The sequence below is a fragment of the Pogoniulus pusillus genome, chromosome 3 (assembly GCF_015220805.1).
Source record: "Pogoniulus pusillus isolate bPogPus1 chromosome 3, bPogPus1.pri, whole genome shotgun sequence".
Taxonomy (NCBI): Eukaryota; Metazoa; Chordata; class Aves; order Piciformes; family Lybiidae; genus Pogoniulus; species Pogoniulus pusillus.
Window position 1 is genome coordinate 10,823,996 of NC_087266.1, and position 142,228 is coordinate 10,966,223.

Here is a 142,228-nt window from a genome sequence, read left to right on the forward strand (position 1 = left end):
CGGAGCTTATGCCGCGACCCTAGCGACTTCGGGCGCAGAAGGAGCAACGAGGGGAGCGCGACAGGTAACGATCGGGACCGGGCGCGGGGGCTCGAGGGGTGCCGTGGCACAACCGAGGCTGCCCCGGTGCCTGTGCCAGTTCAGGTGCCGGTCTTCCGTGGAGTGAAGGAAGGTGGTTCTGTGACAGTGTTATTTTAGGTGCTGGTCCCGTGTGGAGCCAGTGCACCTGTGCTAGTGTCACCTTAGGTGCCTGGTCCCTGGGGTGCCAAGGCTGCAGTGGTATGTGGTGGTGTCCTCACATCCCTCTGTACCCATGACCTTGAGAGCACCACTGCTCAACCCACGAAAAATTAGAGCTGTTCCATGACAGCCTAATCCCTGCCATGTGGCTGGTTCCTGTGCTGTTACACAGCCAGGCTTGCCCCGTGTCTTTGCGAACTCCTGGAGCTACAGAACCAGACTAGTCCTAGCAGTGGTCTTATTCTCATCTTTCTGCTGAGGTATTTGAGGGTCGTGTGTCTCAGCACCACATCTGCTAAGCAACAGAGTGGATAGTCATTTGGAGTTCAAAATTGTGTTTGAGAGCAATTGCAGCCCTGTACTCAGCACTGGTCAGACCACACCTTGAGTACTGTGTCCAGTTCTGGGCCCCTCAATTCAAGAAGGATGTTGAGGTGCTGGAACATGTCCAGAGAAGGGCAACAAAGCTGGTGAGGGGCCTGGAGCACAAATCCTATGAGGAGAGGTTGAGGGAGCTGGGCCTGTTTAGCCTGGAGAAGAGGAGGCTCAGGGGTGATCTTATTACTGTCTACAACTACCTGAAGGGGCATTGTAGCCAGGTGGGGGTTGGTCTCTTCTCCCAGGTAACCAGCAACAGAACAAGGGGACACAGTCTCAAGTTGTGCTGGGGTAGGTATAGGCTGGATATTAGGAGGAAGTTCTTGCCAGAGAGAGTGATTGGCATTGGAATGGGCTGCCCAGGGAGGTGGTGGAGGCACCGTCCCTGGGGGTCTTCAAGAAAAGCCTGGCTGAGGCACTTAGTGCCATGGTCTAGTTGATTGGATAGGGCTGGGTGCTAGGTTGGCCTGGATGATCTTGGAGGTCTCTTCCAACCTGGTTGATTCTATGATTCTAATTAGGGCGTGTAAAGGTATGAGAAATGGTTGATGAATGCAGCCATAGATCTATGACAAGTTTAGGTTTCTGTGTTCTAGAGTGTCTTGGCGAATCATTGGCATCACACAACATGGAATGATCCAAAACAAAATCCCTCATGGAAACCCAGAGTTATCCTCAAGATAGCAGCATTTGGAATTTCAGGGCCAGAGAGCTCCTGACACTGAGATGAGCTTACTGTGGAAGTTTTCATCTAGCCCATTCCAGACTATAATGATTACTACGTTCATCTACCCCTGTTGTTCACAATGGGAGAATTACAGAATTTGAAGGGGAAGCATAGAACTATCCAGTACATGCGACTTGTCTAAGTGTAAATGCACAAATTTCAGAATCTGAATTGTTTAAATTTTTGCTGTTTCAACAGATTAAAACAAAAATAACATGGAGCCGGACTTAAAAGTGTTTCAGAAACAAGCTGTCCCTAAGTAAGTAATAACCTGTGTCTGGGATCTGGATATATAACAGAATTTAATTATGTGAGTTTATTAAAAATGGGAAACACAAAATATTATTATATTGGCTTATTATACTATTATTACTGTTATGATTGTTGTAGTGTTATTGTATTACTCATTTGTGTTAATTTAGAAGCAAATGTGATTCTTTCTCAACGTCTTCTGCTGCTTTCCACGCAAACTGGAAAGGTTACTGGTAATTAAGACAGCACATCTTATTGCTTTAGCAAATAACCTACCGATTGTTAGTGATTTAATTTTTTTAGATCCTCACACCTGAACAAAAAGGGGAGGAAATGAAAGCTATACTATCTTCTATTATGATATTAAAAATGATATTTTTTAAAAAGCTGAAGTTGCTAAGCTACAGCACTATAAACTTACACATCACAGCTCTTAAAACATTAAAAAATCTTAGAACCAAGGTTATTAATTTATAAAATCTTTCCTTCCATTGCACAAGTAATAACCACAATTGTTTTTCCCCAGCTTTAAGTGCTCTTCTCATCACAACACAATCATCTTTCTTTGACGTAATCTAAGCTTAGTTCTTTTAGTGTTAATCAAAGGAATCATTAATGCAACACAAAATCTTTCTAAAGAAGGGTAAGGATGAATGAAATTTGGTGTAGGGCCTCATCCCATCCAGCCTGTTCAAGTAACACAGCAATATAAAAATTACTTCCCCATATAGTTTGCTAAATAGAATATTTTTCTGTCATAATTTGGAAATAAAGTTATTACATATTTTTCATATAAAACAGTCTCTTCTAACATTATTACCAAAAAGAAATCCAAGGCAATATGATGCATATCAAGTTTTAAAGTATTTAAAGTAGCAAACCCATGCAAATCGTAGAATCACAGAATCAACCCAGTTGGAAGAGACCTCCAAGATCATCCAGTCCAACCTAGCACCCAGCCCTAGCCAGTCAACTAGACCATGGCACTAAGTGCCTCAGCCAGGCTTTTCTTGAACACCTCTAGGGACAGTGACTCCACCACCTCCCTGGGCAGCCCATTCCAATGGCAAATCACTCACTCTGGCAAGAACTTCCTCCTAACATCCATCCTAGACCTCCCCTGGTACAACTTGAGACTGTGTCCCCTTGTTCTGTTGCTGGTTGCCTGGGACAAGAGACCAACCCCCACCTGTCTACAACCTCCCTTCAGGTAGTTGTAGACAGCAGTGAGGTCACCCCTGAGCCTCCTCTTCTCCAGGCTAAACACCCCCAGCTCCCTCAGCCTCTCCTCATAGGGTTTGTGTTCCAGGCCCCTCACCAGCTTTCTCACCCTTCTCTGGACACATTCCAGCATCTCAACATCTCTCTTGATTTGAGGAGCCCAGAACTGGACACAGTACTTCTTCTGGCACAATAAAATTTTTATAGGATTTGAAAGTGTGCTCTGTTGTACTAAAGAGCAATAAATAGTTTCATGATAGAGACAAATTGCTGCAGTAAAATATTATATACTGAACTGTGTGACCTTATTTTTTTGCCTTTGAGGGGCTTTCTTTTTGTTAGTCATACGAGTGGTAACAAAATAAAAATCTGAATTAAAAAATGTTGCAATTCTTTGGATACTATTTTAACTAATCAGAAACTTATTTCTAGCTTTCAGATCCTGCCTGGCCTTTGTTGTAATCAACTCATGAAATTTCAATCCATTGCAGATGAAACTGGAGGGTGGTTGTTCCAGCAGCTATTTCTTTCCTTTCTTTACAGAAAGAGTCTGGAAGAATAATCTAGAATGCATATCCAGTGAGAGGAGGTGCTCATGTCAGTCTGTGCTGATAAGAAATAAGGCAGATGGTTTTAAAATTAGGGGAGCCTGAATAACAGTGGTGGATATCATGACAATTACATCCCATCTGCAAGGACTCTTAAATCATAAATTATCTATCAACAGATATGCATGATTCTGCGTGGCTGAAAGTTGTTAAACAAATAAGTTGCAGTTCATATAATGGAACTTTGGGATAGAGGATTCTAGTGGTGGATTTTTATCACAGCAGGTTTATAGATTTCTCATTTTGAAAGCAAGTATTCAGCAGGTAAAATTAATTACTGGTCCTAGGAGATGGGTGAAGGATCAATCATTAATGAACGTACTATGCAAGACCAAAATATTTGTCAACATTGTTCTGCTCAGGTTTTGCTTGTATTTTAATAAATATGGCCATACATACTTTCCTATTTGTCAGCAAACCTGAAGTCATGAAGTAGAATGCACGAAGTAGAGGCTGATAAAGTGATCCAAACATTTGTTAAAATGTCCATTTCTAGATTATAACTTTACTCTAAAATGTATGGATAATAATATTCTTTCCACATCTTTAAGGAACAATCAGTAAAAACAGGATCTGTACAGACTTATGAAATAAAAGGCAGATAAAAAGAACTAGAAAGGTCTGGCTGGTACAAAAATAATGCATGATACATGCCTGGAGTTGGTAAAACTTACTGTCTGGATTTTAGTTTGTCTAAATTTGGAAACATTTAAGTTTTACATGAAGATAAATAGTTTTCTATCAATGACAGCAGAGTATGAATCATCTCTATTTTCACCAGTGTGGGAATAGAATAAAAGAAGACTATGAGCTTGCCTACCTCACTTCAAAAATGAGATATTTTGAAGTGTTTTAAGTTGTTTCAAAGTAAATACAAAGTACCAACAAACCATCAAAACCAACAACAAAAAACCCACAAACCAAGCAAGAAAACCAAAAACCTGACACTTGCTTAAGCACAAGTCATTACCTCCACATGTGAAGTGTGATTCCACATTTGATGTATGCATTTTCAGCAAAGTGGGAATGCTGAATGCATATGGATGAAAAATTTGAATGTATTCATACCTCTTTCCTTCATTGGAAAACTTGTTCTTTTTGTGTTTCTTTACCTAATGAAGTGTGAAACAAAATATCACAGAGTTTTGCATATTCCATGTCCAGTGACCAAAATCAATTCTCATGATTGTGATATCTTATGGTGGGTCATATTCTAAGCAGAATAGTTTTCAGTCTTCTCAAAACACTGAATGGACTAAAAGAATAGTTACAGCAGCTAGTAGTATTTCTGTAGTAGATGGAGATAATTGCACATATGTCTTTTTATGCAGATCTTGTTGTAATAAAACAGACACAACACAGAGTAGTTCTGATAGTAGAAGAGCATCAGTAATGTACAGATTCAGGTACAGATTTTCTTTTTCAGGTTATCTAAAGGATCTAGATAAGGAATTAGAGAAAGTGAAGATAGACTGAGAAGCTGTTTTAGAAGGAATTTTTCCTTCCATGGGTCTCTGTCATGTATTTGTGGTTCTAGTTTCAAGAAGTATGACAGAACTGTTGAGAGAAAATTTTCTAACAGCAGCAGCAGAATTTGCCCTGTGGTGGGTGATCAGAGATCATCAGAGGGCTGTAGTCTGTGAAGACAAGCAGAAAGAATTTGGGATGTTCATTCTGGAGAGGAGAAGGCTCTGGGGAGACCTTATAACTGCATTTCAGTATCTGAAGGAAACCCTACAGGAAAGCTAGGGAAGGACTGTTTAGAAGGGCTTATAGCAATAGTGCAAAGGGCAATGGTTTTAAACTGGATCAGGGTAGATTTAGTTTGGACATAAGGAAGAAATTCTTTAGAATGAGATTGGTAAAATACTGAACAAGTTGCACAGGGCCGTGGTTGAGGCTCAGTCCCTGGAGACATTCAAGATCAATGTGTCCCTGTGCAGCCTGCCCTAGTTGGAGGTGTCCCTGCTCACTGTAGGTAGGTTGGACAGGATGACCTTTGCGAGTCCCTTCCAACTCGATGGAATCTGTGAACCTGTGAAGCTGAAAAACATAGATGAAACTTAAGAGGAAAAATGTCAGCCATGGTGGATCTGAAAAGGTAGCCTGATGATCCAGGGTAGAGGCTGCATTTTCACTTGCATAACAGTATTTAGATGATCCATGTGACATACAATAAAGAAAGTACCTATTTCTGAAGGCTAAAACCAGATAGTTGAGTCATTGCCAGTGGTTCACCAAAGTGTTGCCACCTGCCATCGCATGAGGCTAGGAAGGCACAGGTACTTAGGGCACTGTCAAAAAACCAAGAAGGTAGTTCTGATGTAGTATTGCTTCATCTTGTTTTTAAAATCCCATTTTATTATCCACTCAGAAGCAATCAAAGTTTACTGCATCATTAATGCTATTTTAAGATAGGTTTCAGGCATTTGGGAGGGGGGTGTTTTTGTTTTGTACATCAAAGTGTACTACTCATTTGCACTTTGGTTGTTATCATTCTATGACTCCTATTGAATTTTAAATGGCATTTCTAAAAGTTTTAACATTAAAAAGGCATTAAGATTTTTGTGTCTATTTAAAAAACTTTTCTAGGCTTAACATTGACAAAGTTTCAAATATTTGTTGGTATAACAAGTGTTTTTTAAATTTTGCTTTAAAAATATTTTTTACTTAATTGTGAAAGTATAAATCTAGCAATTTTTTTCCAATTTCCTGTACTAATTATCCAAATGAGATATGCAATTTTTAAGCACAAAAAAAATTATGACTTTTAAAGGTCCTTCCAACCCAATTATTCTATGAATCTATGTTAATGAACTCCTTTTTTAGTGTAGTGCAATCAGAAGCTGAGCATGCAGTATATGAAATGCAGAGTGTGTGTGACCAGCACTTGACCCAGAGCACGATCCACAGACAGGTGACTTCAGTGTGTCTGTGTGGGCAGTGAAAGGGCAGATATTTGGAGCACTGGCCAAATATCTGGGATGTGAAAAATTATCAGAAAAGACAGAAATCATTTTAATGCTAGCATTCACATAAAATAGTGATAGCAACTACCAGGATTAAAGCATCTGCTTACGTTAAGGCTTAGTTTGCAGTCATTTACAGTAGTGGGCCATGTTAGTTGGCTTACTGCTCTGTGCTGGTGTGCTAGTTTGAAGCTAGCTAGAATGTTTTGGTGAGAAGAACTAGATCATAGGCTGTGAAAGGAAAACAAGGGTGATGTCTGCTTCCCTCAGAGTCTTGCTGAAGAAGAAACGAAAACATTAGATAACACTCTCGCCATTTTGTCTCACTTTCTGGCTGGGCTGCTGACTGAGCTGCATCTCTCTAACACACCTTCCACTCACCTTTGCTTCTTAACCTCTTGGCTGAACCTCTATTCTTCTTTAGGACTGGGGTAAAGTTGAGAGGGGCAGGGGGAAGGTGCAGGGGTAGTTGAGAGCCCCTCCTGGGGACTCAGGTTTCTGGGAAGGGAGTTGTGCTTCTGTGTCACCTTTTACCTTGTATATTTCTGTATGTAACTGTATATATTGTAAATATCTGCTTGTGTATTGTGCTAGCTGTAAATAAATAGCTTCATTTATATTCCCAGAGCCGGCTGAGACTAGTCTGGGTGATTTCTAAAGTGTGGGGGGGCGGGGAGCACCAAAACCATCACAGATCACAGCTGGCAGCAGGCTCAGCAGTCAAAGGCTCGCTGGCCATAGAGATACTACTTTTGAGTTCATAGCTTAGTTTGTGTTTCATTAAGTGTGGCTCTGATGAAGCAGATTCCTAGTTGTTTGGCATGTTGTCATTTGCATATCCCTCCCAAAAATTAGAATCATAGAACCATTTAGGTTGGAGAAGACATTTAAGACCATCAGATCCAAATGTAAAAGTTCAACTTTATGACAGATACCAAATGGCATTCTATGTTCTTTTTGAGTCTTGACGTCTTCTCCAACACTTTCTAAGATGATGTGGTTACAGGCACACTGCTGTGGTTTGTATCCTTAACTCTTTTGTAAGTTGCTGCTACATTATTCATATGCTGCCCCATCTTTTGTCTCTGTGTAACTGTATGGTAATTATTTCATAAAATAATAGCAATGCTCACATGAAGGAAATAATTATGCTCATTTTAACAAAATCTCATGTCATAGAGATATACAATGGCTCCAAAGTAACTAGCAATCACATGAGCACCTGATGGGCATTGGAAGAAAGTTCCTCACAAGGAGCTAGTGAAATACTGAAACAGGTTGCCTAGAGATGTGGTGGAGGCCTCATCTCTGGAGACATTCAAGGTCAAACTTGATAAGGCCCTGAGCAACTTGATCTAGTTAAAGATGTCCGTGCTCAATGCAGGTAGGGGGGGAGGGGGCGGACAAGAAAATCTTCAAGGGTCCTTTCCAATTCAGACATATTCTATGTGCACACAGAGGTGCATGCAAAGCTCTGTACCATCAGCAGTCAGGAGAATGCCTACCTTTTACATTTTCATAAAGTAAAGAACCAATTAATTTAGAATCAGTGGTTATCACTTCTACTTTTGGGGAAGATGTCAGTAGGATAATATTATTATAAAGAAAAGAGAACATGATCTAATACAAAAACAATGTTAACAGCATTCCAAAATTATTTTAAGTGAAGAAACATATTTATCAGAAGGTTAAATTTATTACAGTGAAAGGTAACAATTTGCAATATATGTTTTGCATCTGTTTAGAAATCAGGAGGAATAGTTAAATTTAGCAAAGATGAAATTGCTGGTTTTATCAACTGGAAATTCAATCTAGGCTTCTAATCAGAACTTGAAAAATAAGAGACTTATACAACAATATGAGGAAATGAAAATTACATCCAGATTGATCTTCAATTCTTCAAGGACTAGTCACTATGACAGATAAAAAGAGTGAAGAGAAAGCAGGTGTACTACGAACAATATAACTGATTGAGATCAGAGACAGTGGACAGTGGAGAAACAACACTGGTTTTATTTGTACCTTCATTTAGATATGGCAGTAATTGGATACACTGATCTCTAAAGCCTTGCAGGGAGAAAAATGCAGAAATTTTTACAATTATCAGAACACCTCATTGAAAATAGTAATTTAAAGATTTTACATAAGAAAAATAAAACATGGCCAATATAAGGTTGCAGCAACTAAAGGTGACACATTTCAATACACGTCAATATGGCATAAAGATCAGGTGAAATGATGTCTTCTAAAGAAAATAATAAAGCTGTATATTACAGACTCTTCTATTTAGAACAAAAATAGTTAAACCAATTAAAACTAGAAGAGGAAACACAGAAAATATTTTAAAAAGCTCTGAAAAACAAGTGGAAAAAAGTAGAAAAGTATCAACAGCTAACTTGTACAAGAACAAAATATGTGTGTTACAAATGACAATTAAAAAATGCATAGAAAAATCTATTTCTAGAAAGTGAAATAAAAGAGATGCTGCTCTTCAAAAGTTAAAAAAAATAATATATTGTTCCTCTGGCTAAAAATAATCAATGAAAAGTTTTCCTGCACTTTAGTAAGATATATGTTCCTTTTGGTACTTAGTATGATAATACTCATATCCAACATTCTATGAGTTCTCAATATACTAAAGATGATTAGAAGTGTGGTTGTGTTGCCAGAGTTGTTTGGTTTTGGTTTGGGTGTTTTTTTCCTTTGGGGTTGGGGGGCAGGGTTTGTGATGGTGGGGTTTTTTTTTGTTGTTCCTGGGTTTGTTTTGTGTTTTTAATTAATTTAATTTCCATAAATATCATGAAGATATCCTGAGATGTGGTGCTGAAGGACATGGTTTCTCACCAGACTTGGGAGAGTTAGATGATGGTTGGACTCAATGATCTTAAAGGTCTTTTCCAACAAAAATGATTCTATGATTCTACCACATCTGCTAAGTATGCTAAAGGCTTTTATTAAAAAAAAAACAACCCACCCTGTCTTCACTAATTCTGGTCTTCTGTCTCAATTTAAATAAACTGAGATTGAATTTGGTAATTGACAAATAACAGATTTTTTTTGGTGATGTGTAATTAATCATAATGATACAAAATAGCCTGTTTTTTTTTATTCCCTATGACTCAATAAAAATTAAGCTTTACAGAAAATTTATGGGCTCATACATTTAGTTAAGCAATTTGTTCAACAACTAATTATTGATTGTTACAGGTCAAAAGCAGATCTGAGTGTTAATGGAATAAAATTCCCCTTATTTTACAGGGAGGAATTAGTTGGGAGTGTACATTGTGTCCTTTATCTTTTTTCCAAACCCCAGAATCCTACATTAGTGGATATTAACCATTAAATCATGAAAACAAAATGTTCAGGTGCATTTCAATAAAGAGTTTTATTTAATTATTATAAAATCTTTAGGTTTTGGTTTTTTTCCCTAACTGGGATGTTTCACTGAATGTCAAATAGATCTATGAGTTCTAGAACAATTCTGACTTTTAAATAAGTCATTGCAAATCTGAAATTCCAGCTATAAGTTTATAGATAGTGAGATATTAACAGTTCAGAAACCAATTGAGGTTAACTGGTCAAAACAGGAGGCAATGGAGGTTTACTCTCCAAAATACTTCAGGGAAAATATCTTCTATATCCTAGAAGGACTGTGTCATTTTGATGAGAAATTGTCATTTGTACAAATGAATTTTAGAGTGCAGCAAGAATTATGCAATTTCTTATATAAAAAAGTATCCAGAGCCAAGTTTTCTATAATCTGTATGCTTCTTGTTTGAATTCTTTCTTATATTCATCATTAAATGGAAAGTTGAAATGGACATGGAATAAAGAAATCTCTACATTAAAATACACCTACATCTTATATGTCTGCTAAATGTTATGTGCCAGGTGATTTAAACATCATTTGACATTGTCCAGACAAGCTTTTGTTTTTGGAATTTATATATGAGTATAATCATAACAGAGCAACTAAGAAAGCAACTCTGACTGCTTTCAGTTTCTGATGGCTCTTCTAATATACCATAAATCATAGAATCATAGAATCAACTAGGTTGGAAGAGACAAGCCATATATATATCACTGTTCTGTTACTTAGGACACATTGCATTCTTAAAACGGTCTAAAAACATTGTCTGTTACTGATAATGACATCATAACATTAGGAATGCCTTCTAAAATTAATCTCAGAAGTTTGGAGGAAATCTAATGTTTATTTTCTGGATGTCATAGAAATCTCTATGAAATCCATCACACAGTCCCTCAAAGACAAGTTCTGTTTCAAAATTCACTCACTTCTGTGCTTTTTAGTAGAATAAAACTTGCTATTATTTTACAAATCACCTTGTTATTTAATTCCATTTTCCACAGATAGCACAGGAAAACAACAGTGTAAAAGCTGAACTAGCAGTTAAGAATTGTGGGTTGCTTTCAAGCCAACTGTTCAGTATGTCCCTCTGACAAACTCTGTTTCCATCATTATGTACCCTTAGTGGAAAGCCCTTTGCTCATAAACAACTTATTATTCCGCTTCTGGTACTCTTGCCCATGGAGGTTTGGGCCTGACTATTTTTAACTCAGCTTATGCTCATTTGACAGTTCATCCCTGACAGAGTTAAAGGATATAAAACAGCATTTAAGATAGACAGAGTCCAGAATATGCTAAATACTCTGATTTTGACTTCAGGTAAAGAGGAACTGATAGATGAAGGTATCATTTAGTTTTCCTTTCTTTGTGATGTTGAAATGTGATTATTTCCATCACAAGCAAAATAAAATTTTAGTAATGTAAATTAAAAATCTGTTTTCTTCCTTAGTCTTTATTTTTATTGGGTTTTTTGTTGTTTTGTTTTTTCGGGGGGGTGGTTTGTTTTTTGATAGAGCTTCTTCATGTGAGACTGATCTTCAGGAATTAGTGCATCAAATTGACATCATAATAAACAGCAAGAAAGTGGAGTGGGAAAGGAAGATGAAAGCTTTAGAAGCAAAGATGGATATCCAGGATCAAGAATTAGCAAGTGTCCAAAGCAAACTGGATCAAAAAGGTCAAGAGGTATTCAAGAATATCACATTCTATAAAGAAAGTATTTATTCTGGTATTTAGTTAATTGTATGCTCTAAATGCACTATAAGGAGACTTACTCATTCTGTCACGTAAAAATACCAAACACCCTTTAAAGGTCACTGATTATCCTTAGTGTTTTGTTTTAAACTGTGCTCCTGTTCTGAAAAGTAATTGTAAAAATGTCATTGGAAGACTCATATTTCCTCTGTTCCCATAAAGTCTAAATCAAATATTCTTGGTTTAACTGTAAAACGGTAATTTAATGTTTTTATTCTAAATGTCAACACTTCGAGTTTCATGAGAAGTGTTACGTGGAAATGTACAGTTCAGACAGTTTCACAAAATTATGCCTTTGTAATTCTGGTTTATATCTGATTTTTATCATTTTACATGACACAGTTTGCACGATAAGGTTATTATTAAAGGTGACTATTTGAATTGTACTACAACTTAGACTTGCTTACCACACTGGAAGCCCTTGTGTAGCTGATGTTGTCCATACCTACAGCTTCATCTGCTTGAATCAGAAGCATCAGTCAAACCTAGCACAGCTCACAGTTCTAGTTCAAGAATTTAGGTGTTTACACATGGGAATTTGGATTTAGGTGTTTACACATGGGAATCCTTGTGTGAGATAGGTGTCTAAACTGCCATCAGGAGTTTTCAATATGAAGTTACACTCCCTAATGTGCAATTACGAGCTTGCTATTAGTTGTTGCAGTCAGACAAGCCAAGAGAATAATTCGGCTAGGCAGTCTTTAAAGCATTGATTTATTTGCCTGTACAGAGATGTTATCTGAAATATTTTATCATATTCTACCTAGCTTCCAGCTGCCCCTCCAGAAAAACACAGGTGTCATGTGTGCTTTGTCACATTTCTCAGATCTCTTTGAAACTCAGATAATTGAAGTTATCTCAAATGGCACTGTACTTAGGGAGCTGAAATGAGTCTATGGTGTCTCCCAATAATTTGTTGCTAAGTAGTTGAAAGTCATTTATGTGATTACACCATCCATTCAAGCAAGATTTTCACAATGGGGCACAGCAGTTCATTTGTATAGCTGAATCAGAAAAACTTTCATTAAATGGTCTTTCATGACAGACTCATACAGTATTATTATTAGATAATAGCACCAGTGTGTAATGAGGTTTTTTTACTATAAAATCCTTTACTTGACATTAATACAGTTTAAGTTTGTGATATCTAGTTTTATTATTGTTACTGAATGAATATGTATTTGCAGTATCTATCTACTTATCTCTTAAGCAATCATATTCCTTCAAAATTTCAAATGACTCTTCCAAAACCAAAGTATTTTTGAACACTTCAGAAAAGGTAAAGTTTAACCCTTATCCCCACTGTAGGTGGGGCTACTTCAACAGAAACTAGAAGACTTGCAGAAAACTAAATATGAAATGGTTCAAAATTATGAAACTCAGCTTCAAGTGCTGCAATCCCAAGTAAGAAAACATTAATTTCATTATTTTATGATTGTAGTATAATGAGTTTATGCATGCCTAATAGTACATATACCTTATGGATTTGGGTAAGATGAATCATGTCATACAAATAAGGATGACTACATCATCCTACCAAGCTCCATTATTATTTCTGCACTGTCCAAACTTTTTGGATGGATTCTAATGTGATCACAGCATTTGTTATGGAGACAAATAATTGATTTCCTGACTTGGGACTGATAAACTAAAACTCGTTGGTGAATGAATAAAATAAATAAATAGATTAATGTTAACAAGAATCAAGGGCTCCAACCATGATGTCCAAGTCCCAGAGGGCAAAAGTAAGGACTGGGAGAAAGAAGATCTGCCCACTAATAATTGAAGATCATGTTCATGAGCACCTAAGGAAAAAAGGCTAAGAGAATCAGGGTTGTTCATCCCAGAGAAAAGGCTCTTGGGAGATCTTACTGCAGTCTTAGAATACTTAAAAGGGGCTTATAAGAAAGCCAGAAGAAGACTTTTCACCGAGACCTGTAGTAATGGAAGGGACAATGACTTCAAGCCAAAAGACTTAGCTTGTACATACAGAGAAAATTTTTGTAATCTGAGGATGGTGACACAGGGGCAAATTGCCCAAAGTTGTGATGCCTCATCACTGCAAGTGTTCAAGTTCAGGTTGAACAGAACTTTGAGCAACCAAATGCAGTGAAAGAAGTCCCTGCCCACAGGAGAGGAGTTGGAGTAGGTGATCTGTAAAGTTTCCTTTCAACCCAAACCATTCTCTGGTTTTCTATGATTCTGTGGTTCCATTTGGCTTTGTTTGCTCTGTGCCTGCATTTTTGTTTCTTCATTAGTTTACACTACAATCACAAGTCTGAGACAACTTCAGTCTATTCTGTTTCTCAGATTTTAACAAGTTAACATACACAATTCTATATTTTTTTTCCTACTCTTCTACTACTTCCTTCACTGGTTTCTTCTACCATAGATTTGGTGTTATAATTAAAAGTTTACAGTCATAGGGGACACAGTCTCAAGTTGTGCCAGGGTAGGTATAGGCTGGATATTAGGAAGAAGTTCTTCACAGAGAGAGTGATTTCCCATTGGAATGGGCTGCCCAGGGAGGTGGTGGAGGCACTGTCCCTGGGGGTCTCCAAGAAAAGACTGGATGAGGCACTTAGTGCCATGGTCTAGTTGATTGGATAGGGCTGGGTGATAGGTTGGCCTGGATGATCTTGGAGGTCTCTTCCAACCTGGTTGATTCTATGATCACCTGTATCATAGAATCATCTTGGATTGCATAAATTGGACATTATTATTTTTCATTTAGAGGTGAATGAAATCCACCTCTATCAATCTAATCCACTCACATCCATCAAATTAATATGGTGTAACTTGCTTTTAATGATATATTGTCTTTAATTCATTTTTTTTCTTTTATATATATGAAAATTCATTGAACAAGTATTTCTATGAGTAAGCAGAGAATGTTTTCTTTGTTATGTACTTAACACTTTAGATCATTTGGGAAAGTAGGTAGAAACCCAGGCTATTTTATAGTTTACACAAATTACAGAACATTACACAGGAAAAGAAACTACATCTGAGCATGGTTATTCACAGAATCACATAATATTAGAGCTTGGAAGGGACCTCCAGGGATCATTGAGTCCAATCCCCCTGCCAAAAGCAGGATCCCCTAGGATAGTCTGCACAGGGATGCATCCAGGTGGGTTTTGAAAGTCTCCAGAGAAGGAGACTCCACAACCTCTCTGGGTTGCCTGTTCCAGTGCTCTGTCACCCTCACTGTAAAGTTTCTCCTCATGTTGAGGTGAAACTTTGTATGTTCAAGTTTGTATCTATTGCTCCTCATCTTATTACTGTGCAATATCTTTTCAATTACTATTGAAAATATAATCAGCATAAAATGAAACAGGTGTGATTTTTTTCATGTAAGTTGTAAGGCACATTTAGCCATGTGGTACTGTCCCCCAGAATATATAGAATATCTCCTTTTTCATATTCTTTTACATTTTCTACAATGTTTTCTTAATTTTTGTGTTTATAACCACATGCTAAAAGTGACTGGCTTGATAAGAATTTCATTGAAATTGAGTTTTTATTAACTTGAAACTCCAGGTCTTCATTCATAACAACTTTTTATTTCAAAGTTGTTGATTACCCTATGGAAGGTCCTTTCCATAGGCAAATGCAATCTGTTTTCTCTTAGCACTCTTAGTCACTTCCTAACCTACAAACTTCTCTCTCTAAACCTGATTATACTTCTTGCCAAAATTCTCTTTTTAGTTACCATGCAGACCACCTAAATTTTCTTTCTGCTTCCTCATTGCTGCTTCTTTTTTTTTTTTTACATTCTGGTTGGAAAAGACCCTCAGGCTCATCAAATCCAACCATTATCCCTACTTTACAAAGTTCACCCTTAAACCATATCCTCAAATACCACATCCAAACAACTTTTAAACACATCCAGGGTTGGTGACTCAACTACCTCCCTGGGCAGCCCATTCCAGTGTCTGACCACTGTTTCCATGAAAAAATGTTTCCTAATGTCCAATCTAAACCTACCCAGTCACAGCTTGAGGCCATTCCCTCTTGTTCTATCACTATTTACCTGTGAGAGGAGACCAGCAGCAGCCTCTCCACAGCATCATTTCAGGTAGCTGTAAACAGCAATGAGGTCTTCCCTCAGCCTCCTCTTCAAACTGAACATCCCCAGCTCCTTCACACACTCTTCATAAGATTTATTCTCCAGGCCCTTCACCAGCCTTATTGCTCTTCTCTGCACTCACTCCAGCACCTCCACATCCTTCTTGTAATGAGGTGCCCAAAACTGAGCACAATACTCAAGGTGTGGCCTTACCAGAGCCAAGTACAAGGAAACAATCAACTCCCTAGCTGTGCTGAGCACAGCATTTCTAATACCAGCCAGGATGCCATTGGCTTTCTTTGCTGCCTAGGCACACTGCTTGTTCATATTGAGTAGTTTGCCTCTTACAACCCCCAGGTCCCTTTCTACCAGACAGCTTTCCAGCCATACTTCCCCAAGCCTGTCATGTTGCTTGGGGTTATTTTGGCCCAAATGTGGGACCTGGCATTTGGCCTTGTTGAAGCTCATCCCATTGACAGTGGTCCATTGATCCAATCTATCCAAGTTCCTCTGTAGCATCTCCCTACCCTTCTGCAGGTCAACACTTCCACCCAGCTTGGTGTCAAAATAACTGATGACATAGTCTATGTTTTCATCGAGGTCATCAATAAAGATGTTGAACAGAAGTGGTCCCAACACTGAGCCCTGGAGGACACCATTTGTGATTGGCTGCCAGCTGCATTTAACTCTATTGACCACCACACTTTGGGCCCTTTCATCCAGCCAGTACTCTATCCAGCAGACCTGTGCTTGTCCAAGCCATGAGCACTCAGTTTGGCCCTGAGAATTCTGTGGGGAACAGTGTCAAAGGCTTTTTGGAAGTCTAGGTAAACAATATCCACAGCCTTTTCCTCATCCAGTCGTCGAGTCATCTTGTCATAGAAGGAGATCAAGTTTGTCAGGCCCTTCACGAATCCGTGCTGACTGGGTCTAATTCCCTGGTTGTTCTCTATATGGCATGTAATAGCCCTTGAGATGTCCTGCTCCATGACATTCCCTGGTACTGAGGTCAGAGTGGCAGGTCTATAGTTTCCCTTCATGCACAAAGTTTGGATTACCCTTAAGAGTAGCTTTTTCCCAATCTATGCCTTCAAACATTTTCTTTCCTGTCAGTCATCCTATTTATTTCACCAAAGACTTCAGTGCTGGTGACATTCACATTTTTGTTTCCAGTTCCTATTCTCATTTCATCAAGTCATATTCAGAATCATAGAATCATAGATTGGTTTTGGTTGAAAGAGACCTCCAAAGTTCATCTGCCCAATCCCCCTGCCGTGAGCACAGACATCCTCCACTAGATCAAGTTGCCCAGAGTCTTGTTGAATGTGACCTTGGATATCTTCAGGGATGGGGCCTTAACTACCTCCCTGGGCATCTACCTGTTCCAGAGTTCCACTATCCTCGTGGTAAAAAGCTTGCTCCTAATGTCCAACCTTAATCTATTCCTCTCTAAAACCATTGACTCTTGTCTTACCACTGCAGGCCTTTGCAAACAGTATCTCTCCATCCTTCTTGTAGGCCCCCTTCAGGAGCTGGAAGGGTGCTATTAGGTCTCCCTGGAGCCTTCTCTTCTCCAGGCTGAACAACCCCAGCTCCCTCAGCCTGTGCTTGTAGGAGAGGTGCTTCAGCCTGCTGATTGTTTTCATGGCCTTTCTCTGGGCCAGCTCCATCAGGTCCTTGTCCTTCTATGTTGAGGGCCCCAGACCTGGATGGTCTCACTCCAGGTGAGGTCTTAAGTGTGGAAGTGCTGTCTGTCAGAACAATTCCAAGCACATATGCTAGCAGTAGGACTATCCCACTCTGCTCCAGCATTTACCTCACCTCCTTAGTGAGTTTCTCCCTTAAATTACAGCATGGCAACGTTAACAACAAAATTACTTCAGTGTCCCCGATTCTTAGCTGCACAAAGCCTTATCTAAAATAGAGAGCTTCCTGACAATATGAATCTTTGCCTTATCTGCTTTGTCTGCCTTCTTTTGTTTTTTAATCCACAGTTGAAAGTTATACTTTCTTCTGCACAGTATATCATAAAAGCTACGATTTTGGACAAATGGTGCATTACTATTTACCAGCAGCATTATATCTTTCTCTGCAGAGGTATTCTTAAAATCCCTCCCAATTTTTGTTCCTTCCTAATCTTGGTAGAAAGGATCACTTTTTTCTAGCTGTCAGAATGCTAGTCTGTTCAGAAAAACCTTCTCTGATACACTGCTTCTGTGGTCCTCTCTGCATTTTACCCTTGCTGCTGATAATAGCAGCAGTTTAATGAGCAACATTCCCACTGAACTTGTTGTGTGCAATAAATCCTGTATTTTTCTTTGTACTGAGCTTGGCTCAGATGGAGTTAGTTCTCCCCATAGCATCTTTTGTAGTGCCGTGGTTTGTAGTGGTAGCTGGAAGGGTGTTGATAACACAACCAGTGTTTTGGCTAATGATGAGCTGTGCTCACACAGCACCCAGGCTGTGCTTTTCCAACATGCCCTGCCCCCATCAGTAGGCTGGGGGGGAGGGAGGCAAGATCCTGGGAGGGGACTCAGCCAGGCTAGCATAACCAAACTCACCAAAGCAGTATTGTATATCATATGATGTCATCTCAGATATAAAAGCTAAGGCAAAGAAGTGAGGAGGAAAGAAGTAGGTGAGGGGGAACATTTGTTAATGGTGTCTGTCCTCCAGATCAGACACTACATGTCTTGAAGCCCTGCTGGACATCACCTGCTGATGGGAAGCAGAGAACAGTATTTTTGTTTGCTCTTGCTTTCATGCATGTCCTTTCCTTGTGTTTTTGCCTTATTAATCTGCTCTTGTCTCAACCCATGGACTTCTTGTTATATTTTCCCTTTCCCCTGTCCATCTGAGAAGGGGAGTGATAAATTTGCTTTGGTGGGCATCTGGACCCCAGCCAGGGCCAAACCACCACGTTTTTGTATTAGGGAAATAATTCCTGATATGTAATCTGAATGTCTCAAGCCACACTGCTGTGCCAATCTGCAACACCTTGTTGTTATTATTAAACAGCAATTATGAACTTGAGGGAATCACCTTCATTATTTGTTTCCTTATTTTTTTTCCCTGTGTAGGTGCTTAGTAACAGAAATCCCTCAGAAGAAGTACAAGAATCCATACTTGCTTTAAACACTTGAGCAAGTATTTGACTCAGTTAGACATTCAAAAGCTCAATGTCTGCATCTGAGGTACCCCAGACTCCCTTTAGAAGCAGTGGAGGGAAATGGACACTCAGAATATAATTCATGTCAGTGTATGATGAGAATTTAAGATAGCTGAAGTGACTAAGCATTCACTGGCAGCGTTTTGTAATGGAGAGCAGCTCAGGCTTGGATGTCTAATTTTCAGGAATCTGGGTTTAGGTGAATTCTACCACTGAATTCACTTCTTTTTTCCCCCTTCTTTCCCAATTATACAACATGAAAATAGAACTACTTGGACCTTATTTTTAAAGTAAATATCTAGCACTGAATGAAAGGATTCTTGACTTTGAGTCTAGTTTCAAGACTCTGTCTGAAATATCCTGCTTGCATTCAATGAGTCTAATACTCAAACTGAATGCTCTCATTTTGGCTATCTGTTCCCTTTTAGACTGGTGGATGCTGTATTTCCTAGCTTTTTTAGCATGAACAGTCCAATTACCTCATTGGAAGTAACTTCTTATCCAGACAGTAGTTTCTTAGAGTGGTTAATATAAAGATAAGATTTAACAGTGGAGGGATTTTGGGGTAGACAAAAAACTTTATATCACAGTCAGAAATGTTCATGTCATATATACCTGAATTTAAAGGAAGAAAACAAGATAAATTATCAGTATTCTTAGTTATAAGCTTCTTTTCTACTCAACATTCTTTGCAATGTTCTTTTCACTTGACTTGCCTTTGCCTCAGGACCATATTTTTAGTGTTTTGTTTGCTTGTTTGTTTTTGTCAGTATCTTTGATTTCCCTTTTTTTTTTTTTTTTCCAAACCTAGATGTACATCTGTGGCAGTTTGCTGTATCAAACCTGTTGACAGCTCTTTTGCTTGTACAATATAGCTAACTGTTGATCAGACCATCCATTTGCCTGAAGAGGCTAATACTGTCTGAAGAGGCTGGTACCTTCTGTTGGTACTGTTCTTTCTCTGCCTCTGCCTTCTTTGTCTCTGATTCCTAAGCCAAGATTTCATGGTAAGCTCAATAATCAGAAGAGCATTTAGTGTCTAACTCTTACAGACACTCTTTAGTACTTAGTGATCAAGAAGAATGCAATCATCACACACACTGCGATTCCGTGATGCTGTGATAATATTTTGTCTCTTTTAATGATGAAAAAGAAACATCCGAGTTTAAAACAGATGATGATCTTCAGAGGTCCCTTCCAACGCCTACCATTCTGTGACTCTGTGGTAATCCTTCAGCCTGGCTGGTGTAGCACCCTTTAAAAATGTCAACACAAGATGGCAGTAAACAAGTATAGAACGTGTCACATAAACACTAGAGGAAATGACACTACGAATGACAATGCCATAAATAACTACAGCAGAATTAAGTAGCTGTCAGGTCAGCTCGTGTGAAAAGTTGGTTAACAGTTCTGTGAGAGCTTAGTCTTGTCCATCTCTATGAAATTAGCTTTATTGATTGATTGTTACATTGATTAAACATTTAGAATAGCCAAAGCTGCAGTTGGCCGTTCTGGTTTAAAGAAAACTCTGACCACATGGTCTTGTTTGATTTACTCTGCATGTTCAACTCTGCTTTCATTTTTAGTTCTCAAAGTTGAGACATAGTTATGAAAAGTTACAGTCACATCACTTAAAGCAAAAAAAGCTTGAAAGTAGAGAAAAACATGAGAAAAGCCTGGAGACACCACCTGAACTCAGAAATTTATGTAAGAACCTGGAGGTAAGAATACTTTGTTATTATATTCTAATTTTAATAGGTCTTTAGAACTACCTTGTGATTTCCACTTGTAAACTTTAATTTCCTAATAATTTTAGGAAAATTGCATCATTTTCTTCCTCTAGCAAGAAAAGACACATAGTTTAATATTCAGATTTTGTTCTTTTATAGAAGTTTTATTCATGTTTTTAATGGTTTTATGAATTAATATAGGTAATTTTCTTCATGAGTGTAGCTATTAATAGATATGTTTAATAAATGTGTACTAGACATTATAATCTGCTGAGGCATGAGACCTTATACATATACAGGATACTGTTACATAATACCTACCATTAATTCAACTTTTATAGACCTCAGGACAACTTTGACTATGTAGGGCTAGATAGAAAAAATAGTCAGTATTAGAAACCTGTTATATACATATCTTGGAAGCACCAGTGTGCTTGAGGCAACCCACAGCCTTGATCCCTGCATGACAGATGAGGAAGGGTTAGGCACTTAAAAACACTCTCCACAGGATCCAGCACCCTGAGTGTGATGAGATGCTGAGGACAAGATTTGGTCGCACTCACAATCCCTATGGACACAGTATGGATTTTAGTAGATTTAGTCTAGGCTACATTTACTGCTGCAAAACTTACATCTAATCTCATTCCTTATAATCAAGTGATGTAATCTCTAGCTGTACTAGTTTTTGCTGCTTTTTTAACTTATCCAATAAATTTACCAATATCCTGTGCAAAGTGAAAGAATCTCAAAAAGAAAGAACTGCAGAGCTTGTTGGAAAATAGCATTTATTAGGTAGAAAATTAACAAGGGAATATCCTGGTCCAGTTTCTGTCTGGAGGGAAGATTGTTGTACTGAGTATTCCACATACTGGGGAGAATAGTTTTAATCACTACTCTGCTGAAGGAAAGAAGTATCACCAAAAACCTGTTTGTATTTTCTTTGGCCATCATTTGTAAAGAGCATCATAAAGTAGTGTGTGCTTTGAGTGTTGACTGAACTGTCCTGTATCAGGAACAGTGTGCCCAGTAGGACAAGGGAAGTTATTCTTCCCCTGCACTCAGCATTGGACAGGCCACAGCATGAGTCCTGTGTCCAGTTCTGGGCCCCTCAGTTCGAGAGAGATGTTGAGATACTGGAACATGTCCAGAAAAGGGCAACAAAGCTGGTGAGAGGCCTGGAACACAGCTCTGTGAGGAGAGGCTGAGGGAGCTGGGGGTGTTTAGCCTGGAGAAGAAGAGGTTCAGAGGTGACCTCATTGCTGTCTACAACTATGTGAAGGGAGGCTGTAGCCAGGTGGGGGTTGCTCTCTTCTCCCAGACAACCAGCAACAGAACAAGGGGACACAGTCTCAAGTTGTGCCAAGGGAGGTCTAGGCTGGATATTAGGAGGAAGTTCTTGCCAGAGAGAGTGATTGGCATTGGAATGGGCTGCCCAGGGAGGTGGTGGAGTCACCATCCCTGGAGGTGTTCGGGAAAAGCCTGAATGAGACACTTAGTGCCATAGTCAAGTTGATTGGATAGGGCTGGGTGCTGGGTTGGCCTGGATGATTTTGGAGGTCTCTTCCAACCTGCTTGATTCTATGATTCTATGCATTGGGTCCTGTAGGCAAACTAAGCAGAGGAACACAGTTGAAAGTGAGAGTTAGTTGCCTAGCTGCTATGCATTGTGAAAACTTACAGGTTTATGATGTAGATTTATGTAAAGTTATGATGTAGGTTGATGTAAATTTCAGATGTCCGTTGTTTAGACACTTTGAGAACTTCATAATCAGAAATGTAAGATCTAGTAGAATTTAAGTACTTAAGCTGCAATTAAGATTTAGAATCTTTATTTTGAACTTGTGTATGTTCTATATTATATAATACACAGGACTAATTTCTGCAACCTTCATGTGACTGGTACTACATAACAGATCACATAGCAGACACATCTCTACATCACATTGCTGCCTATTCCACATGGAAGAGTCCTTGCCCTCAGAAAAGCTACTATGATTTGGACTGCAGCACTGCTGCCAGCATCTACTATGACAAGAATAAAAAATGGTTTATACATCTATTGTTGACTAAACATATCACTACCACAAAACTGTCTGATCCAGCTAATTTAAGAATGACCTCACTTAAGATTAAAATGTGAAAATAATGTAACACAGTGCTATAATTTGATTAATTATGCAGTATGAAAAATGAGTGCTTGGAATATATTCAGCAAATTCTACTATTCAGGAAACAATTATTTTGTTGAAAATCTACTGAGCTCAGCAGTGCTTTAGTAAGGCCTTGAACCTGCAGTTCTCATTAAGTAATCTGAAGCTCCATTTGTATCACATTGCATAAAATGGGAAGATGTTTATTGCCATAAAGTGCCAAAACAGATACTAGGACAGCCATAAAAAAACCCTTGTATTTATCTATGCTGGAAGGCATCCAATTATTTTTCTTTAGCAAATAAATTCTTATTTTTCAAAATTTAGGTATTACAACAGCTTATAATAATTATCTTCTTTTTCAAACCAATATTTCTGTTGTGAAAAAGAAAGTTCTCATAACAGCTTATACATATACAGTGAAAACTATAATAAAACAGTATAGTATTATTTTGCTGCTGCTTCTTCAGATTAAAAGAGCAACAGTTCTAGTAACTGGAATTCTACTTATTTTATAGCATACTGCCTTTAAAGTCTTAGTTGTGAAAATATAAGATCTGGTATATTTTAAGAGCAAATTCAGAGACTATAAATAGGAATATAAGAGCCAAAGCAAACTCGGGATTAAATAAATCTAACAATTTATTAAACAATTATTTTGTTTAAACTAGATGAACTCCCATCCTTGAGGGTATTCAAGGTGAGGCTTGACAGGGCTCTGGGCAACCAGTCTAGTTGAGGATGTCCTTGCTGATTGCAGGGGTGGTTGGACTAGATGATCTTTGGAATCATAGAATCAACCAGGTTGGAAGAGACCTTCAAGATCATTCAGTCCAACCTATCACCCAGATCTATCCAGTCAACTAGACCATGGCACTAAGTGGCCCATCCAGTCTCTTCTTGAACACCTCCAGGGAAGTCCCTTCCAGCCCAGACCATTCTATGATTCTGTGAACTCATGAAGGAGGTGCAGCAATCATAAAGAGGGCAAGAAGTAACATTTATCCTGTAGCTGCTGTCCTCCCCCCAAAAAAATCTAAACAAAACAAATGAACAAAAAAAAAACCACAAAGCAAACAAAAGTCCTCAACAAACCAATTCAACAGAAACAACAAAGAACCAACCAAACCAAACAACAACAAAAAAAACACCACCCCAAGCACTCAAAACATTTGTCCTAATATTAAGGGTTTGATGCTCTGATGACTACTCTACCTAACACCAACATAGCTTTAATGTCACAAGAACTATCCTCCAATTAAATGAGTGTATTATGGTCATAATTCTATGTTCTACATTGTAGTCATAACTCTAAATTCTACAGTAAGGGAAGTGATTTAAAATAGTTTGTAATTTTTATTCAGTAATAAAGCTTACTGTACTTTTTTTTTTCAGATTAAAAGCCCTTAGGACTGATTTTTTTTTTCTGGCTGGGATGTTTGGATAGCTGTTTTATAGATCTGTTTTCCTTACCTTCTTCCCAAAATCATGGAGAGATCATGTATTAATTTAAAATGTAGTTTTTTCTTAGGACTATGCAAATTACAAAGCTATTTAGATTAAGGGGGAGAAAAATTTTCCTGTATTTACTAGCCTTGTTTTGCCATCTTTCAGGAATTTAAAGCAAAATCAAGAGAATGGGATAAGAATGAGACAATTTACCAGAATTATTGTATTTATTTAGATACTCAACAAAAATTGTTGTCTGAGAAATGTAATGAATTTCAGGTAAAAGTCCTACCTTCCCTCTTCAGGAAGAAAATTATCTGGTAGCTCAGGGTTAGACTAGGTCATAGAATCATAGAATTGACCAGGTGGGAAGAAACCTCCAAAATCATCCAGTCCAACCTATCCCCCAGCCCTATCCAGTCAACTAGACCATGGCACTAAGTGCCTCAGCCAGTCTGTTTTTGAACACCTCCAGGGACGGCAACTCCACCACCTCCCTGGGCAGCCCATTCCAATGGCAAATCACTCTCTCTAATGAACTTTGGAGGTCCCTTCTGATCAAACCATTCTATGATTCTGTAGTGAATCTGACAATACTTGGATACATTAAGTAAGGCAAACACATGTAGAAACACCTAATGACACATACAGTGATTTTTCTTTTCTCCTTCAAATGAGAAAAATAAGAGTTTCATCATGAAAATTACATTTTTTGGTTGCTTTAAAGAAAACCTGCAAGAAGCAGTACATATTCATTCTTACTTATTAACTATACTGTGGAGATACTTTTCTATGCTATTTCTAACATGCAATTAATTCTGATGATCCAAGTAAGTAGTAACTGCCATTACTATATTGACTGAAAAATAAAGTTCTCTCAAATCTAAGAGAGGATCATAATTATACATCAAAGTAATTTATGCAGCTAAATGAATTTCTATGCACTACTCCAAAAATCACACTTGGAATTGTTTGTTGGATCACTTATCCCTTTTTTAATCACATTTTTCAACCTCCACAATTCCACTCGTTTCTTGGTTGACTCTGTGATTCTTTTTCACTTGCCAAATTGCTTATTATGTTTTATATATAGCCTATTGATCTTGCATATTTTACTGACTTAACGATGGCTTGATGAACTTGATACAAAAAAATTAGAAAATAACTTACAAATTAACTGGGCCAGCAGACAACTTGGAAATTAGGTAAAGGGAAGCCAATTACATTGCTGCCTGATAATCCCCTTTTCTACTGTTATTGAGATCATTGGATCTTAATCTAGTGGAATGCTTCCCTAGCAATTGGTCTGAGACTCTTTGCCCGTATCCAAGGATATCAGTCAAGTTTTGGATTTAGATGCTGAAAGCATTGTATTGCAACTATTGCACTTCCATACAAGTGTGCTAAAAAAACATGGTTTGACTAGACAAAACTGTTGTCTGATGCATGTTGATTGTGCAGATGAGATAAAGCACAGTACTGAGGGTGACCATCTACGTTTTTCTGTTGAGGTTTTCCCTGTCCTCAGCAGATTTTCTTTGAAGACTGTTTTCTTCACAACTTTAACATAACACTGACCAGTTTATTAAATGGAAGTCTGGTGGGCTGTTACCCTTAAACTGTTTCAAAAGTATTAACTGAACCTATGTCTGTATCTCAAATTCTTCCCCTGTACTCAGCACTGGTCAGACCACACCTTGAGTACTGTGTCCAGTTCTGGGCCCCTCAGTTCGAGAGAGATGTTGAGGTGCTGGAACATGTCCAGAGAAGGGCAACAAAGCTGGTGAGGGGCCTGGAGCACAAATCCTATGAGGAGAGGTTGAGGGAGCTGGGCCTGTTTAGCCTGGAGAAGAGGAGGCTCAGGGGTGATCTTATTACTGTCTACACCTACCTGAAGGGGCATTGTAGCCAGGTGGGGGGTGGCCTCTTCTCCCAGGCAACCAGCAATAGAACAAGGGGACACAGTCTCAAGTTGTGCCAGGGTAGGTCTAGGCTGGGTATTAGGAAGAAGTTCTTCACAGAGAGAGTGATTTCCCATTGGAATGGGCTGCCCAGGGAGGTGGTGGAGGCACTGTCCCTGGGGGTCTTCAAGAAAAGCCTGGCTGAGGCACTTAGTGCCATGGTCTAGTTGATTGGATAGGGCAGGGTGCTAGGTTGGCCTGGATGATCTCAGAGGTCTCTTCCAACCTGGTTGATTCTATGATTCTATGATTCTATGAATCAGTTTGCAGAGGGAGTCTCATGTTGTATTTTCCACAGGATGCTTTGACATTTTGATACGCCAGACTCTGTAACTTAGATGTCGTGGGGACCTTAATTTGTTATCTACAGAAATGAACTTCACCTGCAGGCATCTTTTTGGCTTTTGTATTTGATATGCAGCCAGTGGTCGGTTCTATTTAGGTGTTCAGCCAACACAAATTATGGGAACATAGTCAGTAGACACCTAAAGCTGTCTGAAGCATGCACTTTGCAGTCCTTGTCAGTGAAATATGGTATTTGTAACCCTATTGAATTTTAATATGTATTTGCTTCCTTGGCTTGATTTCTGCATGTGATATATAGTTTCCCAGTTATATTTTCCTGTCATTTTTCAGCTAATTCTCAGTCTTCTGAAAGATTATTGCTGATTGTTAATCTTCCAGTAGAGGGATCGGTGTGGATAGTTTTTTAAACAGCAAAAACAGTCACCATAGTAATTATGATTCTTTGCAATGCCTGTGAATGCACAAATACCACTAATACCACCAGATTTTCTGAAGTATTTGGGTTAGAATTTTAGTGCAAGAAACTGAAGGGCATGTGGGACTCTGTAGAATGTACAAATGATTCTTCCCTGAGTTTAAGGATAATATCAAAGTACAGTTCCTGTAGTAACTGAGCTGTTTGTACATGAACTGTGTAATGCTAGCTCTCTAGTCAAAGGTTAATACCTATCCTGAGGCACACACACACAACGGCTGAGTTCAGTAAATCAAAGAACATTTCTCTCAAATTATTTTTTACAGGTAGCTGCTTTGACTAGGTCATCATAATCACCTTCTTCACATTTGAGGCTAATTAACATTAAGTGTAAAGGAAATACACAACAGAAGAGAAAAATCCTTGAAAAAATTCTGTGCCCTTGAAAGTTTCTGAAAGATTTCTTTTTTTTTTTTTTAACAGAGGGCAAGGACCATGAGATTGAGAAAAGGAGTTATCCCTTAGAGAAATAATGCAAACTTCTTGGTGAGGAGGGGAAATTAATTCATGTGAGACGATAGTTTCCAAAATTAATACTGTTTATTAATTTTGCTACTCAGAACTTTCACCACCCCTGACCACTGATTTTAATAATATTTCAGTTCTTACACGGTCATGGAAACATTCTATGGATAATATCTACATCTAGTAATAACCAGCAACATATATAAACATTAATTGAACTAGAAGAAGAGGTTCCGCAGTCAAATGCCACTTGTGGTCAATATGCTGCTTGCCCAATGGGTGGGCTCAAGGAGCTCTTTCTGCTCTATGGCAGAAGGCAACAGAGAATTACAAAGAGGCATATAAGCATTTACTCACAAATTATGGTTACCCACTCACGGGGGCTAGCCACAGTCCAGACAGTGCCCAAATGCTTTCAGGGGACTCTGTCTTGTTGGACGTTGAGGCTTGAATCTTCCTGGCTCTTCGGGAAAGGATGCAGACAATCTCTGACCTCATTGTCCTGGCTTCTTCTGGATGATCTGTATATATGGCCAGGGATTCTAAGCAGGACCTTCAGGTGCAGAGGCAGATGTTGTGCAGTCTCAGCACAGTGTCACGCTGGCCACACGGGCTGATTGCGTGCAGGCATCCAGGATCTGCTCCTGGTAACTCACGGCAGTGGAGTTTAGCAGGCAAGCAATAAGGCAGTGTGCAAGAGCAGCAGGGCTGGGCACAGCAGAGAGAGCAGGCAAAGAGCAGGGAAGCAAAGCAGGTTGTTCACCTGCATATCTCCTTTTATCAATGTGGGCAGAGATTAATTGCCCTTTGGACGCAGAACAGCCAATCAGGATGGCAGTTAGCCAAACCAGACCATATTTGGCAAATCCATAGGCTTGCTTTTCCCTAATTTGGGAACAGCACAGGCCTTGCACTAGGCAGGCACAAGCTGAGTGTGTGTACCTTACCACAGGACCCTGGGCAGGCCAGACTCAGTGGCTCCAGGTTCTTTTGTGTCCATTTCCCACGCTTGCCTCTCTGGTGGAGCAGGAAAACATGCCTGGGCAAGGCAGGACATGGATAAGCCTATTTTGGGCCTATCAGGCCTACCACAACACTGCTCCAATTATGCTGTCTTTTCTAAGCAAATCCTGGCAAAGATGGAAATAGCTTTATGGTTTTAGTAGCAATGGTTTGGTTCTAACAATTTACATATAGTTATTGAATTTAATTTAAAAGATTTTCTTGTTTTATAGAAGCAGACCCAGAATTATCCATTCCAAATAAGCAGTAAGAAACAAAACCAAGAAGAGGTAATTACCTATGGCCAGCACGACAGTGAAAAGGATGAGTTCATTATTGAAAAGCTAAAGGCAACTGTGAATGAAATTGCAATAAACAAGAATAAACTAGAAGAAGAAAACCTGAAGCTCCATGAGGATCTAAAAATGTACCAAAAGCAGTGCCAGGTAGTAATAGTTTTTCTTTTGTGTGATGACTGCAGAATTAATGTTGGCAAATGAACCACTTAAGAATATACTTTAAAATGCTGGACTGACATGCATATATAAAAGACCTGTACATTAGAATCATAGAATCATAGAATCAACCAGGTTGGAAGAGACCTCCAAGATCATCCAGTCCAACCTATCACCCTGCCCTATCCAATCAACTAGACCATGGCACTAAGTGCCTCATCCAGGCTTTTCTTGAAGACCCCCAGGGACGGTGCCTCCACCACCTCCCTGGGCAGCCCATTCCAATGCCAATCACTCTCTCTGTGAAGAACTTCTTCCTAATATCCAGCCTAGACCTACCCTGGCACAACTTGAGACTGTGTCCCCTTGTTCTATTGCTGGTTGCCTGGCAGAAGAGGCCACCCCCCACCTGGCTACAATGCCCCTTCAGGTAGTTGTAGACAGTAATAAGATCACCCCTGAGCCTCCTCTTCTCCAGGCTAAACAGGCCCAGCTCCCTCAACCTCTCCTCATAGGATTTGTGCTCCAGGCCCCTCACCAGCTTTGTTGCCCTTCTCTGGACATGTTCCAGCACCTCAACATCTTTCTTGAATTGAGGGGCCCAGAACTGGACACAGTACTCAAGGTGTGGTCTGACCAGTGCTGAGTGCAGGGGAAGAATAACCTCCCTTGTCCTACTGGCCACACTGTTCCTGATTCAGGCCAGGATGCCATTGGCTTTCTTGGCCACCTGGGCACACTGCTGGCTCATCTTCAGCTACTATCTTCCAGTACCCCCAGGTCCCTTTCCTCCTGGCTGCTCTCCAGCCACTCAGTCCCCAGCCTATAGCGCTGCTTGGGGTTGTTGTGGCCAAAGTGCAGAACCCTGCACTTGGCCTTGTTCAATCTCATCCCATTGGCCTCTGCCCACCCATCCAGCCTGTCCAGGTCCCTCTGCAGGGCTCTCCTACCTTCCAACATTAGGTATGTTCTTTGCAGGAATGCAGAATGAGCTGGGAACAGTAACCTTTTTTTCAGCAGAACAAAGGAAAACCAGAAATGTGTTTGACATGTATTAGTGTATTTTACTGTTTGTTTATCTAGGGGGTTATAACTTTCCTGTATCCATAGCATCTACAGGAACATAGCCTGCTTCACTTGGTTTCTTGTATATAAATTACTCCTGTGAAATCTCTTTAACTGATTTACAACTAGTTGCAGGCTGTGCCATACAGCTAGTAAGTGAGCATATAGAAAAGTGTATGGTATATTTTTTTCATTACTGAGAGAAGATATTTCAGTCAATGATTTTTTAAGCTGGCAGCTATATGAAGAACCATCAGCTTCTAGCTTATCTCCAGTTTACCATTTTTCAGCTATGGTGGATGTTGGTAGGTGTTGATCTCTTCACTCTACTACGAGTAATAGGACAAGAGAAAATGGACTTAGGTTGTAAGAGGGAAGGTTTAGTTTGGGTATTAGAAGAAACTTCTTCACTGAAAGGGTTATCAAAGACTGGACTAGGCTTCCCAGGAATCCCTGTCCCTGTAAAAGACACAGAGATGTGATGCTAATGGGCATGGTCTAGCACCAGACTTGGTACAATTAGATATTGGTTGGACTCGATGATCTTGAGGGTCTTTTACAACCCACATGATTCTGTGATGATGTGTGTGAAGACAGCCATTTGGGCCTCTTTCTCTGGTCATCATATATAAGTTTTGACAAGACTGAGATAAAACAGGATCTTTGCAGCCTTTTTTATTATTTATGTTTGAAGCAGATCAGAAATTAGCTTCTCATGGATATGTATTTTTCTGGTAACATATAAATTATACTTTTGCTTATCTATTTAAGCACTTCCAGGTTTGGTAATATATTAAGTGGCCTATAGTAAATTCAACTCTGATGATGGATAATTTCTTTCATTTTATAGACAGCCTGGAAGAGTTATAACTTCATATGCAATATACTTCAGATGGATGAAGATAAATGTGGTGGAGGTTAATTTCAGGTGTTGTCAGAGCAGCCAAGTTTAGCACATACCATTTTTATACATTTCATTTACACATTAGTTCACCAACCCATTTTTCTATATACAAGTTGTTGATATGCAAGCAAAAAGCTCTCTTGTGGGGCCTCTTCCAGAGGCTGCCATCAAAGGTAGTGAGACTAGAATATGGAGTGGAACAAATTGTGGCAATTGGAGCAGGTGGATAGATGCAGGTGGGTAAATGTCATTGTGCTGTAGCCTTTAAGCATGAGTATTTCTGGAATTATGTGAATAGAATACAGGAGCTGAAGTCATTTTAAGTAGAAATGGTGTTAGATGTATGTAACATTGTCAGCTAAAGGGCAGAAAGTTGCAGAGTAGCTGTGCTGGTGGTGTGGATTATTGCTGTGCTGTTAGAACAGTTGCAAATAGCTGCAGATGTGAAGCACTGAAGTCAAGTCAGTCTGTGGTGGAAAAGTGTAGCTCAGAGAAAATACATTTTTTTAGGAGTGCCTCTATGAGAAGGAAGGATGAGCAAGGGCTGTTGTCAACCAGAAGAGCTAAGCAGGTTTGCATAAAGGAATGCTAAGTGGAGGATGGGAATAGTCGGACCCAATGTGGGTCTATTCCTCTACCTTATGAATTATATAACAAATTAATTGCAGCCATACTTGAGAGGCAGCCTGAAAACATCACACAGGAGGCTTTGGTTTTGGAAATTCTGCATTTAGTCAGCTGCTGAACACTAATTCACATAGAAATATAGAATCTAATTGTATTTAAAAGGTTGAAGAATACATTGGGATTGTGTGGCAAGGTAGTATGGAGACTACAGTGGTAGCTTCTGTGAGAAGACACCGGAAACTGCCCCCATATTTAATAGATCTCATGCCTGCTGGCTCCAAAATGGACCTGCCATTGAGAAAGCTTGAGCTGGTTGGCAATGGTGGTAGAGCCTCTGGGTTAACATACATAATAATAAGAAAAAAGACCTGGTGTGCAAGGGCAGCTGAAAGAGAGGAGCAAGAATGTGTGAAAGAAAGAATTCTGTGGAAACCAAGGTCAGTGAAGAAGGAGGGGGAGGAGGTGCTTTGGTTACTGGAGTAAAGATTCCTTTGCAGCCTGTGAAGACCATGATGCAGAAGGTTATTGTTCTGCAGCCCATGGAGAGTAACAGTGGAGCAGATATCCACCTGCAGCCTGTGCAGGATCCCATGCCAAAGCAGGTGGATGCACCTGAAGGAGGCTGTGATTCCATGGGAAGCCCATGCTGGAGCAGGCTCCTGGCAGGACCTGTGACTTCATGGAGAGAGGAACCCACTCTGGAGCAGATTTTATAGCGGGACATGTGGCCCCTTGAGGGACCTACATTGGACCTCTCTGTTCCCAAAGGGACACAAAAGGACCCGCACTGGAGCAGTTCATGAGGAATTGCAGCCCATGGGAAGGAAGTTCATGGAGGACTACTGGAGCAAGAGAAGAGTGTGAGATGTTCTCTCCCTGAGGAGGAAGGAGAAGCATAAGCAACATGTGACTGCAAGCCCTGGTCCTTTTCCCAGTGTGCTGCCGGGAGAAGGTAGAGAAATTGAGAGTGCAGAAAGAAGGAAAAGGGGGGCAGGAAGTGTTTTAAGATTTGGATTTATTTCTCAGTATCCTACTCTGATCTGATTGGCATTAAATTAAATTCATTTATTTTCATCAGGTCTGGTTTATGATGGATTTTGCCCTTGATGAGTGATATCTCCTGGTCCTTACCTTGACCTGTAACTAAGCCTTTTGTTGGGCTTATTTCCTCCCCTAACCAGTTAGGGGAGTCATCTAGCTGCTTTAGCAGGCACCTGGCATTCAGCCAGGGTCAACACACCAGAAAAACCTTTGAGTAGCATTAAAACAGGAACTGAGCAGAAAATGTTTGAGTCTTCCTTTTGATATCGAACACAACAAGGTAGTCAAAGCTAAACTTCACAGGATAAAAAGAGGACCTGAAAGTTGACTGTGTAAAAAGCTGTGTTTCATTAGATACCTTTAAAACAGAACCAAAAGTTTTCTGGTTCAAAATTAATTTTCATTTTGGTGTTTTAACTGGATGCAATAGCTGAAGTGGTACATATCTAAATGATTTTTTTTGAAGTGATGTGTGAAACTCTTGACCTGAAGTTCTGTTTCAATTATTGCTGCAGCTGCTGCTGTGGCTGCTGGTGTTCCTGCTATCATTATAATTCACAGAAGAAAATAAAATTTATGTAAATATGTATGATGACTGCAGCCTGCCACAGATGATGTGACTTTTACCACACAATCATGCAGCATTCATTCCCCTTATCCACTCCAGAATGAAATCAGAGGGGTAACCTTCCCCCAAAATCCTATATTATAAAATAATTGTGCCTATTTCTTGAATGTTGAAGTCGTGAATACGACCACAAGCAAGTTTTGCAATTTGAACAGTTCATTAAGCTTATTTCCCTTGAATATGCCCAGACCTGCATTTCAGACTTAAAAAAAAACAAAACAAAAAAAGCTCTCAGCCTTAATTTAACAAAGGGTAAGATGAATGAATCTATACATGCAGCCCCTACAAAAAAAGGCAAAAGCACTTCATATCTGTCTTCAGCAGCCCTTTCAGCCAGAGGAAAACCACAGGCTTCTTGGAAGGAAGGTCATTCTCATATGAGGCTCCAGAGGAAATAAACCTTTGAAGTTCCTTGCTTGCAGTGTCATTTCTGGATTCCACTTGTCTTTTGAAAGTGTAGAGGCTTTGTTTTGGCTTTTAAACATGGAAACTGTATTCAAATGAAGAAAATGTGGAAAATATTAGGGGTTTTTTGGTGTAATAATTTTGAAGGCAAACGATCAACATTCTTGGAAAATCCTTCTGGAACATGCTTCTGGATCTTGGGTGGGGAGGAAATAAATATTCTCAAGATATTCTCAACATGAGGAGAAACTTCTGTACAGTGAGGGTGATAGAGCACTGGAACAGGCTGCTCAGAGAGGTTGTGGAGTATCTTCTGGAGGCTTTCAAAACCTGCTTGGATGTGTTCTTGTGTGAACTACCTTAGGGGATCCTGCTTGGCAGAGAGGCTGGACTTGATGATCTCTGGAGGTTCCTTCCAACCTCTAAAGTTCTGTGATTATTATTGCAAGAATCTCATTATAATTGCTACTTCTGATATTTATCAGTTATCTTTTCAAATTCTTATCTTTAGCATGTTTTCAGCATATTTAGGGCAAATTCTGACTGCTTTGAGAATTTGGATTTCATGATGCCAAACATAATATGTATACATTCTGGTTTTCTATGACGTTATCAATCAGGAATTAAAAGTGAAATAGAGAGAGGATTTGTGGAGTCCTAAGAAAAATAATTTTGTGATTGTTTGAAAAGGTTTTGATGTTCATTGAAGTAAGCAATTAACTCCATGCAGTTAGAACTGGTTTTGGAGATGACTGAGCACATATCTAAGTATGTGAGTCTAGATGCATCTGCTCCACCCTCCAGGCAGTGTTTAATTAAGAAATATACATAATCCTGCCTTTCTACAGCCTTGTAGTTTTCAAACTTACCAGCCTGGAAATGGTAAATAGAAAATGGAAGGTAAATGGAAATGGAAAATAGAAAATGGAAGGTACTTATGGCACTAATTCTTGCATACGAAACGTACTCTACAGTGCAGAAACTGCTGAAACTGTATTTAGATGCATTGAGTACAATAAAGAACTTCTGACTGAACTTTCTTATGATAGCTTCAGAAATAGATGCATTGGAGCATTGCAAAATGTAAAGAATATTCAGCATCTCATTTTAAGATGGCATTTTTGGAGAAGACACTGACAAAAGAGCAATGCCTATTTCAGAATGAAAGCATGTGTGTCCATTCACACAAAGTATACAGATAGCAGAAATAAGGTGTTTAAAATACAGCAATTTTTGAACTTCATTCAAATCTGTAATTTTATTTATTTAGATCTATTTTATTTATTTCTGTCTTTTCTTATTCTTCTAGAACATGGAGGCAGGCTTTTCAGAAATGAGAAATGAGTTGCAGTCACGAGATGCTCTCTGGAGAAGGATGCAGCTGGAATGCCAACAGTTGCATACAGAATTGCTGAAAATCAGAGAGTATAAAGATATGCAGGAAATTCAAATGAAGTAAGTTGAAGACAAGATTTAAATTAACAAGTACCTCTGAGCTAATAACTTTTTTCTTGCATTTGATTTTTCTGTTTGAAAAGGTACTCTGGATTCAAATGGATTCGATAAACAATTCTAGAACAAACACTTTCATCAGCAGTTGTATATGACAAGATTGCAGGCAATAGATGGAGGCTCTGTTAAAAGACTTCAGTGCTGCCTAAATCTTCACAAAGCAATGCATTCCATGCATTTCTATTTCTGTATGTTTACAGTTTCTTTCATTTTCTCAGTATTAAAACTCTTTGGAAGCAGATTCTTAGGAAGATGATTCTCCCTAAATTCCTGTGAGCAAAATTATCACCTTTTTATGGTTTGCCTAATCTACTGTAGCTATTTCAGATTACATGAAATACCAATCTACAAGAGATTTCAGGATTCTTTTTGCATGTACTTGCATTGTCCTTAATCTCTAGAGATCTCCCAAGATGATCCAACCTGGCTTCAAACAAATCTTTGGTTGCTTTTCTCCTTTTTCATCAGCAAGCAGGTCTTCCATGTCTAAATTGTGGTATTGTAAGCTAGAGGTTATTGACCATTCTGCTTGTTTCATGTTTTGTTTATTTCTAATTCAAAGGAATCAATCATCTTGTGTACAACTTACTGAGCAACTAGAAAATAAAAGCACTGAGTTATTACTATTGGCACAAAGTCAAGAATGCCAACGAGAAGAACTGAACAAGGTATTTCATATTATTAATAGCATCCAGATCTTAACTGAAATATAGGATTTTTAGAAGAGGGCAAAGTACTGAGCTTGGGTATGTGCATGTGCAGAAGAGAGCTTTAGGAAAGAATGAAATTGTCATATGTGAAAACGTTTGAATTTCTGGATGTAGTGGTAGAGCTGTAAAATCACCATTCTGATTCTGTGCACTAAGAACAGAGCTAGCTACTTTGCTGAAATGCCTAAGCATCACTTTGATTCAGACAATACCATGCAAATAATAAACCTTCCAAGGTTGTGAGTAATTAAATAGACTATAGGAGGTAAGTAATGATTTGTAGGTGGTCTCACATGTAAAATGTGCTAACAACTCAACTGATACAGATCACTGTGGCAGGTGCTTGCACAAAGCTAAGCTTAATCAGTCACCTGCTGCACAGAGCTCTTTAGTATGAAAAACTGGTCAACAGCTAGCTGAACGTGAGCCAGCAGTGTGCCTGGCCAGAAGAAGTAAGGAAGTGCCCCTGTACATAGCACTGATGAGGCTACACTTTGAATACTGTGTTCAGTTTGGAGCCCCTCACTACAAGAAAGATGCTGAGGTGCTGGAATGTGTCCAGAGAAGGGTAGTGAAGCTGGTGATGGGTCCAGAGAACAAGCCTTATGAGGAGTGGCTGAGGAAACCAGAGTTATTCAGTCTGGAGAAAAAGAGGCCTGAGAGGAGACCTTATCACTGTCTACAGCTATCTGAGAGGAGATCGTAGTGAGGTCAGTCTCTTCTCTCAAGTAACAAGTGATAGGACAATAGGAAACAGCTTCAAGTTGTGTGAGGGGGTACTGTGAAAAACATCTTCACCAAAGGGTTTGTCAAGCACTGAAACAGGCTGCTCAGGGAAGTGGTTGAGTCACCATCTCTGGAGGTATTTAAAAGATCTGTTGATAGGATGCTTAGAGGCATGGTCACCTGGCAGTGCTAGGGTAGCAGTTGGACTTGATCTTCAAAGTCTCTCCCAACAAAAATGATTCTATGGTTCCATGCATCACATTGCATTGTGCATTCCAGAAGTGCTGTGTGCAAGCAGTAGTGGCATGGCTTTGTGGAATGGCATATGGCTTGGCAGGCCAAAACACTCTGGAAGTAGAGGCTGCTCAGAACTCCTCTTACAGGCACGTTGAGGTTTTGCTGAGCAGCAGCGTAAGCAGGAATATCTGTAATTGGATGCAGCTGACTTGGGTACAGCAATTTTGGCAGCATAGTCATGATCTAGCTCCTACATCTACATCTATTTGTTTACAATTCTAGTATTTCTGTGTAGTTTGCATAAATAAAAATGAAATGCCATCTGTTACTGATTGTGTACAGTACTCTGAGAAATTATTAAAATGGTTTAAAACCTCTCCTAGGAGGACAGGCTGAGAGAGTTGGGGTTGTTCAGTTTGGAAAAGAGAAGGCTCTGAGGAGACCTTATTGTGGCCTTCCAGCATCTGAAGGGGGCCTGCAAGAAAGCTGGTGAGGGACAGTTTAGGGTGTCTGGTAGTGACAGGACTAAAGGGAATGGATCCAAGCTAGAGGAGGGTAGATTTAGATTAGACCTTAGGAAATTCATCACCATAAGGGTGGTGAGACACTGGAACAGGTTGTCCAGGGAGCATGTGGAAGCCACATGCCTGGATGCTTCTAAGGCCAGGCTGGATGTGGCTCTGGGCAACCTGATCTAGTGTGAGGTGTCCCTGCCCGTGGCAGGGGGGCTGGAACTAGATGATCCTTGAGATCACTTGCAACTTCTGTGATTCTGTGAAAAGATTGTTACACTGTTTTTAATAGTTTTGTTTCTTAAATGTCAATCTATCAGTACTAAATTGTCAGTTATAGTAGAAAGATTGTAAAAGCAAACTTTGTGTTGATTCTTTGGAGAAATGTGCAGAAAGTTTGACCTTAAATCATAGAATGGTTTGAGTTAGTTGGACCTTAAAGATCACCTAGTTCCAACCCCCCTGCCACAGGTAGGGACACCTTCCCTTAGACCAGGATGCTCGAGGCCTCATCCAGCATTTCCAGGGGGAAGGCTTCCACAACTTTCCTGGGCAACCTGTTCCAGTGTCTCACCACCCTTACTGTAAAGAATTTCTTCCTAATATCCAGTCTAAAGCTACCCTCTTCCATCCTGAAACCATTTCCCCTTGTCCCACCAGTACAAGCCCTTGTAAAAAGTCCCTCCCCAGCTTTCTTGCAGGTCCCATTCGAGAACTAGGAGGCTGCTATAAGATCTTCCCAGAGCCTTCTCTTCTCCAGGATGAACAGCCCAAACTCTCTTGGTCTGCCCCCCTCTGGACCCACTCCAGCAGCTTGATATCCTTCTTGTGTTGGGGGGCACCGGAGCTAGATTCAGTAATCCAGATGGAGTCTCATGAGAGCATAGGGGGAGTATCACCTCCCTTGTCCTGCTGGTAACACTTTTTCTGATGCAGCCCAGGATATGGTTGGACTTCTGGGCTGCAAGCACACTGTTGGATCATGTTGACTTTTTCATCAGCCAACACCCCCAAGACCTTCTCCTCAAGACTGCTCTCAAGCCGTCTTCCACCCAGCCTATATTTGTGCTTTCATATATGTGTCAGGAATAATTCTCCTAAAGTGATTTACCATATATACTCTTTATTTCTAACATAGTTTCTAACACAATTTTGCATTAAAAAGTCACTAGATTGATTGATTTGTGTTGCTTCTAAGTTAATTTAGGTTTAAAATATGTTTAATGCAGCCTAAATTAACTTAGATGCAGTATAAATAAATCGCATTTAAGTTCATTGGATAGGTAATTCCTTGGATATTCTTTGCCATAAATTCCAGTTCTTAAAATTAACTTTATTTTTATTCCATACCTTTAAAATGTTAATTAAAATGCCTTGTAATTTGCTCCTTTCTAATACTAAATAGGCAAATGGTGGCACAAGAAAAGGGTTGGAAAAAGGTGTAACAATAAATAAAGCCGTGTGCACTGACTCATGAGGATATTTTATTATACAATCTCAAAATCTCTGATTTGGTTATAAGAGTCAGTGTCTTGGAAGCAACAACAGAAAAGGCCCTGGTGGGTAGCAAGTATTGCACAACATTTTTCCTTTTTGAAACATATTTGCTACAGATAAGAAACCATCTTCATCGAGAGGAGCAGTCCCATTGCTCTGAGCAGGAAAGAATGAAGACAGAAATCTCTGACCTGACAGAAGAGCTTCATCAGAAAGAGATTACTATAGCAACTATCATGGAGAAAGCTAGTCTTCTGGAAAAGCAGTTAAAAATGGAGTTAGAGATGAAAGACAAATTGTTAGCAAAACAACAGGTATGTAAGCAGTCAAAACCAGTCTAGATCCTTTTACTCCACACTGTTGATAAATACACACATTGTCTGTGGGGAGAAAAAAAAAGACATTTCTTTTCTTGCTATAATTTTAATCAGCAGTGCTGTAGTGTCTGTGCAGTATTACTAAGCCAGTCAAACTGATACTGGAGCAAGAAAGCAGTCAGTTGTGAGTCTAAAATAGAATGAATTGTGACCGTCAAATGTAGTTACCATTTTAATGTGAAAAAGGTCTTGAGAACTTCCAGATTGTTGTTATTAAATAAATGCACTTTATCATCAGAACTCTTTATCAGAGTATCTCAAATGTTTCCTAGTTTTTCAGTGTTCTAAAAGCTTTTTAAAGATTTTTTATGCAACTGTGCAGAAAAATCTCATACATTTAAGGATGAAACCTGTTAAGCTATCAGTGTTTTGATGGCAAAATTCAGTTCTCCAATTAAAAGGGTTTTCTTCATTAGATACATGTTTAGAGGCTTCTGGGTATCTCTGGGATTTCTGAGGGGGTCACTGCATATTAAAAACTATGTTTAACATAATACAGTACTTTCAACAATAGGGAAGTTAGTGTTTGGGAAAATGAGAGAGGCCTCCTGCATTGTGGCACTCCTTACCAGGCCTTTCACCAAATGAGTAGATGTTGTTTCTAGACTTTGTGACTGATTTCATCCAGTTCCAGTGGACTGCAAAATCTGTCCCTTTCTCTGTTTAGTAACTGCATGTGATCTCTTATTTTCCTAAGTGTTTTCTTCTTTTAGAAAGGTAAATTAAATCAGAGGCATCACATTTGTGTATATTTTATAGATGGTTTAAAACTTCTTTCTGCTTTAGCACTGCTGTATTCTTTATATATACATATATATGTTGCAAAATTAAAGTGATGTGTAACTATACTCAATGCTATTTTCAAGTTAACTGCAATATTCTTATATTTAGCTAAGAACTGAATCTTTTCCTAGCTGCTGGATTTCCAATACAAGGTTATCAAATCTGAAAATGCACATCTAAGAGAGATGGTGGACAACCAGGAGTGTAAAAGTCACATGGTAATTTTTTAATAGATCTATTCAGTATTACATTTCTTGTAAATGTAGATTAAGATTGTGGCATATTTAGAGATATCTGAGTTATGTAAAATAAATACATTAAAATAAGGTGGTGAGAGACCTTGAGCACAGCCCTATGAGGAGAGGCTGAGGGAGCTGGGATTGGTTAGCCTGGAGAAGAGGAGGCTCAGGGGAGACCTCATTGCTGTCTACAACTACCTGAGGGGAGGTTGTAGCCAGGAGGAGGTTGCTCTCTTCTCTCAGGTGGCCAGCACCAGAACAAGAGGACACAGCCTCAAGCTACGCCAGGGGAAGTTTAGCCTTGAGGTGAGGAGAAAGTTCTTCACTGAGAGAGTCATTGGACACTGGAATGGGCTGCCCGGGGAGGTGGTGGAGTCGCCGTCCCTGGGGCTGTTCAAGGCAAGGTTGGACGTGGCACTTGGTGCCATGGTCTAGCCTTGAGCTCTGTGGTAAAGGGTTGGACTTGATGATCTGTGAGGTCTCTTCCAACCTTGGTGATACTGTGACACTGTGATACTGTAATTAAGAGACATTCACAGAGCACCTGAAGATGAGTAGAGCTAGGAATTGTTTTGGCCTTAATTGCAGTAAACTGGAAACAAACAAAATTTTTCAGTAACTCTCTAGCCAATAAACAATTTCTGGGAGTCTATTTTTTTGGAAATGGCATCACTTATTTCAGCAAATGTATATTTTTATACAGTCATCTTTCTCACAGATACAAAAATAAGTCCCTTTTTATTACTGTTTTACCCCTTTATTCATATGACATTTAAAAAACTGAACACGTTTTCCCCACACCCAGCTTATTTTCAGAGTTTAGTGTTTATTTCTTTCCAAATGGTGGGTATTTAAAGTTTCATTCATAAAAAGCGTGCCAAGGATCATGCAGAACTATAGTTTATATGGATGTAATAAATATTATATATGCTGCTTTCCACAAAAAGCTTGCAAATGTCCTCTGCTTACAGAACAGCTGCAGTTAGCAGTTATTTTATCATTACTGTCTACAACTACCTGAAGGGAGGTTGTAGCCAGGTGGGGGTTGGTCTCTTCTCCCAGACAACCAACAACAGAACAAGGGGACACAGTCTCAAGTTGTGCCAGGGTAGGTATAGGCTGGATATTAGGAAGAAGTTCTTCACAGAGAGAGTGATTGGCATTGGAATGGGCTGCCCAGGGAGGTGGTGGAGGCACCGTCCCTGGGGGTCTTCAAGAAAAGCCTGGATGAGGCACTTAGTGCCATGGTCTGGTTGACTGGCTAGGGCTGAGTGGTAGGTTGGACTGGATGATCTTGGAGGTCTCTTCCAACCTGGTTGATTCTATGATTCTGTGATTCTCTCACTAGAAAAACCACTGGAATGTTGCTTGTAAATACATCTTAGAGGTGTTTGTACCCTGTCAGCTGTCTTACTGTAGACTGACAAATGCATTAAAGAATGCCACATTTTCCCACACCCTTAAAGTAGCATTTATGTGTATCAGTGGTTCATTGCCTAGCCATGCATAAGTATGTGTATATATAATATATTATTGTGAAAACATAGATGGATGCCTGCATGTCTGTAGCTCTGTTCTACAGTGATACTCTTCACAAAGACTGAGAAGAGCTGTCTGACAACAATCTTTAATATGTTTATTAAATGTTAACAGCAAAATCCACTTACTAGACACACCAAGGTCACTACACGTATCGATGTGTTTGTGGATGTAATACTTCTTTCTTATTCTACCAGTGTATTGTCAGGATCTAATGATTGTGAGATATTTGATGCTAAGTTTTCAGAGATAAGGGATTTTTATGAATGTGTTTATACCCTACAGTAGAGCACTATGCACTAGTGCCAGGTTAGGTCAGTGTGGTGCAATTCATCAGGCAGGATTATTTGTTTGAATTTCAAAAGCTATGCAGCTGTGCCAGTTCAGATCAGATTCATGCCATTAGAACTGTACTGTGATTCTGGAGCTATTAATGGTAGGGTGACTGAGCACTTTCCTTCTTCCTCTGTTCTGCCACTCCACTTGGGACACATAGCTAGGTCTTTGCCCCTCATCTTTGCAAAATATATTACATTTTCTGATAATTTCTGGCACCTCTGTGTGAGCTTGGGTCATAAATTTCCCCTAAATCTAGCTAAGCAAGCCAAGGTTTGTAGGACAGGATGACATCAGACCAGTTAATGTAAGGAATGGACATGCTTTCAGGTGCAGGAACCCAGTTGTGCTAGCAGTATATGAAGAACCAAACCCTTAATACTCGTTAGTAACCAGGATCCAAAAGAATAAGGTACATGTAGAAACACACAAAAGCACCACTTAATAAAGTGAAGTGTGTACATTTTTAGTCCTTGGTGTGTAATCTGATAAACCTTTTGGGAATTTTCTGTTGATGACAATACAGTTACTGCAAATGTATTTCCATAATGCAATGCAGTATTATGCAGAGAGGTAGTTCCAGCTTAGATAACTCAGGTGTGCAGCATAAACTTCATGGACTAAGTGACAGGGCAAAACAGGAGTAGGCTGTTCTGACTAGCCAACTTGCAGAGCTAATGTCCCACCTTCCCCTCTTGATTCCCCTAGTGACTGTGCCTCTTTAGCCCTTAGTCATGGTGCCCATGCTGCTTGCACTTGCAGTGTTCTGTCTTTTATAACATGTGCTAATCCAACAGAGAAGCAGCGTAGTAACACAGCTGGAGAGCACTGTGCTCATGTGGCTTTGCTGCTTCTGAAACTGAAGGTGACTGTATCTCAGCACAATATTAAATTGTGCCTGTGGACATACCTTGTATCTAGTATAGTAATGAACTTCCATAATTTTTCATGTTATTTTTGGTGGAATTGTTACTGGAGGGAGCAATACAGTCTGCAGCAGTAGCTGTTATGGTTGTGTTTATGTCATAAGTTTTACAAAGCAAGAGATGAATTTACAACAGTAATATTTTGAATGCATGATTGTTGAGAAAGTTTAATTTGTTTTATTGTGTTACAGAGGCTATTATCCCTTCTTTTCCATCTATCTACTGTGGGTTGTTTTTTCTGGAGGCAATTGTCTTGGTTTGCTCTAAGTACTGCACAGTTATATATGGTAGCTGTGTATTTCTGTAACACAAAACATTGTTTCACCTCGAGGTTTACCTGCTTTGGTGTTTTCTTTATTTGTTGCTGTTGTTGTTAAAAATACGAACATCCATTTACTGTGGCAAAAAAGTAACTACTTAATGATGGTTTTATCTCCTGTCACAGAGTATAGATTTATCTAACAAAAAACATGGAGATTTCACAGCTTCCATGTGCAAACTGGAGCATGACAACGTAAGACTACAAAATAGTCTTGTTAAACTACAAAATGACACAAGCACGTTGATGCTGGGTGGCAGGGATATGTGTGGAGAAACAGAGCACAGCTACCAAACCTATTCAAACACTCAAGAAAAGGAAGAGAGGTAAGATTTTCATTGTACACATATGTGACACTTTCTCTAAGTTCTTTGACAGCATCTAACTGGCCAGGCTTTTTTCTGTTTCTATTCATTCAGGACTCCCACCAACATAAATAGCAAGCCTATTTAGTATATAGGTAAGAGTTTCCTACAGTTTTCTGTGTGGCTAACTGAATTTGGCAATAAATGAAGTCCCAGAAAGGTTTGCTCATTATTCTAGTATTTCACACATGAAACAACTTACAAAACTTCTTACGTGCTATTTAAGCTACTCTTAGTTCCAGGCTTTGCAAAACAGGACAGAATGTAATTTACTGCCAAATAACAACAAGACAAGGAGAGGATATAAAAGCCAACATGAGAGGTAAACTGCTCCACAGGAGGTTACCTTAATAAGCAGGTTGAACCACCAGTCCTGCTGAAAAGCTTTGTGTCCTGCCAGTTTCATATGCTGGAAGTTTCATTAAATGTATTTTAATGCCTTGTGTACTTCTTGTGGTCTTATGTGGCCTCTTCTCCCAGGTAACCAGCAATAGAACAAGGGGACACAGTCTCAAGTTGTGCCAGGGTAGGTATAGGCTGGATATTAGGAAGAAGTTCTTCACAGAGAGAGTGATTTCCCATTGGAATGGGCTGCCCAGGGAAGTGGTGGAGGCACCGTCCCTGGGGGTCTTCAAGAAAAGACTGGATGAGGCACTTAGTGCCGTGGTCTAGTTGAGTGGCTAGGGCTGGGTGCTAGGTTGGACTGGATGATCTTGGAGGTCTCTTCCAACCTGGTTGATTCTATGATTCTATGATTCTATTATTCTATGTGACCTGATTTAAAAACAAAACAAATAAACAAACACATAATTTCAGATGGCCTGAATAAATCATTGTTACAATATACTCCCTGTTAGTGAAAAATAATAAGACTTAAAACTACTCAGACTCACAGAAAACGCCCGGGGAGGTGGTGGAGTCGCCGTCCCTGGGGCTGTTCAAGGCAAGGTTGGACGTGGCACTTGGTGCCATGGTCTAGCCTTGAGCTCTGTGGTAAAGGGTTGGACTTGATGATCTGTGAGGTCTCTTCCAACCCTGATGATACTGTGATACTGTGATATATGTAATTAAAGGGGTAGGTATGGGTTTCTTTTCAAAGTGATTTTCTTTCTGCAAAATCAAAAGAGATCTTATTTACATATATGTAAATCTTGTCTATGAGCATATATATGTGTGTATATATACATACATATATATCTGTATACATATATATGTGTACATATATATATGTACACACATATATGTATACATATATATATAAATATATTTATATATGAAGGGGGAGGTATGTTTTTTTTTCCCTATTAAATCTCAAATGATGTTGAGAGTTTTGCTGAAACAAATAATTTGCAAACCAAGACACAGGTCTGTGTCTGTAGGTCCTGTAATTTCACCAAAAACTGGTCAACACAATATGCTTCCACTCTTTTTAATGATAAAAAGTAAGGATTAGGGGTTTTTTTTAAGCTATTTTCTTAGGAATTACACTTGCTGTTCATGAGGAACTGTGAAATTTCATTCATGAGAATTTAAGGATATAGACAAGAGACCTATGCAAGTACTATGAAGGACTTTTTATTTCATACTTGTAGAAGACCAATTCACATCAAAATTGGGAGAGAGAAACCTGGGAGAGTTAACCTTTCTCACAACAGAAATCTCAGCCACGCCACTGAACACAATTTAAATTACAACTCTAATTCATATGATGAAGCCAAGATTCTGATCCTGGTTTTCAGGATCTAAACCATACATTTGATTTCCCAAAATGAAAAGCTGTTTAGCTGAATAAATGCATGCTCCTATTTCAACAACTGTGAATGTTCCCCACGTACTTTATACACACATCAGTGAGGCAGTCGTTTTAAGACTGGGCCCTCTCTATAATGTCAGTTCTCTGTTACAAACCAGGGAACTACCTCAAAATTTTCTCAGAAAACCAAAATTAAATTCTCATCCATCAAATGTGTGTAGATAAACCAAGTAATTGATGTCGATTGATTTAAACTCTGGGGTATGTTTTATTTTATTGTGAGCATAAATCATGTTATTTCTGTTTTAATTTGCAGTTCTGTTTCCATGGTAATTATGGCACTGGAGAAAGGGCAAAGAGACTTCTTATACATAGTAGCAACATCGAAAACAGTGTTTGTGCAAGGGCAGGGAAGGAGGGGGGATGTGTTTTAAATAGTAATTTTCAGAAGCTGTACTTTTTTGTTGTTTTCTCCTGTTTGCATTCAGAAACCTAAAGAGGTTTGCACAATGGGGGGGGGAGAAGGGTAGGGGGAGTGTTAAAACAAAACAAAATAACATTTTTCAGGCATGTCTCACCTAGAGTACTAGGCCTGGGCACAGTCATTACTTAGATAGGAGACCTCTACAGAAAGCACAGGAAACTGCAGGAAGTTATACTGACAATTCAGAAAGCAGCATGAATTCTTCTTGCTTGCAGTATACAGTGAATTTCTAAATATTACAAAGCAAGATATGCAAAAGTAACACCTTCTTGATAAAAAAGACACACCCTACCTATGACCACCTTGAGGCCCCATCCCTGGAGATATTCAAAGTCAGGCTTGGCCAGGCGCTGGGCAACCTGATCTAATCTAAGACATCCCTGCTCACTGCATGGGGGATGGGGTTGGACTAGATGACCTTTGGAGGTCACTTCCAATCCAGACCATTCTAGGATTCTGTCATTTACTTAAGCTTTCCCTGCTCTCAAATATCAATCCTTTATTTAGACCTTGGCCACAGAAAGTTGATTTAAATTTTGGGCATGGATGAAGAAGGCTTTTCCTGATGAAGCTGATGTGTTCAGCCTGTTTCTTCCAAAGTTCAAAGTTAAAACATGCATGTGAGCTCCCAAATGAAAGGCTACTTAGTTACCATATAAATACACAAACCACTTGAGTGATGTGGCAAAAGGGAGAGGGTAAAGGCTAGGACTGAATGCTTATAGTTGAGATCTCATTAAAAAAGTCTGTTTTGACAGTGGCATGTCTATCTTAAGGAGGTTTTTGTTACCCTCTGGAGGTCACATGCTCTCAGCTATACTTACCACTGTATCAGTTACTGCAGTAAACTGGAAGCAGAGAAAACAGTCTCATCTGGAAAACAGTGGTTTGCCATTTTGAAATCAAGCTTGCAGTTACACTTGCAAGGGAAAGACAACACCACCAATTCTGAAGGCACTTGGGTCATTAACGACCTGTTGCATTCTTTCTCAAGGCTAAGTCAGCCAGCAGACTGTGTTAAAGCCTTCATTTTACAGTGCTGAAATCATTGGGCACATAGGGACCAGACTGATTTTAGATAGGAGTCTGGAAAAATTGATCCTGTCTATATAAATTCTCTTTGCCAAGACATTGTTCTTTCACTTCTTGTCCCACATGTCACCATGTCAACAGTGATCCTATTTTTGTGAAGTATGAGTTGAATAATCTGTGACAGTAAACTCACTGAAAGCATAAGCTATTTAACTGCAGCTTTCGTGTTGGATGGGACATTTTGTTACAAATTTGCAGATATTTGCCTATCTTTGCATTTGTATTCAAACTAGAACTCTGTTCCTAGACATTATTTATCACTGAACCGGCAGAAATTCAAACCCCAACTGTGAAATCTGCCCGAGGTGAAGGCACAGTATTCGCATTAAAGCACCTAAATGCAAGTGTCATGTTTTTTCCAAGGAAGCAAACAGTCCCAGAAATCCTATGGATTTCAGTAGCAAGTGGAGTTCCTTCAAAAAATAAACCCTTGGGGTTTGGGGATGATGTCTGTTTTTTTCTGTCTAAAAGCTACCAAAACTGCAGGTGCCCAAGTCTGAAAATTCTGGTCTAAGTGAAGCAAGATATAGTATAACAGTAATAACTATTATTAAATGCATAAAGAAGCAGTTCTTTGGGGGAAAAAAGAACACAGATCACATAGACTTTACTGTGAGTTTACAGAGGAAATTACTTCCAAAAAGGTCAGAACACAAGATGAAAAAAAAACTCTTTGATTTTATTATTCATGCCATCTATCTTCAGCTGTGGCAGTTTCTTCACTGTGCCCTTCATCCAAACAATAGATGGAATGGGCTTTAAAGTAGGGGGGAGGGAATGAGGGGGAAAAGAAACAGGATATGCTCCTGAGCCCAAAGAGCAATGTATTTATTTAAAGTAAAACATGAAAGCAGAAAACTCAGCCTCCATAAAGGTAAACATTTTAAGTGATTTAAAAAACTGAGAGGTTTGGTGCATGCCACAGTGAGTTTTACATTAGAATGTATATTAGTAATAATATCATAGTAATAACAATATTACAGCATCGTGCTTACAATTTGCTTTCCTGTATCATTCAGAGTGTCTTAATCACCATTTCTTTTATTATCAGACAAAAAGAAGTTCTTCATTAGTTTTCTGAGTTGTTCTGCACAGTTTATGGAGTACTCAGTTTCATATTTCAGGGCTTATGTGCGAGCAAGATCCATTAAGACTCCACTGCCAACCTTTCTCAACACCAAATATTTAGATTGAGAAAACGTTGTCATGATCTTTCTACAGAAAACATTGCACTTTCCCTGCAACTGGCAATTCAATTTTTTAAACTATCATGATGGTTTGAGAGTTACCCATCCTCCCACTCTTATGAAATCACCCAGACTAGACTTAGCCAGCTGGAAATTAAGGAAGAAGCTTTGTATTCGTAGCTTAGCACAATATACAAGCAGGTGTTTGCAATATATACAGGTATAGACAGATATACACAAGTTAAAAGTGATACAGAAACACACCAGCCCTCCCAGAAACCTGAGTCCCCAGGAGGGGCTCCCAACCACCCTTCCATCTCCTTTCCACCTCTCTTTCTTATCCCAGAGTTTGCCTTACATGCAAGATGAGTTTGGAGGATCAGCCAGCGGGGGTTAGGATGCAGAAGGATTGGTTACACAGAAGCAGCCCAAGGAGAAAAAGTACAGGCTCCCAGAGACCCACACCCACTGTCTTATCTGTGTTTATGTTCTTGTTTTCATACATCTCAGCAAGCCTGTGAGTGAAGTAGACATCACCACTGCTTCCTTTTCACAGCCTAGAATCTAATTTCTCTCACTAGAATGTTCCAGTTTAAAAAAACCAAACAAACCCAAACCAACCAACCAACCAAGAAACAACAACAACAAACCCACAACTGTTTTCCTTGGATCTCAGCAGCACTGCAAACCCCTGAATATTGATAATAATATATTTTAGTGGCAGGGAACTTGATCCTTAAAAGCTTTTATAGCTGCATCTCAAATTAGTAAATATTTTAGGGTATTTGCAATGATAGGATCTTTTCAAGCAGATATATTGTCTAAGTAGAGTGATTACATCCCAAGACTAGAAGTTCTATTTTATCATAAGCACAGATCTAAGTGGAATGGAATTTTTTACCTCAGAAATATTGTAAGAGAAATGTAATGGGTTTTTTTTTAAGTGTAACTTATTGAAACATTTATTCTAAATCCTAGCTATTTACAGACAGTTGTTTAAGGCAATTTTAGATCAAAACTGACTAATTATCCAACCACTAATCAATTACAGGTTTTGTTGTCTCTCTCACACTTTAATACTTCATTCCCTCTATTTGTGTGGCTTAAATTCAGTCTAGTTTCTTTTATACCAAAAGCTATCAAGACATACCTGGGTAGCATTTACACAGCTGGTTCCACTGAAAAACTGAAGGGAGGATAAGTTTGGGCAAAAGATGGGTAACAAGCACTTAGGAGCATTGGTATCTTCAGTACCTGAAGCAAATTTGTGCATTAGCTCTTGTCCTGTCAAGGTTTCTCAACTTAGTTAAGTTCCAGTGAGAGAGTTTAAATTACTGTGATTTAAGTCACAGATGAAGCAGAGAATGCACACTCAGACACTTGCAGTGACTTCAGTGGAATGTTGCTAAATTGTATAGAATCATAGAATAGTCAGGGCTGGAAGGGACCTCAAGGATCATCTAGTTCCAAGCCCTCCTGCCATGGGCAGGGACACCTCATATTAAATCAGGTTGCTCAGAGCCCCATCCAGCCTGACCTTAAAGACCTCCAGGGATGGGGCTTCCACCAGCTCCCTGGGCAATCTGTTCCAGTGTCTCATCACCCTCATGGTGAAGAACTTCTTCCTAACATCCAATTTGAATCCACCCACTTCTAGTACAGAAAAAAACCAAAATTTGCTGCAACTTGGTCATGCTTCACCTCTATACAAATAGATAATTAATTATAATTGTCCAAGTAAATGAAATTAAAAGCCCCTGGCCCATGGCTTTGCTGTGATAGCTTAGTTTTGACAGGTTTTCATACTTTTGATTTATTTGGTTTTTGTCTTTTAGAACTTTCCAAAAGCAAAGCACATGGGAAATGGAACATCAACAGGCTGCTATGTTCAATGCCAGTGGATACTACAGGAACTGCAGTCCTGCTTTATATTGCCAAGGCAATATCAGTGGTTCGAAAAGTGGTAGCACCTTATCTTCTCACACGCTCCACAGAGGTCATGAAAAGAGAACAGAAGATAAACCTCCCTCACCACCAGTGAGGTATCCTTTGGGTTTTGGTGTCCAGTTTCCTGAAAAGGGCAGAACAGGCAGCTTGCTGAGCCCTGCTTGCAATGTGAAAGACCTAAACTCCTCAGTAAGTAACAATTTCCCTATAACAGAATCTATTTTCAACAATTCATCTGTGGACTGGAGGAGCCAAAAATTAGATCACCCCTCTTATCTTTATTATTTATACAGTGCTGGCCCAGCAAAAATGAAAATACATTTTCCTAACATAAATGCACTTTTCCTGGAGATTAAACATCCCCTTCTGGGCTGTACCTCTACTCTAGAATCATAGAATCATAGAATCAACCAGGGTGGAAGAGACCTCCAAGATCATCCAGTCCAACCTAGCACCCAGCCCTATCCAATCAACTAGACCATGACACTAAGTGCCTCATCCAGTCTTTTCTTGAAGACCCCCAGGGATGGTGCCTCCACCACCTCCCTGGGCAGCCCATTCCAATGGGAAATCACTCTCTCTGTGAAGAACTTCTTCCTAATATCCAGCCTAGACCTACCCTGGCACAACTTGAGACTGTGTCCCCTTGTTCTGTTGCTGGTTACCTGGGAGAAGAGGCCACCCCCCACCTGGCTACAATGCCCTTTCAGGTAGTTGTAGACAGTAATAAGATCACCCCTGAGCCTCCTCTTCTCCAGGCTAAACACACCCAGCTCCCTCAACCTCTCCTCATAGGATTTGTGCTCCAGGCCCCTCACCAGCTTCGTTGCCCTTCTCTGGACATGTTCCAGCACCTCAACATCCTTCTTGAATTGAGGGGCCCAGAACTGGACACAGTACTCAAGGTGTGGTCTGACCAGTGCTGAGTACAGGGGCAGAATAACCTCCCTTGACCTACTGGCCACAATGTTCCTGATGCAGGCCAGGATGCCATTGGCTCTCTTGGCCACCTGGGCACACTGCTGGCTCATCTTCAGCTTACTGTCTATCAGTACCCCCAGGTCCCTTTCCTCCTGGCTGCTCTCCAGCCACTCTGTGCCCAGCCTATAGTTCTGCTTGGGGTTGTTGTGGCCAAAGTGCAGAACCCTGCACTTGGCCTTGTTAAATCTCATCCCATTGGCCTCTGCCCACCCATCCAGCCTATCCAGGTCCCTCTGCAGGGCTCTCCTACTCTAATAACAATGGTGATAATTACCTGCCATGATATGACTGTGAGAGAGATTTCTGCATTTTAGCTCGTTGCTTTCCTTATTGGGGCACTGCTTTATGTTGCCTTCTGTAAGGGCACTCTTCTTTAAGCGTGTTTCCGTGTTGCCTGCAAACTTACAGCTTAAGTGCTGTTAGATAAATCAAATTTCCACCTCATTCAGTTGATGGATGGAATTAGAGGAATTTCAGCAACTATTTGCTATGTATTAGCTGTTGTGTTTGGAAAGGAACAGAAATGATAGCTGCTGTAATCCTGACTCCTCTTGAAATGGAGAGTAACACTACAGCATCTTTTCTTTCAGTCTTCATAGGCTAGAGATTATGTACCTCCATGACAAGTGGGATGCATTTCACTTTGCCCAGGGCAACTTCTTAAGGAAAACTTTACATCATTCTTTGAACTCTCTCCATAAACTTGAGCTCTATCCTCCCACTTAGTATCTTCTGCAATTGGTTATACCTGCATTAGAACCCACAGTAATGTGCACACATTCTTTGCTATCAAAGGGATGGCTGCTGGAAAACTGTCTTTATAGTCCAGATCCTCGCTGTTGATAAGGGAGCACCATAGCAACAACTTGCCTGGTAAGCAGGAGTTGCAGTGCAGCCCTTCACTGATCATGGTTCCAGAAGTCAAAGAGCAGTGAGAGCCACATAGTCGTGGGTGTTTGACCTCATTGACTTTTTTATGTTCTTATGCTTCACAAGAATGTTAAGTAAATGGTTTTGATTTCTCATAGTTTGAGAGTTTTCATCTTTAAACAGCTAATAGTGAAGAAGTTTGGACATTTCCAATGGAGTCTGATAAAGATCAGTTTTCCTTTCTTGTCAGAAGTATCACAGACATCAGACCACAAAACTTCTGTTTCCAGCCCAGGGAAAATGTCCTTTTGCAAGCTGCAGAGAAACTACTTCCCAGCTGGCACTCGGGACCCAGTTGATGCCAAGAGAGTTGACTAGATTATAAGGAAAACACTTTCCAGCTGGTGTGTGGGCAAAGTACATAATGAAACTATTAAACAAGGAATATTTCTTGTAAAGAGAATAAGACCAAATAAGCAGCGTTGAAACAGGGACAAGTTCAGAAGATTGTCAAAATTAAATTATCACTCAGAGCAACACTGGATACCACAGCTTTAGTGCAGAGCTGATTCAGCAGTCTGTTTCTCTAGAGTTCTGTGTTCAAATGTAAAGGAGAAAGAGGGAGGAAAAAAAACACACGATATGTTGTAACCCAGAGTTCTTTGACAGCTTTCATAACTGGTGTTTGACCATGTTCAAGGCTTCTGAAGGACAGTTCGTCTGAGGAATATTTGTAGCACCATCTGAAAACACCAGAATTCCAGGTCACGTCCTGATACCTACCAAAATTACTCCACTGCTATTTAAGGAAAAGAGAAAATAGTCTCTAGGGCTTTAGATAAAGATGTACATCTCTCTTCCTAGTAGAGAATCTTCAGGCAATCTTAGTAAATATTCCATTGGAACCTCTGTCCTTTCACATTCTTACTTCGAGGTGACATGCGTAGAAAATGCCTTTTGCCTTAAACTAGAAAACTCAGATGGGATTCACTGGAAGTTCTCGTAACTTCAAAAATTCTCCCTTCAAGGCTTTTCAAATTTAGGGAAATACTTCTTCTCTGAACAGTATTTTGGGTTCTGTTCTCTTTTTTTATATGAACTGCTTCAGAAAACATTTTTCTGATCCATTACCAGTCTCTAGGAAGCTCTCTGTTCCATAGAACAGTCCAATGTCCAGGCTTTAATAAATTGTGATGGTTTGGGTGTTACCCACCCCCCATGCACTTTGGAAATCACCCAGACTAGACTCAGCCAGCTCTGGAAATTTGAATGAAGCTTCTATTGACAGCTTAACACAATATACAAGCAGACATTTACAGTATATACAGCTATATACAGAAATAGACAAGGTAACAGGTAATACACAAACACAACAGCCCTCCCAGATACCGGAGTCCCCAGGAGGGGCTCCCAACTGCCCTTCCACCTTCTCCCACCCCTCTCAACCTTACCCCAGTCCCAAGGAAGAATGGAGGTTCGGCCAGGGGGTTAAGAAGCAAAATGGATTAATCAGAGAAACGGCAGAGAGGCGAGAAAGACATGCAGCTCAGAGCTCCCAAGCAAAGTGACTCCCTTATCTATGTTTGGATTCTTGTTCTTATACCTCCCAGCAAGTCTATGAGTGAAGTAGACATCATTCTGTTTTCCTTTTCACAGCCTGTAATCTAATTCTTCTCACCAAAACATTGTAGCTAGCTTCAAACTAGCACAATATAATAAATAGCACAAATAATCAAATATCAAATAAATGAATGTAAAATAGCCAGTAAGATTATTTGCAGCTTCAGAACATTCAATTTCTACAAAATGTCTTCATTTCAGATGAGGGAAGCAGTTATGTACATTGTCTTTCCCAGTCTGGATCTTTCAGTTACAAATACCTTCTCCTGTTTCTCTTCTTGTCTGCTCTTGTTTTCGAGGCTTGGAGACACGTGAAAAACTGAAGTTGCAGCAAGGAAAAACTAGATAAGGCATTAGGAAACTTCCTAACATCAAGGATGAAAAATTGCATAATACATGGATTGCAATATTAAGTTGTGGAAATTCCATTGCTAGACATTATTAGAACTGATTTTGACAGTCTGAATCCTACTGAGAAGCATGCTGCAGTCCATGCCTCTCTTTAGGTATTACTGTTACCTAGCTGATTAGGTACTTAGGCTCTCAAAAAGCCTCCCTATGTTGCTTAGCAATCTTCTAGGTATCTCGGTTTTGGTTTCCTATTTGACAGAAGCATTCTGAAGACAAGCATCTGTACCTGTTGCCTAAGATGTACTGCAGTCTAAGGTTAGAGGAAAGTATCACACAGTATCACAGTATCATCAGGGTTGGAAGAGACCTCACAGATCATCAAGGCCAACCCTTTACCACAGAGCTCAAGGCTAGACCATGGCACCAAGTGCCACCTCCAATCCTGCCTTGAACAGCTCCAGGGACGGCGACTCCACCACCTCCCCGGGCAGCCCATTCCAGTGTCCAGTGACTCTCTCAGTGAAGAACTTTCTCCTCACCTCCAGCCTAAATCTCCCCTGGCGCAGCCTGAGGCTGTGTCCTCTCCTTCTGGTGCTGGCCACCTGAGAGAAGAGAGCAACCTCCTCCTGGCCACAACCACCCTTCAGGTAGTTGTAGACAGCAATAAGGTCACCCCTGAGCCTCCTCTTCTCCAGGCTAACCAATCCCAGCTCCCTCAGCCTCTCCTCGTAGGGCTGTGCTCAAGGCCTCTCACCAGCCTCGTCGCCCTTCTCTGGACACGCTCAAGCATCTCAACGTCCCTTCTAAACTGGGGGGCCCAGAACTGAAAGTACTCCCAGAAGCCTCCAAATTCAGTCTCAGAGGGACTAAAATTAGCCAGGCCAATTCCTAGCCTTGGTGTTATAAGAACTTTCCAGGAAGGAGATAAATATGAGAAGGCTTTAACACTGTAATTGCCCAGTCATAGCCTGACCACCAAATAGTAAAATATCCCAAGTGTTAGAGCTTTGCTCCTGCTCTAGTCAAAGTGCATCCAAGAATACTGGGACAACTCACAGGGCAAGAAAGGGATGAACTCTAGACAAATTAATTAGCCTGTGAGAGAGAACAGACCTAGCTTCCTGAAGTGCTTTTCCTCAGCAATCCTGAATTAATTCATAAGCACTTTAGTTAGTTCTTGCTTGAGAAGACATCTATAGCACATATTTTCATGTGTGGAAATGTGCCTTTCTGTCAGGTGCACTCCTTCATTTCCAGTGAATGACAGTTCAAAAATAATGATTCTCCTTACAAACACCAAAGAAATATAGAATTGACTTACACTGTAGAAATTAAAAAGTAAAGTCCTTGTTGCCTAACTACCCAAATAAGTCAGGTTGAAAGCTTTACCAATGGACTCATTTCTAACCAGCTCCAGCTTGAAAACCAAAAGAGATAATAAAAGTGTTTTCTGAGGAAAAGAAATTCAAAACTGGGGACCATGAGTCTCATCTGAGACATGAATTAAAGCAGTCTCTTTATGAGTTTACTTCCTCAGGCACAGAAAGTGAAAACAATAAAGAACAGAGTGAAAGAACAGACCAAAGGCTTGGAAAGCAAATCTTAGTTGCTAACAAGAGATGTTGCCTTTTAAACCTGTTTAGATACAACCTTCTCTCAAAGTGTGTAAAACCCAGTGCATTAGGGACCTATCCAAAATGATAGCCAGTGATGTCTGACCCTCAAGTAAAGAGCTGTAGGGAACAATAAACATTCTTTTCTCAGCTCAGAAATGTCTCACTTGGAGTTTAGAGTGTCTTTCAAATAGAAATACATCAAAGCAAGCACCAGTCGAAAGAAAGGGCCATAGGAGCTGAGGAAGATCATTTGATTAGGAGGCAAATATATTTCTAATGACAAGTCAGCCCTTGTTACAATGAATCCCTGAGACTCTCTCATAACTTTAGACAACATTTCTGCAGACCAGCACTGGTGCAGATTTGCCACCCAGGTGGAAAAGGACACCATGGCTTTTTTTTTTTTTTCCTTTAGGTGATGACACCTATTAAATTAATGTTTCAGATTCATATTTTCCTGGTTCTCACTGGAAGTACTTTCTTTGCTCAGATTTCAGAGCTTGTGTTCACTAAGTGAAGCACATGGTGATTCTTTAAGTAAAGGCTTCAAATCCAATGCCTTCTTCATTACACAAAAGCCTTCTTCAAATACTCCAAAGCAGTACTGCCAACTCTACCACTGAATCCAACCATCACAAGAAGATATATTTTCACAGTATCATTATCATCAGGGTTGGAAGAGACCTCACAGATCATCAAGTCCAACCCTTTACCACAGAGCTCAAGGCTAGACCATGGCACCAAGTGCCACGTCCAATCCTGCCTTGAACAGCCCCAGGGACGGCGACTCCACCACCTCCCCGGGCAGCCCATTCCAGTGTCCAATGACTCTCTCAGTGAAGAACTTTCTCCTCACCTCCAGCCTAAATCTCCCCTGGCGCAGCCTGAGGCTGTGTCCTCTCGTTCTGGTGGTGGCCGCCTGAGAGAAGAGAGCAACCTCCTCCTGGCCACAACCTCCCCTCAGGTAGTTGTAGACAGCAATAAGGTCACACCTGAGCCTCCTCTTCTCCAGGCTAACCAATCCCAGCTCCCTCAGCCTCTCCTCGTAGGGCTGTGCTCAAGGCCTCTCACCAGCCTCGTCGCCCTTCTCTGGACACGCTCAAGCATTTCGATGTCCCTCCTAAACTGGGGGGCCCAGAACTGAACACAGTACTCAAGGTGTGGTCTAACCAGTGCAGAGTACAGGGGCAGAATGACCTCCCTGCTCCTGCTGACCACACCATTCCTGATGCAGGCCAGGATGCCACTGGCTCTCTTGGCCACCTGGGCACACTGCTGGCTCATGTTCAGGCGGGTATATTTTTGATCTAACCTATGAAGGAATAAATGTCCATGCAGCTACAGCATTCAAAATCTCAGGAACAGCTCTCCCTACAAAAACACCAGTGATTTGTGGATGGGAAGCCATGCATGTGTTTATGAGAAATAGCAGAAGGCAGGTCATCTCCCTGCACAGTTGCTCAAACTTTGGAAGATTAACATTCTTTCTCCTCCCTGCTAGTGCAGGGATCGACAGAAAAGTGTCGTGGCACAAAATGATCCAATACCTGCGGATTCCTTATTCCTATGTGGCAAATTAAGTCACTTTCCTGCGATGTGTGGTGGTTTAAAACTAACTCTCCAACCTAAATCCAAATTATAAACATAGGATAGGAAAATTCCAATGATGCTGCATAGAAAAAATAGTAAAAGAGACATAAGGGATTGGATGCAAAAGAAAAATAATGATTGATCTATATAATTCTATTTGCTTGCAGATTAGGATAAAGTGTGCTGCACAAACTATTTGTTCCTTTTTTCTTCTTCACTCTGGCTAGTACCTTAGCATGGCTTTGCTGACCTTGGCTGAGACACTTCACAGTATCACAGTATCACCAAGGTTGGAAGAGACCTCACAGATCATCAAGTCCAACCTTTTACCACAGTGCCCAAGGCTAGACCATGGCACCAAGTGCCACATCCAACCTTGCCTTGAACTGCCCCAGGGACGACGACTCCACCACCTCCCCGGGCAACCCATTCCAGTGTCCAATGACTCTCTCAGTGAAGAACTTTCTCCTCACCTCGAGACGAAAGCAGCCTCCCCCTGGCCACAACCACCCTTCAGGTAGTTGTAGACAGCAATAAGGTCACCCCTGAGCCTCCTCTTCTCCAGGCTAAACAATCCCAGCTCCCTCAGCCTCTCCTCGTAGGGCTGTGCTCAAGGCCTCTCACCAGCCTCGTCGCCCTTCTCTGGACACGCTCAAGCATCTCAGTGTCCTTCCTAAACTGGGGGGCCCAGAACTGAACGCAGTACTTGAGTTGTGGTCTGACCAGTGCAGAGTACAGGGGCAGAATGACCTCCCTGCTCCTGCTGACCACACCATTCCTGATGCAGGCCAGGATGCCACTGGCTCTCTTGGCCACCTGGGCACACTGCTGGCTCATGTTCAGGCGGGTATATTTTTGATCTAACCTATGAAGGAATAAATGTCCATGCAGCTACAGCATTCAAAATCTCAGGAACAGCTCTCCCTACAAAAACACCAGTGATTTGTGGATGGGAAGCCATGCATGTGTTTATGAGAAATAGCAGAAGGCAGGTCATCTCCCTGCACAGTTGCTCAAACTTTGGAAGATTAACATTTTTTCTCCTCCCTGCTAGTGCAGGGATCGACAGAAAAGTGTCGTGGCACAAAATGATCCAATACCTGCGGATTCCTTATTCCTATGTGGCAAATTAAGTCACTTTCCTGCGATGTGTGGTGGTTTAAAACTAACTCTCCAACCTAAATCCAAATTATAAACATAGGATAGGAAAATTCCAATGATGCTGCATAGAAAAAATAGTAAAAGAGACATAAAATAAGGGGTTGGATGTAAAAGAAAAATAATGATTGATCTATATAATTCTGTTTGCTTGCAGATTAGGATAAAGTGTGCTGCACAAACTATTTGTTCCTTCCTTTTTTCTTCTTCACTCTGGCTAGTACCTTGGCATGGCTTTGCTGACCTTGGCTGAGACACTTGTGATGGCTAAGTAGATAGCAGTGAAATTGTTTTCTCGTTTCTCTTTTCCTCTCTTATAAAAAAGGGGAGTGCGGGGAGTGGGATCTATTTTGCTTTTCCCCTCATCCAAGGGAGTCCTTCTTGTTGTTTCTGAATTGTAAGGAGCTGTAAATATATGTAAATATATTCTGTACATACACATGTAGAAGGTCTCACCTCAACATGAGGAGAAACTTCTTCACAGTGAGGGTGAGCACTGAAACAGCCTGCCCAGAGAGGTTGTGGATTCTCCTCTGGAGACTTTCAAAACCCACCTGGATGCATTCCTGTGCAACCTACCCTAGGGGATCCTGCCTTGGCAGGGAGGCTGGACTTAGTGATCTCTGGAGGTCCCTTCTAACCTCTAAAGTTCTGTAATGCTGTGATTGTATTTTATGCTTCTAGATCTTCTAGTTTGCTTGTAAAATATCATTTCATTTTGCTTCCTAACCTTCTGAGCTAGTCTGATAATTTATCTTGGGGGTAATTTCAACCTCTCAAGCCCTGTTAAAACACTAATTTGAAGGGCCTGGGAAAGGGAAGATTCTGCTTTGCTGTGAATTTCATTTTCAGATCCCTATACATCAGAAACCCTGTCTCAGACTAGAAGGATGGTATTACATTCAGAATTTATTTCCAGCTATCACTTACTCGCTGTACTTTGAAAAGAAAAGAGGTGTCCTATAGGAAATCTCTAAATTTCATCTCACAGTCTGCTGCAAAGAGTTTGAAGTAAAATAGTGCATTAGAACAGTGCCTTAAAGCATCTCTCTAGGTAGTATATTCTGGCCTGAAAAGCTGCTATAGGGCAGTTTTAAACCAAGCTGAAAGGAAAGACCAATCCTGCCTCTAATTGCCATGGAAATAGGCAACACTCCATTCTGAAGCAATGGAGCCTAGGATAAAAATTTAGATTTAACAGAATTGGCCTTTGCCACCAAACATTTGAATATTTAAGTCACTGGAAACTATTCCTGTTCAATGTTTTGATAGATAAACTCTCCTTTTTATATTCCAGGAAAAAACAAACCTGGAGATTATAAAGTGATAATCAGATATTAAAACTATTAAACATATGGTCTAGTTAAGATAATAAATGTCAATTTTCTCAATACAATTCTAATGATAGAAAAATATCTCTTATTCTGTACTACAGCTCAATTACTTTTTCACAGTCAACTGATAAAAATTAAGCATAAAATTGTATTTATTTATACAGGGAAACCATGAATTGACTTAAACAAAAATGGTATCTTTAGGCAAAGAAGAAAATATTTCTTACTTCTTTGGATAAGGACATTCCAATGAATGCATCTTGAGTATTAGCAATAAAACCAAATTTACAACCATTGGTGCTTAAAGAATTAGAACTTGTTCCATCAAAGACTCACTCATGTCCTTTGCTTTGCATGACTCTGCATCCCATGACAATCATTTTAAGAAGGATTTTGGTATGGTTTATGTCTCAGTCTACTAAATGCTTATAAAAAAAAGATTTTTTTTCAGTGAACTGCTTGCAGTGAATAAAATTTAGTACATTCTCCAAAATACCAGGGTTTGAAGTGGATAGTACTAAAATAAGAATAGGTTTTCTTCCTTTCTTCACCAAGTATCGCATCACAGAAGCAGAGAGCTAAAACTGAAGCAGGCAATAAGCAGTGCCCGACACTAGTTATACTGCATAATCCCAAAAAACAGATCACTGCCCTCTGTCCTGGTATAAATCATACAAGTGATGAGCATAGCCTTCATCTGATCCAAATAGGGAGGTTCTGAAGCAGCTTGATTCTGTCAAAGAATATTCACCTTTTTTTAATGGCAAATCTATATCCCAAGCACTCATATAGGCTGGCCAGTAACTGACTTGAGAGCAGCCCTGAAGAAAAGGACTTGGGGGTGCTGGTGGGTGAGAAGCTCAACATGAGCCACCTGTGTGCACTTGCAGCCCAGAAAGCCAATTGTATCCCAGGCTGCATCAAAAGTAGTGTGGTCAGCAAGTAGAGGAAGTTGATTCTCTCCCTCTACTTCACTCTGGTGAGACCCATCTGGACTACTGCACCCAGTTCTGGAGCCCCTATTACAAGAAAGATATGGACATACAGAGAAGGGCCACGAGGATGATCAGAGGGCTGGAGCACCTCTCCTATGAAGACAGATCAAGAGAGCTGGGGTTGTTCAGTTTGGAGAAGAGAAAGTTCCAAGGAGATCTATCTTATTGTGGCTTTCCAGTAGCTGAAGGGGGCCTACAAGAAAGCTGGTGAGGGACTTTTTAGGGCATCAGGCAGTGACAGACAGGGGGAATGGATCCAAGCTAGAGGAGGGTAGATTTAGATTAGACCTTAGGAAATTCATCACCATAAGGATGGTGAGACACTGGAACAGGTTGCCCAGGGAGCAAGTGGAATCTTCATCCCTGGATGTTTTTAAAGCCAGGCTGGATGTGGCTCTGAGCAACCTGATCTAGTGTGAGGTGTACCTGCCCATTGGCAGGGGGGTTGGAACTAAACGATCCTTGAGGTCCCTTCCAGCCCTGATGATTCTATGATCCCAATGGTGTATCACAGGTACTTACACAATCATCAAGGTTGCAAAAGACCTCCAAAATCATCAAGTCCAAACCAAACATCATGTTCACGGTATATCATCTAAGCACCTGAAAGCCTTTAAAAATATATGCCCCAAATTCAGGTTTTCTTGGGGAGTTGCATTAGCTACTACAGATTAAGATGTTTTTCACATCCAACATTTGATAATGTAAAACACATTGTAGTAATTGCTGGTTTATACTAACCGTGGTTTTCTATTCATTACTCAGTCATCCCCTGAGATGTCCTTCCTTGCAACAACAGAAAAGTTCCTTCAAGAGGAAGAGAAACACACCAGAGAGTTTGAAGAACGTTTAAATTCACACCTTGAAGAACTGCAAAGGCATTCTGAAAATACTCTGCAGAAATATGCCAGGATGCAGCAGAGCAGGCATACATAAGCCAATCACACAATTCAGAATATAAACCCAAGTAATCACTCGTGAGTTTCTTAGAACTAAAATCTGCAACTAGCTGCTTAATGTATTTAGGCACAGTGCCAATAGTATGTATTTTTAACACCAAGCTTTCAATAAGATAATCATTATCCTACAGATTTAGGAGTACTGTAACCTAACTACATGGCTAAACTATTACTTTATGACATTATTAACCTGCGTGCAGCAGAGACCCCGTTATAGCAGCATAAATTAAGACATTTTCAATTCTGTGATGTACAGAGGGTTATTAAGTGGAATTATTGCTTTAAAAATACAATCAGCCAACAGAAATTCTCTAGATTGCACAGAACAGGAAAAACAGGGGGGTTTAGCCATGTCATGGCTGCTGGCGTAAAGAGCTTATCTATGCTCTGGTTATTCTTGGCTATGGAAATAGCCCTTGGGACTCTTGAAATGAGAAACTGGAGCTTGCTCTTTCTTCTCCTCTAAGCCATGCAGGTCTGGGGGAGGAACGTGAACAGACAAAGCACGTATTTTGAAGGCACTCACACTGCCTGTTTTACCAGCCCTCTAGACTTCACCTGGGGCAGAGCCTGATCTCAGGTGCTTTTCATGCTTTACACTCACTCTTTACAATTTTTAAATCCTATCTTCAAAAGCACCTGGCTTGGTATTGATGTTTTGATACTGTGTTGGCTCATTGTTCAACTCCATTGGAACAGGGATAAAGCCTTTCAACTTCAGACAACTTGTGGTCAGTTTGAGATAAGGGCCTAATTTCTTTATTTTCTTTCTACAACAGGGAAAAACATTCTAAAAGTGAGCAGAGTTAATTCAACTCCCTGTGCCCAAAAAAAAAAGTGCATAACGATGACTTGCCTTTTATTTGCAATTCATACTGAATTCTGCTGCTGTGCAAGCGAAACAGAAATTACAGACAGTGTTGATGAACCACCAATTTCAGTGAAAGAGATACTGAAGAACTTCTTTCCAGCATGTACTGTTGCCAACTTCCTGGAAAAATCTGGATAAAAATAAAACCAGACTATCAAACAGCTCCAGTTTGTAAGTAAAAGAAGTCTTGTTAATATTCAAGACCACAGCAAGAATGTAAATTGTTTTTAGAACCTATATTTCCATTAAGACAAAATGCACTACATGACAGCTAAACAAAATACTGAGATTTTAAATACCAGCTTGGCTCAGTTTGCCATAAAATGAGTAATGAAAATGAGGACATCAAAGAACCTTTTTACAGAAAAACTCAGGAAAATTACTAGACTCAGCTGGAGGAACTAAGCCTGAATAAAAAGATGATGGCAGGACATCTGAACAAACTCAATATATATGCCCTCATTTTAAGGGGAGATGCATCTTTGGGTAAGAAAAAAACTAAGAAAGAAACAAGCTGGGAAATATCTGTACAAGCAAAGACAGCAAAATGTTGTCTTTCCAAATAGCAAGAGGAAAAAAAATCTGGGACATTAGCCACTTAAGATTCCTTTGCCACTGCAAGATATACACGTATGGGACAGTGTGCTCCAGATCTTCAAAGAAACTTATGTATCTGAGTCCAGTCCAGGCCTGAGGATGCCTCTCATGATACAAGTCTGTGTGACGATACAGTGAGAACTGACTGAATGACAGAGCACAGATCAGCAGTGCAGAGTCCAGTGGGAAGCCTGTAAATCCCAGCATTCCCCAGGGTCCAGGGTACTGAGTCCAGTCTTGTTCAACATCATTGACTTGGATGAATGGATAGAGCACACTCTCAGCAGGTTTGCTGATGATATGAGACTGGGAGGAGTGGCTGACACACCAAGAAGTTGTGCTGCCATTCAGCAAGACCTGGACAGGCTAAAGAGCTGGGCAGAGTCCTCCAGCTGGGAAGGAATAACCCCACGTGTCAGTACGGGTTAGGGCTTGACCCAGGAGAAAGCAGCTCTGTGGAGAAGGACCTGGGAGTCCTAGTGAACACTGACCATGAGGCAGCAATGTACTCCCATGGCCAAGAAGGCCAGTGGTATCTTGCCATGCATTAAGAGTGTGGCCAGCAGCTTGAGGATGGGGCCAGGCACTTTTCAGTGGTATCCAGCAACAGGACAAAGGGCAACACACTTGAACTGGAACACAGAAAGTTCCATCTGAACATAAGGAAAAACTTCTTTACTGTGAGGGTGCTGGAGCATTGGACCAGGCTGGATTCTTCAGATTGGAAAACCTCCTTCTCTGGAAACTTTCAAAGCCTGTCTGCACATGTTCCTGTGTGACCTGCCCTAGGTGATCCTGCTTTAGCAGGGAGGTTGGACTTGATGATCTCCGTTTGTCCCCTTCCAACCTCTACCGTTCTGTGATTCTATGTGAAGTTAGCAATAATAACAACAGTAAAGAGAATAATTGTACAAATATTATTAGTATCATTATCACTATATAAACCCTAAAGTTTTTCATGATCTGGCCAAGCTACTAACTCTGGCTAATGAAATAAGAGAGTTAGTTTTTGCCTGGTTTCTGTACAGCACCATATAATAAACTCCCAGTGAAAAGCACTGGAAACAGCAGAGTACCGCTATGAAGAACTTACTTTTTACTGTTATTTCCTGCTCAGAGGATATTATACCACATATGTGCTGAGACATACTTACCTGAAAGGTCACCTATCTCTTTTGTTAGCCAAAATCAGTAGAAGTTCTCATCTGACAACCCCCAATTTAAGCAAGGCCATTGCTGCCAGAGTACAGTTGGAGCCACACCGCTGCTTCTGGATACTTTAATTGTATTAAAAGGTAGAATCTTGATTGAACTGCTGAGAGGTTTCTGAAGCAGAATACATATTCCTCCTGTTATCATGCCAAATGTACCATATTTCAAGCTATATGGAAAACTGTTTAAAGAATGATGGACAGCAGCAATAATAAAGACTGAGAAATTACATGTCTTATGAACAAGGATTGGAGATGTATGCATATTGTCAAAAAAGGAATAATCAAAAGAGTCCAAGGATAGGAATCCAATATGAAAAAGTGAGTTATTAATCAGAAGTTGACAGGACAAGGTGCAATGTTCAGATTACCCAAAACACACAGAAAATTTCCATTCTACCTTGTGCAGTGGAAAATTCTTGTAAGCTGCTGGATTTCTTTTATGATTTTTCAAAGCTTTACCACAAAGCTTTTTTTTTTGTCTTTTCTTTTTTGGCTGGCAGTTGAAAGACTTGTTTTAAATGAAAAGGAGAATGGTTCAGGTTGCCACCAGCATTTTTCAGTGAAGGAAAAACAGAGGTTATGTACACACAGTTGCCAACGTGTTTCATCAAGACACTATTTGGCAATAGTTCTGCCAGATCATTTCTGTCCAATTCATAGAACTACAAAGTGCATCAGTTTGGAAGGGACCCCGGAAGTTCATCTTGCCCAGCCCCCTGCAGTGAGCAGAGGCATCTCCAACTAGATCAGGTTGCTTAGGGACTCGTCAAGTTTAACCTTGAATGTCTCCAGGGATCAGGCCTCCACCACATCTCTGGGCAATGTGTTCCAGTATTTCACTGCCCTCATTATGAAGAACTTCCTCCTTATGTTTAACCTAAATCTACTCTGCTCCAGTTTAAAACCAGTGCTCCTTTTATTCATTCCCCAAAACTTACTTTCACAGGGCTGTGAGTGAAATGACAGGAACTGAACAGGAACTTTTCAAAGGGAGTCACATGAAAGTTGGGTAGTTAGCACATTTTCTTCCTACCATTTCTTACTCTCTTTTGTACAGGAAATTCAGGAGTAATAGTAATAGCAGCAATAATTAGTAAGAATAATAGAATGTCAGACGTGAGTACTCTAAATGATGCAGAGAGCAATGCAAACAACAGCAAAACACAGTGCCAGGTGAAGGCAAAAATGAAGAGTGGCTCAGCTTCCTTGCTTTTCTGATGGGTAGACATAAACAACGGCTTTAGCTTACCCAGTCAAAAGCTAATAAATCTGCTATGATCAGAGATACACTAGAGAAAGTACTTAATCCCCCAGTCTCTCTGTTCTGGCTTTATCATAGCATAATTTGGTATAATTCCTGATTAAACAGTGCTGCAATAGAACACAGAATCAAACCCACCATTTGATAATTTGAAACTAATCACTGTTAGTGGGAATGAGAAAGAAGACATCAGCAAAACCTGTCTGATGAGATGAGCTCTGGGAGATTTCACATCTATAGCATGTCATGCCAGTCACCAAAGTTTGATTTACATAGCCAGCTCAGGTATGTGCTGATCTCCATCCAGTCCTGCTGTTTTCTGCCTATGGGTTTCCCAGAGACTCAACAGAGGGAGAGGACACTGGGAGTTGGTCCTTACCCTGTATTATATGGCTGATGACAACATTACATTCCCATCTGGCTTTACAACCTACAACAGCAAATTTATACATACATATATATATATATATATATATATATATATATATATATATATATGTGGGGTTCACCAAAAGCAAATGCAGGCACCTGGGCCAGAACAATCCTCACTATCAATATAGACTGGGGGATAAGGAGACTGAAAGCAGCTCTGTGGAAAAGGACTTGGGGGTGCTGATGGATGAGAAGCTGAACATGAGCAGACACTGTGAGCTTGCAGCCCAGAAGGCAAATCACATCTTGGGCCACGTCAAAAGACTGTTTACAAAAGTGATAGGATGAGAGGCAATGGCTTCAAACTAGAGAAGTGCAGATCTAGATTGGATGTTAGGAACAGGTTCTTTACCATGAGGGTGGTGGAACACTGGAATAGGTTACCGAGGGAGGTGGTTGGGGCTCCATCCCTGGAGATATTCAAAGTAAGGCTCGACAGAGCTCTAGGCAGCCTGGCATAGTTGAGGATGCCTCTGCTGACTGCAGAGGTTTTGGGCTAGATGATCTTTGCAGGTCCCTTCCATCCCAAACTATTCTATGATTCTGTATCACTCACAATCACTTTTTGTTCCATATAATTCTATGCAGCATACCTATCCTCTAGATTCTACACCAACTGCCTTGTCCTAGGGAAGGTTTTCATCTTGTCAGACACAGCAGCTTGCTGAGAATATGCCAGGTTAAAAGTTGTTCATAGCAGAACTCATTTGAATTGGCCAAATCAATGTGGGAACAGTGTGTTCCTTTTTTCTCACCACAAGAGTTGAGCTCTCAAAGTCCACCACGTCCAAGTTACTGTTTAATCACACAGACACTCAAATCTGTAAGTAGGCTGCAATTTAATGTACTGCACCTACGTTTCCACTAGTGGACTGAGCAGTGCCTGTAGACACTGATACACTGTGTTCCAGTCTTTCTTCCCAAACCAACAAACTAATCAGTTTGTTCCTCTAATCTACTATTAACCAAACTCTAGGGGCTTGGGAACAGATTTATCAAGAATGTGTTTGCCCAGTTACATTCTGAGACCACCTGTGTGCAAAGAACAGTCCTAAGCCATCCTGTCACTGAGCTTCCTGCAACAGATGTAGGATTTACTCTACTTGACGTGAACTCTTCTACGATCCCTGGTGAAGCAAGAACTCCTTCAGAAGTTCTGGTCTTTGGTATCACACATAAGCACCACAAGATACTGTTGTTGTTTTTTAATCTTTTCACCCAAATAATAGCAGTGCACAGAAGAAAACATCACAGTATCACAGCATCACCAAGGTTGGAAGAGACCTCACAGATCATCAAGTCCAACCCTTTACCACAGAGCTCAAGGCTAGACCATGGCACCAAGTGCCACGTCCAACCTTGCCTTGAACTGCCCCAGGGACGGTGACTCCACCACCTCCCCAGGCAGCCCATTCCAGTGTCCAATGACTCTCTCAGTGAAGAACTTTCTCCTCACCTCCAGCCTAAATCTCCCCTGGCGCAGCCTGAGGCTGTGTCCTCTCATTCTGGCGCTGGCCACCTGAGAGAAGAGAGCAACCTCCTCCTGGCCACAACCACCCTTCAGGTAGTTGTAGACAGCAATAAGGTCACCCCTGAGCCTCCTCTTCTCCAGGCTAACCAATCCCAGCTCCCTCAGCCTCTCCTCGTAGGGCTGTGCTCAAGGCCTCTCACCAGCCTCGTCGCCCTTCTCTGGACACTCTCAAGCATCTAATGCCCTCCTAAACTGGTGGGCCCAGAACTGAACACAGTACTCAAGGTGTGGTCTAACCAGTGCAGAGTACAGGGGCAGAATGACCTCCCTGCTCCTGCTGACCACACCATTCCTGATGCAGGCCAGGATGCCACTGGCTCTCTTGGCCACCTGGGCAGTGGCCAAGCTTCACCTGCAGTAATGATGAGGACACTTGATTAGGAGGACTCTGCTTTGTTGGCACAAGGCATGTGAGCTCCCTTCACTGGTATGAAACTTCCTGATGAGAAACAACTGTGATGCAGGTGCGAAGCAGAGAATGAAAGTGCAGGCTCTAGTTCTCTTCTTCCAGAGCTACAGGAGTGTTCAAGCCTATACACAGACCATCTGGGCACAGAACCTCAACAGTCCCAAAAAAACAAGTGCCTATTCTCTGCAGCATGTATCTGACAGTGCTGCTTTCTGAACACCAGGATGTGAATAAGCAAACAGTTCCATGCAGATGGATTGAGGCAGAGAAAGAAGAGCCAGATTTTTGAGTTCTCAAAGTATTTGTAGCTCTTCCTTCAGACCACAGGCAGCATTGCTGGCTCCTCTCAGACAATGCTGGGGAGCTGGGGCCACATCTTACACAGGCAGGCATTTACCCATTGCAAAAATACTCTACACGATGCCTTTATTTCCCTTGCACTTCGAAGACATTTATAAAACTCCTTTCAAACCTTGATCTTTAAGTATTTGACTCAGATGTGATTTATGCTTTGAAAAAAATGGTCACAAAAATTGCTTCTATAACTTGTCAGAAAGCAATGGCAGGTTTTTAATGACTTCACCTAATAATGAGCACTCTTGGAAACTGTATCATAAGACTTTGCTGAAGAAGTATCTCAGCATGAGTTTTCTGGTAAAATGCTCATAATAAATCATTCAGTTTTGCCCACAAGCTATTGTGTGCTGGGAAAAGGTTTGAAACTCTATTGCTAAAACATTTTTTAAGGCGAGTGACAGTTGGAGTAATACGTACAGTTAAAAAAACAGAGGCACAGTTACACCTTCATCTGAGAAGTTCACAGGAGCTGACATTTGGGCAACTGCCATTAATTTACTTCCCTATTATTTCCCAGTGATTTTTGACAGTTCCTGTCTACAGAGGCTTCACACTATTTTTCCAAGTGCACATTCTCACAATCTCATACCAGTAAAAAGGAATTTGGTAAAAAATGTCAGAATCCAACTTCATTGTTTACTAGAGAATAAAACATTCTTCTTTTATTTTTTTCCCTAAGAGTCAAACCACGAAATCAATTCCTACATCTGCATAAGGAACAATTCAGAACCTGTAGCACTCTTTCCCCTTCAATTAGCACACAGTAAAATTGCACATTTCAAGGAACTGAAGCACACATTGGCATTATGCGATAGGTTCACGCTAACAAACATTCTGCTCTGAAAAGATCATTATTGTGACCTGAAGAATTTCCTGATGACAAGAGACAAAGGGAGTTCATAAGAAAAAGCATCAGAAATGGAACATCTCATTAGAGAAGCAATCTTAAATATTATCTCTTTCCACTGACCTTTTGCCTATTTAGTTGTTACCAGACAGTTAACTGCTCCTGTGCGTCACAGACTCGACTCCTGCAGAAAATGAAGGGAGGGGGGAAAAAAAAATCACTTAAGTTTCAGGGAATGCTTTCCAAATTATACAATTATTGCTTGGGCTGATAAAAAAGCCCTGCAGGTGGAACAGAGTGAAGTAAACCTGTTACTTGGAGATGGGAAAGCCACAAGGACTTCTCTAGAGCTGTCAGAAAGTATCGAAGAACGAGCAGGGCCAGGAAAGCTCTGGTTAAGAATCTATAGAAGGTGAGGAAGGGGAGGAATTCACCGAACAGGTTAGCAGAAACTTTGCTTCTATTCAAGATGCCCAAGACACGAAGTACCCTGCAGAACACACATATTTAAACTACACATGCTTCTGCTCGCTTCCTGAGGCACAGGTTTTATTCAAGCTGCACACCTCCTTTCAAAAAGGGGCAGACTATCAGAGAGAGCTCCATCGCAGCCATCCCCGACTAAGGATAAAATAAAAATAGTACAAAAAGGACTTGGTACCTGGGAGAAGAGAAGCAGCTGGGAGATGACACAGACTAAGCAATTACTTTTACAGATACATCACTTCAGATCTCTGCAGCTGAAGGAAGCAGTTCTCACTACCAAAGCATGTAATTGTCAGTCTCAGTGAGCAGAGGGGTTGCACAGCAGACTTCTTGCTGGTCACACTCTTCTGGACATGCCACAATGACCATCCCGTATGCATAGTCTGCTGTTCATGGATCTCAACTCTTCTGCAAGGGGAGCAACCAACCTTACAGTTCATCCAAGCCCTTCTTGTCAGCAAATTTTCTGTTTCCATATCATTTCAGTTTGCAAGGCTAGTTCAACTCCAGACACTCCTGACAGCTGTGGCACAGCACACGTCAACAGCTGTGGCCATCCTAGCACCATCAAGCACCTGTGTCATTCTGAACTGGGTTAGGTTGTAGCTGTCCATAGACTCACCCTGCCATGGGAACACATGACTTAGAGCAAAACCCACTGCAGGGTATTGCATTTGCTTGCCTAAATTCTTTCTTTGCAAAATGCTGGTTGGCACTGGAGCAATACACAGGGCCAATGCAGGAAGCACAGCACAGTCTGTCATTGGCACCTGCATGAACAGTCCCACTGACTTCACTGGCCCTATCCACATGCCAAGCAACAGCATAGCAAGTATAGCTGCAAGGGGTCTCCGACTTTTTGGCACAGAAATATTTCCTGCTATACTTCAGTGCACTGTAACATCATCACATTCCTCCTTGCTTGGCCTGGATTTAGGCAGCAGTCAAGAGTTCCCAAATTCCCTACCCACAATCTTCTGAAGGTTAATGTTTAACTGAGTGCCTTAAAATGTCGGGAAGAAAAAGGGCTGCAAAAGAATCCAGGATTATTGGAAACATTTTGATCAGAATTAATTTCTTGATTTCCTAGAATAAAACTGTCCAAGCTGTGCTCACAGTTTCCCCTAGGTGAGGGATAGAGGGAATGTCACAGGATAGCAGATCACTTCAGCAAACAGATTGGAGAACTAAATTAACATGAACATTACTTCTCCTTCCTTAAAAATAAAAATAATCAGGGGCTGTATCCAAAATCATCTTTTTATTGCCACTTAGACAGATTTAAATATTTCACATTCAGATAAAGAACTATATTGTCTTTAGGTACTTTGTTATTAGTTACTTCACCATCAACTGGTAGCATCTCCTTCTCCGACTTCTGTTTCCTTCCAGCGGATCCTGAAGTACTCGCTTCGCACGCTGGCATCTCACAGCAACAAGATTTTGGAGTGAACTATAGAGTGCTTAATGAAAAAAAAAACAGTACACAATGTCAGCTCTCACAATAAATCACTTCTATTTTTTTTTTCCCCAAAATAATTTGAAGATTCCAAGTAAGACTTCTCTCTTTTATTCAAAAAAATAAATATATCCTTTCTGAATCAAAGCACTTCATACGACGTTAAAGTACAAAGAAGGAACATTAACTTCTTTGGAAGTTGTGAAATAGACATACAAGAGCTCGTGGGAGCAACATACTCTCTGACAGTGATAAAAGCTGAAAGATGATTTAATTATTTTTGTGTGTGTGTGATACAAATTTATAGCAGAACACGATTTCCTTGTACAATATAGAGCTTCAAACAGAGCTAAGAAAAACACTGGTTTAAAGTCTGAAAGGCACATGAGCCGCACCATAAAACGCACCGGCACCTTCACTAATACGTTTTAGGTTACATTCCCCAGGAGAACCTCTGGGACCTTAACCAAGAGAAAGACTGAAAATGCCAGCGAGTTCCTTTGTAAAATACTTAAAGAGTGGCAGAGAAGAGTTCCTTCTGGCTCTTGGTAAAATTGTTAATACCCCAAAGCCACAGAGTCTGAAAAGCTGCATCATTCAGTTGTATTTGGACGAGTTGCTACATAAACAAATAGAACAATCAGCAGTACTACGACAGCCAGCGTGGGAAGCACGACAGTTGTTATTTGTTGCCGGGCCTCTTGCATGGCCTGTTTTCTCTCCTTTTTGTCTTTGGAGGTTTCTTTTTTGGGTTTTCCTCTTAGCTGCCTCATCCTCCCCTTAGGATATTTTGTTCACTGAAACAGGTGAGGGTGAAGGGAGTCGAACAGCAGCAAATAGTCCAAGGTCTCTTAAAATGAAGGGTTGCAGAATTCCTTCTCCTCCAAGTGGCTGGCTGTGCAAGAAACTGCAAGAGAAGGGAAAAGAAAAACCAATTCTTTTGATCAAGACCTACACATATTCCAGTTGTGTTCCAGTTATAAGCTCAGTTCATCATGAACACTTTCACCATGAAAGCTACAGTTCATAGAATCATAGAACAGTTGGAAGGGACCGCTGGAGGTCATCGAGTCTAACCCCCTCTACAATAAGCAGGGACATTCTCAACTAGATCAGGTTGTTCAGAGCCCTGTTGAGCCTCACAACGAATATTTCCAGGGATGAAGCCCAAATCACAACCCTGGGCAGCACATTCCAGTGTTCCACCACCCCCATAGTAAATAACTTGTTCCTAACATTCAATCTAAATTTGCTCTTCTCTAGTTTGAAGCCATTGCCCCTCATCCTGTCACTGCAGGCCTTTGTAAACAGCCTCCCTCCATCCTTCTATAGGCCCCTTTCAGGTACTGGAAGGTCATTATTAGTTCTCCCCAGAGTCTTCTCTTCTCTTCATCATGAGGTGTATTTGTCCCAGAGCACTCAACTTGCACTTTAAGCCAGAAACCATGCCCAACGCCATACATTTTAATCTCTAGGGCAAACAAGGTAACATCAATAAAGACTTAAAGAAAACAACATGAATTAATCTTGCAGGAACATAAAGTGCCAGCTGCATCCTCTTGTCAAAGCAGCAGGCTTCCAGATGAAGGTCTGTGGCTCCCCATAAACCTGCAGAACAAGGACAGGGAAGCATGCACCCTGCCATAAGAAGCAGCATTAAGTGTTGATCATCCACACCAGGTATTTATTGGAATAAAGGGTATTCTAACATGAAGAAATACGGGGGGAAGAGCTATTCAACTTATACTTCTGGTTCTACTGCCATAGAATAAAGCCTAAATCATAAGAGGCTCACGTTGTCACTCCTATCAGAGCTGTCATTTTTACAAGACAAAGATCCTAAGTGGTAACCAGCCTGCTTACAAATCACTGGTGCAGCCAAGCAGCCATTAATAAGGCAGGTGCTGTGAAGCATCTACTAGGCCCATTTTTAAAATCAGAAGTATCTATGAAGTGAGATTAACAAAAACACCGCATGAGAGGGATCACTCCCTGAAATACGGAGCTCAGGATTTCCGCACCCTAAGGGGTTTTATCCCTAAGCTGTTGACAGCTCTGCAATTCACCAACTGCACAGGGAGGGAAGATAACAACTTTCTGGCTGTATTCCCCTCTGCCACATCCCCCATTGCTGCAGTGGCAAAACAGCTGGACACAGAGCAGATGTATCTCCACAAAGATTTGGAGGGTAACAATAACTGGTTAAATTAACATATGAACTGGTCTCTTCCAACACTCAGAATAAAATGTATGTAGAAATTAGTGGCTTAATGTAACTGCTTCTTTTCTTTCCCTTTTTATATCAATATATAGAATCATAGAATCAACCAGGTTGGAAGAGACCTCCAAGATCAGCCAGTCCAACCTAGCACCCAGCCCTAGCCAGTCAACCAGACCATGGCACCAAGTGCCTCATCCAGCCTCTTCTTGAAAACCTCCAGGGACGGTGACTCCACCACCTCCCTGGGCAGCCCATTCCAATGCCAATCACTCTCTCTGGCAAGAACTTCCTCCTAACATCCAGCCTATGCTTTCCCCCGGCACAACTTGAGACTATGTCCCCTTGTTCTGTTGCTGGTTGTCTGGGAGAAGAGACCAACCCCCACCTGGCTACAGCCTCCCTTCAGGTAGTTGTAGACAGCAATAAGGTCACCCCTGAGCCTCCTCTTCTCCAGGCTAAACACCCCCAGCTCCCTCAGCCTCTCCTCATAGGGTTTGTGTTCCAGGCCTTTCACCAGCTTTGTTGCCTTTCTTTGGACACCTTCCAGCACCTCAACATCTCCCCTGAATTGAGGGGCCCAGAACTGGACACAGTACTCAAGGTGTGGCCTGACCAGTGCTGAGTAGAGGGGAAGAATAACCTCCCTTGTCCTACTGGCCACACTGTTCCTGATACAGGCCAGGATGCCATTGGCTCTCTTGGCCACAAGATTTTAGTGTGCTGCTGCAGGTGAGGAGCAAATGTCAACAAGCAGAGCTCACTGCTGTCATCACAGATGCAATTTCCTCTTGATATGTTATTTGTAGCCAGTGCTAGAAGTCATCTTACAACTACTGTTTCAGAAACAGAAGAAGTTTTCCCCTGAAAGTAGAATACTTTCTCTGGGTGTTAGTGCTGAACCTTTTTTATCAGGCTGACCACAGAAGCAAAACTGAACTAAAACGCTCCTGTACAAAACAAGAACTCCCACCTATAGGTTCTGTGCAGGAGTGTTCATCCTATCTCTTATAAGGAAGAAGAGGAGAGAAGAGGAGGCTCAGGGGTGACCTCATTGCTGTCTACAACTACCTGAAGGGATAGTGTAGTCAGGTGGGGGTGGCCTCTTCTCCCAGGCAACCAGCAACAGAACAAGGGGACGCAGTCTCAAGTTGTGCCAGGGGAAGTATAGGCTGGATGTTAGGAGGAAGTTGTTGCCAGAGAGAGTGATTGGCATTGGAATGGGCTGCCCAGGGAGGTGGTGGAGGCACCGTCCCTGGAGGTGTTCAAGAAAAGCCTGGCTGAGGCACTTAGTGCCATGGTCTAGTTGACTGGATAGGGCTGGGTGCTAGGTTGGACTGGATGATCTTGGAGGTCTCTTCCAACCTGGTTGATTCTATGATAACAGCAGCAACCTGCCTGCTGTGAATCCCATGCAGCCAGTCGGCTTGGTGAGGTACTGCATGGGTCATGGTAAAGCACAGAAGAATTCTGGGGTAGGCTGAGGGAAATCAGGAGTTAATTGGTATAACCATCAAGAAAAAATCCCCCAAAAGACAGGCAGGCAGTCTCGGGGTGCCAGGCAGTCTGTCCCAGCATATCCCAACTTGTTATTCTATTCTGATTCCCTCTATGTCTCTATTTAGGAGAGAGCACAGCCAATTGTTCTCTCTTTTCTCTCCATTTTGGGACGTGCACACCATTATCTGGTGGTTTGTAGGGGAGAGAGGCTTTCGCTTGGCCTCGGCTGGCAGCAAATTTCCAGCTACACCACAAGGCCTGCAGAAGCCTGCGGTAAGCCTCCGGTTGAGGGGGTGGGGGGAGAGGCAGTTCTGGCCTGCTCTTGGGCCTGCTGACGCTGAGGGGGGTGGAGGCTCTCTGGAAGGCTTTGGAAGGTTTTGGGCTGGCAGGCCTAGGTGAAGGACTGAGCCTGGTTTGTGAATGTGTTCCTCCTACCTTAACACTTTTAGTATATATATGTAAACCCGCCTGAACATGAGCCAGCAGTGTGCCCAGGTGGCCAAGAGAGCCAGTGGCATCCTGGCCTGCATCAGGAATGGTGTGGTCAGCAGGAGCAGGGAGGTCATTCTGCCCCTGTACTCTGCACTGGTTAGACCACACCTTGAGTGCTGTGTTCAGTTCTGGGCCCCCCAGTTTAGGAGGGACATTGAGATGCTTGAGCGTGTCCAGAGAAGGGCGAGGAGGCTGGTGAGAGGCCTTGAGCACAGCCCTACGAGGAGAGGCTGAGGGAGCTGGGGTTGGTTAGCCTGGAGAAGAGGAGGCTCAGGGGTGACCTTATTGCTGCCTACAACTACCTGAGGGGAGGTTGTGGCCAGGAGGAGGTTGCTCTCTTCTCTCAGGTGGCCAGCACCAGAACGAGAGGACACAGCCTCAGGCTGTGCCAGGGGAGATTTAGGCTGGAGGTGAGGAGAAAGTTCTTCACTGAGAGAGTCATTGGACACTGGAATGGGCTGCCCGGGGAGGTGGTGGAGTCGCCGTCCCTGGAGCTGTTCAAGGCAGGATTGGATGTGGCACTTGGTGCCATGGTCTAGCCTTGGGCTCTGTGGTAAAGGGTTGGACTTGATGATCTGTGAGGTCTCTTCCAACCCTGATAATACTGTGATACTGTAAACTGAATTCCAGGGGATCACAGGATGTTAGGGGTTGGAAAGGACCCACGGAGATGGTCAGGCTGAGCCACGCTGCCAGAGCAGGACAATGCTATCTAACACAGATCACAGATAGCATTTCCATTCAAACATCCAATCAGTGTGGAGCATTCCTTATCTTCCTTCTTGGAAAGGCATAAAATGCATTTTCTGTCCTTTTGCCCTGGGCAGCTCACGGCTCAAACCTAGGACAAACTCTAACTTGAACTTCTGGAACTGACCAGACTACCAGAGCAACCATGTGGTACTGGGAAAACCAACACTTCACATGGCCCTTCCTGGGTGCAAGTTCAACAACAGTAGAGAGGGAAAAATAGGCATGAAGAGTGGCAGGATCTCCGTGTTGAGCTGCATTCTGGGCCCCTCCATTCAAGAAAGATGTTGAGGTGCTGGAACATGTCCAGAGAAGGCCTCAAGGCTGGTGAGGGGCCTGGAACACAAACCCAGTGAGGAGAGGCTGAGGGTGTTTAGCCTGGAGAAGAGGAGGCTCAGGGGTGACCTCACTGCTGTCTACAACTACCTGAAGGGAGGTTGTAGCCAGGTGGGGTTGGGCTCTTCTCCCAGGCAACCAGCAATAGAACAAGGGGACACAGTCTCAAGTTGTGCCAGGGGAAAGTATAGGCTGGATGTTAGGAGGAAGTTCTTCCCAGAGAGAGTGATTGGCATTGGAATGGGCTGCCCAGGGAGGTGGTGGAGTCACCATCCCTGGAAGTGTTGAAGAAAAGCCTGGCTGAGGCACTTAGTGCCATGGTCTGGTTGACTGGCTAGGGCTGGGTGCTAGGTTGGACTGGATGATCTTGGAGGTCTCTTCCAACCTGGTTGATTCTATGATTCCTCGATCCCGCATCCCATGCACACACATCTCTCAGGCAGTTGTGCCTTCTGACCATAAACTTTGCAAACTGACCCTGGGCTGAGGCGAACACTTAATTTCTGTTTTACTAAAGCACAAAAGGGAAATTTCTGTGCTTGGGATGTTTTTCAAGAAGAAACCACAAAGTTCAAAGCTTAGAAAGAATCAACTACTTCTGCAAGCTGAAGCATTAGAATCAAAACATGTAAGAGACTTAGGGAGATCAGAAGTGGTCAGTGAACTTCATAACGGGGAGGTAAATAAGAACTGGATTTAGCAACTACTTAATACCCTGTTCTGCCCTTTTATTTCTAAACTTTGATACCTGTTTCTACTCAACAAATCCTCAACTCTCAATTCAGACAGAGGCTGGGATACCAAAGACTCTGCCAAGCTACAGGTTCTGGTTTGGTTTTATTCATCACTTCTCTAACTCACTCTTGAATTTCCTCTGGGGCATTCCCTCTCCTCCTACTTTGGTCACAGGCTTCACTACCCGACCCTAGAAAAACCACTGTGCAAAATATGACTTTTATGTTTGCTCGTTGGGATAATTAGACAACCAGATCATTTCAGGCTACATTTTTTTCATATTGTTTTCTGTCTCCAATGTTAAGGTATATCAGTGGGGCTTATATTTGGATTACTCACAAGATCCAAGAAGTGATGGACAGTAAAAGCCTTTGGGACTTGCTGTGTACCCTGGTAACAAACGGGAGTTGCCACGAAACTAATCTCTCTAACAATAAATCTATGCCTAGCTCTCTGCAGCACCACTTGCAACTCAGACATTAAAAACATTCAGGATGTTTTTTCGAGTCTCTTTTGAATGAATATTTCATTCTGAAGCAAAATTATACCAAGTTAATTACATACACTAGCTAACATCTGACAGCTTAGAACGAAAGGCTTCCTGCAAATGTCAGCACCACTTGAATTGCAAGCTGATGTTCTCCAGTTTGAGAATCTGGCATCAGTCTTCAGATGCATTGCCAGTAGACTGGGTTACTTGGCTTTGCTACTGGCAGAGATGGACTTGCACAGAAACTGGCCCACAGTTTTCAGGACATGAGCCTTAGGGTTCATCTTAACTGAAGCATAAAATGGAAGCAGAGAATCTCTGAAAGTTGCTGCCAGCCTCCTGTTGGTGCTAGGAGCCTGGACACGACTGCCAGCATTAGGCAGCCAGTATTAGACAGTTGCTGCAAGAAACAACAGAGCAAAAATCTTGGATGTTGTACATGCTGCTGTATGCATGTTGGTATGAAATAAGACCTAAATGCTCAGTTGTGTAAGATGAAATCCTATGGCCCACATTGCACAGGTGCAGTCAGAGAGCCACAGCCATTTCCTTCCGCTGCCAAGCCTCTTACTGGCTAGCCATGGACTTCACTGGAAGGCAGGTGACTACTGACAACTACAGAAAGGAAAAAACAGATACATGGAGTACTGCAAGCCAATGCCAGGGATGAGATTACATTAGAGTTCCCTGTAGCACACACAAGGCACGAGAGCAAATCATCTCATGTTACTGATCCTCAGCCAGTAAGCACCCTGCTTGTGCACTGGGAAGTTTGAACTGAAGAGAAGGAGGAAATAATGGAGTACTGGCATAGGTTCAGTGAACAGTCTACTTCGCACTGCCCACTGAAAACCTCTTGGAGAAAGTCACTATCAAAAGGGCAATGAGAAAGTGACATCCCACAGGTACTTCAATCTTGTGCAAGCTCTAACCTTCATGACCAGCTAACCTCATGCTGCAAAAGAAGTAGAAACCTGCCTTTTCTCCTCAAACAGAAGCTGAGCATCTCCTTTCTCTCCCTAGCCTCCCTCAAAAAAAAAAAGAGAGGGCACACTGCTGCAGATTGTATGTATCCTCCAATTTCTCTTAACTGCTCTACCTGGCCCAAGCATTTGTCAAGGCTGGGAATGATCATCAAACCAGTTCAGCTGCAGCTTTTACTGGAAAGTCAGCAGCTCTTTCAACTGGGACATTTGTCTGAAATAGCAACAGAAAGGCTTAGCAGACTGCAGCAAAAGCAGAGTATCCATAGCCCACAACAGGAGACTGGCAATAGCCAGAGACTGGCACTTCACCTTCCTTTTATGAATTTTGCACTTTAAAACTTAGCAATAGAATTGTATAAGATGATGAGATTATTTTTAAGTTCACTATAGCAAAAACTTAACCCAAAGCGGGAACCTGCTGGCTAGGAAGAAACCACCTTGACTGCCAGGTGGAGAAAATAAGTTTTGACTTTGTATATTTGTTTGAAAATCCATTTCACAGACCCTACCTCTTCTCTCTGATACTGCCATGCTCCAACTCAATACCGAAAAGCTCAGGTTTCAAGCGGAACAAAACATTAAGAAGTTCAAGCTACTGAAGACAAACCTAAAGGCATCATTCTTCAGCATGATAAAAATTCACAAGTTGGGTGCCCTGGCTTGACATCTTGAGCAGTTACACTCCTCCATGCCCATCACTGAAATTGCTTTTTATATATCAAAGTACTCATCGCATTACCTTCTGGGTTAAGCTACCCTGAACTGTTTGTGCAGAGCTAACCTCAAAACCTAAACAGACTTGCTGGCATCACTCATACCAATGAAGAAGCATTTGCCAGCATCTTCAAGCAAGTTAGCCACAGTTAAGAAGGGATAATTTTGTACCAGAAGGCTGTGGTGGAACTTGTGAGGACTGCTATCCTTCAAAACATATCAACAAGCTTCCAAGCAGAACTTACGGTAATTTGTTGTTTGGGCTTTTCCTGGGTAAAATGAAAACCTGGAATTACAATCTCCTCACACCAACCACACAGGAGACAGCAGCTCCTGTGAGACAGGACTGGCAGAACGGCAGCCTTAATCCTGGCTACGCCAGCACTTGCTGAGTATTGCAGTTATGCATTTCCTTCTATATGCAACACATGCACAGGAGATTTTGTTTATCTGCACTTAAGTGTAATCGCACAGCTAGACACCTAAAGAACACATTAGCACCAGCTTCACAGCATGAGGTATTAGCTGTGTTAAGCTGTGTAACTTTTTCCTCCAAATCCAAAATTACAAGTGTTTCAGGCCAATTTGGGTTAACCTGGCCTCACAATCCTGCTGCTGACGCTGTAACATTTCTGGATCAACAAGATATCTTGAAATTCAAACAAATAATCTGGCAAGAATTAACTTCTATCATTCAAATTTCCCCTAGGGCCATGGGCATTAAAAATAATGCCAAACAACAAACCAGCAGACAATCAGGACAGGCTGTATTCAAACTGCCTGCCAGCAGTAGGATAAAAGGGTGCAATGACACCTAAGAAGACAATTGTCTTTAGATTATGTGAGTATTAAATGCCCCAAACCCAGTAGTTCCCAATCATCAGGACACACCAGCATTGGTGTACAGAAGAACCTAAAACAAGCTGATTACCTTGTTCCTTACTTTTGCTTCTAGGGTGGTAACTTTAGGGTACTGCAGACAGAGCTGCTATACAGAGGCTAAATGAAGAGTCAAGTCTGAAGAGATGGAAAGAAACAGCAGCAGGGACCCAAAGGGCAAGAGGAAGCCTGATTAGCAGAAAACCACTGCTCAGCACTGAGTAGTCATTAAAACAGCTCTCCCCAGCCCTGCAACAAAGGCCACCATTCCCACCAGTGAAAGAAGATTGCTCCTTGCAGTGCTGCCAATGCTCCAGCCATGGGCAGAGCCCTCTGCTTGCATAGTCTCAGTACAACTGAGGCAGTGGCTCTGGGCAGCCAGAAGCATCTGCGCAGGGTCTCCTACACGGGAGGTTTTAGTTCTCCTCCCTCACACAACTTCAACTTCGCCATGGTCAAACCAGTGGCCACTGCAAGGAGATGGCACCTCCTGACTGAGCAGGAAGAACCTGATGTGCTGCCCCAGCCAGCATAGGGAGCCCAAGACCAACTAACCAGTCCACTGAAGTAAGAGCATTATCACAGCTATCTTAATAGAAGTGGGGTCTAAGCAAGAGGTACACTTTATTTCTTACCTTTTAAACCACATATATGTTTGGGGTCTTCTTAAATAAATGAGTGAACTGCATGTAATACTGTTACACAAACACTGGGTTGCATTCAGTAAAGCATAAGAGTTGTTTTAGGCCACTCTGCAGAACACAGATTTTATTAGTAGCCCATAACTGATTTTACCTCAAGGTGAAATACCACATTTTGGATGGGGAATTTTCTTCAGCTTTAAGGTCTGGCCATTGCTAGAGTAGCATTAGCAAGGTTACCAAGCTCTAAGGTGATTCGACCAGCTGAGAAATGCAGCTAAATGGGAATTTTTAGAAGTGTTTCAGTAGGAGTTTGGGCTAGTTTTACAAACTGAAGTACTGGGGCACATAGAAGTCTCCAGAGACATCAGTTCTGCACACAGACATTCCATCCATTCAGGTCCAACTGTTTCTTGGGGTTTTGGTTTGGTTTTTTTTGGCAGGTGTGAGAGAGAAAAGTAACTATCCTTACATCTTCTCTGAACAACACCTTCATCCCTTTGGGCAGCTGCTACCTGGGTAGGATTTGCAGGAGCACTTAGAGCAGTTTGCACTTAACTCCCGTGCCAAGATATAAGCTAAAACTGCTCCTTCCTGTATGTGTCAGACACAAGAGGCACCTAATGCCTCGCAAACCTGGCTCTGGCCAGGTTGATTTGAAAAGAAAAAGAGTCTGATTCTAACTGTTTTCATAGAGCCTCAGTAGTGGTTGTCCAGCACTATTTCCAACACATCCAAGCACAATTATTACACTCCATTTTAAAGACTAGATTTTAAATTGTTTGTTTGTTTGTAAATCTCCATTACTTGACAGGTTCCAAAGGAGCCAGATGTTCTGTGTAATGATTTGTGTGGGTGACAGAGATGAACAGAGCAGAGATTGCTGCTGAACCCTAAATTGCAACCCTGCCCAGAGGATTAACACTTTAATTCTAAATCCCTCCCCACAAACCTCCCCAGCTAACTCACTTCTATCAACACTGAAGTGGCCCCATGGTGAAGTGAAATATCTCAGTTGAAGGACAATTCCTTCTGATACTGAAGCACAGCTCTGTGCAACCACTAACAAGGGGAAATGATAATGACCTGTCTAAAAAAGAAACTTAATTTGTACAAGCCACCCTCTCAAGGAAGCAAGAGCAACCTCAGTGAAGAAAGACTCTGCAGGAATAGCTGCAGACATAACTTTACCCACTGCACTGTCAAATGCTCTGGGTCACCCAGCTTGTTACTTTTAAACACAAGTTGCACAGCAGAAAGGATGCAGAGCTGAAGATAATGCTTGCCATGCTAAATTTGAGATCTTTTTCAGTGACACTCTCTGCCATGAGTTTCAGAGTGTGCTAAAAATGGGGGAAAGCATTAAGAGAAAAATTTTTGCACTGTGAAAAATGGATTTTCACATTACAGCATGAGGCCAGTTCTTACTATCATAAAATTTTACCTCAGTCTATTTGACTGTAGCAAAGATTATGATTAGCAAATTAAACCAATCCTGTTGTCAAAGGTAAAAGCCGTTAATTACACAGATAACAATGCAGAACTATTAAAGTGCTGTCTGAAGTTGGTTTAACATTTTTAAGTGAGGGGTGGTGCGGGGTTTTTTCCCCCCAAATTACAGCTCTAAATCAGAACTGACCCACCATTACTGCAACATCACATTTACTCTAAGCGTGGCTTTGAGAGCCTCCAAACTACTCAGAAAATTTGCAAAATGAAAGCCAGCACTGAATGCTGCCAGAAAGTCAGGGAGAGAAAGGCCACCAAAGCACACAGCTATTGCAATATGATTTTCAGAATTCTAAAGAGAGACTTGGGCATAGCATGTAATCTGTATTAGAAACAAAAAGCCGCAGATCTCTGTATCTGAGGAGGCATTGTCAAAGGGGGACGAGGTGAGGGTATTTTTGGCACGTGTGGCACTGCAGTGCAACCCTATCTGACCAGAATGCAGCAAAGAAATGCACTACAGAATCGTATTGAAAAAAAGAATGAATAAAAAGGAAAGCTCTTCTGCTCCAGTGTGCTAGTTTGAAGCTAGCTAGCATGTTTAGGTGAGAAGAACTAGATTACAGGCTGTGAAAGGAAAACAGTGGTGATGTCTACTTCACTCATAGGCCTGCTGAGAATTATAGGAACAAGAAATAAAAACATAGATAACCACTCTCACTTGGGCTGCTGGCTGAGCTGCATCTTACTCTCTAACCTCACCCTCCATTTTGGACTAATCCACTTTGCTTCCTAACCCCCTGGCCGAACCTCCATTCTTCCTTGGGACTGGGGTAAGGTTGAGAGGGGCAGGGGGAAGGTGAAGGGGCAGTTGAGTGCCCCTCCTGGTGACTCTGGTTTCTGGGAGGGGAGATGTGTTTCTGTATTACCTTTTACCTTGTATATATACTGTAAATATCTGCTTGTATATTGTGCTAGCTGTAAATATAAGCTTCATTCATATTTCCAGAGCCAGCTGAGTGTAGTCTGGGTGATTTCTAAAGTGGGGGGGGGGGGGGGGGGGGGGCGGGGAACACCCAAACCATCACATCCATGAACAGGTGAGTAAGTAATCTGTGCTCTTCTCTGTAGATTAAGAACCATCATTAAGGCAACTTTTGCAACAGGCAGTCCAATGAAGAAATATGATTAATGTTTACTGAAAACAGAAGAAACACAAAACACAGAATTTCTGTCACTGCACGACTGTGGTTCCTACAGGAGTCTGTAAATAAGAGCTTGCCATTTTCCATCCACACAGCTACAGATGAGCTTGTGCATAAATGCAGTAAGCCACAGCACCTAGCATATGACTTGACATTATGTGTTTGCTCAGCTGTTTTGGTAAAAAGTAATTTTCTCAGCTGTTCCTGACAAGAATCCTTTGGATACAAAACATTTATCTTTCTGGTGTATTAACACAGAAATTCAGTCAGCTTCCAAAGAGCAGAGTTAAATAAAGGAATAATAGTGGAGGAAGAACCACTGGTGCCAGAACTCCCCAAAATCCACATGCTGCTCTCTCAGATCAACCCCCAAGCATTTGGCATCTGAAAGAAAGCACAACAGTGGGAACCCGGTGTGAAAATAACTGTTTTGCTTTCCAGTACAGCTGTGTCAGGATCACAAACTCACCAAGACCTGGACTGTCACTGCTGACTCACACCACAAGCTGAACCATCACCAGAAGCACTCATACTCTGAGCCGCTGATGACCTGGGTGGGAAACTCTTCCTACCACCCAGCACGTGGGCTGTCACAGGACCACAGGACACTGGGGGTTGGAAAGGACCCAAGGAGATCATCCAGTCCAACTCCCCTGCCAGAGCAGGACAATACTATCTAACACAGATCACAGAGGAACACATCCAGACAGGCCTTAAAAGTCTCCAGAGAAGGAGACTCCACAACCTCTCTGGGAAGCCTGTTCCAGTGCTCTGTGACCCCTCCTTCTACCATTCAAGCTACCAGGTTCACAACACAGCCACTGTGAGACAGCATCACTGTGCACTCGTTTGAAACGGATCCCCCATACACACGCCTGGCAGGACACCAGCGAGTCCAAAGCCTGATGTTTCAGTTTTGTAACGCAAACAGAGCTGAGGGACTGTCCCTGCTTCTCATCATAATTCTACTGTCATTACAACTGGCACTGAACATTCTGCCCAGGCTACAGCTTGGCAGGCAAAAAAAACAATCCATGCTTGCAGCAAGAACAGATTGTTAAATCTAAAAACATACAAACCCCAAAGTCAAGGGATGAGCCAGGGGCAGCAGGTGTGTGTGTACCAGAAGGGGGAAGGATGGCAATTGACTGACAGAAGAGGAAAGCTGAAAGAACAGCTACCAAGATACCAGTGCAGCATCTAGAAACAAGAAGTGTGCTTCCTGACCACAAGACAATCTGGACTCAAACTATTTGTGAAATGGTTTGTTTCTTCAAAAGGTACACAGGGAAATCTTCACCTTCTAGCTCAAGATACAGAACTATCTGCCACAGGAGAAAGCAAGGTGGATGTGGACCTGGACTCATGAAAGCAAGCTGAATGAGGGATTCAGACCTCAAACTCAACTCCTTCAGGGATTGTCTGAAGTTCTGTTTTTTCAAGCTTTTCTTGGCAAGGATGGCTTTCCAGTAGGAGGCTGTGGAAAACCTGCTGGCACGGTGCCTGTATTTCCTTGCTTGTACATGTGCCAAGGGAGGACTGCATGACACTGAGAAGTAACTAAATCACACAGAAAAGTGGGTGCCTGTGTTACTCCACCTGCTTTCCAAGTGGGGCAGGTGTTTCAGAGCTTATGCAGTTTGGCAGATGTCGTCCCTACCTCTGCTGCCCTCTGCATGCTCGTTTGGTCCACATAATCAAGTTATCAATGAAAGAAATAATCCTCTCCATCTTACATCAGAAGAGCACCACAGGTTTAGGCACCTTTACCAAATTCCTTTCAAATGGCATAAATGTTCTCAACATCAATGTGACAGCAATGCAATAAGGACACCTTTTCTGGGGGGAAGAGAGATAAGAACTAAGACTTTTGACACAGGATGGGTGGGGAGTTTTTTCTTCCTATCAGTGCTCTCATTAAAATCTCATTGTTTACTCTCCAGCTTAAACCTGAAGTCTTATTACATTTCACTAAACAATCCCACATTATACTAAAGCAGCAGGTTTTCCTGCCATGACTGATAGGTTCTGTTTGCAATTATTTAAGAAGGCACATAATTACATACAGCTGGATTAAGCTGATCAAATCCCTGTTAGTGTCTGTCAATACAAGTATAAGAAGACAGTATGACATTAATGTAAACTAATTTAAATGCAGAAATTTTAATTAAGACTTAATAAAATCACAGACGTGGAAATAGAGAAAAGTTTTGCAGAGTCTTACCAAAGGGAGTTTCCCAGCAAAGCCACCCTCTAAACACAAGTCTGTTTTGCCTAATCGGTTCTGCAACACTGGTTCTTGCATCACCTATTTATGTGCTCCTATTTACAGTCCTACTGCCAGGACTTCCCACAGGCTCAGAAGCAAATGCAAATACTATGGAGCCATGTGTGTAACAAAGTCCATTACAAGCAAGCCCAGGGAGTCAGAGAAAGATGTCTCAGTTCTGCTACAGCATGAAGCAAATAGCTATCAATCAACACTATAAAGCACAAGTATCCTCCAAAGCCCCCACCAAGACCAAAACATTCCACCCCACCCCTAAGCAGAGTATTCATGTTCTCCCTTCTCATTTACTCCTGTACAACCTCCCTTTTCACTCAGGCGGTTTTAAAAGCAATCTGCTACATTCACAGTGCTCTCACAGTCACCAAAGAGACAGTTGTCCATTAATCCCAATAAGCTCAGCACAAGATACCAGCTTCATTCTCTACTGAACAGGTTCAAACTTTTCCAGTGGTAGCCATGCTGGAGCACTGCCTAAGTTGTCTTTTCCATATAACTCTTAAGTCTATAGGTGCAACAGACTTCTTAACCACAAGTAAAGCCTGCACACAAGTACAGCACACAAGCCACTTCAGTTTGTGTAAGCTCACAGGTGCAGTGTCAGGGAGATCTGCTCATGGATGTCAGTTCTGTTGTCTGTGTGTGTTTCCTCTCTCCCTTTGCTACCTGTTCTGCATGTGCACACATGTTATCACCATTTCTATCCTAGACTCCTTCACTGGCTTTATGCCAGGCATTTTCCAAGAGTAACTGATTGGAGAAGGGAGCAGGAGTGACATTGTGCCACTGCAGGCCCCCTTTCCACCAGTAATTGTGCTTGTACTTCACAATATTACAAAACAGGACCTTGGTTCTCATGCAGGGAAATTCACCACTCCCCAAAATGCTGATTTCCCCACGCTATGTTTTCCTAGCTTGCTCCTGCCAAATCAAATCAGAGTATCTCATTAAGGGGAAAAAAAAAACATTGCAGATTTGGATTCATTTTTAATAGTTTCTCTGCCAATTGAGCTTGCTGCTCTGATCAGGTTTACTTGTCGATTTGCTAGCTATTCTGATCAGCCACCTCTCTGTGGAGGCCCAACAGTGTCTCATGAATTATAGAAAACGCTGAACAACACACAGGACCCTCACTAGAGCCTTATCCAAACAGGCAAAAACCACACAGAATTAATCTATTTCTCAAATGTAAGCACTTCCTGCAGAACTGGGGGGAAAGAGAAACAAAAACTTGTGAGTGCTAGAAACTATTACAGTGCAATCTCCTGGAAAACCAGAGAGTGGTGGTGAATGGTGCCACATCCAGCTGGCGGCCAGTCACTAGTGGTGTCCCTCAGGGATCTGTGCTGGGCCCCATCCTCTTTAACATCTTCATAGATGATCTGGATGAGAGCATCGAGTCAGTCATCAGCAAATTTGCAGATGACACCAAGCTGGGGGCAGATGTGACTGAGTTGGAAGGCAGAAGGGCTCTGTAGCAGGACCTTGACTGCCTGGACAGATGGGCAGAGTCCAATGGGATGGCATTCAATAGCTCAAAGTGCAGGGTGCTGCACTTTGGCCACAACAACCCCATGCAGAGATACAGGCTGGGGCCGGAGTGGCTGGAGAGCAGCCAGACAGAGAGGGATCTGGGGGTACTGATTGATACCCGCCTGAACATGAGCCAGCAGTGTGCCCCAGGTGGCCAAGAGAGCCAGTGGCATCCCGGCCTGCATCAGGAATGGTGTGGTCAGCAGGAGCAGGGAGGTCATTCTGCCCCTGTACTCTGCACTGGTTAGACCACACCTTGAGTGCTGTGCTCAGTTCTGGGCCCCCCAGTTGAGGAGGGACATTGAGATGCTTGAGCGTGTCCAGAGAAGGGCGACGAGGCTGGGGAGAGGCCTTGAGCACTGCCCTACGAGGAGAGGCTGAGGGAGCTGGGATTGTTTAGCCTGGAGAAGAGGAGGCTCAGGGGAGACCTCATTGCTGTCTACAACTACCTGAGGGGAGGTTGTAGCCAGGAGGAGGTTGCTCTCTTCTCTCAGGTGGCCAGCACCAGAACAAGAGGACACAGCCTCAAGCTACGCCAGGGGAAATTTAGGCTGGAGGTGAGGAGAAAGTTCTTCACTGAGAGAGTCATTGGACACTGGAATGGGCTGCCCAGGGAGGTGGTGGAGTCGCCGTCCCTGGGGCTGTTCAAGGTAAGGTTGGACGTGGCACTTGGTGCCATGGTCTAGCCTTGAGCTCTGTGGTAAAGGGTTGGACTTGATGATCTGTGAGGTCTCTTCCAACCCTGATGATACTGTGATTCCTGTATTAAAATGACTAAGAAGGAAAAAAAAAACTTCTCCAGTTCAGTCATGTCCCTCCAAAGCTCTTGGTCAGTCTCTCTATAGCAGAGACAAATTGGCTAGGTAACATTTTTAACAAGTCTATCACTTACTCTAGTTTGTGTTCTGTTTCCTTTGGCAGCACAACTATTTAAGTCGCTCTTCTAATCCAGAGCCTCTGGTTGATTTTTTTTTTCTGCTCCACTACAATTCCTCAAAGCATCACAAAGGCAAATTTAATAAGTGTCTCAATTTGTATTGCTTTCTATTTATAATACTGCAAGCACCTGCTGCTTCTGAGATCTAAGGGGATATATTTATTGCCTTGTAAAGATTAATTTATATTAATCTTAATAGCTTTGTATTTTAGAACAATTGCAAGAAACATTGCTCCAAGCTGCTGGGTAGGGTAGTTGGGGGATTTATCTTCAGTGGAACAGGGGTTTTGTCTTTAGGTTGGGGGTTTTTTGTTGGTTTTGTAGTGCAGTTAGTGAAAATGGGGGGCAGTGGGAGAACCAAGATCACAGGATGTTAGGGAATGGAAAGGACCTCCATAGAATCATAGACTCAACCAGGTTGGAAGAGACCTCCAAGATCATCCAGTCCAATCTAGCACCCAGCCCTAGCCAGTCAACTAGACCATGGCACTAAGTGCCTCAGCCAGGCTTTGCTTGAACACCTCTGGGGACAGCAACTCCATCACCTCCCTGGGCACCCCATTCCAATGCCAAACATTCTCTCTGGCAAGAATTACTACCTGACATCCAGCCTAGACCTCCCCCACCACATCTTGAGAATGTGTCCCCTTCTTCTGTTGCTGGTTGCCTGGCAGAAGAGATCACATGTCCAGAGACGGTGACTCCACCACCTCCCTGGACAGCCCATTCCAATGGCAAATCACTCTCTCTGGGAAGACAGTTTGGGAACTGTGGGTGTGCAAGGAAGGGGTGTTTCAGGGTGCCTGTCCACAACCCAGTAGATGCAGGGTTTGGATCATGAATTATTTGACCTTCTCTCAAAATGATGAGGTTATTACTTTTTAATGTTATCCAAGAGCCTGTGAACACCAGTGACAGCTCAGGCTGCACAGTACAGAAGTTAAGTCCTGTGTCTGACCTTTCAGAGGGGCTGAGGAATCATGTCCTTAGGCATCTCTTCAGAGTCTGTCTACCACAGCTTACAGACACAATATTAACAGCTGTACCCTGGGCTGTGGATAGCCTGCTACCTACAACACCAACACCAACTGCTCTTGCAGCTATTTCATTTAACAAGTCCACAGACAGAAAGTTTTATGCAGTGAGGGGAAAGGGAAAAATATTTAAAATGTGATGCAGTTAAAGGGGGTGAGCGAGATAACAAAGCCCAGACAGAAAGAGCAGAGAAACCTCCTCAGGGTGCAGGAAAAGAGCTGAAATAAAAAAGGAAGAAAAAACAATGTGTGGAAGAAAATCTGCACAGAAGTGAAATGAAGATTGAAAGAAGTGGATGAAAGAGTCAATCCATCAGAGAACACAGACACCAATCATTGGTCTCACCTCTGCAGTGTGTTTATTTACTCTTAGTGGCTGACACTTAAGGTTAGTACTTCTCATCCATCTTCTACCTACGTATTTAGGTGTGACAAAGCACACTCCTCCACAACCAGTCAGGAGATCTCATGGTAGACTTCACAGGACATTCTGAGGGCAATTTCATCTCAAGAGTGACCCACAATGCCTCAGACTCCTACTTCAGAGGGATGTTGTGCTATTTGCCTCTTCACAGTATTTCATGTGGGGTTTTAGAGGGGTAGGATTTTAAGTGCTCCCAATAAAAACACTCATCTTTCTCAACAAAAGGAAGTCTCCTTGCTGTTTTTACTTACTCTGATCTTGCCAAGGTTGCTGTTAAGTTCATGAGGGAAGCGTGTACATAAATGCATTAAAATGAGGTTTTCAAAGCTGTTTTAAACTGCATTTGTTGAAAATTTAAGCAAACTAAAAGGCTCAGAGACACAGGAAAACATCATTCTAAGGTGCTCAGTATTATGTCCTCCTCTTATCTATCAACAAAAACTCAATATAGTCATTATCTTGGGAATCCACAGATTTTCAACTTTCTACTAAAACAAGAGAGATGACCACAGAGATTTCCTCAGAAAATAAGTGAGGCACAGGGACCTTGCAGGCCATGTTAAAAAAAAAAGAAGATGCTGTACATCTTTTCAGCCTGTAGCTGCAGATTCCAAATTCCTGACCCAAAACATCTGTAACGTTCATGTGTTCTCATCCTCTGCCACAATCGCTCCTCATCGCATGTGGAGGTTTTGCACTTTTGCAGCAGCTACAATGAGTAAATCAGCTATAAAAAGACATGACACAGATACTCCACGCTGGTATCTAATCATGATTGTTAGTCTTTCAAGCAAATAGGACAACTTAAAATGGCAAACATTGCTTTATTTACCCATCTGTGAATTAGGAGTGACAATAGCAGATTATTACTCATTCAGTCAGAGCATTTGTTTGGCCCCAAGAGAACTGGCTTTATTCCAAGAGATGGCAAACTTTGGTTAATATACATGTGAATGTTTTATTTCTCTCAGAGCTGGCAATTTCACAAAATGAAATACTGAATTAAGAATGACCCTGGTTTTTCTGCTGACCCTTATCTCGGATGCAGTGCTAGCGAAAGCTTTTGCAAGCTTTTTCACATCAAGTCAACAGAGGAAAAAAAGCCACCTTTTCTTTTCAGAGTGAAACAATTTCACTGTGAAAACATGGAAGCTTTTATATAAATATTAATCATCCAAGCTGTCCTGGAGTTAAGTGGATGGAGACTGGCTCAGAGAGGGTTGCAGCACTGGCTTCCTAACAGTGAGGTGCACTGAAAGCATTTTGCAAACACTGCTCTGAACGAGTTGCTCCTCAATACAAGAGCTATGGGCCAGAAGTAGACTCGATGACCCCAGTGTTTAATCTGAGGTTATTACAAAATAGCACTTCACTCCTAGGGGGCACTTTGTCCTTTGAAATGCTGGTGCAAGTGTAAAGGAAAAGGAAAACGCTATTTTCCTCCAAAATTGCCAGTAATTTGAACTGACAGGTAGAGAGGAGACTAAGAAATGTGGTGGAGGTTCAAGACAGAGAGGCAAATAAACCAGCAGAGCCTTTTACTGACTAGCTCAGAGTGTTCTGAACGTTCTAAATAAAGTTAGGTCCACTGCCAAGTGCATGGCTCCCCAGAAAACCCCAGAGTCAACACATCTGTGCATCTGGACGTGAGGACAGTATTCATCCTGCCTGACAAACCTGGCGACCTTCTATGAACAGGTCACAACACTCATAGATGAGGGGCGAGCAACAGATGTCATTTACCTGGATCTGAGCAAGGCCTTTGACACTGTCCCGCACCACGCCTTGGTCTCTAAGCTGGTGACACATGGGTTTGAGGGGTGGACCACTAGATGGATAAAGAACTGACCTGATGGCCGCACCCAAAGAGTGGCTGTCAACAGGTCCACGTCTAAGTGGAGGCCTGTGACAAGTGGAGTCCCTCAGGGATCAGTCCTGGGACCAGTCTTGTTCAACATCTTTGTTGTTGACATGGACAGAGGCATTGAGTGCAGCCTCAGCAAGTCTGCTGACAACACCAAGCTGTGTGGTGCACCAGACATGCTGGAGGGAAGGGATGGCATCCAGAGAGACCTTGACAGGCTGGAGAGGTGAGCACAAACCAACCTCATGAGGTTCAACAAGACTAAGTGCAGTGTCTTGCATCTCAGTTGGGGCAATCCCAAATGCAATATCCCAAGGCTGGGCAGCAACTGGATGGAGAGCAGACCTGAGGACAGGGACTTGGGGTTGCTGGTGGACAAGAAACTCAACATGAGCCAGCAGTGTGGACTTGCAGCCCAGAAAGCCAACCAGATCCTGGGCTACATCAGGAGAAGTGTGGCCAGTAGGTTGAGGGAGGTGATTCTCCCCTTCTAATCCACTCTGGTGAGACCCCACTTGGAGTACTGCATCCAGTTCTGGAGCTCCTATTACAAGAGGGATGTGGACATGCTGAAGCATGTTCAGAGAAGGGCTACAAGAATGATTGGAGGGTTGGAGCATCTCCACTCTGAGGACAGACTGAAAGAGTTAGGGCTGCACAATCTGGAGAAGAGGAGGCTCTGAGGTGACTTTCCCGTAGCCTTCCAGTATCTGAAGGGGAGCTGCAAAAAAGCTGAGGAGGGACTTTTTAGGCCATCAGGTGGTGGGAGGACTAGGGGGAATGGAGCAAAGCTGGAGGTGGGGAGATTCAGACTGGATGTGAGGAGGAATTTGTTCAGCATGAGAGTGGTGGGAGCCTGGAATGGGTTGCCCAGGGAAGTGGTTGAGGCCTCATCCCTGGAGGTGTTTAAGGCCAGGCTGGATGAGGCTGTGGGCAGCCTGATCTAGAGTAGGGTGCCCCTGGACATGGCAGGTGGTTTGAAGTAGATGATCCTTGTGGTCGCTTCCAACCCTGATTGATTCTACGATTCACTGCCTTCAGCAGGACTCCAAAAGCTATCTTCTTCCCACAAAGGGCTACAGATATCAGAAAATATCTAGATATACTTATTCCTCCTGTGATACAGGCCACCAACCACTGCTTGCCCTTCTGTCCTACAGAGAAGTGTGATTTATTTTTTCCACCAGTTAACCTTGAAACTAGAACTACAACCACAAAACGGACTTTTGAGAAGGAGAAGCAGAGCCCTTTATCTCCTGTGCTGTACCATATGCGTCATCTCATTTTCCTTGGAGGCATACTAAGGTTTCTATCAGCTGTGGACACTACCAACAGCTCAAAACTGTTCATAAACTCCCCAAAAGAAATGGCACAATATTACTATATTTCAGAATAGCAAGTTTAGAAAGAAATACAGCATACAGCAGAAAGCACTGGCTAAGATCACAGTAACTTGCTAGAATACAAGGCTAAGAATTGTACAGCACTTAAACCCAACCATCGAGACAGCTGCAGTCAAAACTCACCTCCCTCAAGTGAAATGAAAGATTGAAGACAAACAAACACTGCTCAGAAGCAACAATTACCAACAGAAGACATCTTCAAAAGATACAGGACTATGTACATCTGGCAAGAACTGATGAGAAGTTCGGTTCCCATCTGGCAACCAGCCTCAGTTCCCTACTACAGTGCTTCAAAGGTTTCAGAGATGAACATCCATGGACATGGACTGGACAGCAGATTTGTATTTTATGGAGATAAGGTACATCAAAGACTGCTGGCATTAGGACTGATCTTCCTCACATTCTCCATTTTAACAGGAAAATAATTTAGAATTTACAGGCTAGTACGTTACCTAAAGCTACTTTTGAAGTACTTTTCATATTAACTAGCCAAAATTACATGGATTCTATTCGTTAACCTACAGAGAGGATTACTACAGAGCAAGCACACTGTCTAGTACTTGACAATACTTGGCTTTGAACTTTGAACTTAATGCTGCACTTTCCTCCACTGCTTCACACCAAGCATGCTCTCCCTCCTCTTGTATGCTACTGATGACACAACACTTTAAATCTCACAAGGAAGTTTGCTGAATGAAAGGGTGACACAACAGGACAAGACAGTGCCAGGTTCAGCACTGAAGAAGACTTGAAGATGTATTACAGGGTATCACTTCAAAGCTCAGTGTTATACATGGCTGAAATGAATAAACACACCTGGCAGAACCATAAGAGAAGGTGCGCCTACAGAAGCTGACAGCACTACTGCCAGGTAAGCTACCAGTTAGACATCACCGATCACCACACTGGACAAAGAGTTTAACTTAGCTAGAGAGCAGACAGCTAATCGGATTTCTTAATGGGCTTCCTTCAGTTTCACTGGGGCTGATGCACACCACACAGAGGATTTGGAAAGGGATTTTTCCCCAAATAGCTCATACTACTCTACTGCAGCATTCTGTTACCATCTCGGCTTACCTAAAGTACCATACAGGAAGGCAGAAGTTACATGAACAGCCACGAAGAGGTTAATCATTAAATTCAAGCTATAACAGGGCAGCAGTAAAGCTGACCTCTTGAATATATTGAGCTTGGATAAAGGTAGCATTGATTATCCTAAACAGGCTTCATTACTTAACTTCAGACTTGTAATTTCTGTTGATAGTATGAAGTTAAACATTTGCCTGAATTTACTACCCAAACAGAACTCTTTTTTTTTTCCTACCCAAAAAGAAACCACGCCATTTAAAATGCAGACAATATCATAGCCCTCTTTCCTTTTCATTGTTCTCTCCCCTCTGAGAGAAACTGAACTTCACAGGACTTCAAACCTCAGGGGAAGAAAAAAAACAAAACAAGGAAAGGAAAAACCTTAAAAAAAAACCCCAGCTCATATTTATTCTAAAAGCTTTTCTCCCAGCACTGAAAATCCAATGCATATTTTCTCCTAACTACTTTTATCTCTGTATTGTTCTTAATGCTTTCCTAGAACTGACTTTCTTTAGAACGCAAGTGAAAAGCTTCAATTTGATGAAGGGAAGGGGACTGCTTTCAGTCTAGTCAGTAAAAAGACATGAGGTAAACATTTGGATATATTACATGACCCCAAGTATTTCTGCCATATTTTCTGCTTTCCAACTCTGATCTTCCTCTTTTCATTTTTAATGGCAGCAGAATCAACCAGCTGTTACAAGCTATACCTTTAAAGAGAAAAAGTTACTGCTTTACCCTGCTTCAGGTATGGTAAGAATCATCCATGAAAAGCAAAGTGATCCCAGTTCCCCCATTTCCCACAGTTGCTCTAAAATATTTACTGAACCACAGCCATTATGCCTGTGACAAATGGAGCATCTCACAGACTCAAGGTTTCCTAACTAGCTGAAATTACTCACATCTCTGGGAATGTAAAAAGATCTAAGAAAAAGTGAGGAAGATCAGAGAGATTAAGTCAATCAGAAAAAAAAAACTAGGAAAAACAAAAAGCAAACAAACAACTATGCATTTTTTACAAGAAACTTCTCACTCTCTTATTTTTAAAGTCTTGCCTCTTCCATGGTGAAGCAGAAGGTTCCCCAAAGAAGCCATCACCGATCAAATTATTTTGGATTTTTTATGTGAGCAAGTGTTGGAAAATGAAATGGATAGGCAAAAAGAAGATATGAAATCCCAGGATATATGCATCCCTAAAGCTTGCAGCTATCTCTTTGGAGAGCAGATGGGTTGATGAAAAGCTCAACATGAGCCAGCAGCGTGCACGTGCAGCCCAGACAGCCACAGCTGTCCTGGGTTGCATCAAGAGAAGGGTGGCCAGCAGGGCAAGAGAGGGGGGTTTGTCCCTTTACTTCACTCTCCCGAGATCCCACCTGGAGTACTGTGTGCAGTTCTGGAGCCCCCAACACAAGAAGGGCATGGAACTATTAGAGCCAGTCCTGAGGAGGGCCATGAAAATGATCAGAGGACTGAAGCAACTCTGCTATAAGGACAGGCTACAAGAGCTGGAGTTCTTCAGCCTGGAGAAAAGAAGGCTTTGAGGAGACCTTAAAGTGGCCTGCCAGTATCTGAAGGGGGCCTACAGGCAGGCAAGGGAGCGACTATTTACAAGGTGTTGTAATGACAGGACAAGGGGTAATGGGTTTAAACTGGCAGAGGGGAGATTCAAACTAGATGTTAGGAAAGGGTTCTTTGCAGTGAGGGTGGTAAGAGAGTGGAACAGGTAGCCCAGGAAGGCTGTGGATGCTCCCTCGCTGGAGGTGTTCAGGGCCACCTGTCCTAGTGGCAGGTGTCCCTGCCTACAGCAGGCAGTTGGAACTGGATGATCCTTAAGTTCCCTTCCAACCTAAACCATTCTATGATGCTATAATTCTAAAGAACAAAATAGACATGAGAAAGAAACAAAAGTAGATTAGAACATGGAGCCTGAAAGTTCTTTTCCTTAAGGTCTCTAATGTCTTAAGAATTTATTACAAGATCTTGTTAGAGCACTTGGATTTCAGGGAATTACTTCAGAGATGGCTCCTGTTGCAGCAGTTTCTGCTGGAATATTGTACTCTGGCTGTCAGCCAAATCTTTGCTACACTGATGCCAAATAAAAGATACCCAATTTCAATCACAGATGCTGCTGTGTTGACACATAATTGATAACATTTTTATTCAAGGCTCCCTGGAATTCTGTAACGGCAACACTTTATTCACAAGAAATACAACTGACAGCAGAATTCAAAGAGACTTGTACATAGCTGATGCTGTTACACTGCTGGTATTGAGTTTGGAGGGAAAAGATCACTGTCCAGGGTAGTTTGGAACAGTGGAGACTACAAATTTCCCAGGCCAATGCAAATGATGTCTCAGCAGTGAACGTTAACTGGCCCAGCCAGAAATCAGCTTGCTCAGAGAAACAGGAAATCTCAGAAGTTTTCAACACAAGTCGCCTATGCCTCTCCTGCAGAGCTTGTAACTGCACAGGAGATGGAAGTCATAGAAACACCACAGTACTCAGGTAACAGATATGTCCATAATCTCCTTCTCTCTGACTTCCTCGGTTTCCTAGGCAGGGAACAGATTAGCAACCTTTAAAAATATCTTTAGCAAAGGCACATTCCCAAGAAAACATTACATATCCCTTCCTTGCATCTTCACTCTCCTGTGGCTAACTTGAAATAAACTTTCATAATTGGTATTTATTTTGGAAAGCAATTATATCACTCCTCAAGCTTAACAAACCTTCAGCACCTACTGTAATTCTTGCCAAGGGCAAGGGGGGGAAACAACCTGATGGCACCACCACGTACGACTACAACCTACACTTTCTTTGGTTTTAGTAATGCAACACCATATAATGGTCACACAATGAATAAAAGCATTCACAGAACAAAAACACTGAGAAAGGAAAAATATAGCAAAACCAAGAAAAAACTCCAGCAACAACTACAGTTTGGCACAAAGGACAGCAGCCAATAAATGCCATACAGCAGAGGTTTCAGTCATTTTCCCATGTAGGATATATTGTTCAGCAAACGTGTGATAGGGAGTAGTCTACCAGGATGCCTCTTTTCTGATTAAAGTAAGATTAAGCTTAAAAATACTTTTGAATTGGATTATATAGAAATTATCAAACACACTCGTGTGATGGTTTGGGTGTGACCAGCCCCCCACCCCCACTTTGGAAATCAGCCAGACTAGACTCAGAAGGCTCTGGAAATTGAATGAAGCTTATTTACAACTTGGCACAGCAGATATTTACAAGTATATACAGTTATATACAGTATATACAGTGATACACAGAAATATACAAGGTAAAAGGTAATACAGAAACACAACAGCCCTCCCAGAAACCTGAGTCCCCAGGAGGGGCTCCCAACTACTCTTCCGCCTTCTCCCACCCCTCTACCTTACCCCACACTTTGCCTTGTGCCTCAAGGAAGAACAGAGGGTCGGCCAAGGGGGTTAGGAAGCAAGTGGATTAATCAGAGACACAGTAGGTGAGGTTAGAGAGAAATGCAGCTCAAAGCCCAGGCACTGCCCTAATGCCTTATCTATGTTTATAATCTTGTTCTTATACATCTCAGCAAGACTATGAGTGAAGTAGACATCACCACTGTTTCCCTTTCACAGCCTGTGATCTAATCCTTCTCACCAAAACATTCTGGCTAGCTTCAAACTAGCACAACTTGATCTTACAGAGGAAGAGGAATCACTAACTGGAAATCTTTTCTACCCCTGGAAAACATATTTTGTTTGCTGTTTCTTAAATTGTGCTTTACAACACTAATCACAGCTCAGAAAGCTTCTGCACTGCAATAAGCTTCTCGGGCTCTCAAACACTGTCTGTGGGGCCTTCCCTGGCTCTCGAATGCTGTCTATGCTTCTCTGCTAGTACCACAGGAAAAATTTCTTCCTTCAGTCACTTTTTTCCTTATACTATATGAAAAAAGGACTGATGTTAATTCTTCAGACTCTGCACACTGCAGTTCTTTAATTCTTCGTCTCCTGTGCTTCTAAGGGTTGCTAAGGCCAAAACTGTCAGATGACCTCTCTTCACACTGAATTTCTCCTTCAGGAGCGCCCAGCACAGAGTATAATGCCATGCAGGGAAAAAATATGCATCATCAAAGCTCAAAAATCTCAGAACTGTCATTCAGTTTGGTGCCATGGTATATGTAAAATGTCTAGCTTTATATCCTTGCAAAAGCACAAAGTAGTTAAAAAGGTCAAGGAACTGCTTTAAGTAGGAAAGCTTTAGAGGCCACTGATTTCCTTTCACTGTTACAAGAGGCATTAGAATAAACAATCTTTGCCAGAAAAAAACACCCAGATATTTTAGTAGCCAAGTACCAAGTGCACATGTAACCTCTTCCAAAAACCACTAACAGCCAAAAGAAAACAAAACCACCACCACCACAACCGAAAATACCTAAGACCACATCACACCTCCCCAGAAAAATCTCCATGGAGGTTTTTCCAAGTCACAAAGGAGAGCTGAGACTAACCTCCCTCTGACAGTTGGGTATCTCAGGCACACAGACAGAGAACAAGGAAAGGGACATAAAAAAACAGCTGAGCCATCTGTCAACAGCTTTGATTTACCAGAGAGTCACAGGGCATGAAGGGCTGGTACACCACAGGCAGACCCTCACTCCTGCTCAGTGAAGATGAGATGCAAGCCAGCTACAGTTCAAAAGCCACAGTGATTGGTTAGAATGGCACTGTGCCTGAGCTTGGAAAAAAAAGGACCAGTCTCTTAGCACTGCATTTTTAAGTTAGCACAGCACTGGAATAACAAAGCTAGAAGTCTCACAGGGAAGATCCAACTCCTGCCTAATTACTTGAGAGTGTGGGCAAGAAGTGTAGGTCAGTCTGCAAGGCACAGTACAGCCACGCACTTGCTGTGTTAGGAGGGACATAATTAGTCCAGGAGGAGGTCAGTGTTAAGATATACAGACTTAGAATCATAGACCAACCTGAATATTTCTGCTTGTTCCTGAATTTCCTCCAAAGACTTATTGCTACAGATTTGGGGATTTAAAACTCCCCTTGTTTCTCCTTAATCATGTGCTGTATTTAACAACTTTCATCACATTCAATAGCCCCTGTACACAGCACTGGTCAGGCCACACCTTGAGTGCTATGTCCAGTTCTGGGCTCCTCAATTCAAGAGAGACGTTGAGATATTGGAACGTGTACAGAGAAGGGTGACGAAGCTGGTGAGAGGCCTGGAACACAAACCCTATGAGGAGAGGCTGAGGGAGCTGGGGTTGTTTAGCCTGGAGAAGAGGAGGCTCAGGGGGGACCTCATAGCTGTCTACAACTACCTGAAGGGAGGCTGTAGCAAGGTGGAGGTTGGTCTCTTCTACCAGATAACCAGCAACAGAACAAGGGGACACAGTCTCGAGTTGTGCCGGGGGAAGTATAGGCTGGATGTTAGGAGGAAGTTCTTGCCAGAGTGATTGGCATTGGAATGAGCTGCCCAGGGAGGTGGTGGAGTTGTCATCCCTGGAGGTGTTCAAGAAAAGCCTGGATGAGGCACTTAGTGCCATGGTCTAGTTGATTGGCCAGGGCTGTGTGCTAGGTTGGACTGGATGATCTTGGAGTTCTCTTCCAACCTGTTTGATTCTATGATTCAATAACCCATTCCATTATTAACAAAAGCAAGAACTTGAAAAGTCAAATTGTTGCTCCTGCTTCTACTGTTGGCTTCTGCATTTTGCTCTGTTTGGACACAGAAAGGTCTCACTTCCTCCCACTCAGGAAGGCTGTGCTACAGCTGGAAGACATGGAAAAAACAATAAATTTATTATACACAAATATTTCCGTTTCTCTTCCCCAGTTTCTAATGTCATTTTAAAAAGCAAAAGTGTGTTTGCTGGAGATAACTACACAAGTTAACATGCTAAATAAATTATCAACAGAAAGAAGTCAACTTAGTGAAATGCAAAAGCCTTAGAAATAGCTCAATCAGATTTCAGAGCAAATCTTACTTTTACAGACACTGTTTCCTATCCTGTTAAATATTTCTCTTACCACTGTGAGAAACATTTAAACAATGGAGGGAAACTGGCTAAGGCTTGTTCTGCAGGCTGAAATTACCTCAATTCAGCAGCAAGAACCAGCATCAAGACTTTTGAATAGTGGTATCAAACTCAAATGCTTAGGCAAGAAGTTGACATGCACCCTTTCTTCCATGCTAAAGTCCTTCACCACAAGTAACTTCAGGTCTCCAAGCCTTCAGCTAAACTTTATAACTACAGGTTACTGTTTTAAGCAGTTACCAATTCAGTGCCCTTTTCCTTTTTTCTGATGGTATGCAGCATCACCACCTCAGCTGTTCAAGACACTTGGGACACTCGTTCATCCTTTCAGTTTCTGTCCTAAGGTATGCCAGAATTCAACTGTATGCTCTCCCACTCAAAGCATGCTCAAGCATGATGGTGGGTGTGACAGGTTGCAGGCTAGATCCAGCACAGTAAATACATTGGTTTTTAAGTAGACTTAGGATTGCTAAACCAAGTACTGGTGAATTCCCTGAGCCTTTCTGTGGCATAGCTGCTGGCTCAGAGCCATGTTTTAGGCAGGCATCAGCAAGGTCTAATAGAAGGCTCTGGGATATTGACTCTTGTATCATGACAGCCATGCATCTAAGCTATGTTTAAGGGCATGCTTTCATAACTAAAAGCTGCATCCTGCAACTTCACCTGAACAATTCTTTATTTTTGTTATGCCTTTAGTTGGATGTCTAAGTCAAGCACAAGATCTTTCATGATACAGTGCTGCTATATAAAGTGAAGTAAAGCTGTTACTGACAGAGGGTAATTGTTACTGGCGATTCCCTTCTGAAGGGAACAGAGGGCCCCATATGCCAGCCAGACACCTCCCACAGGTGCCTCCCTGGAGCCCAGGTCAGGGATGTTACCAGAAGGCTGTCTACTGTAGTGCAGCCCTCTGATTAGTATCCCTTGTTAGTTACACAGCCAGGGAACTAAGAGGTTGATACCAGAGGTCTAAAAGCAATCAAAAGGGACTTCAAGACGCTGGGAAAAGTAGTTGAGAGATGGGGGGCACAGGTAATCTTTACATCTCTACCCCTAGTCACAGCTTGGAATGCTGAGAGGAATAGGAAAACGTACCTGATTAACAAGAGGCTCAGAGGCTGGTGCCGCCAACAACACTTGGGATTCTTTGATCTTGGAGAACTTTATATGGTCCTGGATCTGCTAGCAACAGATGGGGTACAACTGACTCAGAGCAGGAGAAAGATCCTGGCACAGCTTGTGGAGAGGGCTTTAAATAAGACTGGAAGGGGTAGGGGGTTAAACACGACAGTACCAGAGACAAACCGAAGGATGCTAAGGGTGGCAGGTCAGAGACAGGGGTAAAAGCAGCAGCCCAGCTGAGGTGTATGTATACTAATGCATGCAGTATGGGTCACAAACAAGAGGAGTTGGAAGCCTTGGTACAAGAGGAAAACTATGATGTTGCCACCATCTCAGAAACGTGGTGGGATGACTTGCACAAATGGAGTGAATCATAGAATCAACCAGGTTGGAAGAGACCTCCAACATCATCCAGTCCAACCTAGCACCCAGCCCTAGCCAGTCAACTAGACCATGGCACTAAGTGCCTCAGCCAGGCTTTTCTTGAACACTTCCAGAGACGGTGACTCCACCACCTCCCTGGGCAGCCCATTCCAATGCCAATCACTCTCTCTGGGAAGAACTTCCTCCTAACAGCCAGCCTATACCTCCCCCGGCACAACTTGAGACTGTGTCCCCTTGTTCTATTGCTGGTTGCCTAGGAGAAGAGGCCACCCCCCACCTGGCTACAATGTCCTACAGACTCTTCAGGAGAGACAGGCAAGGGAGAAGGGGTGGAGGAGTGGCTTCATGGAAGTAAGAGATTAAGGATGATCAGGTCGAGCCCATGTGTGTGAGAATTAAGGGGAAGGCCAAGAAGGCTAACATCCTGGTTGGAGTCTCTTATAGACCACCCAACCAGGAAGAAGAGGTTGATTTATTATTCTTTAAGCAGCCTCAAGATCACCTGCCCTTGTTTTTGTGGGCCACTTTAACATGCCAGACATCTGCTGGGACCTTAACACTGCAGAGAAGAGGCAGTCTAGAAGGCTCCTAGAGTGTATGGAGGATAACTTCTTATCTCAGCTGTTAGATGAGCCTACCAGGGGTGCAGTCCTGCTTGATCTGCTGCTCATAAATGGAGAGGGGCTGGTGGGGGATGTGGTGGTCAGAGGCTGCCTGGGGTCCAATGACCATGAAAGTATAGAGTTTTCAATATATGGTGAAACCTGCTCGAAATGAACTTTCTTCATAGTTTGCCATCACACAGCTAAATCTCCAACCATGATATATATTTAACTATTCATGCTTTTTTTAGAGCTGCCAATATGAAAAAAAAATCATAGTTAAACAAGTGCTCATAAACAAAAGTACCAATGTAATACAGCGTTTCAGTCACAATGGATTGGATTTGTTACTGTCAGAATCTGAGAGGCCATAACACTCAGCACTCCCCTCATCCCAACAGCTCTTTTCAACCTGGAGAAGTCACTTCTGCCTGCAGCAGGGCAGGCCACACTTCTGTTCTTCACATGACAAACACATTGGTTTCGGTAGAAGCAGCTTTTGCACTGATGCTGCTCTTTATTTTCCACTCTTTTTCTGAAATACAGAGACAACTTCAGAGCAAAGCCTTTGGGGAAAGAGCTTTACTCAAAATCACTAGTCCTCTGTCTAGCACAATAATAGCAGAGAATGCAAATTGTTTTCAATAAAAGCAGCTGGCAATCAATGCGAAAGGGCTGGTCTCCAAGAGTAGAACTAGTTCCTCTAAGGATAAGAGTTAAAAAGGGAAAAATCTAAGATGATGAATAAAGAAGGAAGAAATGTAAACTACAGGGGGAAGGGGGGGAGCACAGAAGGAGGAAAATCTAACAATGCAATTTGGAAAAAAAAAAAAAAAAAACAGACACCAAACCCAGACAGGGTAAAAAGGAAAGAAAAATACCACTAACTACAGTGCAAAGGAAAATATAATTAGAACAAATCTAATGGAAAATGCGTGAAATCCAAACATGATAAAAATTAGGAAAGGGAGCAGATAAGAGGCTAACTGGCACTAAGGTTCAAGGCATCAGTCGCCAGTTCACATCCCAGCCTGGTTTGCAATCTAAGTCCCACAATGAGTTTCAGAATTGCTGCTGCCGTGCATCTGGCTGTTTCATTAGACCTTGTCATCTTCTCCCATAACACCCACCTAAGTGTGCCACAACCCACTCACTCTGCATGCAGCCAAACTGCTAAGTCACTGCAGCTCAGGAAGTCCACAGGTACCTGAAAAGGACTGGGAAAAGCCCAGTGTTAACTGTTCACAGAACTGTAGAATCACCTGGTTGGAAAAGGCCTTAATATCATTGAGTCCAACCATAACCTGACATCTCCCTGAACATAGCTGTTAGACCATGTCTCAAAACTCCTCATCCAAACATCTTTTAAACACCTCCCCAGGAATGGTGACTCCACCACTTCCCTGGTCAGTCTGTTCCAGTGCCAAATGACTCCTTTGGTGAATAAATTTTTCCTAATATCCAACCTAAACCTCCCCTGGTGCAACCTGAGTCCGTTTCCTATCATCCTATCACCTGTAGCCCTCATCTGGCTACAACCCCCTTTCAGGTAGTTGTAGAGAACAATGAGGTCTCCCTCAGCTTCCTCTTCTTCAGGCTGAACAACCCTGGTCTTCACAGAACTTCTGTTTAAGACCCTTCATCAGTCTTGCTGCCCTTCTCTGGATGTGCTCCAACACCTCAATGTTCTTGTAGTTAGAGGCCCAAAACTAAACTCAGTATTCAAGCTGCAGCCTCACTAGTGCTGAGTGCAGGGGCATGATCATTTTCCTACTCCTGATGGCCACACTATTACTGATACAGACCAGGATGCTACTGGCCTTCTTGGCCACCTGAGCACACTGATGGTTCATATTCAGTACCCCCAGATTCCTCTCTGCCAAGCTCCTTTCAAGCCACTCTTCCCCAGGTCTGTGGCACTGCATAGCGTTCTTATGACCAAAGTGCAGGACTTGGCATTTGGTTATGTTGAATGTCATACAGCTGGCCCCAGCCCACAGATCCAGCCTGTTTAGATCCCTCTGCAGAGCCTTTCTCACGTCCAGCAGACTGACACTCCCAGTCACCTTGGTGTCATGTGCAAAGTTACCGAGGACACACTTGATCCCCCCATCAAGGTTATGGATGAAGATATTAAATAGAACTGGCCCCAACACTGAGCCCTGGGGAACACCACTTGTGATGAACCACCAACTGGATTTAACTGCATTTACCACCACTCTTTGGGCCCAGCCAGCCAGTTTTTGAGTCACCAAAGAGTGTGCCTGCCTAGACCACAGGCAGCCAGTTTGTCCAAGAGGATGCTGTAGGGAACTGTGCTGAAGACCTTACTGAAGTCCAGGTACACGACATTCACAACCTTTCCCTCATCCACCTGTTTAAAGGGAAAAAACAATTCCTCAAGACTGACACACTCAATCTCCCTATTCTTGTGTCTAGTTTTTCTAAGCCACTTATAGAGACAGTACATTATGGTCACAGAAGAAGCCTTCCCTTGCAGTTGTTGCACACAGCACTCCTTTATAAAGGGGAAAATATACATATTTTGGCACCATTTACAACCTCTGCTAAAGAGAAACCTAAAAACAAAGTGTCTCACATACTGCAAGTCAGCATCATAAATCACCCTTCTGTCTTCCATCCACAAACCTAGCTCTGGTTTTTGGTTCTGTCAACATCACCCACCAAATACTCAGTTAACATGGAGCTAAGGTCACTCTCTTGTATATGCTTTTAATACTGCAGATCAGCAAACAGGAAGGCAAGCAGTTACTTTGCTGAGGAGCTTTCCAGTACCAAAGAATCTCACCAGCAAACTACACAATCTAACTCCTTTGACCCCAAGAGCATGCCCCTCACCTTGAATAAAGCAGCAGCTCAGACAGCATACATTAGTTATGCAAGGTGAAAGTGGTTTTTTTTTCCTCCACTCAGATGAAACTGCAGGTTAAAGTCCCATCACTGCACACTATTTACTTAGATTAAGTCTTGGCCAGCATACTGATGGACTAGACACAAGCCTCTGCCAAGCTGCTAATATACTTTAAATTATGCTTATACTTTCAGAACTTTAATACCAAGTAATTCAACTGAGGCAGGCTCTATGCTTCAAGAAATTCTACAAGACCTCTAATGACAATAGTGGTCAGGAACATCTGGTCACACTGACATCTAAAAGTACCAAGCTTGCATGCTAAAGGAATAAAGACGTGACTAACTTCTTTGCAACTAAAAACAGCATACAAGAAATGAAACTAAGCAGGATGAAAAAAAATACAAACCCAAAAACCTTAAAGTGAACTAGTGGTAGAGCAAAGACAACAAAGAGAATGCTATCACACTTTCTCGTTCCCTCAAGATACACGTGTGCCTAAAGGGCTCATAAATATCTGATCTCTGGCTGTTTGCCACATTCAACATACAAAGTCTGCTTCCTCTGTTGCCTACAGCAATTGTTTTAGGGTTTGTCTCAACAAGTAAAAATCTCTCTCAAAGAAAGCATAACACAAAAAAATTAGTGGGAGGTGGAGGTGGGCACTGTTGCAGAGTTTTACATAGACAACCTGGTGGCCTGCCACTACTGCTAAGACAATTACAGCATTGTAACAGCAGGTTTCCCTAAGGTAGCAAGCAGTTAAGATCTTTATATACTGAAAGAGATGTTCTTCCACATTAGCATGGCCTATTAGCCAGAAACAGGATTAAGAGCTCAGCAAATCCTCACAGAGCCCACATCTGTCAACATAACTCTTTCCCATAATGGGCAGAAAAGAAGGTAGCTTCTCAGCTTTATGGAGCACTTACTGGAAAGCTGATACTGCAATAATTAAAACCAACAACAACAAAACAGGAGCAACACAGAGCAGCACAATTAGGGAGACCTCTCAGGATCTCTTCCATTGTGAAGAAAAACCCAGCTAGTTATAGAACTTGTGGTATTGCAGAGCAGCCTGTAACTGTTCTGGTGGCCCTGTACAACAATCAGCCTTAAGACAACAGCAAAGACCTCTTTGTGGGATGTTTCTCCAAGCATGTTAAGATCTCCACAATTAGCTGAAACACAGAGATACTCATACTGACATGAAACACAAATTGCTTTTGGACATCATGGACATCAATCCACTCACAGATGTTTCTTGCAATGCATGATGGAGACTATCATCATCTTATTCTGAATCACCTGGACCAAAGTAGTTAAGAGATTAGAAATCCACTCTCAAAGGGCTCAGACAGCTTTGGGAGTAGATGTGGCACAGCCACAACAGTAAAGGCAACATCCAGCCCCATTCAGCAAGGATCAGAAGTGTTCAGTTCCCTCAAGCCTTGGTACCACCGTAAAGTTCACTGTATCGCTCCAAATGCAGTCCCCAAGACAGCCAGTGCTAGCTGCTGAATCAGGGCAGGTCTCCTGTGACTCTGCAAGGGAGAAATTCTTTCAACTCCTCTACACCACTCCTCCTTGGTAGTGCTCAGCCAGAGAAACAAGCCTTGTTGGACTTCAAAGTAATGGGCAAGGGAGAAAGATGATGGAAGAGAAGAAACATTTGTTAAAAACAAAGAAACTGCATTATATGACACAATAAGTGACACAGCCAAAAGACTTAGTGTATAGTCCATCTACTGGCCATAAGCCAGCTCGTATCACCTGAACAGCCTGTGTAACTTAGATGAAGAGAAAAACATTTCACTAATGCATAAGCAAACAGATTTCTTGTAACAAGCCCTGAGACTATTTTACTAGCATACGGATGCAGCACTTACCAGCAAGGAAACACTCCATCCCTCTCCCTGTAGAAACAAACTAGCAGCCAGCTAGGCAGGGCTACGGAGGGTTGTCACCTCACACAGGGCAGTTTCCACACAAGCCTGATGCTTCAAAGCTCAGGTGGTGCCCGAGAGACAGGAGGGGTGAACACGCATCCACTGCTAAATATGTCTCCTGCAAAACAGTCCCATCAGTCTGCAAACACCAGCCACATCCCAAGGGGAGTTTTACACATGCTAACGACTCCCTAGAAGAGATTTCCTGTGTCCACCCTGGCAGCATCCAAAGACGTAAGGCTCTCTAAATGGCTTGTCTTTTCTTTATTTCTTCATGTCTGCAAGTGCTGCCCACACTCTTCTGTGTCACCCTGCATTTGTGGTCAACAACTCTGACAAAACCCTCTTGAGGATCGGAATAAGAGACCTGTGTAAATCCATACTGGAGAAAGTACTGAAGAAACAGGTAGTTCCTAGAGTTTCTTACACAATAAGTATTTGACAGCTGCACCTAAAATCCCTGTTGGCAGATGTCCCTTCTGTGATTACCACAAAGCATGAGGGAAAGCAGTAGCTAAAATTGCTGTGACAAGGAACAGTTCACCTACCTGTCAAAGATCAGTGAAAACCTACAAAGGCTGATAATAGTCTAAAAATCAGCTTTCTTCTTAACTTCAGTCTAAGTCTGTACTTTATAAATAGGACACTAAAAGGCAGTTAAGAGAGAAATTATTAAAAATGTACTAATGAGAGACTATTATTTTTTTTAAACAGGGCAGCAGGGAATTCCAACACTATCTCTGGTTCATTTAAAGGAGGAAATTTTTAACAAAGCTAAAAATAACTGACAATCACATCTTCAAACTTGAGAGAAATATGGTAATCCCAGGAGGTCCCAGCCAGGCTGGTACCACACAGACTGCTAATAAATCTCATATAAATTTCAGGCACAACTGGGATTCTGGAATGGAAATCTCTGTCACACGAGAACGTTTGTTTTCTCTGTTGTTCTGAAAGCAGGTTTGAACAACAGCTGCTTTAGAAACGTGGCAGATTCTTTTTCATTTTTTATTTTAGGTAAGCACCAATAAGAACCGAGAAGACACAAACTGAACTCGACGTCTGCACATCCCATGGCCAAAATGGATGTAAAATGAAGGCATGGTGCTTAAAAGAGAGGCAAAAGGCAGATATTTACGTTCAGAACGGATTACCTTGATTGTTCCCTAGGTCATCGCAAATGCTTTCCTGAGATTTTTTATTCGAATAGGCTGCTAAAACACAGGTCTCGGTCGTTCCCCAGCACAACTGCATTCGCCACAGGGGAACAGAAATTAAGAAGAAAAACAAACCGATCCCCCCCCAAAAAAATCCAAACCCACAAAATTCGAGAGTCTTCTGCAAAGCTTTTTCAGTTATTTCCCTCGTTAACGCCTCAGCAGCGCTTCTCAGGGACTGCGACCCAGCCCCACCAGCGTGGCGGGACCCGGAGACACACCTGAGCTCCCCGCCCGGAGTGGTGGGACCGGTGCTGCCCGGGCCGCCCCCAAGCCCCCCCTGCAGCAGGGTCTCTACGTGAGGCGGTTTCGTTCCACGGCAAGCAGCCAGCCGCCAGCTGGGCCGCCCCGGAGGGAGACGGCAGGAGGGCACCCGGAGCCGCCCGAGCTCCCCCTTCGCCACACAGGCTGAAGCAGCGGCTCTCCCACCGCCGCCGAGCCGCGCTCGCCTCCCGGCTCTCCGCCGCAGCACCCAGCCTGCACGCCGTCCTCTAAAACTTTCCGGTTTCAACCGCGGCGCCCTGGCTGCCAGACTGCTCCCGCTGCCCCGGGAAGGAGCGCTCGGAGCCGAAGTCCGCAGGAAGTTGGCCCGCCCGGGAGCCGAGCCCGCTACCCCACGGCTTCCCCGGAGACACGGCGGGCTCGACCCGCGCCGCTCAGCGCTCCCCGTCGCCCCCTTCCCAAGGCGTCCGGCACGCCGCCTGCCGCCCGCACCTACCGCCCCACCGGCCTCCCGCGGGACAGCGGGCGGGAGTGGGCCGCCGCCGCGCGCCCGCACTTGGAGTTGCGCTCACCCGAAGGAAGGGAAAAGACCGACAGCGGCTGAGGACGGGCACGGTCCGCGCTTGCCGCCGGCAACTTCCCCGCTCCGCACACGTGGGGCTGAGGCGCGGGCTGGCTTCCCTGGCCGCTCGGCTCAGAGGACGTGGCAGCTCCCTCCCTCTTCCCCGGCCAAGCCAAGCCGCGCCGCGCCGGAGGCTCCTCCCGGCCCCGCTCTGGCGGAATGTGGGGCGCCCTCTGCTGCACGCCGAGGGACCCGCCGTCCCCAAGCCTCGCCCCGGTCTGCCCAGGCACTGCGCGCTGCTGCCGCCGCCGAGGGGACGCGGTCAGGCCACGGAGTGTGGCGGCGCTGGGCGCTGAGGGGAGCTCGGCGGTAAGAGCGGAAGGACGAAGCGCGGGCAGTCGCTGCCGCCTCTCAGCGCACGCCGTGGAGGGCAGAGGTCTAATGATACGCAGAGGGGCGAGCAGTGCTCCCTTGAAGGGAGCCCCCGGGGGTCTGGGGCGTTGGGTGAGTCAAACTCGACCCTCCCTCCCACCTCAGCCGCCTTAGACCCCACGAGTGCTGTCCCGCTGGCTGCGTGGGACAAGAGGGCGGGAGAGAGGGAGGCGAGCATTGAAATCATTGGCGGCTCAAGTGCAAACCAGGTGCGGTGCTGCACGGCGAGCGCTTCTCCCAGTCATGCGATGCTGCCTTCACCGGTGAATTAAAAAGGATTAATGCCAAAAGAGATGAAATCACAACAGTAGTAGCTTTCTTGCGTATCAGCAGGGTGGAAGCACTTGTTGAGTGGATCAAACTGTGCAATAACGGGCCTGAAATAAAAATGGAGAAGAGTCTCCACAAGCTCCGGGAACGAGGACTGACTGGAGGCAGCAAGAAGATTGAGTTTGCTGAGGAACCCTGTCACGCACAGCCCCGACTGCTACTGTCTGTACCAGCAGGACCTCAAAACACCTGTAGCTGCTTACCATTTCCCATGGTTTAGGTTAGCTCCATCACAGAGGTACTGTTCTTCCTTCGTGAGAAAAGACCTCTCACTGTGTTCTTAAATAGACTGTAACTGGTAGACAATAAAAAACTTCAGACATTTATATGCATTTTCTTCTTTTCAGGGTCACACGTTTTGAAAATAAAAGGCAGTACCTGGGCTTCATGGTTGCAGAGTGCCTGACATGGAGGTTTTTGCTGAAAAGGTCAGTTGGGAGGAATCTCACCTTCTTAGTTAATAACAGCTACAAAACCCTTCCCAAGTTTAGTGGTGTTGTCTCTTTCCTCATGCCTTTCTTAAAGTGTCTCCTGTAAAAGAGCATACACATCAGGCACCTTAATCTGTCTTCTAATTGAGTGATACCAGGCTGTCATGTTGTTACCTCCTATTGCTCTTCTTTCTGCTTAAAACATCTGTTTCTTCTGGTGCTGGGCAGATTCTTAATCTCGAGGTGCACTGCCAGTTTGAGGTTGGAATCTGATGTTGAAAAGAAGTGATGTTCAAATAATGCCGAACCACTTAGGGCTAAAACAGAGAAGAAATAAAACTATGTGGTTTGTTTTTTTTTTCTAAAACACCTCCTGCACTGTGGTTATCTCAAAGGCCTTTATGAAGTAATGTCAAGTAAAGGAGCACCTTTCTGAGGCGCCATTCTGGGGACAAATGTACCTTTGAAGATGGAAAATTTTGGCAATAGAGCTATCTATAGTAAGTTATTAGAACTGTTATGTATATTTAATGATCACCTGCAACTCCAAAGAAAAGCCTGTAGTGGTCACCACTTACAATTACCATTAAAGATATATAAAGTATGTGTATATATTAAATTCCACCTTGGGCTGACTCGTAAGTAGGAAAAAAGTAGCCCAGCAGATTTTAGGTTAAAGTGGATGTGTGAATCTCTGCTACCTATTCCAGTAAAGCCATTACACTTACAAAGTACCTTACCAGATGGTTATTAAGTGCTGTGTTTATGCTAAAGTACTCTAATAGCCAGCAATACCTGAACTCTAAGGCTGGCTGGCACACAGTTAATCCCTGCTGTAATCACTCTAGCTTCAGCCGTGTTCTAGCAACAGGACATTGCCATTTAGGACACACACATTTACTTCTAAGCATTAAGCAGAAGGCAACACATGAGCTGTATAGGATTTTCCAATCTGCATCTGTCCAGAATAGATATGATTAAGTGCATTTTTGTTTAGCTATTGATTTATTCACCTGGCTTCCTCAAATGTCAGATATATGTATGGTCTTTGTCCAAGAAAAATAGGGCTGTTTAGAGTATTGATTGCAGCAGTAGAATCTGCAGCACAGCTCAGTAAAAGGTTCAGTTCACATTTTAAGACATTGTACTGCTCTTTAATAAACCTGCATGTCTGTAGATATAAAAATCTGCTGCCAGGATTAGATTATAATCTTAATTGTTGTATTTTTAATCTTTGGGGAAAAAAGAAGTCAATGTGCAATAATCTCCCCTTAAACTTGCTGAGAAATTACATTATACATATACAAAATACTATTACCACATTCAGTACTTTTTCCTTTTGTTGTATCTTGCTTCAGTATGACAGTAGCATCTTAGCCTTTTAATAAATACATATGGTTTTGCATATGAGTGTGTATGGTTGGAAGAGACCACCAAGAGCATCCAGTCCAACCTAGCACTCAGCCCTATCCAATCAATTAGACCATGGCACTAAGTGCCTCAGCCAGGCTTTTCTTGAACACCTCCAGGGACGGTGACTCCACCACCTTCCTGGGCAGCCCATTCCAAGGGCAAATCACTCTCTCTGGCAAGAACTTCCTCCTAACATCCAGCCTATACTTCCCCTGGCACAACTTGAGACTATGTCCCCTTGTTCTGTTGCTGGTTGCCTGGGAGAAGAGAACAACCCCTACCTGGCTACAACCTTCCTTCAGGTAGTTCTGCCTCTGAGGTTTGCTGGTGTCTTTACCTCACAAGAACTCTTTTGCCTTTGTTTTTTGCACCATACTGTCTTTGAACAGCGAATCACATCATCATAATTATGTGAAATAGTAAGATTTAACATGGAAATCTCCTGTATAGTCACATGAAAAATCATGGAGTCATAGGTCATATTCATCTGTCACATTTTAGGTAGGAGGAATGTACCATGGTAGTATCTATTTATCTTTTACAGCACAAAAGAAGTAGATCAGATGTAGACATTTAAAGCAGATTAAGATGAATTTCATTTTATGAGAACTTGCTGTTGCCAGTGAAGTCAAAGACAAACTCTTGAGTAATGTCAGTATTGAAAGATAAACCCTAGAATTTTTTTGTCCTGGTAACAATGGTCGCTGAGGTGATGAATAACGAATGCCACCTTTTCTAGCTCAGCAGCTCCCTTAGAATACAAGAGGGTATTTGTTATTACTGTCTGAAAGTAGTCTGTTAGCCTCTGAAAACTGAGAAATCCACTTGGCTCTTAATCTGTATTCTCAGAGATGACTTCATGATAGATGTCACTCACTTCTCTGTCTCAGAGACAATAGCACTCTTTCTCTTCTGGGAGGAAGATCTACCACAGTCAGATTGAACTCCATAGAAGAAGTACATCAAGGAGATGCTTTCAGGAGCACATCAGTTGTGAACTAGAAGTACCTATGTGGGCAACAAGATTTTCAGAAACAAACTGTTCAGGCTTTCAGATTAAAGATCAACATATTCACACTAAGAATGAGTTGAAAAACATGGAAGCAAATAAAGAGGGAGAGTAATATATATCTGGTGTGACTTGAAAAGTGTTAATAGTGGTAATGTCTAAACTGAGATAGGATGCTTTCCTTAAAAAACTGCTGTAGTTCACACAAGAATTGAGCCCAGAAATTGTGATGACATCTGTATCTATAGAAAGAGTAAATGTTAATCATAGTCCTTTCTTCTGCTTTTGCAAACCATGGGGTAAGTTCTTCCACAGAAAGTCAGTCCATACTGACAAGGCAAAAGAAGCAGCTTGTGCTCTCACCATCCTGCAGAACTCTCTTTTCTGAACTCTGGATAACAGTTCCACAACCACAATGGTTTGCTCAGTGTAGTGCCTAAAATAACCTTGAGAAGAAAATGTGAATTGATAGAAAACAAAAGACTGGATTAATCTGCTGCTATTATCTTGACATAGCTCCATTGCAGTCAGTGAAATTATATTGATTTATTAAAGGAGAAGTTCTGATCTGTGAACATTTGAAGCCAAGATTAAAACATGCTAAGACATCATCTTTTTCTCTGAAACTCCAATTTACCACAGGACTCTAGGACTTCAGAATTCCTTTTACAACAGGACATGATATATAATATTCTGAAAGATATTATAGAAATGTCATGTCACCAGAACTTTAGCTGATCTTATCTGCAAAGCATAAAAGTATTATTCAGAAACTTCTGACAGATAATTTGCATTTTGTATGTTGGATACACTGCAGTAACTATTATATTTTGCAGGCTAATTCTGTAGTGCACATCTAGTCTTTTTACATTTCATTCACTTGTCACAAGTGATCAAAAGACAGATAAAAAATTTACTTGATAATAATTGAGTATGTCATTTGCTTTCAAAGGCTCACAGTTCCAAAGCAGAGAAAGCCTGAAAGAGAAATGTATAGTATTACATTATACTTTATCTTCCAGGTAGCTAAATATTGTGACTAAAAGTCAGATTAGATAGTTACATCTATACCGTGTTTTACAGAAGTGGAAAGATAAGTCAGGGACTTTGACAAAGCTTTCTTCACTACAGACAATTGATATAAATGCTTTTTAGTAGATCTGCTTATAATTTTTCATGCTGCCTCCTCTTTTGGCCCTGAACTGTAGAAAAGCAACACCTGCAGCTCTTTAAATCACAACCACTCTGAAAGTTGATGTCTACATATAACATTTTGTCATTCAATCATCATAAATACATTAACAATTGTGTGACTTATGGTGAATCCCTGCAGATGTACAATTGAGAAAAGGTTTTCTTTGCTCAAAGATGCTTTTCTTGCTGAAGAATCTGTCATAGCAGCCGGACTTTCCAAATCTGCACTATAAACACCATGGTGCAGTGCTGAGGAATGTCCTGCAAGCTACTAAATGCTTTCAACACTCATGGATGTTTTTGGAACTGAAGGAAGTTGACTGTTTACAGGAAGAGATGAGACTTTTAAGGAGTCAAGTGCAAATTAATTCTATTAGCTTACACGTTTGTAGTTACTTTTAGGTATAGCTTGACATTTTCTGTTTTTTCTTCTTGACATAAAAATATACTTAACTGGCAAACACCTACTGTCACTTCCTTAAAGATTCTCACACCGCCATCAACTTCTCTTGCTGTTGATGTTATCTTCAGTGTTAGAGGACAAAATGTTTTGGAACAACTTAAGTGCAAAAAGGTTTTTGTTGTAAAAGTTAATGGACAGTTCCATGGTTTTCAGAAGATAATTTGCCTCCCTCGTGTATATAAACATACAAATGCTGTGTTAGCTCTTTTATATTCTTCCTAAATCAGAGCAGCCAGACAGCTGATTTGGTTGTGGGCTTTTCACTGAACAATCAGCCTAATTCCAGACCAGAGCTGTTAGCTGCTCAATGATCTGTAGAAAGATCCAATACCATTTGGCATATAGATTCTGTTTACAGCATATCCTTCATTCTTTCTGGTACATAACTGAGCCCTCTGCTTCCTCCTACTACCCTGATGATCACCTTACAGTGACTGGGGAGGTAAAATAATGTAATTAAAAGGAAGAGTGCAGGTATCCCCAGATAACATTAGAAAATCACATAGCAATATTATCCAGGTTTGTGCTAAAGTGTGCTTAGCAGAGAGATGGGTCTGCTGCTTTTCTGACATAAATATCACTATAATTCTTTGTGATGGACCTTCACATCTGATGATATTGCAAAATCCAAAAGCTTTAAGTCAGAGTGAGATAGATTCAACCTTGAAATAAAATGGAATTAGTGAGAATAGTTAAACAGTAGGGTGCCTTAACAAGGAACAGATCATTATAACTTTAGGGGTTTTAGAGGTATGAGTTGTTACTCTTTTTCACAAAATAAGCATTTATTATCTGGAAGAAATTTACAGCCTGTAGGTTGAGGTTATGGGCTGGAGACATTGTGGTTCCTTTTGGTCTCAGGAGTTACGAATCCATGAGGCATTTTCCTTTCTTTATGGGTCGTAGCATAGCGAGCCGAATTGTGTCTACAGTCCTTGCTTTTCTCATACCTCTTGCAGTTCTGCATTAGACCATTGTCTGTAACTAAATCTCATGTCCTGGGACTTCTGGTGGTTTTCTGAAGTGATTAGGAAGTTTTCTCTTCCTTGCCCCTTCACTTTCCTGAGCAGAACTTATCTTTTCCCCCCATCAAAACCGTGAAAAGTGAGATGCTGAATTGCATGGACTGGCAGCTAGGGAGGATGAAGATTTCAGACTGGATGGTTCACAAGCCACATTTGGACCATGGAACAGAGTTCACTGAATCACAGACTTACAGAAACATTCAGGTTGGAAAAGACCCTCAGGATCTCCAAGTCCAACCAATATCCTTACTCTACAAGGTTCACCCTAAACCACATCTCCAAGCACCACATCCAAATGACTTAAACACATCCAGGATTGGTGACTCCGTCACCTCCCTGGGCAGCCTGTTCCAATGCCTGACCACTCTTTCTGTGAAAAAATATTTCCTAATGTCCAGTTTAAGTCTACCCAGTCACAGCTTGAGGCTGTTGCCTCTTGTTCTATCACTAACTACCTGCGAGAAGAGACCAGCACCAGCCTCTCCACAATGTCCTTTCAGGTAGTTGTAGAGCATGATGATCTCTCCCCTCAGCCTCTTCTTTTTCAAACTAAACTATCCCAGTTCCTTCAGTCGCTCTTCAGAAGATTTATTCTCCAGGCCCTTCATCAGTTTTGTTGCCCTCCTCTGCTCTCACTCCAGCACCTCATCATGTCTTTTGTATTGAGGTACCCAAAACTGAATACAATACTCAAGTCCAGTCAGGCTTGGACCATAAGGTGGACATATGTGTCTATGTCAGAATGGAAGGGTTGGGAGATTATTGCATAAAGTCAAGGAGGAGGAGTAGATTTTAGCTGTAGATTGGCCAGTTCTAGTAATACCTCTACTGATGTATGGCATTTTTATAAGTAATATGATTAAAAGAGAATGTTTGGTTCTTGATTATCTCCCACTATAAAGAAGTTTGTAACTTGACTGTAAAGACCTTCCAAACTACCACATTCCTTGAAAACTTGGGGAGAGTCTGAGGGTTTGAGCTAGGCAGTAAGGACCTGTCCCTCATAAAACTATGCAAGTGTAATTCCAGCCTAAAAACCTTCTTATTTATTAATATCAGACTTAGAGATTTTAGGAGGAGAAGAAGAAGAAGGAACTGTCTTGTGTCAGCAGTTCTTTCTGGGCTCAGTTCCAAAGTCTTTCTCCACATTATATCCATGGATATAATATCTAATATTTTATCTCTGGATGTTCTCAGCAATTCAGTCCTGTGGATCCCAGAGGCCAAGTTCATAACCTTTCTTTTTTTTTCCCTCCAAGGTTTTATATTTATAATGTGGAGACATATATCACACTTTCTCTGCAGTGTGAAAAATGAAGAGGGGTGATAGTCTTTCCCCCTCTCTCCTTCAGTCTAATAACTTGTATGAGATGGTACTACTCATCGTGAGCAGAGACTACAGGAGCAATCTCACAAAGCTGAGATTGGCATGAAATTCTGTTTTGAAACAGCTTATAGTCATAGGGGGAGGTGTTTGAAATAGTGTGTTCCAAATGGCTTCAGATTTGGAATTCTGGTTTTAGATCTTTTTACCAGTGGAGACAAGCATGACTGTGCACCCTAGCAGTGCAAATAATCTCGAGCTGCATTTGGATTCATTGCTAGGTATGTTTCACACTTCCTCTTGTATTGGGATTAGTTCTCTTCACCTCCATCTATGTAGTTAGGTTTTTTTTCTGCAAAATTCAGTAACAAGAGAAAATCTGATGCATTTGTACTCATGGAAAACCAGTCATGCAAAACATTCGTTTATGAAAGAGAGATGGTTACACTGACTCAATACTAATACAATTACCTACCTGAACAAGCTCAGCTACTCTATGCATTACCTACATCTGCCTCTTTAGATTCTTGCTGGCTTTTTTTCTGTAAGAGTCTTCTTCTGTATTGTCTTGTTCTTGTGTTTTTAAGAACCACCACTAGTTACAAATGTAGAAGCACACACTGTTGTCACGGAAAACCTGACTTACCTATACAGATATTTTACCATCAATGTAAACAAAACATGCATGCAAGATTTGCAAAATGTATTTACAGCTCTGAGACACAGAAGTCTGTTTGGTACAGTTGGCTGGGAAATATTTTTTTTTCAGTCTGTGAAAACAAGACAGAAGTTTGCCCAAATGAGACAAAAGTTTCATCTCCTTTTGAAGGGCAAGGGGATGAGTGGAATGAGAATTCTTTATTAAATTGCTAAATGGAATCATAGAATCAAGCAGGTTGCAAGAGCCCTCCAAGGGCATCCAGTCCAACCTATCACACAGCCCTGTCTACTCAACTAGACCATGGCACTAAGTGCCTCAGCCAGGCTTTTCTTGAATACTTCCAGGGACGGTGACTCCACCACCTCCCTGGGCAGCCCATTCCAATGCCAATCACCCTCTCTGTGAAGAACTTCCTCTCAACATCCAGCCTATACCTCCCCCTGCACAACTTGAGACTGTGTCCCCTTGTCCTGTTGCTGGTTGCCTGGTAGAAGAGACCAACCTCCACCTGGCTACAGCCTCCCTTCAGGTAGTTGTAAGCATCAATGAGGTCTGCCCCGAGCCTCCTTTTCTCCAGGCTAAATACCTCCAGCTCCTCTCAGCCTCTCCTCTTAGGGCTGTGTTCCAGGCCTGTCACCAGCTTCGTCACCCTTCTCTGGACACATTCCAGTATCTCAACATCTCTCTTGAATTGAGGAGTCCAGAACTGGACACAGTAGTCAAGGTAATAGAAGTAAATCAGTTTTCTATAAGTTCCTGTGTTTTACCTTAATCTATTCAAAATACATTGTTTCAATTTAAATTTCTTTTATATGAGCTTCGTCACTGAATGGCAAGCAGCACTGAAGTTAAACATTTCTCATTTGTAGAATACCGAAAGAGAAAGATTTTCCCTATTTCCTAACAAAAATTATTTGGAAATTGATAGTTTTGCATACAACTCCACTGCTGTACAAATGGTGCTCTCCAAAGAAAATGATTTAGATTAAAAACTGTAACTGGTCTAGTTCATCTCTGATTCTTAAAAGTGGAGACTGCTGGTTTGGAATCAGTAATTTCTGTGATCCTCTGAAATCAGTGAGAATGATGCCATAATTTTTGTGTTATGTGTCAAGATTATTGCAAAGCAAATCCAACAACTATACATGTTTCACTTCATCTTAGAGACCTACTGAGGCTTGCCATATCCTGACTCAGTTGCCCAGCAATGCAGCAGGAGTTGATTTAAATGAATGAGCAACTCTGTGTTTAAGGCACATGTAACTACCTGGTTCTTCTCCTTTAGTTGTTGTTAGAGAGGTTACTTCACTATACTACATCTGTGCATTTGATCCTATAAAAATGGAGATTGCTTTAGAGAGATGCAGTCATCACAGTTTGAAGTCCCTCCAAGAGGCACTCCATCCACATCAGAGAAGCGAGTGGAAAAGATGCTCATTTACCACAGCAGCTCATATTTGAGTAGTGTTTTGACCAAATTTAAGTCTGGGTTGTTCTCTGTTGCCTAACAAGAATTCACCTTAGTTTTTTAATCACATAGTAAGCCAAAACTCATATACTCCTTGGAGAACAGACAAGAAACTCTGTTCCCACTCCAGATGCCTACGTTAATCACTGAGTTACAAGCCATACATGCTCTCTCAGTTCCCTGTGGATATTAATTTACTCTACACAGAGTGGAACAGCTTCATCAAAGGCAACCAAGAGAGACATTCAAAGTATTCTGTAGCTTGGACATTATGGCACTTTCATGGAAAAACAAGCTCAAACTTTAAGGCAAAAGAAGCAACTGGGAGGTTTGTGTCCTGGGCTGCATTCAAACTCATCCTTATCAACAGTCTGTTAGGTAAAAACACCAGGAGCATTCAGCAGAGCTTAGCTTTGTGCCTCATCTAAGCAGCCTCCAAGCAGTCAGAAGACCACTGCTGGTATTAACATGCTTTGTGCTGGTGTTAATCATTATAAAGAAATAACCACTGCAGTATGTTTTTTTTTCCACATGTAAGGAGTAAGTGGTGTCCCCAATGCTTGCTATGTCACAAGAAGATTGTAAAGCCATAGTTCTTCAGAAAGGCATGCTGCTGGAAATCTACATCTGCTCAGTCACTCTGCAGCTCACAACTGTGAAATGGCCTGTTTTGTTGAGCTTGTCAGCAGTGTGCATCATTCAGCTGACAACACAGAAAGCTGGGGTTGGCTCACAATTTCCAGTTGAGTTGGTTCAACTGAAATATTCAGTTTGGGAAATAAAGTCAGAATATTCCCAGTTTGAGCAAGGCTATACTGCATGAATCATAGTCATATAATGGTTTGGATTGGAAGGGACCTTAAAAATCATCTAGTTCCAACCCCTCCTCTCCATGGGCAGGGACACCTACTAGATCAAGTTGCTCAAAGTTCCATCCAGCCTGGCTGTGAATTCTTCCACAGAGGAGACATCCACCACTTTTCTGGGCAACCTATTCCAGTGTCCACCACCCTCATAGTGAAGAACTTCTTCCTTACATCTAACAATTTAAATCTATCCTCTTTCAGTTTAAAGAGGATAGATTGCCCTTGACCTGTCTCCCTCACTAGAAAAGACTGATGATGACTGTGTGTGATTAGACATAGGCATGATTAACAAGAGGAAAAGAGAAAGAGAGGCAATATACCCTACTGAGGGGAATTGTTTTCTTTTTTTCTTTATTGGACATAACAGCCCATTTGAAGCCAGTGGAAATCTACACTGCCACCCTTTGCCCCTTTCCCACATACACTGCATGCACTGCACACCTATGGGTGTAACTTCACAGTTGTTCAGAGACTGTGTTGCTTCTCCAAAGAAGAGAGATGATTACCTTGTAAACCTAGAGTTAAAGACTCAGGGATTAATGAGTTAATTTGACAGTCAAAGAAGTGTAACTGAACACAGGAGGGGACCAACCTTTGTAAGGTTACAAGGTACTGAGAGCAAAGGTAATCTCTGAAAGATATTCAAAAGAGCAGGAGTTATGGATCAGATACTTTGCAGCAAGCTTCACTCCATTCTTAGATGCTGGTGCCTTCTGGAGTAAAACAGGTTGCTTTTTGAAGTTGCATGATATAACATAAATAAGAGCAATTGATAGTTCAGCACTGGTCTTCTAGGCAGTACTTCGTTATTTTTGTAGTGTGGGGAAAGAAGGAGCTCTTGGCTGTTTCTTTTTTATTTTTGGTGTGGGGAGAGGGGAATAGTGGCACACACAAGAGGAATTCCTCATGTTTTATGTAGTTAGTTGCTGCTAGTTTTTTTCTGCTGCTGGCATTCAGTCTCCTTCGTTATTGCTACGTTTGCCACAGGTCTAAGCTCGTAATACATGCTAGCAAAAGGATCAGAGTGGCCTCTCGCTCTATAAATTGCTGCTAGAGCTGCTGCAACAACCATTTGCTATTCCTGTTTCTGCTTGGAAAAGAATCTTTCCTGAAAACCTTTAAATAAATTAAATATTCTCAGTGCATACAATTTAGTGTCAAACTTTCCCAGTTTCAGGTGATTTTTCACCTTCTAATTTGTGGCATTTTGTAGCCTTACAACCCTGCAGTGTTAATTAAACCATTCAGATATTTGGCTTAGTTTGTTTCTAGAATAGATACTGATCCTTAATTACCCCAATATTATTTTAACTACCTCAGCACATCCTTATCTGTTTCGCTGCACTTCATTTCATATTACACATTTCCAGTTGGAGACTTGACAGGAGGCAGAAGCAATCAAACCATATTGTCTGGCATAACAGTGGGGAAACTGCCATGTCTCTCATGCACAAGATTAATAATAGACTGTGTGCTGTCTTTGTAAAACAAAACCATATCTCACTTAAATGGCTTAAAAGTTACATCCTGTAAGATGCTGTCAGTGTGGGGGCCCAGTGTCAGACATCTAAAGGAGTTTTGCATCTCTGAAGAAGAAGCTTTTTTTCCCCATGTAAATCACATACTGTAAGTTCCTTCTGCTGATCTCAGGGCAAGATGCTTACATTAGATTGTTGCTGCAGATAGGAAGAGACAAACTGTTGCTGGGCAGATAAGTGTGGAAAGCCAAATACCTTAGGCAGAGAGGGAACAGCTTGCTATTGCCAGGCGAGGGAGCTGTTTAGGTGCAAGCTTCAATTTTAGATCCAGATATTATCTCTGAAATATAAAGAGCCTGACTGCATTACTGCTGCTCTAAAATACCTGGGAGAGCCAAGCACTTAACTGCTAGGTCTGGCAACAGCTAGAAAAAAGCCTACACAGATGCTTTCTCCCTCTTTGCTGTGTTTGATCTGAGATGGTAGGGATTTGTCCAGAATTATTAACTGGGAAAACTAGGAGGAGCAGCAAGATTTAAGATGAAGCAGCAAAAGACTATTTGGGAGTCTTACTCACAGAGCTGCTAAGAAAAACTTCAGAAATGTGTGAAGTCATTCTAGTGTGCTAGCGTGAGCCTAGCTAGAATGTTTTGGTGAAAAGAATTAGGTTACAGGCTGTGGAAAGAAAACAGTGGTGATGTCTACTTCACTCATAGGCTTGCTGAGATGTATAAGAACAAGAACGTAAATATAGATAACAGAGTTGCTCTCTGGGCTTTATGGGCTGCATTTCCCTCTCTGACCTAATCTGCCATCTGTGTGACTAATCCATCTGTTTCCTACCCCCCTCCCTGCCCCGAGCTGACCCTCCAATCTTCCTTGGGCATAAGGCAAAGTCTTGGGTAAGATAGAGGAGTGGGAAGAAAGTGGAATGGTGGTTGAGAGCCACTCCTGGGGACTCAGGTTTCTGGGAGGGCTGTTGTGTTTCTGTGTTACCTTTTAACTTGTATATTTCTGTATACAACTGTATATATTGTAAATATATGCTAGTATATTGTGTTAAGATGTAAATAGAAAGCTTCATTCGATTTCCAGAGCCACTGAGTCTAGTCTGGGTGATTTTCCGAAGCGTGGGGGGGGGGGGGGGGGGCGGATAAACCCAAACCATCACATCCAGGGACTGATTTTCAGTCCAGGAGTGCAGCTATTCCACGCTGCATTTTCTGTGATCCATCTAGCTGTGATCCATCTAGCCCTAAACATCAGAATTAAAGGTGATGCAGCACAAAAACATTGTATTTTATTAATCTCACCAGAATATAGAGAAATGGCTAAACATAAACCAAATTTCAGATGGTGGGGAGGAGGCAAATGGAAAATCCTGGCTATATGCTCACAGGGAATGTATAATCTTTGTTAGAAAATTCAAAGCCTTTCTGCTTGGCATGGATCCTAGCTGTGTAGTGGTTTGTGTAGTGATGATGGAAAGCTCACTCTACATTAATTCCTAATGGATTATTGCAAAATGTTCTGTAATGATGACGTGCTTGAGCTGTTAATTGATTATGAAATGCCTCACGAGCTTTATGAAAAGCATAAGATGTAATTGTTACTGGATCTTGTAGCTCATTAACTTTAAAGAAAACAAATGTGCCATAATTCCAACTGTCTCATAAATCTCTTTTGTTTGGAAATAGATTCATGTCACCCTCCTTTTTTTCTGGTAACATCAATGTCTGCTGCTTGTTTGGAAGGATGGAGAGCCCTGCAGAGGGACCTGGACAGGCTGGATAGGTGGGCGGAGGCCAATGGGATGAGATTTAACAAGGCCAAGTGCAGGGTTCTGCACTTTGGCCACAACAACCCCAAGCAGCGCTACAGGCTGGGGACAGAGTGGCTGGAGAGCAGCCAGGAAGAAAGGGACCTGGGGGTACTGGTAGATAGTAGGCTGAAGATGAGCCAGCAGTGTGCCCAGGTGGCCAAGAGAGCCAGTGCCATCCTGGCCTGCATCAGGAACAGTGTGGCCAGTAGGACAAGGGAGGTTATTCTTCCCCTGTACTCAGCACTGGTCAGGCCACTCTTTGAGTGCTGCATCCAGTTCTGGGCCCCTCAATTCAAGAGAGATGTTGAGGTGCTGGAAGGTGTCCAGAGAAGGGTGACAAAGCTGGTGAGGGGCCTGGAACACAAACCCTATGAGGAGAGGCTGAGGAAGCTGGGGTTGCTTAGCCTGGAGGAGAGGAGGCTCAGGGCTGACCTCGTTGCTGTCTACAACTACCTGAAGGGCATTGTAGCCAGGTGGGGGTTGGTCTCTTCTGCCAGGCAACCAGCAACAGAACAAGGGGACACAGTCTCAAGTTGTGCCGAGGGAGATCTAGGCTGAATGTTAGGAAGAAGTTCTTCACAGAGAGAGTGATTGGCATTGGAATGGGCTGCCCAGGGAGGTGGTGGAGTCACCGTCCCTGGAGGTGTTCAAGAAAAGCCAGGATGAGGCACTTAGTGCCATGGTCTAGTTGATTGGATAGGGCTGGGTGCTAGATTGGACTGGATGATCTTGGAGGTCTCTTCCAACCTGGCTGATTCTATGATTCTATGATTGTTCAAATGCAAATATGTGCAGAGAAATGAAGGACCTGAACCAACCTGACTGAAGTCAAGTGGGGTTGTTCCCACTGCCTACAGGAGGAGCTGGGGCAGTCCTTGCTTGGTCTGCCCAAGTTTAAAAAAAATAAAAAGAGATAAAAAAGGTCTGTGAAAGACACAGCAGGCACAAGACTCTCTGAAGAGAGAGGACATGAAAGCTTTTGTTTCTGAACTGGGAGCATTACTTTATCCTAAAGGTGTTTCAAGTTCTTAGCCACCTTTTGTGGTTCAAATAAATTTTGTATAACTGGTGAGCCACAGGAGGTTGGTAGCTCACTTGCAGCAATAAAGTTGTGCACATTCATTTGGCCACTACTGCAGTATTTGTGCAAACTCGTTGTCTTACAGCACTAGACAGTCTGTTTTGTGAGGAATTTGTAAGGTAAATCCTGTGAGTAAGCTCAACTTGGCAGCACACATATTCCTCTATTCCTGACTTGTGCTTTTGAAAGCTGCAAGGACAACTGAGTGCAATTCTGAAGGAATCAAAACCTTATATTCCTGGTTAAACATGTGTCTGATACTGTCACATCCCAGATTGACCTGCTGTTTTACATTATGCCAAGCCTCTGCTAGGAAGCAAGCCTAACAGGAGCTCAGTCTTTAAATGTGGGTGAATGTAACCCCAAGGTTAGTTATTAATTCTGTAGATCTGGTGATAGACTGACCCTGAAAAAGAACAGTCTCTCACTCTGTGGTGGTGTGACTTGTGTGTGGGAGAAGACAGAGAAGTGACAGAGTGGGATGGAGACACATGCACCCCACATAGGACTAAAGATCCTTATGTAAATCATAGATTTTTCCCTAGAGAGAATGTATCTCATTATCTGTATCTCTGTTTTTAGCATCTAACCTCCATTGTGTTTTACCAATGCAGTTAGTTAAAAACAAAAGTTGAATATGCCTTATTTTAAATAAGCAAACATCAATAAATGAAATACATTTCACACTTGTGGCTAATTGGAAGTCCTTAGGCTTTCTAATTTGTTTTACAGGAAAGATCTTACTACTGTTCACTAAGGAAAAGTTTTCCACACAAAATGTTTTAGACTTGCCACCATCTCTCATGCACTGAAGTGCTGCCATGTGAGACAGATAAAAATCCCACCTGATGATAAACTGTATTAGAAAAGAGGCCCCTCTGACAGAGAAGGAGAAGCAGCATTTGTGGATCTGGGCTCCTCAATTCAAGAGAGATGTTGAGGTGCTGGAATGTGTCCAGAGAAGGGTGACAAAGCTGGTGAGGGGCCTGGAACACAAACCCTATGAGGAGAGACTGAGGGAGCTGGGGTTGTTTAGCCTGGAGAAGAGAAGGCTCAGGGCTGACCTCATTGCTGTCTACAACTACCTGAAGGGAGGCTGTAGCCACATGGGGGTTGGTCTCTCCTCCCAGACAACCAGCAACACAACAAAGTGACACAGTCTCAAGTTGTGCTGAGGGAGGTATAGGCTGGATGTTAGGAGGAAGTTGTTGCCAGAGAGAGTGATTGGCATTGGAATGGGCTGCCCAGGGAGGTGGTGGACTCACCATCCCTGGAGGTGTTGAAGCAAAGCCTGGATGAGGCACTTAGCACCATGGTCTAGTTGACTGGCTAGGGCTGGGTGCTAGGTTGGACTGGATGCTCTTGGAGGTCTCTTCCAACCTGTTTTATTCTATGACACTGCTGAGTCATGTTCATGTTCAACTGTCAACCAATATCCCCAGGTCATTCTCTGCGTCACAGTTTTCCAACCACTCATCCCCGAGTCCACAGCTCAACATGGGGTTGTTGTGACCCAAGTGGAGGATCTGGCACTTGGCCTTGTTGAATCTCATACAATTAGCCTTGGCCCATCAGTCTAAGCTATCCAGATCCCATTATCACTGTTTCACTGTTTCCATTATCCATAAATGCTACCTAGCTTGATACCACTCAGACAATGCAAGGGGACACTGCAGTGCATAAGGGCCCCTCAGACCAAGCTGATTAAAGAGTAGAACTTTAACCCTGTTCTGAGTGGGACTTATGCATGAAGCTTGGCACAGCTCCTCTGTGCAAAGCTGAATTTCAGCTCTAGCTCCTAGACTTGCAGTGAGTGTATTATAACTGACAACTAAGCAGTTTTATAACACATGCATTAGAAGTAATTTAACTAGGAGGCACAATAGTTGTGTTTGTAAGTGTTTTCAAGTCACACTGCTTCAGAAATAATGCTGTTGTCACAGATTACTTGGGAATGAACCCAAGTAAGTGTCTTGCAGAAAGATTTTCTTGCTATGCAGGAAGAGTGTAGACCCCTTATTTCTGCAAGGTACTTGGTCTAGAGAAGTCAGCAGACTCCACTTCACTCCAGACCTCAAATGCTGACAGGTACCAGCAGTACTCTGGAGTAACTCTAAGTGGAAAGTGAATTTCAGTATTCATATTTAAATTGAAATAACTGCTATCCCATTGTGCTTTTGCTTTCAAAAAAAAAAAAAATTGAAGGTGGGGTGGGTTGTGGTGATGGAAAAAAAAGAAAACTTCCAAACATGATGAATTATTTGCATATAAAAAGTCTTTTGAAGCCCATTATTCTTTTCTGCTGTTAAATTTACCCAGAAAAACATTCACGTTTCAGGGTGCATAGAAGTTCACAACAATAATTTGTTTGTTTGTTTCCACTGGATGCAGACCTTTCTAGACATGGCAATTATTTCTAGACACAAGCAGGAGAATCATAGAATCATAGAATCAACCAGGTTGGAAGAGACCTCCAAGAGCATCCAGTCCAACCTATCACCCAGCCCTATCCAATCAACTAGACCATGGCACTAAGTGCCTCATCCAGTCTTTTCTTCAACACTGCCAGGGACAGTGCCTCCTCCACCACCTCCCTGGGCAGCCCATTCCAATGCCAATCACTCTCTCTGGCAAGAACTTCCTCCTAACACCCAGCCTAGATCTCCCCTGGCACAACTTGAGACTGTGTCCCCTTGTTGTATTGCTGGTTACCTGGGAGAAGAGGCCACCCCCCACCTGGCTACAATGCCCCTTCAGGTAGTTGTAGACAGTAATAAAATCACCCCTGAGCCTCCTCTTCTCCAGGCTAAACAGGCCCAGCTCCCACCACATTCTGTGGTGATGTGTTGTTTGTTTTGTTGGAGTTTTTAAAGTGATGCTAGCTAAAGGCTTATAGATGCTATTTCAGTAAAAAGTCATATGGTGACAGTAAAAGGAAACGTGGATATCTTCAGTTTCCAAACCTGGATGTGCAGATTTGTGACTAGATAACCATGGGCAAATGGCTTCTTCTTTTGAGGACTGATGTTAGTCTTATTTCTACTGGGGTAAATCTGCAAAAACTCCACAGAAATCAATGGAGTTACAATGCTAGTCCAATGTTATTTCCTCATCTGTTAAAGAGATTAATGACATCCTTCTCTCTCAAGGCCTCTGGCAAGGATATGTAGTTAATGCTGACTCTTCACTGTGTAAAATGCTAATACATTGACTTTGTTAGTGCAGAATTTGTACTTTACAGGTGAAAGCAGCAGTTAAGACACAAGGTACTCATGCCTAACTCACTCTGCTAAAGACACATCCTAATATATTTGCTTTCATTATAACATCTCAAACTATTTTCCTACTACTACTTTCATTACAGAAGGTTTAGAATGGACTGGTCTATTCTATCAGGAAAGCAACCAGATGCATATTAAAAAATTAACACCAAAAGCTTACTAAGTGTGAGCTGTGGCCTCTTCTCCCAGGCAACCAGCAATAGAACAAGGGGACACAGTCTCAAGTTGTGCCACGGAAAGTCTAGGCTGGATGTTAGGAGGAAGTTCTTCCCAGAAAGAGTGATTGGCATTGGAATGGGCTACCCAGGGAGGTGGTGGAGTCACCGTCCCTGGAGGTGTTCAAGAAAAGCCTGGCTGAGGCACTTAGTGCCATGGTCTAGTTGACTGGATAGGGCTGGGTGCTAGGTTGGACTGGATGATGTTGGAGGTCTCTTCCAACCTGGTTGATTCTATGATTCTATGATATGTCCTGTACTATGCTACTTCTTTGTGCACAGGTTTGTCCCGGGTTAGGGCAGATCCCTCCCCCGGGGAGAATAAACTCACCACAACACAGATTTATTTTTTTAATGTCAGGGAAAGATGAAATTGTATTTCTTATAGTATAACAATGTAAAGAGAGCTAACAACTAGAGAAGGAAAAAAACAATACAATAACCTTAAGGGAGATGGGGGAGGGGTCAAGTGGCAGCGAAGCAGCAGAAGCAGCAGCAGCAGCAGCAGCCAAAACAGCAGCTGGGGAAGATAGGCAGGCACAGCTCAAGCAGCAGAAGCCAGCAGAAGAAGGGGAAGAACAAGCTGTGCTTCTAGACATTAAGCTCTTGATGCTCCAATGAAATTATATCAATTTATCTATTGTTGCCATTATATGGCCTATCCCTGGAGTGCTCATCTCTCCCCTATGTCTGAGCTAGAAAATCAGCTCAAACGGCCACAAGGTTAAAAGAGAGCATTTTAAGTTTAAAATAAGCAGTTTTGATTCTGATGAGTAATTTGCTGTCATTTAAAGTCTGAGAGAGACTGAAATATACACAGATGAAAGGGTGGATGGAAAATAATTATTGCCAGAAGTGATCTGCAGCTTTCAGGCAATGTTTTTAACACTTCTCCTGTCTTGTTATTGCTGTATATAAATAAGAAACATCTTTGTAACAAGTAGCCAGGATACCAGGCATGAAAGCCTTGGGATGTGTTTAACTGTGGCAAACAGGAATGTAACTGTTAAATTCGTAACAACTCAGAGTTAGCAATCTATGAAGTGATTGTGACCTGGGACACTGTCACAAAGCAAATACAGGAAAGTGAAGCTGCAATCACAATAATTTCCATTCTTATTATCATAGAATCATAGAACATTTTGGGTTGGAAGGGACCTTAAAGATCACTTAGTTCCAACCTTCCTGTCATGGGCAGGCACACCTTCCACTAGACCAGGTTAGAATCAGAATTGTCAGGGTTAGGAGGGACCTCAAGGATCATGTAGTTCCATCCCCACTGCCGTGGTTGCTTGAGGCCTCATCCAACCTGGTTTTGAACACCTCCAGGGAGAGGGCATCCACAACCTCCCTTGGCAGCTTGCTCCAGTGTCTTCATATTCTTACTGTAAAGAATTTTCTTCAAATCTCCAGTCCAAATCTACCCTCCTCAAGCTTCAATCAATTCCCTCTTGTCCAGTCATTACAAGCCCTTGTAAAAAGCCCCTTCCCAACTTTCTGTAGGCTCTTTTCATGTAGTGAAAGGCTACTATAAAGTCTCCCTGGAGCCTTCTCATCTCCAGGCTGAAGAGTCCCAAGTCTCTCAGCCTGTCCTCATAGGGGAGGTGCTTCAGCCCTCCAATCATCTCTGTGGCACTCCTCTGGACCCACTCCAGCAGCAGTCTGATATCCTACTTGTGCTGGAGGCACCAGAACCACATGCAGTACCCCAGAGGTGATATCAAAAGAGCTGAATGGAGGGGAGACAAGCACTTCCCTTATCCTGCTGGTCATACAAGAGGAAAAAGGTGAAGAAGAAGGTTTGTGGAATCATTAAAATCATTAGGGTCAGAGAAGATCTTTAAGACCATTCAGCCCAACCACAGCCCAGCTACCATGAACTTAGGAAACTCTATCATCAACCACCACATCAAGGCACTTCTGGAAGCCAGATGAAACAGGGGGAACTGGATGAACTATCCTGTCTCCAACACAGATCCATCTGGGCATGGTCTAAGGAGCCAAGGGTGGGAATTTGGATGCCTTAGAAAAGAAGAAGAGGAGGAAGAAGAAGATGACCACTTCTTCCTCCTCTTCCTCCTAGAGGTTGACACATCCTCTTGTGCCTCTAATGGTGCAACTTAAGGAGAGAGCACAAAAAGAGCATGCAACTGTTCTTTGTTGGGGTGTTTTGTTTTCTGGTCTTCTCTGTTCAGTTTTGGGTCCCTCACTACAAGAAGGATATCAAGGTGCTAGAGAGTGTCCAAATAGCAACTAAGCAGGTGAAGGTCCTTGAACACAGGAGGAATGGCTGAGGGAAATGGGGTTGTTCAGTCCAGAGAAAAGGAGGCTGAGGGGAAACCTTCTCACTCTCTGTAACTCCCTGAAAGGAGGGTGGAGTGAGGTGTGAGTCTCTTCTCACCTATAGCAAGTGACAGGACAAGAGGAAATGGCCTCAAGTTGCACCAGGGGAGATTCAGGTTGGATATTATGAAAACTTTATTCACAGAAAGGGTTCTCAGGCATTGGAACAGGCTGCACAGGGAGCTGGTAGAGTCACCATCCCTGAAGGCACTTGAAAGATGTGTGGATATAGTGCTGAGGAACATGGTTTAGTGGTAGTAGCTTAGCAGTAGCGGTGGGATTGCAAGCTCTAGGTGAGTGGCTGGACTTGATGATCTCGGGGGTCTCTTCCAATCTCAGCAGTTCTATGATTCTATGATTCTCTTCAGCATAAAAAACACACAACTGTTCTTTGGTTGTGGGGGTGTTGCTTTGTTTCCTTGCTTTTATGTTGGCTGGGGTATTTTTTCAGCTAGAGCCATGCAGCTGAGTGCAGGGGAGAGAAGCTGGGAGTGGGGCTGCTATTTCCAGCAGCAGCCATCCCACAGAGCCACTCCTGTCCTTGTTTTCACAGTTAGAAAGAGAACCCTGACTTACCAGCTCACATCATCTATCCACTGACATTAGATGAAAGGTACAAGATAGCAGGTTACCACATAAAATACCATCAGCTTATTACAGAACTCTTCTTTGTGAATAACTGTCTCAAGTGTTTGGAGCTCCTTCTTTTTTTCCAGATACACTCTTCTCAACCATGTTAACATCGACATTTTGTACTGCATCTTCAACTAACAACTTAGCAGTTTGCTTTGTTACCCTCTCTGCTGGTGCTGCAGTGACAAGGAGGCCAAAGAAATGTCTTCCTCTATGTTGTTTTCCATGCTGTGATCATTCCAGGGATTTGGCTAAGGTCTCTTGAATTAGGTCTCTAGTACACAGTTTTTCAGTGTGGACCAGCTTGGTAAATTCAGATAGTAATAGTTAAAGCTTCTCTTTGTCCTAGCCTGCAGGACTGTGGCCAGCAGGATGATTTTTATAGAGGAAAACATTGTTAAAACAGCTCTGAATTAACCAAGAATGGCTTTTACACTGAACTCTTGAGCTGGCAGTGTAGCTACAGTAGCTTGGGCACCAGCTGCCAAGTATTTACACAGGATTTTAAGCTAGCTTGTTCAGTTCATGCTGTGACAGCTGCATTGATACTGGCTCCTCAGTCATTGCACTACTTAGCTTGGGTTTATTAACACAATATAAAAATATGGTAGACTTATCTTTGTTGCCAAGACATTTGCAAGAAGAAACAAAGATACTACTACAATCATGGTGAACCACACACGGAGAAAACATTTTATTTGCAAGGCTTTTGTACATTCACGTGCTAAAAGAAAAAGAAGCAGCAATGCTTTATTGATCATCTGGATGAGGGGATTGTGTCCAGCATCAGTAAGTTTGCAGATGACACCAAGCTAGGAGCAGGTGTTGATCTGTTGGAAGGTAGGAGAGCCCTGCAGAGGGACCTGGCCAGGCTGGATGGGCGGGCAGAGGCCAATGGGATGAGATTTAACAAGGCCAAGTGCAGGATTCTGCACTTTGGCCACAACAACCCCAAGCAGTGCTACAGGCTGGGGACTGAGTGGCTGGAGAGTAGACAGGAGGAAAGGGACCTGGGGGTACTGGTAGATAGTAAGCTGAAGATGAGCCAGCAGTGTGCCCAGGTGGCCAAGAGAGCCAATGGTATCCTGACCTGAATCAAGAACAGTGTGGCCAGTAGGACAAGGGAGGTTATTCTTCCCCTGTACTCAGCACTGGTCAGGCCACTCCTTGAGTACTGTGTCCAGTTCTGGGCCCCTCAATTCAAGAGAGATGTTGAGGTGCTGGAGCATGTCCAGAGAAGGGCAACAAAGCTGGTGAGGGTCCTGGAACACAAACCCTATGAGGTGAGGCTGAGGGAGCTGGGCCTGTTTAGCCTGGAGAAGAGGAGGCTCAGAGGTGATCTTATTACTGTCTACAACTACCTGAAGGGACATTGTAGCCAGGTGGGGGGTGGCCTCTTCTCCCAGGCAACCAGCAATAGAACAAGAGGACACAGTCTCAAGTTGTGCTGGGGTAGGTCTAGGCTGGATGTTAGGAGGAAGTTGTTGCCAGAGAGAGTGATTGGCATTGGAATGGGCTGCCCAGGGAGGTGGTGGAGGCACTGTCCCTGGAGGTGTTCAAGAAAAGCCTGGATGAGGCACTTAGTGCCATGGTCTAGTTGACTGGCTAGGGCTGGGTGCTAGGTTGGACTGGATGCTCTTGGAGGTCTCTTCAGCCTGGTTGATTCTATGATTCCTGGAAAGTTGTTATCTAGGGAAGAACCTAAGTATCTTTTCCTGTAGCTTCTATAAAGCAGCAATAGCAGTGGTTTGGCCAACTTGTCCTGGAGATGAGATCATTAACTCTAATTGGACACAGTGTATAGCAAAGAACCATAGGATAAAACTATGAATTCTATGTCTAATTAGAAAAATACTCTGTGGTGTTCAGTGGTGGATGCCTGCCAAGATACATTTAACTAAAATGTACATGTGCCTTAGATTAATGCATTTTGAGGTAGATCACTTCCCTGTTATCAGAGCTGATTTTGTTAGAGGCAATAACTCTGAGATCACAGCAAAATTGCCTCTTAAAAGAAATCATAAACTTGGGAAAATGTCAATGCTTATTAAAATGTATTATTTAAATAGATGGCTTTAGTAAAAGATATGATTTTCCTAAGATCTTATGACTTGACCATAGTGAATCAAAATGAATGAACACATGCCTTCCAAGTAGAAAAAGAATTCACAACCTCCCCCACAGTCAAATGCAAAATGAAAATGCATACTTAAATGCTGTAAAGGTGAGATCCAGAGTGCCTATTTATGCACTTCTTAGAGGCATCACAAAGTCTGGTCCCAGCAGGGTGAATCAAAGAACTGAAATCACACATGTGAAGTCTGTATTTCCAAAGAAAAGAATTAGACACTTCCCAGGGTAGCCCAGAATGCCACACAAGGACTTGGTAGCAACCCAGCACGAAATCCCAAGTATAATATGTCAGAGCACTTCTCTTTTCCTAGTCTTTGGAGCTTCTGCCCACTCAAGGTACACAGCACAGAGCCTTCCACCCCAGCTAGAGGTTCAACTGAGCATTGTTCATTCTTTCTAGTGGAATGTAATTGACTGAAGGATAAGACTAACCTGGATCTCAACTCCCTTGTTAGCTTTGTCTCACAATTACCTAATGTAAAATGCATTGATAATTCAGAGCACAGCAGAAAATAAGTCAATTCTTGCCTGACTTCCAGGTTCCCTCACCTCTCTCCATGCCTTGTGAGCCTGGTGCTGCTCTGTCTTTACAGTCTCAATCTTGGATGCATAGCAGCCCAGCTGGAACAGGACATGTCCCAAAGAGACTTTCCTAGCCTGAAACTGGGCATTTGCATGCAAAGAATCAAGCACAAATCTCTAACGCCCTAGGTAAATGCTTTGACCATTAAGTGACAGCACTGAAGAAGCAGCAGTAGCATCACTTTTAAATAGGGTAACTTGGCTGTCATGCTTTACACTGAAAAAAATCAGTCCTTGCATGACTTTACAGCTCACCTAGTCATTCCTGGTTGAATCATGATGGATTTCTGTTTTCACATAGTGGGAACCTACTTTCACAGAAAAGAGCAATAAAGAGGAGGAATAATAAACTCACTTTAAGTATTAAAGATTTTCCAAGAACAGGTTACCTGAGGAACACAAGGGCTCTGGGTATGCATACCCAGCTATAGCACACTTGAAGCTGAAGGACAAAATGGAGCTTCCTTCTTAAAATTTTAGCTCCATAACTCTTGCTACATTTCATTAGTTCAGTGCCCAGTCTGTATGGATCTTCTTTAATACGTTTCTCAAATGCCTTCCTTCTCTGAATCAGGATGTCTCAGAGCAAATATCATATTAAATCCTTAGTAAGGGAATGGAGCATTTTAGAATAGAGATTGAAACACTCTATCCAGTATGGAATCAAGCAAGCAAACAAGGAACAACCTGAAAGGAGGTTGCAGCCAAGTGGGGGTTGGTCTCTTCTCCCAGGCAACCAGCAATAGAACTAGGGGACACAGTCTCAAGTTGTGCTGGAGGAGGTCTAGGCTGGATGTTAGGAGGAAGTTCTTGACAGAGAGGGTGATTGGCATTGGAATGGGCTGCCCAGGGAGGTGGTGGAGTCACCGTCCCTGGAGGTGTTCAAGAAAAGCCTGGATGAGGCACTTAGTGCCATGGTCTAGTTGACTGGCTAGGGCTGGGTGCTAGGTTGGACTGGATGATCTTGGAGGTCTCTTCCAAACTGGTTGATTCTAGGATTCTATGTTTTCAGTACATTTGTTCATCTCCCTTCTCTACAGTATCTGAATCAGTCATTGCCTTTATATATCATTAGTATGATCCTCACTTTACGCTGGGGTAACTAAGGCTCAGGTTTTTTGAGTTCCAGCCTAGTGTCTTCCATTTTATTCTTAATTACTGGATTTTTTTTCTACTTATCTTTTACAGATTAAAAAAAAAAAGTAAATAGAAAATCAAGAACATAAATGTTATCTGTCTCCTTTATTCTGAAACTGCTTTTCGTCTACATGGAATAAAATTTAATTATTCAGTAGAGGACTGAGTAATAGACCTCAGCACACTGATAAATGGCTTGTGTGCCTAGAATTTAACCTTGGTCAATCATTTTCATCCAAACAATATCATACTGTCTGGCACTGATTCGTGCCTAGCTGTTCTTTGCCACCTGTGGTGGAATGAGATGCCTGACCAGGCAACCCAGCCTGTGTGTGAGGAAGCTAACAGATTATGTGCAATACAGTTTTGTGTCCCCCCCCCCCCCCCCCAGTATGTGTTTACTCTGCATCACAGAAAATCCATTTGTCAAATATTAATTGAATTCTCCAACATTTGGCATATTTGCATAGCTATTATAAAATGGAGCATTATCTTCCTTGGTATTATACCCATTTCCCTTAGATGGGGTCTCTTTGATCCATTAATCATGTCTCCTGTATCCTCCCACAGAAGCTTAATTGCTCACATCCTGCAGAACCCACTCACAAAGAAAGAGATTAGGTCTATGTAAATCTAAGGTTATTACCTTGCCTCTATAAATGTGAAACAATTAAATTATCCTCTAAAAAGGACAGTGATAAAATTCCAGATGAGCATTGATCACCCAAGGAAGCAGATTGAGGCAATTTTATTGGGCCAGTGGGAGAAAATGGGTTTGCTTTACCAAGGGCATTACTGGGGCAGATGATACTGCTGTCCATGTCTTTCTCCACTATTGCTGCTGTCCCCTTTACTGACTTCAGTATTACTTTAGTATCTTAAGCAAAGGGCCAGGTTAAAGAGATTACTCTAATTTTAGAGTTGATGTGATATCATACTGGTGGGTACATCACCTGGGAATATTTGACACCTCGAAGTATGATCTAAGGATGTGAGCACATCATTAGGAAGCCACTTTAATCAAGGATGCAGCTATTTAGCACTACCTTATAGGAAGTACTGAGGAAAGGACTGTATCCCAAATTTCACCTCTCAGACCTGTGAGGATATGCTTTTCATAAAATATACCTTTAGCCTCAAACCTCTGCTAAATATAGGAACCCACATAAAACAAACAAACAAAAAAAAGCTGAGCAAAGCTCTTTTTTTCCCCCTCCCAGCAGCAGTGAATGGTAGGAGCTGTATCAACTTAACAGTAGTCTGGTGGTTACTGCACTGGTGGAGAAAGTGGGAAAGATTCAATGTGGTTTTGGTATGAGTCCACTCTCAACAGAGATGTTTTAATCACCAAGCATAGCACTTTCTAAGGAAGAGGGGATCATCTGCCTCTTCATGTGAAGCCATGCTGCTGTACAAAGCATAATTCACTATTGATTTGGCCATAGGGAGAGTAAGCAGATTAAGCAGGGTGTTCAAGAAAAAACATGGAAAACAGGAGGCCTGGTCCCCAGTTGCCTCTCCTCTTCAATTACAAAAGGAAATAGTAGCATGTTTTGTGCAGAAGCCTGTGCAGTTGTTGTGTTGCATGTACTCTGAGTACATTAGATGTTAACCTATATACAACAAAACAAAACAGAAGTATCTTCTGAATCTTTCTCAGATTTAGATTGTCAGAGGGATGGAGTGTCTCTCCTGTGAAGAAAGGCTGAGAGAGTTGGGGTTGTTTGGCCTGGAGAAGAGAAGGCTGTAGGGAGAGAAAGAGAGACTTCTTATTACAGTCTTTCAGTACTTAAAGGGAGCCTATTAGGCAGATGGGGACAATCTTTTTACTAGGCCCTGTTGTGGTAAGAAAAAGGGTAATGATTTCAAACTAAAAGAGGATAGGTTTAGAGTAGATGTAAGGAAGAAATTTTGCATAATGAGGATGTTGAAATACCAGAACAGGTTGCCCAGAGAGGTGGTAGATACCTTGTCCCTAGGAAGAATCAAGGTCAGGATGGATGAGGCTCTGACCAACCTGATGTAGTCGCAAGAGCTTCTGCATATTGCAGCAGGGTTGGACCTTCAAAGGTCCCTTCCAACCCCAAACCATTCTGTGATTTTATCATTTAGATCCAGAGCCGTTCAGTCCTATCAATGTTAGAACAGCTTGAGCATGTAAAGGGCAGCAATTCCAAAAGCTCTTTAGTCTTCAAAAATGCTAACTTCTAGACTTCAGTCGTTCAGCAAGGCTCTTTAGGATCAGGAATCTGCAACTTAGCTTCATTTATCAGATCAATCCCCAAAAGACGAAGCCAAGATCACATGGACAAAAATCAATGCTCATGCAGAAAACTGAAGCTCAAGGTCCAGTTTACTAAGCTAGTATCTGAGTCATTAATCAGCTTCCCCTCCAAATTGTCTTCTCTCAGGCTTGAGTCTAAATTTACCTCTTTTCAATCACTAAAGACCCTTTGTTCTTTTCACCACTCTTTGGTTTTTACAATAATTAGCAAAATTATGACAGAAAATGTCTGTCTGTAGAGAAATTGCTTTCTAAGTGGTAGAGCAGTAAGAACTAGTATATCTCTGCTCCACTTCTAAACATAAGTTTCTTCACTTTGCAGCTTTTTCCAATTTCCTCCTCTTGATGCAAATTAATTCTCACTCCTTGTCAATTTTTCTTCACCATTCATTCCTTTTGTAAGGTTCTCTTTGGAACAGATTTCCTCCATAAAGCCTTTTAATGGCTCTATTGATATAATCAGCTTCTTTCTACTAAAGAAAAGATCAAAGCTAATTTGCTGCAGAAGTGTAATCTGGTATATCACAGGTCTGTCTGATCATAGAGTCTGTTTGATTTAGACTGTGAAAGTCTTGATCAAACCAGGATCTACTCTTTCACATTATGAACATTTTGCTGTTATTTCATAAACAATATAAAGGTATCATAGGGGATATCCAAGGATAATGACATGTCCTTTCCTGAGAGGAGACTTGTATTCAGTATCCTATACTGTATGTCACCTGCTACAGAAGTTGCCAGGAATGGCAGAAGACAGCACTAAGGAAAGGGAGTATCTAGAATACATTTTAGCTCCTTTTTGAACAAATGACTATTAAGGCATCAAAAGGGATTCTCACTGAATTGCTCATTAAGATGTCAGGAGCTGACCATTTATTTCCTCTTTATGATTTCATCCAGAACCTTTAACCTCTTCTTTGGCAGTTTATAGACTTAAAGCCTTAAGCTATTCTTCAAGATGTTCTTACATTAACTTTACTGCAAACAGCATGGCATTTGGATGCACATCTGAGGGAAATTGAAGCTACTGAAAACTCCACCTTATCCATTATGCAGTGTAATAAACATGAGCAATCCAAAGGAGGAGGCAAACAATACAAACCAAGACTATTTAGGTTGCAGAAAAAGTAATCACTTGAAAATTTGGGGAAAAAATTGTTTTTCTCCCAGTTTCATCTGTACTACATGCTGAATATATGATGCTTACTGCTGATGTAGAACTAAACTGAGGGGGGGGGGGGGGGGGGGGGGAAGCATTTTTAATCACATAAAGATGTCTTTTCCTACCAGGTAAAAAATTAAGCTATTCAAGAGATCTTGCTGGACAACAATCTGTTATTTTAAAGGAAATACCAGAAAATCCAGTACTGTTCTATTTTCTGCTTGAAACTACCTGCAATAAAGCAAGCAATATTCTGTCTAGTTTCTGAAATTGAATAGAAGAAGACATTACAGAAGGAAACAAAGGAAGGTTAGCCAAACAAAATATGGCATGGTAGCTGAGAAAAAACTGGCAAAGACCAGCTGTAAACTCACTGAGTTGTGCATAATTGGCCTATTTGTGCACACAGTTACTATGCATACTATAACAATTAGAGAAAATTCTGTTTATCGTTCCAATGTATTTTAGAAGGCTGAACACAGCTTACCAGCATTTTAGTAAACAAATGCATGCACATCAGGTCTGTGTTGTAGAATTCCACATGTTCTGGCATCACTTAGAGAATCATAGAATGGTTTAGGTTGGAAGTGACCTCAGAGATCATCTAGTTCCTACCCCTTGCCATAGGCAGGGACACCTCCCACTAGAACAGGTCGCTCAAGACCTCATCCAACCTGGCCTTGAACACCTCCAGGGAGGGAGCATCCATAACCTCCCTGGGCAACCTGTGCCAGTGTCTCACCACCCTCACTGTAAAGAACTTCTTCCTAACATCTAGTTTAAATCTACCCCCTCTTCCAGTTTAAACCCATTATTCCTTGTCCTGTCATTACAAGACCTTGCAATTCATTACAAAACCTTGTAAATAGGCCTTCTCCAGCCTTTTTGTAGGCCCCCTTCAGATACTGGAAGGTCACTACAAGGTCTCCTGGAAGCCTTCTCTTCTTTAGGCTGAAGAGCCCCAACTCTTATAGCCTATCCTCATAGCAGAAGTGCTCCAGCCCTCTGATCATCTACATGGCCCTGCTCTGGACTTGCTCCAACAGTTCAATGTCCTTCTTGTGTTGGTGGCTCCAGAACTGTACACAGTACTCCAGGCAGGGTCTCATGAGAGCAGCATAAACAAGCAGACTGGGTCTGAGGACATGCAGCAGTGTCACTACACGAGGCTCCTTTTCATCTGAAAAAAAAATTAATCCAGCTCAGATCTGTCAGCTTCAAGTTTTGGGAGAATTAATTTGTTTGAAAGCCCATTTTTAAATGACCTTACACAGCACCACAACTCATATGTGAATAATAACACGTTCTTAAGCACTTGGTGCTGCTCTTACTATCCCAGGCTGGTTGTTTTCCAGAGACCCAAACCATTAAGCCGGACTAAAGATGCTGGATGAAGTCCCAAGAGCATTTGTGACAAAGAATGGGCATTGGTTAAGGTTGCTGTTGGTTCCCTAATAAAGGCATCTGAAACAATGTCATAAAGCAAAACACATTTTTGGTTTTTTTTTTCTTTCTTTTTTTTCCCCCCCTGTAATTTGACAGCATTTCTATCTATAACCACATCTAAATTTACAGCCATCTCTTTGTCTTCCCGTGACAATGATTTTAGGATGTACATCATATTTAATTTAATTACTTGTAATTATCCCTTCGCTCTTTAACTCTTTACCTTTTTATGCCTCATATTTTGCTGCCTTTTTTTTTTTTTGGCCTCTCCTCTCCCCTTCCCCCCCCCCCCTTTTTTTTTTTTTTTAAATAGGATCAGCAGATTGAGCCTGTATACAGGCAGAGCTCTGGATACAGTTGCTTTTTATGGGAAAGCATAGCTTTCCCACTTTCTCTTGCACAACAGAGAGTATAATAATAAAAGCTACCCTTCCACATCTGTCAAGAAAATTTATCTCCAAATCAGTCTCAAGCAGAGACTGTTATAGGCTATGCTTGCAGAGGCTGACCATAGTAGATTCATCAGTCTCAGAAATAAAGATTGGTGCCTTTTCCTTGTAATGAAAAATTTAACTGTACTTGCAAAACTTACACACTAAAAAAATGCACTATTTAACAGAAGCACTCTGCAGCTTTGAAACTGTACAAACTGGAGTATTAGGAACCTTTGTAAAATCACATCTTGTTAGATAATTAGACATCCAGTGTCGGGTGCTAAGAGAGATAAAACAGTGTGAGAGAAGTAATCACAGATCAAAACAAAATGAACCAGAGGGAAACATTTAAGACTGTGTGGTAACATGGTATGTGACACAAAGGAATTCTCACTGCAGAGAAAGGCCAACTCAAACTGAGAGAAGTTCTCGTTTCATTCCTATACTTCAGTCATCAGCAAAGAGACAAATGTGGCCATCAGGTCGAAGGAGGTGACTCTCCCCCTCTACTCAGCTCTGGTGAGACCCCACCTGGAGTACTGCATCCAGTTCTGGAGCCCCCATTACAAGAGGGATGTGGACATGCTGGAGCATGTCCAGAGAAGGGTCATGAGGATGATCAGAGGGTTGGAGCACCTCTGCTATGAGGACAGACTGAAAGAGTTGGGGCTGTTCAGTCTGGAGAAGAGGAGGCTCCCAGGTGGGAGTGGCCTTCCAGTATCTGAAGGTGGCCTACAAAAAAGCTGTGGAGGGATTTTTTAGGCTATCAGGGAGTGACAGGACTAGGGGGAATGGAGCAAAGCTGGAGATGGGTAGGTACAGACTGGATGTGAGGAGGAAGTTGTTGATCATGAGAGTGGTGAGAGCCTGGAATGGGTTACCCTGGAGGTGTTTAAGGCCAGACTAGATGAGGCTCTAGCCAGCCTGATCTAGGGTAGGGTGCTGGAACTAAATGATCCTTGTGGTCCCTTCCAACCCTGACTGATTCTATGATTCTAAGGAACAGAAAACTGCATTACTGTCTAACGACAAATTAGAGGACTCAGGGTGGGGGGTTTAGTGTCTGAATATGACACTTTCTTTAAAGCGCTTCCTTTGGAGTTTTTTTTAATGAGAATACTTACTTCTTGCAGGGTGCCAACTCTTGCACAAAGGTGAACTGCCAGGTAGCTGTAATGGATCCATTACTGGATCTCAGAAAACCTATCAAAACAGTGCTACCCTGCTAAAGATGCAGAAAAAGCCTGCAAGGTCATCGTTCCCTTGTCAGAGTCGTTAGCAGCCAGTTAAGAATTTCTAATGAAGAAAGAAGCAAGTGCTTCTGTGTAGGTAGTATGAGGGACAGGTTACATACGCTGGTCAACCTGCCTAGGAAACCAGGAATTGTTCATTCAGGGTATACAAAGGCAGCTCCAGTCTGACTAATCTTATATCCACTCTTAACAACCCCACAGAACACAATAAGGCAAGCCACCTGTGCCAACATCTCTTGCAGTGTGGTTCATCCACTGTTGGACTAACCATCCTCTTTGGTAGGGAAATACTGACAGTCCCACTCTCAGAAGCCATTTTCTGGGACAGCAGAAGGCATATACTGTGATTTGAGCTCCTGACCATGTTCTGCAGGCCGCTTAGCGGTAGACTTCATACAGCCTGGCTAGTTGTACTGATACTGCTGCATCACTATTGTCCCAGGTTAGGGCAGATCCCTCCTCCGGGGAGAATAAACTCACCACAACACAGATTTTTTTTTTTTTAAGTCAGGGAAAAATGAAATTGTATTTCTTATGGTGTAAAGAGAGATAACAACTAGAGAAGGAATAAAAAAAAACAATACAATAAGCTTAAGGGAGATGGGGGAGGGGTCAAGCGGCAACGAAGCAGCAGAAGCAGCAGCCAAAACAGCAGCTGGGGAAGATAGGCAGGCGCAGCTCAAGCAGCAGAAGCCAGCAGAAGAAGGGAAAGAACAAGCTGTGCTTCTAGACATTAAGCTCTTGATGCTCCAATGAAATTATATCAATTTATCTGTTGTTGCCATTATATGGCCTATCCCTGGAGTGCTCATCTCTCCCCTATGTCTGAGCTAGCAAATCAGCTCAAACAGCCACAACTATTCACCTTCTATAAAAAGAATAGCATCTACTTTCACAAGGGGAAAGAATCAATGTAGGCCTGCAATACTGTAATTCTAATAGGTACAGTAAAAAGTAGAAAACATTACAGTATTAAAATGACTACTTGCTAAACCCATGTTTTTCAGTTTATGTCTGTAAATTAACTGGTAGCAGAAATAATTCTGCAGTACATTGGCTAGAAAACACCCCTGAAATAAAATTCTTACCCAGCATGTGTAGGTTTGATAATATCCCTTATTTGCAATAGTATAACTCAGGAACATGTATTTGACCTTTTTCACTTTTTATGAGTAGAGGATTCTAAAATCTATAATCTCAATTACTCTCTTAATAGACTGTCTTAGTTTTTTTTTAACCTGTTGACTTGCTGGATAAAGCTATTTAAGAAAGATGCTATTGTAGAGAGCACTGCCATAATGAAAATGCTGAAGGACAAAAAAATTCAATAAGGAGACTGGAAAATGCATTTGGAAGCAAACTGCTCATGTTTAATTTATTCAGTATGCATACTATGAAACATCTGGGTGTCTTTAATGTACAATCAGGTATTAACTTGGCACCAGCTATTACAATCAGCAGTTTGCAACAAGTTGTAAGCACTTGACAGAAAGCAAA

The 142,228-nt window shown here is 42.1% G+C and overlaps 2 protein-coding genes and 1 long non-coding RNA gene across 3 annotated transcripts; 1 reads left to right on the forward strand and 2 right to left on the reverse strand.

Annotated features, from left to right (window-relative positions):
* Positions 1-1,560: 1,560 nt before the first annotated feature.
* DEUP1 (deuterosome assembly protein 1) lies at positions 1,561-62,296 on the forward strand. Its single transcript, XM_064140513.1, has 15 exons — positions 1,561-1,604; positions 11,277-11,448; positions 12,826-12,921; positions 20,345-20,479; positions 24,253-24,366; positions 28,530-28,742; positions 34,731-34,876; positions 35,496-35,601; positions 38,732-38,929; positions 39,907-39,993; positions 43,261-43,460; positions 50,010-50,138; positions 58,987-59,041; positions 61,243-61,444; positions 62,216-62,296. Exons 1-14 carry the CDS (start codon positions 1,561-1,563, stop codon positions 61,411-61,413), a joined length of 1,866 nt encoding a protein of 621 aa, XP_063996583.1. The 3' UTR covers positions 61,414-61,444; positions 62,216-62,296.
* LOC135173550 (uncharacterized) lies at positions 62,180-69,786 on the reverse strand. The gene is made up of 2 exons (XR_010301372.1): positions 69,079-69,786; positions 62,180-62,437 (listed from the first exon to the last, which is right to left on the reverse strand). It is a non-coding gene; the product is annotated as an uncharacterized LOC135173550 (long non-coding RNA).
* Positions 69,787-70,995: 1,209 nt separating this feature from the next.
* Positions 70,996-109,464, reverse strand: SMCO4 (single-pass membrane protein with coiled-coil domains 4). The gene is made up of 2 exons (XM_064170021.1): positions 108,842-109,464; positions 70,996-71,807 (listed from the first exon to the last, which is right to left on the reverse strand). Exon 2 carries the CDS (start codon positions 71,671-71,673, stop codon positions 71,494-71,496), a length of 180 nt encoding a protein of 59 aa, XP_064026091.1. The 5' UTR covers positions 71,674-71,807; positions 108,842-109,464; the 3' UTR covers positions 70,996-71,493.
* Positions 109,465-142,228: the final 32,764 nt, after the last annotated feature.

Coding starts and splice junctions, on each gene's coding strand:
- DEUP1 (XM_064140513.1), top strand. CDS start 1,561: ATGGAGCCGGACTTAAAAGTGTTTCAGAAACAAGCTGTCCCTAA. Junction 35,602..38,731: donor AACGAGAAGAACTGAACAAG/GTATTTCATATT, acceptor TATTTGCTACAG/ATAAGAAACCATCTTCATCG. Junction 38,930..39,906: donor AATTGTTAGCAAAACAACAG/GTATGTAAGCAG, acceptor ATCTTTTCCTAG/CTGCTGGATTTCCAATACAA.
- SMCO4 (XM_064170021.1), bottom strand. CDS start 71,673: ATGAGGCAGCTAAGAGGAAAACCCAAAAAAGAAACCTCCAAAGACAAA.